Source organism: Neltuma alba, unplaced genomic scaffold (assembly GCF_004799145.2).
Source record: "Neltuma alba isolate B1F8T4 unplaced genomic scaffold, ASM479914v2 tig00011218_pilon, whole genome shotgun sequence".
Classification (NCBI taxonomy): domain Eukaryota; kingdom Viridiplantae; phylum Streptophyta; class Magnoliopsida; order Fabales; family Fabaceae; genus Neltuma; species Neltuma alba.
In genome coordinates, this window is record NW_021635941.1 from 126,668 (window position 1) to 260,124 (window position 133,457).

Genomic DNA, 133,457 nt, shown 5'->3' on the forward strand with positions numbered 1-133,457 from the left:
CGATAAATAAATAAGTACAGGTTACAGTATTAGTAGTACTCTAGTGCTTAGTTAGCGTTCAATTTTACCACCGTAACCAGTCAGCACAAGGTACACGCGCGAGAATGTGCGTGGGGTGGGGCCCGAGTGGGGACGCTGAGACGAAACGTACGACAACTTCCCACAACGAACACAAACCGTCGAAAGGATGGAGCGGGTTTAGATCAAAGGATGGCTACGGAAAAACCCAAACAAGACCCAAATTTCAAACCCGCACACGGAAATCCCTTTCCCAAGAAAACCCGAGAAATCAGAAACCCATCAAAATGAAAAAGTCACAGAGAGAGAGAGAGAGAGAGTTTTAGGATTAGAGAGAGAAATCGAAACTCACCAGGCAGTCACCACACACAGCCCACGATAATCCTTATTCGTGAATCAATCACTTGGTTACGTTCACTCTCATTTCAACGAAAAAGCCAGCTGACTGACAACAGATGCCCACCCTTCTCTCTTTAAAGCATCTGAATTTATTATTCATTTTCTTCTCTTTATGAAGTTTTTATATTTTTCATCTCTCTGAAGCATTTTATCCAACCTATTATATGATTTTAGACATAAAAATTGCAAAAGGCGAATAAAATTATGGCAGCGATTGGGGAAGGCATGACTGTTCTTTCGTTTGTTCGTAGTTTCTCTTTTCATCGAAGATCAAAATACCTTTCCTATTTATATTATTGCTGCATTCTTCTTTTTCTCCGTAATCTATACTGTTGGAGTATTAATTATTGTTGTTTGTTATTCCCAAAATCTAACCGCACATCACAATCACACCCTCAGAAAACTTCTTCGATTCCCATAGAGAGAGACTCCCAGTATGCTAGAGAGAGAAAGTCTGAATTTATGCCCCCAACTTGCCCGTCAGACCCAGATGGACGATTTCGTGTTTCGGGCGGGGTAAAAGGATTGTCAGTTCTTCTCCATTTTTGCTTTCTTATGGGTTTTTTGTTTTCTTGGTCGCTCAGCAAGCTTTAGGGGTCTCAATTCCTTGGACGATTGTGTTCCATGAGGTGTTTGGCGTGGTTTTGGGGAACTGTCGTTTTTCCTTTGTCCCTAGCAGCGATTTGTTGTTAATTGTTCCGTAGGGTTTAATTAGCTGGGATTTCTGTGCGAGCTTGAATTTGATCCTTAGCAATGGAGGCTTGTTCAGAAGGAGAGCAGAAAAAGCCACCTGAGGGGGAGAATAAGAGCAAGCGCAAAATGAAGACTGCTTCCCAGTTGGAGATTCTGGAGAAAACTTATGCTAGTTAGTGATTTTTCAGTTTCTTTATCCATGTGGTTTTTTTCTCTGAGGTATAATGTGAAATTATGCTGAAATGCGCCTTTTCTTTTCTGGGTCGTGCAACTCGATTCAGCCGAACCGTATCCATCCGAGGCACTGCGAGCAGAGCTATCGGCGAAATTGTGTCTTTCAGATCGTCAACTGCAGATGTGGTTTTGTCACCGCAGGTTGAAAGACAGAAAGGCACCAGCAGCGAAGAAGCCTGGAAATGAATCGCCACCTGGAGCGGTGACTCCGGCGCCAGTGGCTGATGGTTTTGAGCAGAAGGCAACGGGTGATGGTGGACATGGGCGTGATTCCATTTCTGGGAAGAGGCGGTACAGTCATATGGATCCACGGCGAGCTATCCCACGACCTTGTATGGCCTTTCCTAGCATTGGAGGGGGATTGCCGGCAATGGAGAGTTACTATGGATCACATCAGTTCAAAGCTGAGCTGAAAGCTATTGCATTTGTGGAAGAACAGTTAGGGGAGCCATTAAGAGAGGACGGGCCAATTTTGGGGATGGAATTTGATCCGTTGCCACCCGGTGCCTTTGGTACACCAATAGGTAAAGTTGGTTTTCTGATGCTCTCCATCTAAGAATTGCATTTAACATTCCTTAGACCTACCTGGAATGCTTGAATGACTGGAAAAGGGAAACGACTTTCATTTGATTGGGGATTGTAAAAGTCTGTTTGACCTGTTTCAATTGGTAGGGCTTCATGCTCTAAGGTCCAATGCATTTGAACACTTTTCAAATTTCATTTTAATCCAGGGCCAACTGCAGTGGGGCAGCATAGGCAATCTGGAAGGCCTTTTGAGGCAAAAATTTATGAACGAGTGGACAAGGTTGGTAGTTTGTGTCTTCCTTCTCCCTCTGCAAAGTACCACAATCTTTGAAGTAGGGATTTTATGAAGACAATTCTACTTCAAAAGTTGTTTTTGCATTGTACTCATAAGAACTTGGTGTAATTTTATTACTATTTTTGTGTGCTATTTTCTCGCTTCTTTTTACCCACTTTTAACAAGACAACTATGTGTTTGTATTTATTGTCTGACGAGTTTGATTTCCAGGGTGCTTCAAGGACTCTTCATGAATATAAATTTATTCCAGAGCAGCCAACCGTTAGAAATGAGACATATGACTACGAGAGAGTCACCCCTTCTAACCACTATGGTTCTCTTGATGGAATTCCCCATGCAAGGACTTTATTATCTAGTGGACGACAATTCCTTGATGGGAATGACATTGCTTCCTATGGATATGGATATCAGAATATGTTGCCAGGGTTAAATCTTTTGTCTCAGCAAGGCAGGCAGAATCATCTTTTACCTTCTGCTTCTGGACAGAATGATAACATTCCATGGAAAAACACGTTTGCTGATGTGCCTGCTAACTCTCATATTGGAGCTTACCCTGCAACTAAAATTGACAGCATGTTAACTCCATCTGACCAGAGGGTTATCCATGAGGAGCAAATTTCTCGGTTTCAGAGGAAGCGGAAGGTATTTGAAGATGCTATTGCTGCATGATTTATCACTAGAGAGTTGTAGCTTAAGCATTTTTAATTTCTTCTTGCAGAATGAAGAGGCTAGAATGCAGCGGGAACTTGAGGCACAAGAGAAACGAATGAAGAAAGAGCTTGAAAAGCAGGATATTTTAAGGCGAAAGGTTTGGATTAGTCCCTTCATTTTTTACCCTTAAACATTTTGCCCTATGACTAATATTGTGTTGTCTTGTCATGCTTTTAGAGAGAAGAGCAGGTAAGGAAAGAGATGGAGAGACATGAACGTGAAAGGCGGAAGGAAGAGGAAAGAATATTGCGTGAAAGACAAAGGGAAGTGGAGAGAAACCAAAGAGAACAGAAGCGTGAACTAGTGCGAAGGGAGAAGATCTTGCAGAAAGAGTCAATCAGAGTATGTAAGGAATTTAGCCGGTTTGTGGTGATATGGCTTATCAAAATAAGTGATGCTTATGTTTATTGGTTCTTGCAGGCTGAGAAAAGGAAACAGAAGGAAGAGGTACGCAAAGAGAAAGAGGCGGCAAGGATCAAAGCAGCCAATGAGAGAGCTATTGCTCGCAGGATGGTCAAAGAATCAATGGAATCTATTGAAGATGAACGGCTAGAATTGATGGAGTTAGCTGCATCTGAAAAGGGACTTTCTTCAATTTTGTCTCTTGACTATGAAACCCTACAGAATCTTGAATTATTTAAAGGTGAATGAAATGATTGCTTGAGAAGCCAACAATTTAAGATATCCTACAATTTTTTTACAATATTGTAAAAATTTTGGAAGTATTGCTCGGAATTTATTAAATTCTCAGTAACAAATAATTATACTCTTTTGCATGGCCTCACCTTGTGGTGGACGTATGAGTTGTTTGGAATTTTCCATAGCTAGCCTATTATTCTTTGCTTAAATTTTTTTTATTTTCTACTTGTTAATTAGGTTTGATTAATGTGGTTGAAATAATGAATGTTCATTGAAGCAATAGTTGATATATGTTTTTCAGATGGGAGGACTTCATTTCCGCCTCAGAGTGTACTGCTGAAAAGACCTTTCTCAATTCAACCTTGGTTGGATTCTGAGGAGAACGTAGGAAACCTTTTGATGGTAAGACCATTCTATCTGTTTTTGGGTTTTAGGTTAAGTTTATGGAGAAAGAGAATGTCAGATATGCTTTATGTCTGTTTTTACAGTTTTGCTATGCACTTTAGTTCTGTAGCTGATTCTATCTTGTTGCATTTGTGCAGCCAAATGATTGCATATAATACATTTCTACTCGTCTTTTCAGTTATAGCTAAATATATTGATAATCAAGTGGGACTTGTATCATGCTTGGGATTGAACTTGTAACCATATGGAGTTGTTTCACGCATAGAACATTGCTTCTGTTGCATTCTGAAGTACAGAAGGCTTATGACATTGCTTTGTACTTGTTTCAACAGTCCATGCCTGCGTGGAATTTTTCTCAATAATATTGGAAATTCTTTATTTTTCAGGTTTGGAGGTTTTTGATCTCATTCGCTGATGTTCTTGGGATTTGGCCATTCACCTTGGATGAATTTTTACAAGCTCTCCATGACCATGTTTGTATTTCTTGGGTCTCTATCAATGTCCTGTGTATGCTAAATCAATTTTACCTTGTGCTGACTGACGCACATGTTTTTTAATGGTCTAGGATCCCAGGCTGTTAGGCGAGATTCATATTGCTCTTTTGAGATCTATTATAAAAGATATTGAGGATGTTGCAAGAACTACTGGGGCAGGGGCTAGTCATAATAATGCTGTCAACCCTTGTGGGGGTCATCCGCAAGTTGTTGAAGGGGTGTGTTCTCTCTCTCTCTCTCTCTGTCTGCAACTGTAGTCTTTTTCCTTCTGGATTAAAAAAAAAAAAAGTAATTTATATCACTTTTGTTTTGTACTGTTAGGCATATGTGTGGGGGTTTGATATAAGAAATTGGCAACGACTCTTAAATCCCTTAACATGGCCAGAAATTATGCGGCAATTTGCTTTATCGGCTGGATTTGGGCCACAGTTGAAGAAAAGAATCCTTGAACCAGTGTATCCTTGTGATAACAATCAGGTGAATTGTTTTTTCTCTTTCATCACTGATGCTTTCAATCTAAATACTTTTATCAAAAGTTGGAGTTACCAACTGCCATGTCAAATGCACCTTGGTCTTTTATCATTGCTCTGAATTTGCAGCATTTGACTTTTACAAGAAAACATTTTTCCTTCAATTATCAAATTTTATATTTAGTTATTCATTTTTTAAGCTAATATGTATTCTTATTTAAATTGAATGTCCTGTCAAACATACAAGAACATGGATGCTTCTACTGGGTGAGTGTGGAAAATTGTCCATTATTGTCTGTGTTATCGTTTCTTGTGTATTTCTTTTCATTTTTTGCGGATAACGTTAATCACAAATTTTTCTTCTGTAGCAAAGAACAAAAGAGAAAAAGCTTGCGCTGGGAGGGTTTACACATTGAGTTTTTATTGCGTTCTTTGATTTCTAATTTACTGATACTTTTCCTGGAAAATATAATTTATTTTTCAGTTGTGGAAGCCAATTTTTTGTATTTAATAATCATTAATTCTTGAGATGCTTTTCTTAACAACATTTTTGAAATAAAGTCTTTAATGCATAATATTTATCTAGTATAATATAATAAGATATATCTAGTATAATATAATAATATATATTCAAATTAGGGATTCGGAAGAGAGGGGAGGGGTTACCATTGGTTAATAGAATTTCAAACCATTGATGAAATGCATAGCATATCAATGCTATTTATGTTTGTGATCTTAGCCATCCACATGTTGGATATAATTTTGTAAGCATTTTATGACAACTTGGATTTAGCCTTAATCTTGTTTCTTTTTTTCTTTCCTTTTCCTTTTGTTGCCTTTTCTTTCTTCACCTTCTTCTTTGGTTTTCTTCCTTGTTTATCATTTCTCTCTGGGTTGGAAGTGCAGGTTATTGATGGTGAAGATGTTATTTCCAATCTACGTAGTGGGGCGGCAGTTGAAAATGCTGTTGCTATCATGCAAGAAAAGGGTTTATCGAACCAACGAAGATCTAGGCATCGCTTGACGCCTGGTACTGTTAAGTTTGCGGCCTTTCATGTGTTATCTCTTGAAGGAAGTAAGGGCCTTACTATATTGGAAACAGCTGACAAAATTCAGGTATGACTGTCCCTACTGGATATCGCATTCATTGTTTTGTGTGTAATTGAACTGACCAAGTTCACTTCTCTTTGTTATTCGTAGAAATCTGGACTTCGTGATCTTACGACAAGCAAAACTCCAGAGGCTTCTATAGCTGCTGCTTTGTCCAGGGACACAAAGCTTTTTGAAAGGACAGCTCCCTCGACATATTGTGTACGTCCTGCATATAGAAAGGACCCGGCTGATGGCGAGGCACTCCTCTCAGCTGCCAGGGAAAGAATCAGGATATTCAAAAATGGACTTGTCAACGCAGAAGAACCAGATGATGGTGAAAGGGATGATGATTCGGAAATTGGTATGGCAGAAGAACCTGAGGCTGATGATTTGGGTACTGAAACAAATAATAAGGAGGCTTCTGATTTTGTAGAATCTAGTTTGAACACTGTCGTTAAGAATAGAGAAAGCAGTGGTGAAATTTTGCAGACTCCTGATCGTGGCAATGGACAGATGAATGAGGGTTCAGCATCAATTGTTGCTGAAGAATTTAATCGGGAAATTGCTGCTAGTAGCAATGTTGTAACCAAACCTGATCTGGAAGACACCAGTATCGATGAAAGTAATCCAGGTGAACCATGGGTTGAAGGGCTTATTGATGGAGAATACTCAAATCTTAGTGTGGAAGAGCGACTTAATGCCCTTGTTGCTCTGATTGGTGTAGCAATTCAAGGAAATTCAATCCGTTTCACTCTTGAGGTACTATTTATTACTATCATTTCCCAGCAGTTTGTTTGTAAAGTTTGCAACTTTTTTTTGTCACCTTAGCGAGCAATGTTTCAGGAGCGTCTAGAAGCAGCAAATGCTTTAAAGAAGCAGATGTGGACAGAGGTGCAGCTTGATAGACACCGAATCAAAGAGGAATCCTTTTTTAAGGTGCAGTCTGCCCCTTGTGTGGGAAATAAGAATGAACCAACTCCTTCAGTGTCAGCCATAGAGGGTAAACAGAGCCCTTTGCTTGATGTTGATGACAGGAATGACAAAACACTACCAGCTCCCCCCACCCAGCAACTACAGTTAAATGATGTGCTGGAAAATCAGACCTATCTTCAGAGTGTTCCATCGGAAGTGAACATAAAATTGCAAGACTCTGCTGTGACTGACAATTATTCTTGCCAGCAATTTGGATCTGGTGCTGAAAAGTCAAAATCAAATTTCAAGGCATACATTGGTCAATTGGCGGAAGAAACTTATATTTATAGGTCATTGCCTCTTGGTTTGGATCGGAGACGTAATCGATACTGGCAGTTCATTACATGTGCTTCTCAAAATGATCCAGGCTGTGGAAGGGTTTTTGTGGAGATGCACGATGGTTGTTGGATGCTGATTGATTCTGAAGAGGTTTTTCTTTTGTGGCTGAGCTTTTTCGTAATGATCATTATATGATTTGTGTGTTGTTACTACATGCATGCATTTCTGCATTTTCTCTGTTTCTGAGTAACATGGTGGTTAATCTATATTTTCTATAGTCTGTCTTGCTGAGCTTTATAAAGGTGAGGCCAGAGATGCCTAATACTGTTTAATTTGCATGGGGAAGTCACCACATTAAATGCCTAGTTGCTATGAGTAAACTTTTTTTTTTTTTTTTTAACTTGTACCTTTTATTTCTTGAAACCATCAGTCTGTTTTGTGTTGAAGTTTTATACCGAATTCATTTTACCCTCAGGGTTTTGATGCTCTCTTGGCATCATTGGATGTACGTGGGATTAGGGAATCCCATTTGCACATGATGTTGCAACGAATTGAAATGTCCTTCAAGGAATCCGTTAGAAGGAATAAGTTGACAAGGCAAGACAGCGACACTGTTAATACGGAAGCTTTTCAAATGGCTACCAAGCATGGTGGCTGTGCTTCCATGTGCAGTACTAATTCAGATGTGCCAGAGACATCAACATCTTTTGTGGTTCAGCTGGGAAGGAATGATTCTGATAACCAAGAAGCTTTTAGGAGATACCAGGACTTTGAAAAATGGATGCTGAAGGAAGGCCTAGATTCCTCAGTATTATGTGCGTTGAGGGCTGGGAAGAGAAGGTGCCGTCAATTGCTGGGCATGTGTAATCACTGCCATGAGATCTATTTATCTGAAGAAACTCCATCTCCTTCCTGCTGTAGAACCCTCCGTAGTTGTAAGAGCAACTTAAGCTCTTCTGAACATATGGCTCAATGTGAAGGAAAAGTGAAGATTACCAGTGATTATGTATTTAGTGTCTCCCCCCTTCTCCATTAAGAATAAGATTGCTTAAAGTGCTGTTGTCAATACTTGAGGTGATCACCTACATATCATTTTGACTTTACTATATTTTGTAGATTACTTTTGATGTAACCATATTTTGAATATTTGTTATGAATACGGTGTCTGTTTATTTTCGTTTTTTCTGGTGAAATGGAATTTATAATTTGTAACCTTGATTTGGCAGGCTTCCATTCCTGAAGAAGCTCTTGAACCTATTTGGACGGACAGCTATCGGAAGTCTTGGATTATGAAACTGCATGCTGCTTCTTCCTCTGAAGAACTTCTTGAGGTTGTTTTTGTCTTTATTTGATAAAGCTTGATTTGAAATTTCAAGGCGTTAATACTTTTTGTTGGTTGTTATCATCTTGACATTGCACATGTGTGATCTTCTTTGTCTTTCCTTATTTATTTATATGTTTTCTTTTGTTTGAATCATTATATCCTTCTCAGATATTGACTTTACTGGAGGGTGCTATCAAGAGGGATTATTTGGCTTCGAACTTCAACACTACCAGTGAGCTGTTGGGTTCTATTTTTTCTTCTGGATTTCTTAGTGATTCCACGGGAGCTGACAGAATTCCTGTACTACCGTGGGTGCCTCATACAACAGCTGCTGTGGCGCTAAGGTTCATGGAACTTGACAGCTCAATCTTTTATACGTTGGAGCAGAAGCTGGAGTCCGAAAAGGACAAGAGAAATGAGAATGTTATGGTCAGTTTCCTTCTTTGGCTTGAGTGGAAAACGGAGATAAGTTTAAATATTTTAAGGGAAACATGGTAGAATGAAGTCAATAATTCCCAACTTAGAAAACAGAGAAGTAAGAGATGACATATGCTACTTTGAAATGCTGTGTTCGCTGCTGAAACGGTTAACCTTTGGTCCTTTGCTGAATTTCTCATGTGATATGGTGTGTGTGTGTGTTTGGCCAAAAGAAAATCGTGTTTTTCACGAAAACTGTTTGGATTTTAAGGGATTGGGGATTAGTTATGGAAAGTCAGATATCACATAAGAACCGCTCACTGAAAGCTTAAATTTTTTATCCACATGATTGGTTATTATTTTATTAATACCTATGGCAGTAATAATGTACATAGACACAAACCATTGAATGGCCATGATTTTGATATGATTTTACTGAAATGGAAACTTGCTTCTGGCCGAGTAAAGTCGCTTGCTATGCTTTAAGCTGAATTTTGAGATACAAAACAATAATCTGGCTACTTCTTGTGGCGTTGTGCCCTTGTAAAAGGAAGATTCTTGTTTGAAAATTATTCTGACAAGTTCTTGCCTTTCAGAAGTTTCCTTCAAAACATTCTTCTGCCAAAATTGCCCTAGTTGCTGGTATAGCCGACACTTCACATTTGGCTGGGCATAACATGGTTAATCTGGGTGCTGGATTTGCTAGCTACAGTCGAGGACAAAGGTCCCATGGACAGAGCCGTGGTCGCTCTTATGGTGGGGGATCACAGGGAAGGGTCATCAGTTCAAGATCTGAATCTAGAAAGAAAGTTACCGCCACTAGCAGCAGGAGGAGACTTGGACAGGGACTAAGATGGAAAGGGAAATCACGGGGTCATGGAGGACAGCGTCGTGCTCGACGAAGCGTGAGAAGTGGTAGGAAGAAACCAGCAGCTAAAGGACGTGAGATTACTGTTGAGAGAGATGCTCCCAAAGAGGAATCAGCTGGTATTTTTGTCAGGGAGGCAAGCAATGGAGCTGAGACCATTGGTCGTCAAATGGGGAATCCCGAAATTGCTGCAAGCAGTTCTGGGAGATCAGATTATGAGGAAGATAAATATCAAGTAACAGGTGACGAGGATGATTATCTAGTGGATAATAATGATAATGGCTATGATAGGTGTGGATTTAGTGGGAAGTCTGAGAATATGGTAGAAGGTATTAGTTTTAATTTAGATGATGAGGAAGACGGGGGTGGATTTAGTGGGAAGTCTGACAATTTAGTAGAAGCGATTGATTTTAATATAGATGATGAGGAAGAAGAGGATGTTGACGAGGACGAGGATGATGAACAAGTCGGTGTTGACGTTGAAGGCTTCATAAATGGGGATTCAGATATAGAAGAAAACGGGGAAGATGCAGAGCAAAACTTGGATCCAGATGGATTGAATTCTTCATCCTCAGAGTACAGCGGCTAGAAGCAGCATTGATTACGGAGACTAACTCCACAAGAGTATGTAGGTTAATTTTGGTACATTAACATGCTTAGTAAGTAACGTAGGATACTGGAAACTAGGAATAGTCCTAATGATTAAGGTACCTTTAGAGTAGTCATCAATTGTGCATGTTATATTGTACAACAAAAGATATATTTTGAGGTTACAAAATGGTGAAATGAAATTTGTTTCTCCTGTCATTACAATGGGAGAAATTACATATCAAATCCCCTCTTGCACTTGCTTTGTTCTTTTGACCCATCTTTCTAAAACCTGAGAGTATGCTGCAAACTGAATTGTGGGTCTGTCCTTTGGGCAAAATCTAAAATGTGAAATGAATTATTAATAAAATTTTATATTCTTGACACATTCATGCATACATATTCTAAAGAGCTGGATGTTGATAGAATACTATTAACATATGCCATTTATATAGCTGATTCTAATTAATAGGATAAGGAATTAATAGGGTAAGGCTTTTGTGTGTGTGTGTGTGTGTGTGTAGAGATTAGTTTTACTTCTAAGAGGAAAAATACTATTTAGATCATATTATTTCCTCTTTAAAATGTCAGCGTATAAACCAAACATTACTACTCCAATGATATAATTCGAGATGTTTGAGTTCATGATCATTTCCGTTAATATAAATTTATACTAATCTACTGTTTTGTTCAAATATAAAAATAAATAAATTAAAATAGTTAGATTTTAGGTGACTGATTTAAGGGTCAGTCTAATTTTTAATAACTTTGCAAAAGATAACTAGTGGTAAATATAGCAGTTGAGAAAATTTCACTCATATGATAGGCCTACCGCCAGGATTTCTAAATTCATAAAATGTTTAAACGCATTGTATCAAGAAAAAAATATTGTAAATAAAAATAAAATGACCTAAAATAAATTTCTAGGCTGTGGGTATGGCAGACGATTCAGAAAGCCTTCTAAAAGGCACACCTGATAGATCAAAGTTCAAAACATGAGATGCATTTAAACTGCAATATCCAGCAATAAACAAATGCGTGTTCTGATCACTGTGGAACAAAAGCTTCTTATTTTCATTCACTGACAAATCTTACAAACCAAAAATAATAATCTATCAAAATTTGCATCGCTATACTAGATATCCCATTCTCATGCTGCTATGTTGTGTTCAGTCTGCTACGTTTCTCCAGGACCCCTAAACTCCAGCCAAGCATTAGCATCTTCAGCAAACTGCTTTTTTCTTTTTTTTCCCCCGCTCTCACTTTGGATCTACTTAGAGATTCTCGTCAACTTTCTGCTTTCTTAATACAAGAAATCTTCAAAAGTAAATCTAATGGTGAAAAAAAACTCAATCTTTCAGGAGGCTAAGCTTCCCGTTTGAAAACCCCATGATCAGTATTGGATCTCAAGGTGAGGCACCCAAGAGTTTCCTGATTCCTGCCTTCTGTTCTGAGGTCAGCCGAGTTGGGAACTTAATGTTGAACTTTATCCTTAAGTTTCCCTTCTTCGTGGGATCCTTTTGGAGTGGCATTCCTTCTCTTGGAACAACCTCCTCATAGCTTGGATGAATCACACTGTTGATTGGTATGGTCAGGTTTCTTCCATCCAAGGTAGTCAGCTGCACCGTATAACCGGTCAAGGCCTCCGCGAGAGAAATCTTTTGCGTCACAATTAGATCATTTCCATCGCGAGTGAAAACACTGTGAGGCTTCTCATCGATGATAAAAACAAGGTCCGCCGGGGTCACATGTGGCTGCTCATTTCCTTTCTCTGGGAAGGTTATCTTCGTACCCTTCTTCCAACCAGGCTTGATATTTATAGTTAGGATCTCCTCTACAGGCATGGTTTTGCTGTACCACCAAGCAAAGCCAACCCATCATTAACCAGTTAAAAGATGAAGCAAAACAATGCAATGAAGAGGTAAAAGTGCAGCTTGGATGCGGAATGAAGGTCTAAATTGTACAAATTGATGAACAAGAAAGAGTATCTCAGTTCCATATGATGATTCCCGAGGGTAAAATTCTGAATGATCCATTTTCTGGAATCATTCATTCATACCAACAGATTATTAGATATGAGAATATAGAAGTAGTGATGCAAGATCCACTTGATATGAGATTTTCACAACCCATAGGATGATATCTCATCTATAAGAAGTTCTAGCAACGAACAAGAAAGTATGATATTTAGATTCTTCAAACAAAGATCAAATAGACGAGCGACAAAACAAAGGGTAAAAGACCACAATGAAGAAGGTTTCATTCCGCAGAAATACTCAACACAAAAAACACGAGAAAAAGAGCCGACAGCAAATGGTTATAGAATCTCCTAACAAAAAGGAAAACAAAAACAGAGAAAAGAAGTAACATCCAGACGAAGACAATTACTTACCCACTAGCATCAGCAATTTCTCTAGAGATCTTCATCTTCTTTGTAGTTCCTTGATACAAGTCTTCGAGACTACAAGGCAATCTGTTCTCAATAGGAGGAGCTTTTCGAGGAGCACCCGGATTCATATGGACTCCCCTTCCTTCTCCGAATGATCCAAACACATCATCACCAAAGATCCCACTAGAGAACCTTGACCTCATCCCTCCATGGCCACCGCCGCCTCCAAATGGGCTCGAAAACCCAAAAAATTCAGTAAAAATGTCGTCGGCGTTTCTAGGATTGAACCGAAACGACGTCGGTCCTTCTCCCGTTGAAAAGAAAGAAGCTCCTCCAGCTCCGCCAGCATCAGGAGGAGGAACCCCACCCTTCAGACCTTCTTCGCCATATTGATCATAGATGGCTCTCTTTTGAGGATCACTGAGAACCTGCAATAATTACAATAAGCAGTAAGCATCGCCTCCTAAAGTTCAATAATTTCAGAGAAAACAAACAGAATTTGCGATATTCATAAAGTTGGATTGAAAACAAGTAAGCAAATAAATTTTAGAGAAAACATACTAAGTTTGTGAAAACCATATATGCCGAAAGGAAGTAGGTAGAAGATCAACTTACGTCATAGGCCTCGGATATTTGCTTGAATTTAGCTTCCGCTTCTTTCTTGTTATTGGGATTCTTATCAGGATGCCATTTCATGGCAAGCTTCCGGTAAGCCTTCTTCAAGTCGTCGTCTTTGGCATTCTTGTCAACTTGCAAGATCTTATAATAATCCACACCCATGTTGGAATCTTGTTCCTCTGCTCTCTTTCTCTTCTTCAGCTTCTCAATCTTTGCAAGCAGCGAGTCGAACAGAACCTGAGAATCGACGAATGAATGGCCGCGAAGATGATGTGAGAAGGAGGGTGTTTAATGGGGAATGGGATCCAAGTCTCTATGGGATTCGGCAATAATTTTGATGGTTTGAGAATTCTGTGGAAGGTTCCAGAAATCGTCGATACTGTTGAATTTTGAGTCGGATTAGTATTTGGGGCTCCCAAGTCCTATCTACCAACAAACGGTGCGCAGATCGAATTTCGCTATCCTAGATAGATAGATTGGCGACGTAGGAAGTGCAGGCACAACTTGAAAAGTTGAAATCATGGCCAATTGCCCCTCTAGGCCTAAGTTTCAAATTCAACTTTGACCCTGTTTTAATATACTTTCGAGTTTTAAAATTGCTCAGCCCTTTTCATTTTCTAATTAGAATATCCAACTAATTTGACTTTTAAAATTGAAGTAAACAACGAAAATAAATGAAATTTAATTATTTGAAATGTGGAAGAATTATTTATTCGTGAATAAATGCTTAAGCAATAACGTATTCGAGATTCTAAGGCGAACCAAAAAAAAAAAAAGTCAAGATTTCAGATTGCAATAAACTAATAATCCAACTTTGGTGGCCTTTGAGAAATTTTTTGTTTCTTATCTGGGCAGTAAAATATAATTGGGTTCTGTCTGAAGATTTGCTCCCCTTCTGTAGTTCTGTATGTAAATCAAAATGACGATTCCTGACGATAAATATACTATAGCAGGGAGCATTACTAGTTGCCATCATCGCATGAATGGATAAACGAAGCTGTTTTCATTTATATATCGCATTCTTTTTTCACAGCATATTGTAAATCGCATTTAACTGGAGTTGAGAATTAAGATGCACGTAGGATTTCAAAAGAAAGAATATGAGTAGGGAAATGATCCTGAAATTCAACCACACTGTAGTATTAATTTGTTGTATGGGAACGAAACACAAGAAAATTCAGATCATGTCGGAATTACAGAGGGAGAAGAATATGATTCTTCTGATCAGTGATTGATTTGATTTTCCTAACACATTGTTTGCATAATTGCGTGAACATCATCATGAAGAAAGGATTAGCAGGGAATGTTATGAAAGAACCAGCTCAGAACAGCCATCGGAAGGCTCACCAGACCGCAAGCCTTGTCTGCAACTTGATCGCAGCCCTTGAAGCATGGACACAGCTTATGCAGCAATCTCCTGCACCATTTAATTTGTTATCTACTATTGACACACCACAGCCCTAATAATAAATTAACTCAGGCCACGCCAATTGTGTCAGATCACAGAAACACATTAAAAAACGTAGGTAATTTGAGTGAGTAAACATGGAAAATAACCTGATCTGTAAGCATGGATCTATATCTATATTCAAGAAAAGAAAGAATAGAAAGAAGGTAAGGTGGATGAACATAAGAAATAAAATCCAGAGTAGCGAAACATATAGAGATTGAAGAAGAAGAAGAAGAAGAAGAAGAGTTCAGATCAAAACTGTAGTCCAAAACCAAAAGAAGAAGAATGAATGATCGAGAAGGTAGGTACCCAACAAGCCAGATACCAGCAGCGATAATGGATAAAAGCGCAGCGAGTAAAGCGAAAGGCGAACCCAGCAACAGAGCCACTGGCTTGCAACTTCCCATGATTGAACAAGAAGAAGAAGCAGAAGCAGAAGCGGATAGTTTCCAGAGTCTTGAATCCAAACAGAATCACCAATGAAGCGCGAGTTCGTTTCATCTAACAACCTTTATATGCACGCACGTACATATCAACCACTCTCACACAGGATTATAATAACTACCTTCGTTTCTTTGTCTAACTTATCAAGAGCATTTCATTTCAAGAAAACTAAAAGATGCTACTACTACTATCTTTCTTCCTGCCTCTGCTATTTGCCTTGGAAATCCTGGAAATAATATTTGCTGTAATATGTACATGAGATACGGTATTATTTTTCAAGTCATGTCAGGTTCTTTTAAATGAGCTAATCATAATCATGTGTTTCTCGTTTAAAAAATTATAATGAATTTTTTTTTCTAATTTGTATCCTTTTACATCAAGCACTGAAAATATTTTTAAAAAAGAAATTAAAAATTTATAATTCAAAAAGATCAATCCAAGACTATTTTATTGAAAAAAATTGTATACTCTATAAAATTTAATTTCATGGAATGGACGGGAACCTGGGATGTTTCTGCCCAGGAATTGTTGATGCCCAATTAATTGGGTTCCACTTTCTAAAGGGCCTGAATTGGCCCAAAAAGTTCTCATGGGTCTCCAGAATGTTAGGTTCGGTCTTTGTATGTGGAGAACTCTTAATTTTTTTCCAAAAAAAAAATAGAAGGAGAAATTTTGCTGTTTCCTCTTCATGTTTGCGACAACATGTCCTAATTTTTTTCTTCTGTGGCAACCTTTTTGTCTAATCGATAAATTTTTTCAGAGAGAATTATAATAAAGTTTCAAAGAAGAACAAATAATTACGAAACAAGTCTTACAAGTTATCATTCTTTATTCTGAAACTTGTTATTACAGGCTGCTTAGGTTGTTATTGGGACTTTTTGGTAATCATTTTTTTTCTTGGGACCTCATTATAATTCTCTTTTTTTTAAATATATTTTTGGAGTAAAGAAAAGAAGGAGATTATATATTCTACATGTTGAAATATATTGTTGCATGGCCACAAATTAATTGCCTGTGTTGTGTCATTTTGTGTGGGTAAGAAATCAAAATCAATATCAAAGTCTCCTATAGTTACCTAAGATTCCAATATATATGTCACTGCTAATGGCTGCGAGGTCTCCACGACCATGTGAAAACAAACTTGGATATTTCAAAACCTTAGGACACTTTTATGACCCTGCATTTTTTTCTACATACTTATCAGTATCGCCATGCTCATGATGAATCAAGCACAGTGAAATTTTGTTAATTTTGATGTTTAAAAGAAATATGCTAATTCACCTCCTCTTTTTTTTTGGTGTTTTATGCTTGATTTTTAATGAGTATATACACATTAGTTACATCTTTTTAAACGAATGTATAAATAGATTATTATGTTATAATTTTATTTTTTTCTCATCAACCAACGTTTGAGAGATTGATTTTTGGCAAAATGACAATAAAATACCTTCTGAATTTCAAAATGATAAATAAGGCATCCAAATAAACAAAATGACAAAGAAGGCATCAGGTATCAATCTGAAATTTTGATTTTTGGCTTCAAAATATATTGCAAAACCCATTGACAAAGTAGTAACTCTCACTATGAAAGGTGTAAATCCCACTATATGTTTTGTAAAATTTAGCGTGGAATTGTATTGTTTTTTACAGAAAAGTTGTCCAACCCCTCAAAACAGGTTGTAAAACCCATTAACTAAGTAGTAAATCTCACTATGAAAGTTGTAAATCACACTATGTATTTGTAAAATTCGGCGTGGAATTATATTTTTTTACAGAAAACTTGCCCAACCCTTCAAAACAGGTTGCAAAACCCATTGAGGAAGTAGCAACTCTCATTATGAAAGCCATAAATCCCACTATATGTTTTATAAAATTCAAAATCAAAATTTCAGATTGGTACCTGATACCTTCTTTGTCATTTTGTTTATTCGAATACCTTATTTGTTATTTTAAAATTCAGAAGGTATTTTATTGTCATTTTTCCTTGATTTTTCCCGAAAAAAATAATTTATTCATGTTTGTTTATTCACTATTTTTTCAAGCACCAATTGATCTACTCTCCATAAATAACTCGAGATTTTTTTCTCCAATATATGTATAGGTATGATATGAGATTACAAGCTAGCTTTTCATGTAGATGTCAGTACGTACTTCGAGTTTTTTTTTTTCTTTACATGTATATATACGCATATATTCATCATAAGCATGTAAAAATTGCTAATTTTTTACACGATTCTTTATAAATTGTCCGTATAATTAACTTCATTGAGGCTGATTCTAACAAATTAACTCAACCTTAATTATCTTTATTTCTTAATTTCTACAAAGTTAACATGCCCATCAAATGTATATATATTTGCAAAATTCACAACCATATATATATTGGAATGATAAACTAATTAAATATCTTGAATAATTGTACATCAATTAAGCAGCATGCACATGATCATGACTCAATTATACTATATATGGACGTGATAGCGGAAAAAGTGGGCAAATCACGCAAGGACAATTAACTAAATTGCACAGTACTATTAATAGTATGCAAATGACGTAATTGAGTTCATAAACACACGAATTCCTATGGTGAGAGAGGGATTAACGTTGGTAGAAAACATAATTGTGATTCATGGCCCTACCACACCAGAGTGATTCCAACATTATTAACCCTTTTAAACAGACAAGGCATGTTATCCAAGTACAACTCAACACGAGATTTCATTTATACGGAACCAATTGCAGGATTCGTGTGGGTTTCGTCAAAAATTATTATTGACTTATCATCAACATCGTTTAAAATGTGGTAAATAAGACAACTTAATTTAAAGAATTTTAGTACCATTGGAATACTGTCTTTGATGTTCATTGCGATGAAGTGAACCATAATAAATGGTGTAGATCTTATATGAAATCTCTCTGATCGATGCTTTAATAATTATTCTGTCACTTCTGCTCGCTGATCAATTTTTATTGGTAAGATTTTAGCTATAGCCAGTGACATGTATCTTCCACTGACTTATGCTCCCTTCTGTCTTTATTATTACTTCTGTTCCGCTACTTGATATAAAAGCTAATTGACTAATTAAGTATATTATTTTTTTAAAAATATTTTTATTAATCACTATATTGGTTGGAATTACTATTATTACAAAGACCATTTTGAAAAGAAAAAAAAGAATAATGTGAGAGATAAAGTGGGTTGGAATTTTATGTTTAGGACCAAAATAAAAGTCAAATGAGTTCTTATATTAAGAACAGAAGTTAGTATAAGATAGCATTTTAAAATCTGGTTTATATATAGAGCAAATATGTGATAGTTAATTATTTTTTCCTAATCTTATCTCTCCTCATCTGGCAATTTGCAACAGTTTGTTAGCATGTTCTTGATTTCTAAACAACACTTTGTTATATGGGGTCATTATATTCAATAAGAATTACTACTATATCTCATTCTTAATATAAAACATATTGAAAGTAATTAACTCGTAAATAAGATTAAAGAAGATCGAACCATGTGATGGGAAAATTGAAAGTAATCAGACGTGGCTAATTGTTTTGCAGAAACCCAGAAGTGGGTGTGGGCCAATTCCTCCAAGCATATATCAGAATATGACTCTGCGTGTCCCTTGCTTTATCCTACAAGACAAGGACGTGTCCTACACAATGATGAAACTCCCACTCCAAGTCATATTCTATCTTCTTTTATAACTACACACACACACACACACACACACACAGATAAATACACATAATAATCAAATGGATCTCTGCTGTGTGTATATATACGTATATGTGTGTGTATATATATATAGATGAGTCCAGACAAATCCGTAATGACCACAAATATTGAAGGAGCCTCAAATACTTCCATGCAGGAAAGACAAAATGCTCTTCTCCACAAACACCACACACACAGTACTCCCCTGTGTGTTGAAAATATCATCAGATTATAATTATTAATGAGTTCATATCCCTATTACATACACATCCCATTTGTGTTGTTCCCTTCAATATCTATCCTTCTCCCTTTTGTTTTCTCAATTATTGTTTATCTGTTCTCCTCCTGACACGACACACTCCTTCGCTTATACGACTTTGTTTCAAGGGATCTCTTACGCCCGGGAATAGCTTGTTCCCAAACATGCATGCCATATAATATATTTATATATATGCAAATTACTTAATATTGTGTGTGTGTGTGTGTGTGTTGATTGATTCCATAAACTGTGCTCATCGATCTATGGAATCTTTCCATGGTGATGCCAACAGGATTGTGCACCCCAAAAGGCGGGGGAAAAAGATCACAAGGACGCAACTCGCGGGGACATGAAAATTACTAGATAGAAAATACAACTGGGATGAAAATTCAAATTTTCAATAAACATCTTAGATTTTTTTCCTCCTTTCAGATTTCAGAAGAAGTTTAGTTGGGGCAAGCTATGCTAAGATGACCAAAATCTCGATTCAAAGAATAATGTTTTTGTATATTTGTTTATATACTTTCTTTGATTCTAAATATAAGAGATAGTATATAAAAGTTTATTTTAATTTTAAATGTAAGATAAAACCTTAATCCAGTTTGCCCCTCAAATGTATAAATTTTTTAAACCCTTATATGGATTTTACATATATATTAAAGGAATTTTTATTAGAGGAAGTATTATTACTTATTAACAACCTCGCCCCCTGCATTAGTAACAAAATTCCAATTCATGCTCTGGTAAATATATAGACCATATCTGCGCGTGCGAATACAAATTTGAAGGGAATATTAAGAGTGAGTCTATATGGCAGATGAGAAATATATCTTCTCAATGGGAGATGGCCTGGCATATAAAATTGAAACTTTGACATTATCTGTATGGCTGTTTGACAGATAATATAGCTTGTACATATTTCATATATGTTCTCCGCCTCCACTATCCACAAAGTTCAAGTTTTTTTTTTGTTGACCTTGCACAAAGTTTAAGTTGACAAGATGCGGGAAAGGTCAAAGTGAAAATTGCAGATGGAGGACAAATTACACACACACACACGCTTAAAGGTGATTTAATTTCAACTTGGATATCATATGAATCAATCAACTATAATAAAAGAATCAGTTAAATAATTCGTATAATAAGTTAAGTAATAGTACTCTTGTGGAGAAGAAAATTAAACCTGAGTTAGGATAGTATGTATTAAACCAGTTAATGTGTATTTTTGTGGCAATTTAGTTAACTTAATTGAATAACTTGTGATGGAACAGTAGTTGTCGGGGGTTTGAATTATTGAGGAGAGAAGGGGTGGGGCTTTCATATGTGAATGCTCTTCTCTTTGGGAATGTAGTAGTGTGGGGACGAAATCTGGGACCTCCCTCGATTAATTTCCCTGTCACTATATTTGACCCTTTCATTAATCCTCACAAAGGATTTAGCATATGTAATCTTATATTTAAACAAGATTTAAAGAGGTATTAAGTATCAGTTGGGCCAAACAATTCTGCAAAATTTAATTTATTCAATGTCTTGATATCTAAAAATAGCATAATCTATATATACTTATTTCCCATTTGGCGCGAAGTATTAAGATTGAGAAAGAGTGTTTAATATGAGTGATTACATGCCACTTGGAATTGGGTAAATCCATGTAAGTAGGATTAGAGAATACCACTTTTTTCCGTGGTATTCTCAATGTTACCTGTATAGGTTTGTCTAATCCCAATAGTATCATGTATTCACTTACATTCAATACCTTTTTCATCTATTTTCTCAATCACAATCTTAATGCATACTTTTTATTCTCAATACTTCATACCAAATCGGACCTTAAATGTAATATATTATATTTATTTTGTTCTGTTTCTTTCAGTTCATATGATCCGAATCCTTTGAATCAGCATTAATGAATATATGTAGGTGGTAAACTCCAAAGCAGGACCATGAATATAAATAGGCTTATGTCGTCTTTTTCCATTGCAGTTGTAATTAACGGAATCTTCAGGCCTCAAGAGAAAATAGCAAAGAGTTGCTATCCATCATCTATATATATATGGTCCCTTCATCCACATGGGTTTTGAGTTTGAAATAACTAGGAACAAGAAGTCTGTTTTCATCTTTTTTGTGATTTTAAATCATCATCACATTATATATTATACAAATTTCAGCGGTATGGACTTTCAAGTTTCAAGTGGATATCATCAATTTTGGGGCAAAAAATAAGACACTATTCGGTACTTCTCATACATCTTCCCATGAATTATTAATCTCTTAACCAAATGAGCCATTCGTATAAACCCATAACCCGTTACAAATATATATGAAATGTGAGAAGCTGTCTCCAACCATGTGATCTTATTTAGTATTATTTCTGATTCTTAATAGAAAACTCAATTGACTAATTTGAAAAAATTTTAAAAAAATTACTAGATTACTTTAAAGTATTTATATTTATCATTTCTTTTTCAAACTAAACTGCCTCAGTTGTAAATTGATACATATATAATCTAATGATATACATATATTTTTTAAAAAAATCATATAACATATACTATAATTAAATAATTTAATAATTTTTTTAATCTTTTCAAATTAGTCAATTAAGTCTTATATTAAAAATCACAGATAGTATAATTGGCTCTCCAAGTTTTCATTGATCTTATTGAAATATTTGTCCGCTGCCTAACAAGTTAGGTACGTTCTCTAATTGATTCGACGTTAACAAGAAGAAATTGCATTTGCTTAGTCTTGAAGCTATATATAAACATTATATTTGCAATACAATATCTCTCAAATAATTTATTAAATTGTCTAGTGATAACGGGCGGGAGATGGGGAGATATGTTTTGAGAGAGATGGAGATCGGAATCAATAAGAAAACTTTTTCTTTCATCTTTCCCGTGATAAGAGTGAGCAAAAGATGATACAGCATGCAGGTGTTGGTGGCAGAAACCCAATTGATGGCAAATCATTCTCTCCTTTTAATAAGTGTCCCAATCACACAATCATTTCAATTTTGTTTATTATCATCATTATTATTTTCTCAAATCCAAAAATGCATTACTCTAATTTTCTGACGATAAAAAATTTATCCCATTTATGTAATAACATTATATGCGTGTACATTGATATTGATTATTAATTTCATAAACCTAGAAAGAAATAATTGCACTTTTGAGCTTTTGATGGCAACTGAGTGGGGAGAAGTTGTTGGATTCGGAGCTGGCACAATCTTATCCGGACCCATTAAACCTGGACCCATCACACGGGTTTGTGTCCGATGTCCTGGGTCCATCCATGTAGACAAACAATAACTTGACTTTATGTTCTGTTTAAAAACAAATTATATATATAAGATTTTATTTTTAAATAAGAATTTTCTTACAAGATAAAATTTTATCACCACTTTAGTTCCATTTTTCGAATAATATTTGCTTCAATTTTAGCCATAACATATATTTAAGTCGATAGTTTATATTTTAATTAAACCAATAAAGGAGATAAAGTAAGAATATAGATATTGGCAAAATAATTTTGTTTATAGATAAAAATTGCAGAAAGTAAGAATATAATTTATGTGATGTTGGCAAAATATTCAAGCATGCATACATATATATATTTTTGCCGACGATATATATATGGAATTAATTAATCAAGCTTTGTTGTAATTAATTATGTGCATCACTCATGTATTGTGCGAAGCTTGCTAAATAAGTCGTATTCTTCATGACTAGTAAAATGAGTAGGCTGAAAAAAGTGGGAAAGTAGTTACCTTCTCTATATGTCTTCATTTTTGGATCGATGTCATTCAATTACTATCTTCAATCTCTTTTTCTTTTTTCCCGAAATTACTATCTTCAGTCTCAAAATATAGAAGTCACAATTAATATCTTACAATTACAAATAATAAGAAAGACCATTAAAGATAGTTTAACTTTTAAATCTCTTCCAAATGGTAGGACATCCTATGCTCATCATAATGATGAGTATGAAGTGTTCATCTTAATTTAGATAATCCAGATTAATTTTGGATAGTACAGATTAAATTTAATTTTTTTAATTATTATTTTATTTTAATAAATACAAAATTCAAAATAAAGATAATTTTATGACAAACACTTCTCAAAAAAAAAATTTATCATTAAAATTGCATATTAAAATTTTCTAATCTCAATCATATTCATATCAAAATTTAAATGGTCTATATTGCATTATAGTGCTCATCATTGTGATAAGTACGGAATGCGGAGTCCTCCCAAATCGTTATTAGTCTTTAGAAATGACCCTAATTAAATGCTTCATTGTTCATGTATCGTCTGACATAAATTTAATCATCAAAAATCTCTTTCATGATGAGTTTATCCATATACTCCTTATTAATACATTTAAAGTTTTTATCATAGATACGTATTACTTCTTCCGGTCATAATTATAAGAGCCAGTTGACTAATTTGAGGAGATTAAAGAAGTAAGTTGAGTTAGTTATTTGTCCTAAATAGGTGGTCTTTCCTAAAATATCTTTGCTAATCAAGTGTATTGACTAGAACTATAATTATTAGAAGGACTATCTTAGAAAAATTGAGTAAATATGAGAGACAAAGTAGATTAGAGTCTTATATTTAGGATCAACATAAAAATCAAACGTGGTCTTATATTAAGGACCAGGAGGTAGTATATCCTCTTTTTTTTTTTGGGCCAAAGTAGTATATCCTCATGAGTTTAGTGGTTTAGTATCAATATATTGGGCGCTGGTAAAAAAAAAAATCAATATATTGGGCCAAAAATATGCAGTCACTATTACCAAACATTAACTTTCACACATAAAAAAAGGCGTTGCTTATAAAAACGCGTGCAAAGAGCATAAGAAATATGGGTTAAAAAAAGAAAAGACTAGTTTTTCTGAATACGGAAAACATTGAAGGAAAAAAATGCCACCCACAAGATTAAATTATGTCTAATAATAAAGCTGCAAGTAGCCGTTCCAGACAAAAAGATAAAAACAAAATCTCATTTAAAAACTCTCATAATAATAATCAAGGTGTGGTGGAGAATGGAGATGCAAGCCCTCTCGCTTCACATACAGACACATGCAGCCCTCTCTGGGCACTTCCAAAAAAGGCAGTATAAAATCGTTCAAAATCAAAACCCCTCATCATCAATGCTTGTTCCAGTTCCAATAATTCGCTCGTCTTCTTTTTCCACATGCCCAGCAGCATCCTTGTTCAGCTTTCTGCAATTTCATCATCATTTCATGTTGCACTAAACCACCAGTTACGTTCGCACGCGACACTGAACTTTGCTAAAGTTTGAGCAGAAGTAACACCCCCCCCCCCCCGGGGCGCGCGCGCTGGCACAAAGAGTGTTTAATTATTAAGTTGGTGGGAAGTCTGGGAATCGATATTGATGCTCGCGGTGTCACCATTGAGGGGAACCAAAGATGAAATTAAAAGCCAAGGAGAGATGGGTGTTTTCTCATCAATCGTCGGTGAAGATGACGGGTTTGGAGAATTTTGTGATGGGAATCTATTGGAAAACATCAATTTTGACGATCTTTTTGTCGGCATCAACGTCGCCGGAGATGTGTTGCCGGATTTGGAGATGGGCCCGGAAATCCTCTCCGAGTTTTCCATGGAGTCGTCGGAGAACATGAACTCATCCTCGCTTTCTATGGAAAATAATGATAATAGAGGTGATCAACACCAGAACAGTATTATAACTGGGGAGGAGGAGGATTGTGATAATAAAGCTCTTCAGCTTCGGCCTCAAATTCTGGGTCAAGCCGAGCAGCAGAAGAGATAGTGAACAAAAGAGACGATGAATGTACGGCGGCGGCGACGCTGAAGCCATCGACGAAGAACAGTGAGCAAAAGGGAAGAAAATCATCAGCCCAATCCAAAAATTCACAAGGGAAGAGAAAGGTGAAGGTAAACTAACTGCCTCACAAACTAGTACCTTCTTCATTACTGGTCGTAATTTTTATTTCCACACGTTCAAATCTGAAATAAGTTCTCCACAAAAGGAATCATAATTAGCGAGGTAGCACAAATTTCGGTCTTAGAATTAAGGTGGTCGTGAATATTAATTAGATTTGAATGAGGAAGTCGTCCATGTGCAGTAAAGCTACTCCTTAAGGATCAGTCCCTATCTCAATTATGGGTCTTCTCTCTTCAGTCACGAATGGTGTCAGCTCGATCACGGGCATACCATAAGACATTAAGTTGATGAAAGGGCAAGCTAGAGATGGTTTTGGGGGGGGGGGGTGAGGGACAATGTCTGAGAGAGAGTGCAGCAATATTAACGAAACAAATACTTGATTTTTTTTTTCCTGGGATAGATCTGATGATGATGTTTATTAGAGCTCGTCGGGTGTTGTTTCAGGTGGACTGGACCCCAGAATTACACAGGCGATTCGTGCAAGCAGTGGAGCAGCTTGGAGTGGACAAGGCAGTTCCTTCCAAAATCTTAGAGATTATGGGAATTGCTTGTTTAACTCGCCACAACATCGCCAGCCACCTCCAAGTACTTAATTATATCCATCCGTAATTGTTTGAAATTAAGACAAATATATTGTGTGCAATATAATATTATCCGAAATGATATATATATATATATATATATAAATATCATATGCATGCAACTAGTGGAGATAAACTTCTGCTATATATTTCTGTGGACTGCTGGATTTATTTGTCCTGTAATACAGTGGGGATATTGAAGAGTTAATTTTGGAATCAATGTACAGAAATATCGATCGCATAGGAAGCATTTGCTGGCGCGTGAAGCAGAAGCAGCGAGGTGGAATAAGAGGAGAGAGGTAAGGCCATGGGCAGCGCCACCCACCATGGGATTCCCTCAGATGGCTCCTCCGTCAACATGGACGATGCCCCAATATTTTAGGCCCTTACACGTATGGGGCCATCCCACGATGGACCCCTACTCCTTCATGCCCCACTGGCCTAAACAACATCATCATCTTCCACATTCAATGTCGCAGCCGCCGCCGCCGCCGCCCCCAGCCTGGCTATACCCAGTCGCTCCGCCACCTTCAGACCCTTCATTATGGCAGCCTCACCACCAGCAGGTCAAACTCTCTATTACAACTAGATTTTTGTGTGTCTAGTTTAGTCTGAAACCTTGTATATAAATCTTAATTTAGTAGAGGTCCAACTATTTGAGTATATCAGACATACTTTTTTAAAAGAGGGACTTGATATTTGTTGGCGGCAGCACCTGCAAATATTACAACAATATTTGAATAAAGTCTCAATTGTCACCAATGAGATATATATATATATATATATAAATCTGACATGGGAGATTGAGAAAGGTGAGCACTATTTGAGGATATATTTTAATTTTTAATGTAAAATTTGTATAACAGATTTGATACCATTAATTAAAATCCTTTATTTTTGGAGGTATAATAGAGTTTATTATTCCTTTTTAATGCAGGCTGATTCAAAAGCACTAACCCCAGGAACAGGAACATACTGCTTTCCACCTCCAACACCTCTGACTGCGACGGTAAATTAATCTTTCCAGCGATTCCATACTGTTTTGGAGCCACTCAAGTTGTCTTGTTCTTGAGAAATTGGAAATTCTTGTAGACAACGTTACGACGTAAAATACTGCCAGAGAAAGAAATAGTACATTCTTGGGTTTGCTTCACAATAGGGGAAGTGAATGAACTGAATATAGTCAATATTAATTATTTGTGGTTCATGCACGCAGGGATTTGGATCTCCTCCTGTCCCTGGCATTCCACCCCACGGCATGTTCACGGCAGATCCCGACATCGGATCTCCCGCCGGCGGGCAACCCCCCGGCCCATGGTCCGTCTGTGACTTCCACCCGGTAACTTCTCTCCTCTCTCGTTCTTCGGTACCCGCAAACGGCTACAGAAATAAAAACTCCTCATTCATATTTTCTTTTCTACCTGTAAAATTTTTGTTTGCCCGTAAAGCTGGGAATGAGATTCAGAAAAGAGTAGGAAGTGAATTAATATAAAATTCAATGCAGGGCAAAACGTTCCAAATTAATGTTAGGCAAACTATTTTGACATATATAGTGCACAAATTTTAAAGCAATTTTGACAATTTTAGTCACAAACTGGATGCAATCAATATAATGCACTGAGAGAGAACTATGAAAAAAGAGGGAAATTAGTGAACAGAAAATAAATTAATTTCACACGTAATTATGGTCTTCTATGATTTTCTCGGAATATATAGCTATATAAATGGCGGTAAGGAACTTAATATAGATGCATGCATGCACCACACTGTGAAAAGTTTTAAGAGTATTAATTAATTGATTGATTGATTGTTTGATTAGGTTAATTATATTATTGATGATTTGAGTAATGAAATGTTTGTGGCAGTCCGAGGAAAGCGTAGATGCAGCTCTTGGAGATGTTTTATCAAAACCATCGCTGCCACTTCCCCTGGGCCTGAAGGCCCCGGCGCTTGATAGTGTGTTGAGTGAATTAAAGAGACAAGGAATTCCCAAGATTCCTCCCTCTCCTGCTTGACCATCCAAACCCTAATTCGACGACTTCTCATCATTTCTTTAATTACATGCTCATGTAACATCTCAATATATATATATTATAATTACGAACCATGCTTCATTCTTCATCGATATTTCCCCCTCTGCATAAGTGGGGCAAAAAGTGTATGAATGGTATTAAAAGGTAAATAAGCTATATTATAATGTTATATACTATCTCTGCTCTTTAAAATAAGATCTAGTTGACTAATTTATGTAAGAAAGTTATTAAATTGTTCAATTACATATGTTACATTATCTTTGATCTAAAATACTTATGTGCATCATTAGGTTATACATCAATTTATAAATGAATTAAATTATAATTAGTTTGGAGAAAAATAATAAATATAAATATTTTAAAATAATTTATAACTTATTTAATTTTTTCAAATTATTTAGTTGATCTTATATCAAGAATCAGAGGTATGTAGTATAAGATGACCTACAATTCTCAATAAATGAAATTCTTGTAGTAAATCTGCTTACCTAATATGCTTTCATGACTTCAAGAGTACTACGATGTACTTATAAATGCCGATGTTATTTTTTTCCTAATTATCATTAAACCACACCGACATTTAAAAACCACTTCATTGTTTGATTAATCCAAGTCAAGTATAACTGGGGCCATAAGAAACACTAATTGGTTAAGTATGTCTGGGACGTGAACCTAAGACCGTTGGTTAAATAAAGTACAGCAACAAAGCTCCTGATTTATTTGCAACTGCTACTTATTTATTTTGATCATTGTTTCTTTACATACAAAATGGGTCGTGTTTAGATAATAACGAATATGTTCATAATTCATATATTCACTATAGAAAACTTGATGTTACGAAGACAAGAAAAGAGAAATATATATGGGCAGAATGTTAACTCATCATTGCTATAAGATTTTAATTAGTTGGTTTTATTTTATTTTTGGGGCGTGTGTTTTGATTTGGGTGTCAAAGTCGCAGCATTATACTAATATCCGTATGAGTCAGATAGATTGAACATTAATTTCAGTGATACTATAGCTAGGGTTTCCGAGTCTTGAAGGCACATTTAATTTGGCGAGCGAGTTATACAGCTTATTATTATGCACACATGAAAATGAAATGACGTCGGGACTAAAATATTACCGACCACTTTAATTGCCTACACATCAATGAACAAGGCAACTAACATTGTAACTAGAAATTAACCGGCGCGGAATCTCTCCATTTAGCCTCCATTTCAATAAAACGGTGTTGTTTTATAATTTTTTTGAAAAATTACAGCTTTTTCCAACTCAACTGAGCGTTTATCGTTTCGATCTCGTGAGTTTTTTATTCTTCCATGACCGACTTCTCTTCTTTCACACATCTCACTGTCGTTAGTGATAATTCCTGATTGCCCACCGTCTCTTCATCCATTGTGCTCTTCTGTGATTCTCTTAATCCATAATGCTCTTCTAAGTCTTCACCACCCATGGTCCTATTTACCTTCAACCACCATCGCCCAGGGAGAAGAGAGAAAGTTAACATTCCATTCTTCCTCACCCACTTATTTTATTTCTTACCCTTTAAAATGCTTTAATGCCCCCTTTTTCCTTCACAAATTACGCCCCTCTATCTCCGTTGCTTTATCTACAGTATTCTAAATAAGAGTTTTATTTTCAAAGTGGTTGGGTGTTTAACAAATTGAACTGTCTTCGATGTTTCTTACCTTTGGTTGATGATCAAAGAGGGAATCTTATTGCCACAGGAGGCTGCATCTTTTAGTGCTCACTATATTGCTGATACAAAAACTGCTAAATAGTGGGCAGCAGAACTACTCCTGACCATCTAAGGGAATGATTAAGCGCTAAAATTTTTGTCGAGTCTTTGAATTTATTACACAGAACATGAAGACAATTTTTGCCTTGCTATTTATTATGTTCTGTATAAATATTATTTGTGCTTTGCCCCTGCCCAGAACATGTGCTAAAATCATTGGTGTTTCATTGCCGCTTGAGTGCCTAGTTGTTGAACGTAGCGTTTTATTTAAATGGAGAAACGACACCGTTTTATCTAAATGGAGGCTAAATGGAGAGATTACGCAATGGAGAGTTCCGTGCCGGAAATTAACGTACGCTCCCATTTAAGTAATTAATTAGTTATGATGCCTTGTAATGAACCAAAGGTAAAACTGTACAAAAGAATAATCGAGGGTAGTGGAAAAAATTAGCGAATGTGAATGGATTGGACACGCAAGCACACCTAGTATGTGACCGACACGTACAGGATCCTATTTTGCGGCATCTTTTAGAACATCGAGACAAAAAACCATCACGTTCAGCCGGTTGCATCGTCAACAACAAACACAAGTGGAGAGATAAACATGAAATGTAAAATTATATTTAAGTTAACGTCTTGTATTTTCCAGGGAAGCACAAAGCCAATTTGAAAGGTACGACACTTGTTTGGTATTTTCCTAGTGAATAACTGTTGACAAGTACGTCTAAGTGTCCACACACACACACATAAATGGGTAGCGTAAGTTTTAGTTTTCAGGATTTGAAGGATTAGCTGTTTCTACTGCCTCTTTATTTCATACATTTTATACAAAAAAAAAAAGGGTGATTGAAATTTGATATGCCATAGACAAAAAACATATACAATTTTAAATTTATTTTCATGATTTTTTAAAGAAAATACTTTGAAATGTGTTAATTTATTTGTTAATCTATGGACATAATATTTAGAATCATAAAAAAAATTTAAAACTGTATTATTTTTTGCTCATAAAGTATCAAAATATCATTTATTTTATATAAAATATATTGATTAAAACACCAGGAAAAAATATTTAGGAAGTATGAGAAAATTAAGGGAGAGCTGATGGACACCCCAAATGCAGTTTTGAGATGCACATTACTGAAGTGTTTTTGTTTTGTAATACGATTGTCTATTAGACCCACCCTGTGTACTTTTCTTCTCTTTGTTATTGTAATTATTAAAGAAGATCTAAATAATACTATGTGTGTTTCTAATATAAGAATTAATTGACTGATTTAAATAGATTAAGAGAACTAATTAAATTAGTTATTTGTAATAAATATATGTGGAACTATTATTATTACAAAGACTACTTTAAAAAAATAAATAAATATGAGAAACAAAATGAATTAAGATATTATATTTAGAATTAAAATAAAAATCAAATAAATTTTTATACCAGCCACAAACTCCGATATATAATTCGTGACGTAGATGAAATTGGTATAATACATGAATGTATAAATGGAGTGTAAAGTTGGTGTAGATTTGGGCATGTGCAGCTTGAGAGGGAAAAACGGGAGAGTGGAGACACGCACGGGGTGGGGCCCAGGGGAGACGGAGACTTGAAAGTTTGAAAGAGGACAAATGGACAATCAGCGAGTGATGAATTGAAATGTCGAAGAGACGCAGAAAGATGATTGGAATGTTTGCTGGCGGCATAATTACCGTGAAGAAAATAGATGCGCTGACAGACTAGCAAGAATGAGCTTGAGTCAGAAGGAACAGAGAAGAGTCTGGAATAATCCACCGCCTAAACTGATTGGCTACTGTGTGAAGATTTAGAAGATGGTATTCGGAGAATAGCTAATTCTAGGCTAATTCTTGTTTTTGTTTGGGCTTAGCCCCTGTTTATCACCCAAAAAAAAAGGGACATATGGACAATCAACGAGTGATGAATTGATATCTTGAAATGAGACCTGCCACATGTACACCACAAGATGTCAACACGCGTCATGGATTAGCCGAGTCAGACATTCGTTCGCGGTTTGGGCCCACAAGCGCGCTGAATGCCCCCTAAAGTCCAATGTCAAGGACATAGCGATGACGTGGCACTCGGGAAAAAAGGACACAAAGGCAGCCCTCGGCAAGTGGGACGGGCCAGATGGCGCACTGTGCCTCTTAGCAACACACAAATAACTAACAAATGGCTTCGGAATAAGGCGGGAGTTTGTCAAATTCTTTCTTTGTTTTTTTTTTTAATAGGATCAACTTTTGAAATTTTGATGTGACTGTAAAGAATTTTGGGAAAATTTCAAAAAGGTCCTTTGAATATATGAAATCCCAGATTGGATCTTAGAATTTTCAAATGACAGAAAGGGTCAGTGACCCAATCTGTCATTTTGTGAAATTAAGACCAATTGACAATTTTGCCTGTGACTAAGTGAATAGTTATTCTCTACACAAATCTAGGTAACGCTTACACTGTTCTAGTGATTACAAGATTAGTTGTAGTTAATAATTACAAGATTAGTTTGTAGTAATAATTACAAGATTAGTTGTAGTTAATAATAGGTGTCTGACTATGAAAAAGTGAGTAGTTATTCTCTACACGAAAATGGCTTCGGAATAAGGCGGGAGTTTGTCAAATTCTTTCTTTGTTTTTTTTTAATGGGATCAACTTTTGAAATTTTGATGTGACTGTAAAGAATTTTTATGGGTTTAAAATAATCACGCAATTGCCATTAACGAGAAGAAAAATGAAGTTTTTCTTTTAAATTAATCAACATTTATGAAAATGAAGATTTTTTTGTATTTCGTGTGTATTCTTTTGTTCTTCATATTGAGTATGAAAAGTATTCAAGCTTCAATGAAGACAAAAATTCATTTTATAAAGTTATCGTAGTTTCTAATTCTAATCCTGATTCTTATTAACTCTTCAAATCTTATTCTGAGGGATATAGAGTTTGGAGGCCTTTCTTGCGAGCGATCATTGGGCCAATCTGTCTTTTGTTCTAAAAGGCTCGTTTTTTATTTAGAAAAAATTTGACACCTCAATACTGATTTCAATCTTGGGCCTGGCCACAAGTTGTAATTGGGACAATCCCTCCTCTAATGAATATCCAAATCCATAAAAAGAGGAAGCCGATCCATCCGGCAAATCCGAAAACAACGTGGGAGAATTATGACTGGGGACCATACTCGAAATACATATTTTTAAGGACTATTCATGTTGATAGTAAATACTCATTACTTGATTTGTAAATTTGGGTTGTTTAATGGAAGATAATGTTAAATATTTTTTAGTTGTAAATTTACATTATGTGAATGGTAATATTTATATTTCAATTGATAAATTTACATCATGCAAATACTTAAATTTGAACTGGCCTTCAACTTTTGCCCCCCAATATGTAAAGATAAATATGTAAAATGAATTTTGTCTTGTAACATATAAGATATCTTTTTTAAATTGGTTCAAACAATTATATAAGTCCATGAAATTTCTTTCATTTTTTTCCTAATAAAGGAAAAAAGAAACAGAGAACATGAATGTAAAGTCAAAACATCATGCAAATACTTAAATTTGAACTGGCCTTCAACTTTTGCCCCCCAATATGTAAAGATAAATATGTAAAATGAATTTTGTCTTGTAACATATAAGATATCTTTTTTAAATTGGTTCAAACAATTATATAAGTCCATGAAATTTCTTTCATTTTTTTCCTAATAAAGGAAAAAAAACAGAACATGAATGTAAAGTCAAAAAATGCTTAACCAAAACAGAGAAGAACAGGTTTGAACGTCTTTTTCAGTTTGGAGGTCCGAAAGAGCACTATATACGGTCTCTGTTTTCAAATGTTGTCCGCTCATCACGCCCATTCCCCAAACTAACATGACTCCTGTCTCCTTTGTATTATCATTATATTTATTTATTTTTACCTTTATTGTTTCTCCCCATCTTTTTCTTTTTCGTCCCCAAAGACGACACCAAGACACTTTCAAGATTTCATGTGTTGGCGGCAAAGACCAAAAGAGTTGAATGCTTGATAATATTCAAGTTCAACTTCTTTTCCCTTTAATTTGAGATTGATATCACATGGGCTGTTTGATTTTGATTTAAGTTTACTTGATTATAATTAATTATTGTTGACCATCATTTTGTTTCGACTGTGTTTTCTTTTAGGGTTATTCACAATATCAAGCCTGTTCTTTTTAAATTGAAGAGATTAATTTAAAAAGAGGCAGATAGCTAATTTAAATATATTAAATAAATTAATTAAGTTAGTTATGTATAACAAATATGTGTTCATTTATCTTAACTATTCTTTTTAATTAGGTTTATTAGAACTACTCTTGGTGGGAACTCCTTACAATTAATAAGAATATTTTGAGAAAAAATTATAAATTTGAGAGACAAAATAAATTGAAATCTTATATTTAGAACTAAAACGAATCCCCTAACTAGATTTTATGTTAAATACAGGAGGTAATATTATTTATGTTTCTTGTTTTGAATATTATATGCATAAACTTCCATTCTCATAATAATGGTGGCTCACCAAAGTGAGACCACAATGTACTGCGTTAGTTTCGTTAATCAACTTTGGGGAATCCAGAGAGAGCAAAGGAGGAAACTGGCACTTTTTTGCCGTTTGACAAGTTAGGGAGAAAAAATCAAGTCACACAAACATTACATATTCTTTCACATGTGAAAAGGATAAATAAATAGGAAAATTGAGGCATAGTGATTAAAATAGGTGTGGATGGAGCAAAGAGAAATGGGTGCGTCCCGCAGGCTGACATTGAGAGAAACTTGCACATGCAGCATCAACCTGCTAATTAAAGTGCTCATACCCCACACACCACCCAATCTTCCTTTCTTCTCTCCTCAATCCTCGCACCATTCCACGCCCTTCCCATTTCCCCCTTCATACCTACTTTTATTCTCTTCTAATCCAACCTTTTACTTTTCACTCCTCCCTCCACTTTCACTATACAATTTTACCTGGTACGTGTTATTATTAGTAATTTTATTGCAGGTTTTTAGTTCTCTCAATGTTGAGCTTTAGCTTGCACATAGATATGAACAGATCAGTCAAAAGGCTTCCATAACATTATTACTATTACTGTCTGGGACCACAGCATTATCATTTGCTTCTTTATTTATTATTACTAATTCCTGTTGAATGCCACCAATAAAGTTCTATATAACGAGCCTTCCCCTTCCATCCTTTGACAGTGGACTGTCCAGCTTTTCAGCTTGCCACTTCTCTCACTGAGTTCCCACCATGGCTTCCCACCGTCTCTCTTCCTTCTTCCTCCTCCTTCTTGCTTTTGTTCTTCTTCACTCTCCTCAAACTCAGGCAAGAGAAGGCAAGTTCTTCAGCTTCTTCTCCCACTTCACAACCTCTCACAGCAATCATCCCAAAGTCGTAGTTATCCCTCCCAAACTCAAATCTCACCCACCCTCGCCCTCACCTTCACATTCACCTTCTCCTTCTCCTTCTCCTTCAGAATCATCAATCGCAGCAACACCCGAATCAATACTCGCAGCCCCAGCACCTGCACCAGAATCAACAGAATCATCACCAGTACCTTCACCTGCAGAATCTGAGTTCGTGGACAGAGGAGATGGCTACGGCCTCTATGGCACCACAAGCTTCCAGAACAATGACAACCATGAGAACTTTAACAGAGTTTTGGCACCAAGCTTTACAGCACTACAACTACAACAACAACAACGAAGAGTTGTACAGAAACAACTACAACAACCAAGAGTATTACAATAATAATAATGATAGGTACTCCTACAACAACTACAACAACAACAACAATTTTTTTGAGAACAAAAATGGTTATTATAATGGGTATGAGAGGAAAAGAGAAGGAATGAGCGATACTAGGTTTGTGGAAAATGGCAGGTACTTCTATGACGTCAAGGGTGAGAATCAGAATTATCATTATAATTATAACGTTGATAGGTATGAGCCTACAGGAAGAGGGAGCACCACTACTGCTGAGAAGAATAATAACTATGGAGGGAGTTACTATGAGAACAACAACAACTACTACAGGAAATATCCTAATGAGTTTGACACCATGGAAGAGTATGAGAAGCAGCAGGAAAGCCAGGGATATGAACCTTGATCAGTGTTTTTTTGTTCTCTGTCTTTTTTTCTTTTTCCTCCTAATGATGGTTCAGAGAGAGTGATGGAGAGGCATAGAATTAATGTGATGAAGGAGTATGCATATAAGATCGAAAGAAAAAGAATTACTGAATTATATGATGAAATATGTGTCATCTGTTATCTTCAAGCTAGTTTCCTTTCGTGATCGACATGTAGGGCACAGTAGTTTCATGTTTCTGCAGTTAGAAACAGTTATGAAGAATATAATTATATACAATGATTCTGTGGTTGTGACTTCAGTTTTGAAGAGTGGGTACATCTGGCATCTGAATTTGTTCATCAATCATGGAAACTAGATTTGTTTAAGTAAATTCTAGACAAAGGAATGGCATTGTTCAAATTAAATTTTGGCTGTTCATGTAACTAAACTTTGAAGAAGGGGAATTTAAATCACACTTGATAGGTTACAAAGAATTTGTGAAGAACAAATCACTGTCTCAGAGTTAGATAAAGAGAATTTGGACACTACTTTTACATCTTGTGTTGCTGAATGTCATATAAAGAGCCAGTGACAGGGATGAACTTTAATTATCAACAGAAAAACTATTATTAATTTTCTTCTCTTGGATACTCTTCATTTTCTCAAAACTTGTTGGAACAAAATCACGTATGAGATTTCTTTTCAGCCACATCACATACAAGATCAAGTCATGACTTTTGCCTAGGAGTAGGACCACATTAGTAATCATAAATGCTTGCAATTCAATTTTAAATAAAGAGAGGTCATTGAACAGACACAATAATTATTCATTAAAATAGATGTGTCCATTTTAGTCTATTATGGTTTCCAATTTACTTTGCAGTGCAGCATATGGGGTGCAGAAAAGTAAACCAATGAATTCACTTTAGTCCTTGGGGCCCAACTGAAATTTCTATAGAAGAAAAAGTATAACTTAGGAAGGAGAAATAATTATTAAACTTACCACAGAACCAGACAATTTGTGCTGAAAGGAAGAAGTGTGAGTTTATTTGAGATGTAATTTGATTTACAGTTTGGACATAAATAATAATTATGTCCACAATTATTGCTCCCTGGGTTGATGACTTTTTATTTCAATCAATCTTCGGATGCTGCAGGCAGGCATGCATGCAATGATTTATCTCCCTTTGCTCCTTTTCTTTTACTTCCTTTTTTTTTTTTTTTTTTTTTGCCTTTTTGTTCAGTACAAGGGGAAACTCTACAGGGATCTAGTTCTTTTACTATGCCCCCTTCACAATTTCAATTTGGATTGAAATTCAATGTGGTGCTTAACTGAACATTCACTCGTCGTATACTGAATACTGATCCCTTTAATATTAAATATAGCAGTAGGTAACTAATAATATTAAACAATTACTTAAATTAGTTATTTATATTTGATCATTATCACATTGATAGAAACCCCAATTCACATATACAACCAGTATAGATGAATAACTTGAAAAAATAATAAATTTGAGAGATAAAAATTGGATTGATATCTTAATCAAAGTAAATATCCCAACTTCTTACCAAAAAAAAAATCCTAAACTCCTGTATTTAGATAAGAAGGAATATATAATCTAGCAAAAATGCAGAAGTATTATATAAAATTCCTCCATTTTTCGGGCCTAGAATGCTCTCCCTCTCCCACGTTGTGCCATCAAGAGTTAAATATTGTTGGGTACTAAATGTGAGCAACTTTTATAATATGATTTCTCCATCATCTATGCAGTCCAGTCCATTATCTCGACAAAAATCCCACCAGGAGAAGCCCAAATTTACAAGCAGGACAAAAAAGAGCAGCCCAAATTTGGATCCACACCACAAAATTGGGTACGGAGCTCTACCTTGGATGATCCATATAGGATTTTGGGCTAACCAAGCTTGGCCCAAACCTTGATCCCCTCCACAAAATGGGTAGCGATGCTATTTCTTGGATGACCCATATAGGCTTTTGGGCCAAGCAAATAAAAAGCACGACGTGAAATCCTGGGCAACACGAAAGCTCGGTGATACAAGACAAGGTTGCTTGCTTTGAAGATTTTCGTTGTTCAGTTTCAGTGTCTTCCCAAGAATTTCAGCTCCGGTATTTTCTTCTCCTTGTGCTCTGTTATCGAGCGAGAACATCAATTGCTCTATTGTATTCACCGTTGAATGCTTGCTCTTCTTTTCGCAGTATTTTCCAATTTAGGGTTTAAGTTTATTGGGGACTTGCAATGGCGCCCGATCCAAACCGTACTGCCGGCGGTGCCAGTGGGAGTGGTACCACCAAAGAAGGCAAAGATGAGGCCTTGGCGAAGAAGAAGGTCGAAAACGAAGATCTGGTGAGTCTAGAAGAGTAGAGTGTAGTTTTCTGGGGTATTGTCACTGATTCTGGATTCGAATTTTGTCAAGATTGAACTGAAGTACCTAACGCATAAAAAAGAAATTTCTAAAATCTTTTTTTTCTTTAAGTGGAAAAAGATTTTTATTAACCGCTGAAGCTAGTGCAGCTACTGGTAGTTTAGGTTTGACGCCTTGAATGAATACGTGCTCTTTCTCAGAGAGGAGCTAACGATTACTTCTCTTTTGGATTTTTCTCGTTTCTTTTGATCTATTTAAAGTTGGAGTGTCATGGGTTTTTTTGAATTGTGCGTGCAGTCGGACGAGGATTTAGCGTTAAAGCAACAGCTGGAATTGTATGTGGAGAGGGTTCAGGATCCAGACCCCGGCTTGCAAAAGGTCGCTCTGGAGAGTATGAGGTAAGCGTACATGTACTTGGTCATTTAATTGAATGATAATTAGGTCATTCAAGGTAGTTGAAAGGGAGGTAAGTCGTTTTGGGCGGGAATTTCCATTGTGGGTTAACATTGGATGTATACTTGTGTTGCAGACAGGAAATTCGCACGTCAACAAGCTCCATGACGTCTGTTCCGAAGCCACTAAAGTTTCTGCGCCCCCATTATGGAACTCTGAAAGCATATTATGAGACTATGGCAGAATCCGATTTGAAGGTATCATATGCGTTATTTGTATTTCTGTCTTAAATAGGTTGATGTGATGATCTTGTTCTTAGTCAGTTGCTCTTTACTTAATGCAGAAGTACTTGGCTGACATATTATCAGTTTTGGCTTTGACAATGTCCGCTGAGGGAGAGCGGGTAAGACTTGCCGTTTAAGTACTTCATAGTTATATGGTCTCTCTAACTACTATTGTTGGTTGTGTATGGAGTGTTAGGGGTGCAATTTTTTCCAATGTATGTGTCATTGTGCTATTTGATTTGCATTTCTCACTTAATCTCTAATGATGTTGGTTAACATCTCTTTTTAAATCCCTTAAAGTTTTCCGCTTTTTTATTAATGCAAGACCTGTTTCTAACATTATACATTCTGCTGTGTCATGCTATATCGACTGTCAGGAAAGCCTGAAGTACAGATTGTTGGGTTCAGATGGTGATATTGGCTCATGGGGCCATGAGTATGTAAGGTGAGCATCATGTTTTTTCGTGAAATTATTTGCTTTAGAATGATTGGGGTGGATCGGTTGGATGTAACAGTGTACGATGAGGAAATTTTAAATCAGGCTTGTGCCTAAATCTTATTCTCACCAGTTCTGTGTTTCCTTTTTTTCAGAAATTTGGCGGGCGAAATTGCTCAGGAGTATGCTAAACGACAGGTTAGGCACTTGTCTAACCCAAAAGATATTATGTTCGTTAAAATTGTTGCTGATGCTTCTATAGTATGTTGTGCATTTTTGGTCCAATGAATGATTGATCATGCTAGCATTACCTGAAGTGTAATTATAGTTTCAGGTATTGACTATTTTTGTGTTTTCAAAAGTTGGAACCTAAAGCCTCTAGAAGTGGTTTGGTTTTGGGGGATTTGGGTAATATACACCAAAATGAAAAGGTTTGAAGGCACATTAGCATTATTCTCTATGATATTATGTGGTAACCAGAATGAAGTTGCAATACTGTTAATAGTTGTCAAAGAAGATTTTTTTTTTGTTTTTTGGGGGAATAACTGTTCATTAGATACTTAGAATGGCAACCTGGACTTTTATCCTGTAGTTTTACCTGTGTATCCAATTCAACTCTATGATTCTCTTTTGCAGAGTGAAGAGGCCCCTATTGATGATCTTATGGAGCTTGTGCAACAAATAGTTGCTTTCCACATGAAGGTATGATATATCTCAATCTTTATTCAGTGAAGAAAGGTAATCTAGGTCTTTAAGATAGATGAAATATGTAATAGACACGTGTTCGATGAAGATATTTATGTTTTGAAAAATTTGAATCCTGTTACAGCACAATGCAGAACCTGAGGCCGTTGATCTCTTGATGGAGGTAACCTGTCGAATCCTCTCCCCCCCCCCCCCCCCCAAAAAAAAAAAAGAACTGCTTAAGATGGTAAGCTGAAGTTGATTTTATGTGATCAAATGTTAACTTATAGGTTGAAGACCTTGATATGTTGATTGAACATGTTGACAAGACAAATTTCAAGCGGACTTGCTTGTATCTGACTAGTTCAGCAAGGTAAGTGCAATAAATCCAGGTTTTTGAGCTTAGCATCTAGTGCTTCATTCAGATCACTTAAATTCATGACTTACGAAGGAACGGGATAACTTGTATCGTATTTTCGTGTGAAGTTGTCATCTAGTTCTGCACTTTTCGCTTTTATTAATTATTAATATTATTTTCCTTCTCATGGGCAGCTCAACTTTTAGGTTGTAATTTTGTTATTGGTTGGTTTTGAAGTGACAGCCGCTTTAGGATTTAGAAATTGCTATTGACATTATCATCTGCATTTGGACCTCCTACCTCAATTGTGGTCAATGGAATTCTGGATTGGGAGTTACTGGCTCAAGTGGCATAATACAGTCATTCATGATGTGTTTATGCAGTTACAATTTCTGAGGTTCCATATCATTCTTAATTTGGGCTTCACAACTGGAGTTACATGTTTTGTATTGTAGAGAGGATAAGTTTACTAGCTAAAGTTTAATAGTGTACCTGGGTCAAAATGAGAGGGGGAGATTAGTGTTTCATCTGGGGAAGTTGTCTTGTGCTTATGTTTATTGTTCAGGGTTAGGTTAATAAACTGACTTTGTGTTCCTTTTTTCTCATGCACTCAAGTAAATAAGTTATAATTGTTACATTTTCAGATACCTTCCTGGGCCAGATGATATGTTAGTGTTGGACATCGCATATATGATCTATCTAAAATTTGAAGAATATCCAAATGCACTTCAGATTGCATTGTATCTGGATAACCTGCAGGTGTGACTTTGTTGTTAAATGATTTATTTTTCCTCTTTTTGAAGCTTTCTGACTCAGAAGTTAGTAATTATAATTCTTTTAATTGCAAATTATTCATCTGTAATGCACTAGTTCAAATGAATTAAATCTTGCAGTATAGGACAAATAATTTTTATATCCCTCTATTTTAAGATATTTTATAGTTTAAATTTAAACTAACAATTTGCTGCGTCATTTACAGTATGTGAGGCAGGTTTTTACTTCTTGTGACGATCTTCTGCGGAAGAAGCAGTTTTGTTACATACTTGCTCGACATGTAAGTCCTGAATAATCTATTAGTACTTGATGACCATCTTGTTGAAGTTTCCTTTGCACGTTTCTTGTGGACTACCCTTTTTGAACCTCTTCTGTTCTGATGATATTTGCTTCATGCATTGATTGCTTTAGTTTTATAACTCGTGGTAATTAAAACCTGAAGTTGACCTGGAATTATTCCCTGTCATGGATAGTATGAATTGTAGGATACTGTTGCATTTATCCATTTATAGATAAAGACGTATGCTCTATATGGTTGCTCCCTTATTGCTTTATTAAAGTTGGAAATTCAATTACTTTAGTGCAGAAGACGCCACAGGAAATATGTTCTTGCAGATTTAATATTTTTGAGTTTTTTTTTTTCCGGAAAAAAATTTTGATTTGTTGATTACTATTTCCATGCAGGGAATTACTTTTGAGCTAGATGAAGAGATAGTTGCTGATGACGATGACAGGGAGTTGTTGCAGGATATCATCAACAACTCTAAGTTAAGTGAAGGATATTTGTCCCTTGCTCGTGATATTGAAGTGATGGAGCCTAAATCCCCTGAAGATATATACAAGGTATCTATTATAGTGACATTTCCCTTTTTCTTGAATAAGACTGGACTTGGTAAGACTTTTTGTGCTGGATTTTTTTTAAATTACTTTTTTTGAAAAATTCTTCCTGAGATAGCCTTAATTATTTTTATTTATAGTAATTGATAATTTATAATGGATAATAATTTTGTAATTTTACAGAGATTTTTGTATTGTACTACTCTATAATGAGCAACAATAGTTAAGAATGGGGCACTTTATGCAATTGGCATGAAATCTTAGATGAATGGCATTTCGATTAATGATTGTGCTCAAGATTCACGTGTATAGTGAAAAATGTTTATTACTATGCCATCTATTGTCGTTTCTTCCATTTCCTTGGATTGTTTTCAACCTCAATTTTCTGTTTTTGCTCCCATAGGCACACTTGCTTGATGGTCGGGCTAGTGCTGGTGCTAGTGTTGATTCAGCTAGACAGAACCTGGCTGCTACTTTTGTGAATGCTTTTGTAAATGCTGGCTTTGGTCAGGTATGTGGTCATAGTTGTAGGGTAGCATGTGTGTGTGTGAGGAAAGTTTGTGGGTCACTAATTTCTTCTGATGACCTTTGTCCTCTTCTTTTTGTGCAGGATAAGTTGATGACTGTTGCATCTGACTCCTCAAGTGGTGGCTCTTCTGGGAATTGGCTTTTCAAAAATAAGGAACATGGGAAGACTAGTGCCGCAGCAAGTCTGGTATGCATTCTATTGCTGAATTATATTTTTGGCCTTATGGACTAAAACCCTTTATTTACAAATCTTTGCATCATAACAGGGTATGATTTTACTCTGGGACGTTGACTCTGGACTTGCTCAAATTGACAAGTACTTCCATAGTAATGATACACATGTCATTGCTGGTGCTTTATTGGGAGTTGGTATTGTAAATTGTAGCATCAAGAATGATTGTGATCCTGTGAGTGCTTTTATTTATTATTTTGCTCAGACTCGTATATTATTTCAATTTCTATGTTGTATCTTATTTGAGTCCTTTTCAGGCGATGGCACTTTTAGGTGATTACACAGACAAAGAAGATTCATCAATTAGGATTGGTGCAATTATGGGGTTGGGAATTGCCTATGCAGGTTCTCAGAATGAGCAGGTGAATTGTTTCTCATCATTTTTGTCCGCTGAGTGCTGATCTTATACCTGGGATTCTGTGTGTATCCAAGTGGGCTCGTTTTCTCTTTAGGGAAAAAAATCTTACCTTGTCCATGGTTTTGTCAGTTACGCTACAAATTGGCACCTATACTGAATGATGCTAAAGCTTCACTTGATGTGGTTGCTTTTACTGCAATTTCATTGGGCTTGATCTATGTGGGTTCTTGCAACGAAGAAGTTGCGCAAGCAATTATATTTGCATTAATGGACCGCAGTGAGGCAGAGCTGGGAGAGCCCCTCACACGGCTTTTGCCTCTTGGCCTTGGCCTTCTTTACCTTGGGAAGCAGGTACTGAGATGTTTGGCAGTATCTTGTACAGGTTTCCTGTAGCACCACTTCTATTCTCTCAAAGCAGGTAACAGTTTATTTGGTTATAACAGGAAACAGTGTGGAGGCAACAGCAGAAGTTTCAAAGACCTTTCATGAAAAAATCAGAAAATATTGTGACATGACACTATTATCATGTGCCTACGCTGGAACTGGGAATGTCCTCAAGGTGCATTTTATGGGAGTTTAATTGCAATTCCCCCTTTCCCCTCTAGCAAATATTTATAATTGTTCATGCTTCTTTGAATCAGGTGCAAAACCTTTTGGGTCATTGTTCGCAACATCTTGATAAAGGTGAAATGCACCAAGGTCCTGCTGTGATTGGAATTGCTATGGTTGCAATGGCTGAAGAGTTGGGTCTTGAGATGGCAATTCGATCATTAGAACATCTTCTACAATATGGAGAGCAGAATATCCGCCGCGCAGTACCTTTGGCACTTGGTCTACTGTGTATATCAAACCCAAAGGTAAGTATGAGCTTGCTTTCCTGTGATTTTTCCTTCTGGTAACTATGACTGTGTAATACATACTCTCCGTTCTGCTGGGAAAATGGCCTAGTTAAATTACCTGATAGAATGTTATTTTGCTTACAAGAGCTGCATGATTGAGTTTATGTTTTGGGGTGTGAGTCCATAGATGAGAGAGCCATTGAAGAATGACGCCCGGCATTTGGGAGGAGAGGAGTGAGAGAGATGGGTATTTGAGGCGATTTGTGAGAAAAGAGTGAGAGATACGGTGAATTGGGAAATATGGAAGCTGTTGAGATGATATTTAAAACTAGTATTATGGTTCAAATTAGATGTCGCTCTTTTATTTTATTGAAAGATAGGTAATTATATATATATTTTAACTCTTTTCAGATTTTAAAAGTAGATATGATCTTTTAATTTTTAAGATTAGTTTCTAAAAACATAACGAAAGAAAGATTGGCTTGAAAAAATGATTATTTTTTTTATTTATTAATTAAAAAAGATCTTTTTTTGGGGGATTCTTAAGATTTAATTATCCTTATTTAATTATATGTACAAATATCTATTTTTATTTAAATATTTATAGAAATGTTTATATATTTTTATCCATATTCAACTTTAAAGATTTAATATTATATATATAATGAAAATAGTACCCTTTTTAGTGGCTCTGCATTCAAGAGTACTTCGAATTCGTCTCGTTCAAATAACTTAGCTTATCAAACTGAAGTGAACTATTGGCAAACTGAAAACCAAACATGTTATAAACATTTTCTAATTCTGTGATCGGATGTTCATGACAGGTCACTGTGATGGATACCTTAAGCCGGCTGAGCCATGACACTGATTCAGAAGTAGCAATGGTAAGATATTGGAGCCAGCTTTACTTCAATGTTTTTTGTCTGTCTCCTGCTGCTGGTCATGGCTGAAATAACAATTTTCATGCTACAGGCAGCAGTTATCTCCCTGGGTCTAATAGGTGCAGGGACCAACAATGCACGAATTGCTGGCATGCTTCGCAATCTTTCAAGCTATTACTACAAGGACACAAGCCTTCTATTTTGTGTATGCTTCATCTAAGTTGCTTAAGAATTTCGCATCTTTTGGTTTTTGTAGAGTAGCTAAATTGCTGTTGCCCCTTCTACAGGTCCGAATTGCCCAAGGTCTTGTGCATTTGGGGAAGGGCTTATTAACACTTAATCCATATCATTCTGATCGCTTCTTACTATCACCGTATGTTGTTCCTCGCTCACCCAGGCTGATAGAAAACCAAAAGTGATATGTATTGCTTTGTTGTAAATGTTTCTGAATGACATTGTTCTGCTCCTCTCCTCACAGGACTGCTCTTGCTGGACTAGTTACCATGTTGCATGCATGCCTTGACATGAAAGCCATTGTCTTGGGAAAATATCACTATGTTCTGTACTTCCTCGTTTTGGCCATGCAGGTTAGTTTTCATGCTGAGTCATATATCCTCTGTATGGTCTTATGTTAAGACACGGATCTAAGCCTTTATTTTTGTGGCAACAGCCAAGGATGTTGTTGACTGTGGATGAAAGCTTGAAACCTCTGTCTGTGCCTGTTCGCGTGGGTCAAGCTGTAGATGTTGTAGGGCAAGCAGGTCGTCCTAAGACAATCACGGGTTTTCAGACACACTCCACCCCTGTACTCCTTGCTGCTGGTGATAGGGCAGAGTTGGCCACGGAAAAGTAAATACCGAACTATCTCAAAATTTCAGAGTACCATATTTTCATATTTTGTTAGTCTGATCATGCCCAATAATCCTGTTATTGTTTTCACTGCAGATATATTCCACTATCGCCCATTCTTGAAGGTTTTGTTATTTTGAAGGAGAATCCAGAGTACAGGGAAGACTAAAAGAACCACGAAATGCGGCCTCTTCCCTCTCCCCCCGTCTCTCTCTTAATGTTAAGCATTTGATTAGTATTTTTTTGAAAGAAAAATTGGCATAAACATGTTATAAGAAAGTATTTAAATTAATAGCTTGCCCCCCATTTTGAATGAAGCAATTTAGTGTGCTTTGAGGTCAATAACGTTCCATGACAATTGAATTCCTGAGAATTCAATATCAGCATTAGTTGTTTGACATCGCATACCCGATCATTACGAGTGAGAAACAGGAAAGCCTGCTTGAGAAGGTTACTCCTTTAGTTGTGGAAAACAAATCGTTTATTTTTTTTTTCATATAAATTTATTATAACACGCCAGTTTGTTATTAGGGCCTAAATCATTTGAGATGGGATTGCTTGGCCATTTAGTGGCTGCGTTTTTGGGGCTAGTCGCCAAATTTTGTATTGAATAGGACTCTGGACGGCCGAAAAAGGGGACTTTGTTATTTGAGAGAATAATTAATAATTAACATCAATATGAAATATTAAATTTTATGACTCATGAGCCATGAATACTGAATGGATTCACACGAATATTTGACACGTCATTTCGTCATCCTCGTTTTCTCACCCGTAGTACCGAGCTTGCTATGCATTTCTACTTCTTGGATCGACTTAAGTCTTTATTGACTTTAACATCCTAAAATATGACCTCTGGTACTAAGAGTAGTTGCATAATTTGAATAAAATAGGAAAGTTTATTAAGTTGGTTATTTATAATGAATATTATCTTTAGTTTTTAATATAAAACTTGTTTGATTTTTATTCTGATCTTAAATATAAAATTTTAATCTACTTTGTTTTTCTTTTTTTTCTCCAAAATAATCGTTGTAATAATGGTAGTTATAATTAATATATTTGATTAGCAAGAATATTTTAGAAAAAACAATATATATTTGTTGTAAATAATTAATTAATGTTCTCAATCTACCCACATTAGTCAACTAATTCTTATATTAAAGACCGAAAGTAGTATATGTCTTTTTTACAATATCCTTATTGATCATGTATATTAGTTAAAACTACTATTTAATGCAACTTTTAACATATGCAAATAGTATAAGGTTTACTTTGAAAAATAGATAAATATAAAAGACAAAGTGCATTTGAGACTTATATTTAGGACCAAATTGAAAGTAAAATTATCTTTTATATTAAGGACCGTAGGTGGTATTTAATTTCTGCTTAACCTAAGTAATACTCCTCATATTTAACTAATATTTTATTAATTTGATTAGATTAAGAAAGTTAGGTAAACTAGTAATTATAATAAATATGTTTTTCAAAGAAACACCTAATCATTTTTCTTAATACATTTCATTTATTTCTTATTTGATTATTGTTGAGGAGTATTTCTAAAAGTAACTTGAAAAGTAATTTTATAAATATAAAAAATAGGTCTTATATTTAAAATTAAGATTAATAACTTCATAATTAGGTTTTACATTAATAAGTCTTATATTTAGTATTAAAATTAATAACTCCATAATTAGATTTTAAAGTTAATTCTTGGTCAACAGAAGTAATGGGTAATCTCCATGTAACGCAATGCCCAGGCCCCACAAAAACATAATCATATGCCTAATGATTTTAAAAAGAAAAAGACTTAAAAAGGCGAAAACACAATGCCCTGTATTAAACAGAATTATATACTCCTCCGGTCCTAATTATAAGACCCAATTGACTTATTTGAGGAGATTAAAGAAGTAAGTTAAGTTGGTTATTTATAATAAATAAGTGTTGTTATTCCTAAAATATCCTTGCTAATTAAGTATATTGGCTAAAACTATCATTATTAGAAGGATTATCTTGGAAAAAATGCATAAATATAAGAGAGAAAATGGATTGGGTCTTATAATTAGGACCAAATAAAAAGTCAAATTGGGTCTTATAATAAGGACCGGAGGAGTATATTTTTAATGATGTATGAAATTTGTATGCTTTTATATAGGGCGGTGGGCACAGAATTTAGAAATTAGTAGTAGAAAATAACATATATGTGCTTATTTTTGAATCCTTTCTTCCCCGGCTTGTTCGTTTTGGCGCTAGGGTTGTCATATGCAGTCAGGCATTGTTGCTTTGCACTCACTGTTCAAACCAGCTGCTTAACAAAGGAATCCGGGCTAGTCTGCCTTCGGGATTTGGACCGTTATCTCACTCTACCCGACGATGCACTAGAGTTTTGGTCTTTTGGGTAACTTGTGTGATTACAAGATATTGACTGTGTCGTGAGATTCGGCGTGAATATTTTGTTCCTTACCCGCAATGAAGGTTAAGGTTATATCACGCTCTGCTGATGAGTTCACTCGAGAACGAAGTAATGATCTTCAGGTAATGCAGGCTCTGCTTCTAGTGTTTTTTAATTTATTCTGTATCGCCAAGTTACTTTTTTTCCCCTTCCTCTGTCTGAATTTGTGTTTTGTTCATTGGAATTGGAAAAGAGGGTGTTCCACAATTATGACCCGAGCATTCGTAGTCAAGAGAAGGCGGTAGAGTATGTGCGCGCTCTTAATGCGGCTAAGTTGGAGAAGGTAAACAAAATTTCTTAGCTCAAGAAATTTGTTTTTTTTTTTTTTTGGGTAAGTTTCTAATTTTGAAAGGTTAGATTTTTGCAAGACCGTTTATTGGAGCAATGGATGGGCATATAGACGCTGTTTCTTCTACGGCGAAGAACCCTAATCATTTGAAAGGGATTTTCTCAGGTTCAATGGATGGAGGTATTTTTCTCTTGTTTTGATCCTCTATCTGTTATGTAGTTATATTCGCACGAATTAATGGATGTGCCCATATATTTTAGGAATATTTCACGCTGCACAAATTCTGCATGGTTCAGGGTGATAGTTAGCTTCAGGATATAATGGAAAGGATGGATAAGTTGTGTACATAACGAATCAAATAATACTGTTAGCTCCTGTTTGAGGAATGAGATACGTTGCGAGAGAAGAGGACGCTGTTTTTCCAAATTGACTCATGTCTCTCCAATTTACTAAATGTGTACATGAAAATACTTGGCACACCCTGGTTTGTTGTTTGAAACTTGAGTTGTTTCAAGCTTAATAAAATTATCAATTCGAGCCTTCTTAAAGCAAATACAACCGTGCTTGTTGCATGCCAAGTACTAAAGCTCAGAGAAGCCAATTTCAATATCAGAATGGTTCTCTGTGCACCATTTTTTTGGGTGCAACGTATTAGATTTTTCATGTAAGAATAATGAAATATATCCAATTCAAAGTCACCCATGCCTTGCATGACTTTTCCCCGAACTTTGAGCAAGTTTATTCTTTTTTAAAATTTATGGTGATTATTTTTGTAGGAAGTGTCTCCTATGTCAGTTTGCCCGTTCTGTCCAGCCTTGAGTTTTGAATTGTAACTTCACATTTTCATCATTTTCATTATATGCCAAGTTTGTGATTTTGCTATGTATTCGTTATCAGTGTGTCTCCTATTGTGTGACTCTGTTTTACAGTTTTATCCATTTAGGCTGAATATGGATTGCCTCAGTGTAAGTGGAATTGTAACGTTGATCATTGTGTATGCAGATATTCGGCTCTGGGATATATCTTCAAGGTAAAAAAAAAAAATTGTTTAATTTTACTTATCTATGATGCTTGTGCTGTCAAATACTATGTAATATTTTTTGGCAATGTAGAACTTTTTGTGAGATTTACTTGGTAACCTTTAATGATCAACAAAAAGCCTAATGCGCATGAATATTTATGTGGGGGAATTTTTTTCTACATGCATATGTTCATGCTTCAAACAAAGATTGAAGTATTAACCTGTAAATTAAATTGTTTTGAATTGTCATGCCAAGCGCGAATGTTTGACATGCGTTGGATGATGGACATGTTGTACCCATTGCGTTAGATATTTTCTCTTGGAGAGTTCTATGCACAAGATCCATGCGTTTTATCCATGCGTTTTTGGTGTCCCTATGTAAGTAGTATTCATTGCTTGTTTTTGGAAATAAAAAGGCGTACAGTTTGTCAATTTCCTGGTCATCAAGGTGCTGTACGAGGCCTGACAGTATCTACAGATGGACGGATTCTTGTATCATGTGGAACTGATTGCTCGTAAGGATCACTTTCCCCCCCAATTCAGTAATCACTTTCCCTGTTGTCAAGCTTTTTTATCCTTGGGTTTTATCAGTAGCTAATTTTTATGATCAAAACTGGACTTTATTGGTTCAGTGTCAGGCTTTGGAATGTTCCTGTTGCTGCACCTTTTGAGTTAGATGGTTCAACTGAGAATTCTGCGAAGGTGGTGCATTCTCATGCGTTATTGATAATTAGTTTTCTGCTAGATATGATTTTTTAAAGGATATTCTTGCTGACAATTTTATAAACTACTGTTGCAGCCCATTAGTGTTTATGTTTGGAAGAATGCATTTTGGTAAGTGTTGGGATGAACTTAAACATATATCATAAAGATATTAGAGAAAATACTTTTTCTAAGCCTTTATTTTTAAACTGTAGGGGTGTTGATCATCAGTGGGATGGTGAGCTGTTTGCTACTGTTGGTGCCCAAGTAGATATATGGAACCACAACAGGTTTTGATTTCAGTTTCTGCTTAGCGTACTTCCTTAAGCACTGTCTGAATTATTCATCTATTTATTTCCTGATGATGTTCTTCCCTTGTGCAGGTCTCAGCCAGTAAACAGTTTTGAATGGGGATCAGATTCAGTCATATCTGTCCGGTTTAATCCAGGAGAACCAAATCTCTTGGCAACATCAGCTAGGTATGCTGGGATTTATGTGCACTAACTCATTTGCAGAAGATTGAAATGACTATATTGACCAAAAGTTATGCAGAAAAATATGCCTACCATTTCATTTCAAAAGTGGAATGTGATTAAGGATTTGGTTTCCTTCATTTAGCATTTCACATAAGTCGCTAATTCAAATTTCAAGTAATTTTTGCTTTAAACTCCAGCTGGAAAAATGATGATCAGATTATTTTACTTGTGTTCGTGGGTTAATTTTTTTCAATCTGCTTTCTTTTTGTAGTGACCGGAGCATAACACTATATGATTTGCGTATGGCTTCTGCTGTCAGGAAAATTATAATGATGGTAATGATGACAAATTTTTACTTTGCATGTATGGCAAGAGTTTTTGTATTGTGAATTTTTTTTTTTTTTAAAGCATGGATTTCACATTTATTTCATCATATATTAGATTCTCACCTAGATGATACTTTTCGTTCTTTTATCTTGGGTGCCTTCCGTGCTTTTCAAATGTATTTCTGCATGGCAACACTGACTTGTACTTCATTGTTGCAGACCAAAACTAATGCATTATCTTGGAACCCGAGGGAGCCATTAAATTTTACTGCTGTAAGTTCATCAGCTGTTTAACGGGTGTTTCCAAAGTTAATATTGCTTAGATCTGCTCCTATTTGGTATGCATCTGATACGATGCATGTACTATACTTTTACAATGCACGTAACTTATTTTAATATTTTTATTATTAGTTTTTTCTTTGATATATTCCAAAACAACGTAAAAACTTGGCCAATGGTCAATTTTTAGTTATTAATATTTCTACATTACTTGTAAAATGTTTGTTGAAAACTCATCTTTTGTATTGTTAACTTTTTATGTGTTAATTCATTGAAGATATACATAATTATGCATGTAAGCCTCCTTTACTTGTATCTTAAAATTTTAAAGTTTGTTGTATCAGACTCATCATATTGCACCTGATACACGGACTTATATTTGGTTTTTGGGATACGTGTGTGTAAGTTCATCTTTTTAGTTTCAAAATGTGGTGAGTTTATGTTTTCTGATCTACAAATTCCTCTGATATCCAGGCAAATGAAGATGGTAATTGCTACAGCTATGATGCTAGGAAACTTGATGAAGCCAAATGTGTTCACAGAGATCATGTTTCTGCTGTGTGAGATGAACGCTCTTCAAATATTTATATCATTTTTTTGGAGCGATTCATTTAATTATCTTGTTAATGTTTTTTAACATTTGTTTCACTTTACAGCATGGATATTGACTACTCACCAACCGGCCGGGAATTTGTCACTGGATCATATGATAGAACAGTTAGTTCCTTTGGATCTGCTTTAACCTATTAATCTTCTCTTTCCAAATTTCCGTTTTGCTCACTTGCTTTTTCTCGTTATAGGTAAGAATTTTCCAGTATAATGGTGGCCACAGCAGGGAGATTTATCATACTAAGAGAATGCAAAGGTTCACTTGGTTTTTATATCTTGGACCAAGGGTTCCCTTTCGTTTGTTTACTTACATGGCAATTAAACACTTGATCTGATAGATCTCTATTCCATGAGATGACTTGATTTGTTTCTTTGTTGTGCAGGGTATTCTGTGTTAAATTCAGTTGTGACGCAAGTTATGTCATTTCCGGAAGCGATGACACTAATCTCAGGCTTTGGAAGGCTAGGGCATCAGAACAACTTGGAGTTGTAAGATGTCTTCCTTACCTCAAATCTTCCATTACGAATATTTAGGTCAATTTGTTAGTTGTTAATGCATTTTCTTGGAGCTTATGTGCTAATCTCGTGCTCATTTATAATATTTTAGATGATGAGTTGTTGATAAATTGATTTCGTTATGAGACCCTTTCCTGCCCTGATCATTTCTTGTGACTACTGTGCTGCAGCTTCTGCCAAGGGAACGGAAGAAGCATGATTATCATGAAGCCCTAAAGAATCGCTACAAGTACCTCCCTGAAGTGAAACGTATTGTGAGGTAAGATATGATCTAACAACCATTTTAGTGAATTGTTGGAGTAACAATCATGTCATGCATTTTTTTTTTTTTTTGGGCACAATGAAACCTTGCTTATTTCTTTTGGTTTTGTTCAACAGGCACAGGCACCTGCCAAAACCTATATTCAAAGCCACTAGTCTCATGCGTGTTATGGCCGATGCTCGGAAAAGAAAAGAGGAGAGAAGGAAAGCTCACAGTGCCCCAGGTAGCATCAAAACAGAGCCATTGCGGAAAAGAAGAATCATCAAAGAAGTTGAGTAAGATATACATGAGCTTGTATCTTCCCGGAAATAGAGCCAAGACATATGTACTCACAAGAATTGGAGAAAATATTCGATTAGCATGCCATTGGTGGGGACGCCCTCTGTTGGTATGTATTTCGTGCTCGGCAGATGTCTGGGGTAAATGGAATGATGACTACAGTTTGATACCTCCTGATTTCCAAGTGAATCCTGAGTTCTATGCACATTAGTGAATCTGGTAGGTGATATTGTGTGTTGTAACGTTACTTTATTGAGCCTGCAAGAAAAATTTTGGTCTATTCTTTATATTCGTAAAATCTGATATTCTGATTATATGCTGAGTTTGAACTCAAGAATTACTCGAGTCACAAGAATGGAATAATCTATGCTTAGTCATACTAGACTCTGTCATGCACCTAATTCCATGAACAAGTTTGGTTCATAGTCTGCAAATGTATAAATGAGTATCGCTCAAGAGATGTTACTAAAGCATGTTTAAAATTTCAATATGATTTTTATTAGTCACGATTATTCTATTCTATACTCAGCTCACCCTAAAGCACATGAAACAATTCATTTTTATTTTTTAATAAAATTTTATCTTCAGTTGATCTGTACGTGTATATATCTACATATGTATTGTGATAGTTAAAAGAGAATTATACGATATTTTAAGAACAAGTGTATTTAGTCACATTAAAAATTAATGCTTTTGCAATTAAGAACATGACACAAATCAGGTGGCCTTTGCACTAGTATACCCAGGAAGTTTTGTATCTTGCCAAGTCAACTGTTTCGCTAAAACTTAGGTGGCTTGCTGAATCTCAAAACTCAAATCACTCTGGTACTACTCATTCATGAAGAGAAGTCACAGTAAAAAGCTGTCCTCTGGTCATTTAAAAGACATATGATTCTATCATGTATTTTTTCAATTTGACCACAACATATATGATTATCAGGATCACTAAAGACATCTCCCTTCATAATATATATATATATATATATTATTATATATATTTTTTATGGGGGGAGAAAGAGAGAGAGTATGCTGTATCAACTTTCACAACAAAATTGCAAATTCATTAATTATACTATTTCTATGCATATACGAAGCACGGAAGCTGATGATGAAGTTGTTGATGAGAAGCTCCTTCCACTTATTATGCTCACGCTACCAGAGCCTATGTATACCAATAAATTATGGTATGACAGAATGGATAGGATTCACCTGTTTAAGCGAAGATTATTGAAACATAAGAAATATATTAATGCACCAAAAATATAACGTTAGCAAAATTGAAACAGAGGAATGTGGCTACCTAGTAACTAATAATTAATCCAAAATGTTTAATTATCCAAACCATTAATATTTTTCTGATGACTTGAAAAAAAAAATGAAACTAGAAAAACTCACTGGTGGTTGAAAGCTGAAACTGTAAGGTGACGAATTCGAGGTACTGTAAGCCTCACTTGTCTCCACACGACTTGTTTTTGCGGAACCTTTCGCAAGGGATCGAAAAAACTGTGGAATTGGAGGCACGTCTACCTGAAGCACTCCTTCCAAAATTTGAATCACTTGAGCCATTGTTGGTCTATCTTGTTCATGATCTTGAATGCACCAACAAGCAACCTTGCATGCTCTTGTCAACTCTTCTTTATTCACTTCACCCTCCAATTTAGGATCTGCCAATGTCATTAGTTCTACTCCGTTGTTTAGTGCATTCAATACCAGCATTGGAAAATAGTCACTTAACTCATCATTTGGCATGTCCATGTTCCTTCTACCAGAAATGATCTCAAAAAGCACTTGACCGTAGCTATATACATCAACTTTTGGAGTGATTGCTTCACCGGAAAACCATTCGGGTGCAAGGTATCCTCTGGTACCCCTCATGGTGGTCAGAACACGGCTGAAGTTTCGACCTAAGAGCTTCGCAAGCCCAAAATCAGCAACTTTCGGTTCAAAGTCGGCATCTAACAAAATGTTCTCTGGTTTGACGTCACAATGGATGATGCACTCTATGCACGAGTCATGCAAGTAAGCCAATCCTCTAGCAGTTCCAAGTGCAATTGTGAGTCTCTTTGCCCAATTCAAAATCTCGTTACTCTTTTTAAATAGACGAAATTCTAGAGACCCATTTGGCATGTAATCATAAACCAGGTATCTTTTGGATTTTTCTAAACAGAAGCCTCTTAAGCGAATCAGATTTCTGTGCTGAATTATTCCGATAGTGCTCACTTCTGCACGAAGCTGTTTCTCTTCATGCATTTGACCTTTAAGTTGCTTCACCGCAACCAAAGTCGAATTTGGGAATTCGCCTCTGTAAACAGTACTGAAACCGCCTTCTCCGAGTTCCTGTGTGAAGTTCCTTGTCGCCTTTTTCAAATCTCGGTAATTGAAATGCATCAGAGAACCGCCCATCGTCTCCAAGGAACCTCCACAACCATGCAGTTTGGTCCACATAATTATCAACATCACAACAACGCCAATGCCAGCAAGAGACATAAGAATAGGCCACCAATTCCAGGCATGACTCTTATTCCCACTACCCTCTATTTCAGATGCCGCAACTCTAACATAAAAATCTCCCCCTAGTTTTAATTCTGATGAGAGTTCCGGAATATATGAGAACAATTCTTGCCAAGTGAAGCATAGGTCATATTCGTATGCATATGCAACACAACGACAATCTTCTAAGCATGCCAATCGACACTGATCAGAATTATTGGCTCCCGAAAGTTGTGGTTCCGATGGATAGCTTGCATTGGGAATAATAAAAAACTTGTCTTTTGTGCGGTTGAAGCAATATCGAGATATCTTCAAAACGCATTCATAATTCCCTGAATCCCAGTCGTGCTGATTAATTGGAACAAATCCTCTGATGCAATGGCAAGGGATCGTGTCATTGGGATTGCAAATAGTAAACTCACCACAGGAGGAACAGGGACTAGGGAAGTGCTGTGATAAAAGAAGGATCAATTTCCAATGTTGCAAACCATTCCACCAACCAAATAGCTTGAGCTGCCCATCTGCATCCAACACATATCTGAACAGACCATCTTGGTAGCGCGGCCTAACAGATAATATCACATGATCGGGGTCGAAGGACGTAGCTATAGTGTAACGGTTGCTCAGCGTATAAGTCCCATCTTGAGATATCCCAATCATAGCAAAACCATAGCTGATATGGACATAAGCATAGGAGGTTCCAGAAGAAGGGTCATTTGGATTTTTCCAGGATGCCAATACTATTGAGTCGAATCTATATGCACCGGGCAGGAGAGTATCCGTGGGATAGTCGAAACTTCGCCATAATATGGTGGACGAATTGAAACTCTCTCTAATAATGAAATTTCCATCATCACCAAGAACACCTACCGTAACATTTGGAAGAGGCCTGCCAAAATCCAAATGAACGCTCCAGAATATTTTGCCAGACGTGGCGTGAAGAACCAAGGTGCCACCATCACGAAATTCCAAGGACGCAGAAGTTAGATCGGAGACAGGTTGCTCCCTGTTGGCAACCCAAACCACTGTTTTCTGTGGCATGGGAAGGCCTTTGTACCATATGCCCAAGTAGTACTTGGAGTTAGAAGCAGGGGAAAAGAAACCCATTTCAAATACTCCTCCTTTTGATATTATGGTGCCATTCCCTGAAAGAGATTTCCCTGCATATAAGGTGTCTGATCCACCGGATATACATGCTTGGATTGTGATAAGAAGAAGAAAAATATGAAACTGGAACAGCCCCGAGTGCTTCCCTTTCATCTTCATTTTTTGTTGGATTCACTTCGTTTCTTTGCACTGTAATTAAGTATTCTAAGCCAGCCTCCTTTGCGTCCTTTAACCATATAAACTCGAAGCAACCGTTAATGCGTTTACCGCTTTCCAAATGAAGTCAAATATGGCAATTTCCAACATTTTCTCCACACGGCAGGCCATGTTTTTCCTGCCCCTACCTCTTTGTTTCTCCGCAGAACTACAGAATCCGTGTTGAAAATTTTCCAACTAAATGATTTGGACTTAGAATCCCTGTCATGAAGGCCTTGCGAATCGGTCAATGAATGCTGACATTCATTTTAGTTTCCAACTTTTCACAGTCAAGGAGCCATATCGCTCATAATTGATGGTATGTAACTTTTTAGGCTCGTTACTTCCTTCCAGGAGCAGGATTAACTCACAATATCACGGGAAGTGGAAATCAGTACTCCGGCCTTCTCTCCGATCTTCTTTCTTCTAAATTGTTTTATTAAAATATGTTATATTTATTATATTTACATGTTAAAAGGGGAACGTCCTCAGTGCAAAAGAATAATATTAGCGTCTACCGTACCATCTTAATTTTTTTGCGGCCACAAGAATATCCTTGCAAAACACCTCTACAGAGACGAAAAAGGGGGGGAAAAAAGAAGAAGAAGAAAAGGGGGGGTGGGGGAGATAATATCAATATGCATAAACATATGAACATATGAAAAAGAAGATTAATCCTAGACAATGATGGGTACCAGGAGAATTGGGTTCCTGAGTAAAAAAACCATCCTTTTCAAATAACCACTGCGAATTTGCAATGAACATAAGCTCTGATAGAGGATATACACAAATACTGTGTGGTCTACGGCATGATTCGAAGCTGTGACATCTGTTCCTGCACTCGTATGAAAGAAAAGCTGCAACTGTGAATGCACATTTGACGCATCATGCTAGACTCGATGCCAATTTCCTTGTTAATGTCCTTTCCAGATGATATCAATATCAGCTAAATTGCTCATAATCCACAAGTTAATTTTTTTTCCATGGCCTGAAATGATAATTTGCATTTTCCCTGATAATTAACGGCAATCGTGTGCTATTTATGGTCTCAACTCTCAAACGTATTTGTGGTGGACCAGGTTAAAATCATGACAACGCACGCTCTCAGCATGGAAATCAGTGTTCATGCACGTGTACATAATGGGATCGTTTGAATGCGTTAAATCTTCAGAAGTTAAAAAGAAAATCCCAAAAAATTAAAGTCAAATTTTGAAGCTCCAAATCAATAATTACTAGAAGGACCAAACTTTGGTCACGTGCTTTCGGTCCATTAGATCCAGTCAACCAATCAAATATTGCCACCTGGATTATATTGACACTGAAGCACTTAACCCAAAGTTTCCGCTTGGCATCTAAAGTCTAAACAAATTTCGTCTTCTCCACTGCTGGACTTTGAACCATGAGTCCACGATGGCCTGTTTGGGGAACATGGGTCCCAGATTTGCCAAACCCCCGGGATTTAACAAATCATGTTTTGGATTCAAAACTATAGTTTCAGAAAAAAATAAATTTATTATGCTTCTAGTTTAAATTGGAAGTATGATTGTACCTGTCAAAAAGATCTCAATGATAATATGACTTTAACACCATTCAATTATTTTTTATAAACATATTTAATATTATATTTTATAAATATATATATGCACATATTAATTATTTATTAATTTTATTTCTTCAAATTAAAATATATTATAAAATTCATCTTTTATGTAATTATCATATTAACTTGTATTTTTTTTTAGTAATTTATATATATAAAGTATTTATGATAATAACTATTCAAACATTCTCACTTTATCAGAATCATTTTTTCACAAAATCTATTCTTCATAAAATCTATTCTCCAGAAACTATTTCTAACTATAATTTGGTTTTATTTAAACGTCCCTTATTCTCTTTCTTCCCCAGCTGCATTTACAACGCCTACTTTTTTTTGCAAATCGCACTAGTCTAGAAGCAAAACGTTCATCTGTTGATGGTTCTCTCCCACTTCCACAGTGATGCTCTCTCTCTTCTCACCTCTCTAAGATGATCTCCACTATCCTCAAGCCTTTTGAATTGCGACCACTCCGTTGCCTTTGCCCAGCTTGGAACCTAAAGTAATAGTGGAAGCCATTTAAATGGTGGATGTAGAGAATACTCTGTTCTTGCTCTGTCTGCGCTAGATTTCTCAGTGATGACATTACGGAAGGACAATCGAAAACCTGTGAGTACGAACCAATCACTGGCAACCAAGAGTTTCTCGAGAGCGTCCAGTCTGAAAAGTAGCAAGTCAGGTAAATGCTGGGAAGAAGACAGACGGTGGTGTTCCGATGGTGAAGAAGAGCTCTACCGCCATGGATGAACTCGGGAATTTCTCTTCCGGGTTGAAACCATGTGGGGTAGAAGAGGGGTTTAATTAGACTAACAGTGGTTTAACAGAACTTTTAGGGTTAAGTGCTGATGTGTAAAAATGATTTAGGTGGCAATGTTTGATTAGTTGACTGGACCTAATAGACTTAAGGTACTTGACCTAAGTTTTCTCCTTACTACAATAATATGTTATCATTTGGCTTTCAAGTGTAATTAATTGCCATTAAAATATAATAAATAAGACTAATTTAAAATTTTGAAATTTAAGCATTTTTTTTTTTTGAGATTTTTCAAAAGTTCAATTATGCCAGACCATCGTGTATAACATAATGCAAGTTAAAACTTAAACCCGAGTTCCCTGAAGACACCCAAAAAGAAAAAAAAGAATTACGCACAACCACGAGTAGCAGATCCAGCCTAGAATTTCAGACCAAGTTTGAAATAATAAATGCTATTCTTTCCAGTTTGAAATGATACTACACGGCCATAATCTGTTGGCATTTCAGATTATTCATGTTTTCTAATTCTTTTTGGCTATCCAGAATTCATGTTGATAGAGTATTTTCAATACAAACCAAATACTAATGCTAAGATCTTCTTTTTCGATCATCTTCCTCATCATCATCAGAATCACCGCTCTCACGAAATCGTGGATTTTTTTCCTGCATCAGAAGTTATTGTTGTGAGACAAATCAAAAGGCAGTAACAAGAGACACAATATATCCAAAATTGACAAATGAACGAAGCATCACATCACGCCTTGAATTGAGAGATTAAGCCCGTCGGCTTATGGCAAAATTGGTTTAGCTATTAAGTCTGATCGAAAGTAGTAATAATAATCATCTGCCTGAAGCATCATAAGATTTGTAGTGTTTGTTTACCGGTCTAGAGTCATGATCAGAGTTCCTCCGAGATTCATGATCCGATGACCTTTTTGAGGGCTCGTAGGCGTGGCGATCATCATCTCTGTGCCTCTTCTTATGGTAATCTAGCATTTTAAAGAGACGTTAATATTATATAGATGTTAGTTTCTGAAACCCCAAAATGTCAAACAGTGAAAAACAGTCTTCAGGAAATACCTCTGCCATACCGATGAGAACCACCATGTCTGCCATCTGCAGAAGCAAAATTGTAAAACAGTTTAATTTGAATGGCGAACAAGGTCACACCAAATGATACAGAATTACCACGATGGCTCCCCAGTAAACCAACAAGTGTTCCTTACTTATATATGCTCAGTGATTTACTAACAAGCATGCAATGACACGACACAGACACAGACACAGCAACACGCTGACAGCAAAATTTTAAGTGCCAAATCATGTCATATTGATGTCTCATATGAACCGGATACTGCTCTATTTGAAGTGCCCATGCTTCATAGATGTCTTGTAATAATAAATTTGACATGTCATAAGCAATTCACTTTATAGGAGAACTGGCTAAGAGGAGAAAATCAAATCTATAGTACGGATGACCAAGCAAGTCTTATCAGCTTCTATTTTAGTTAGCCACGAACTTCAATCTATATGCAGTAAAGTACAATGAAGGAGTGACTGCCTACTGTAAGCATCATTTTGTACCATATGCCTGTGCTGCATAACAAATATAAGGCAGCAGCAATCAGGCTAATATAACTGGCAGACTGATGCCTCCTGCTTCATATTGACTCAGAAAGTCATTACGTTTAGACCCCACAAAAATTGTGATCATGCCTTTGTATCGGAGACTTTCACAATTTTTACAATTACCATAGCCAAAAATTCAAGCACTAGGACAAGACATTTAATAAATATGAATACTCCAACAAATAAATAAATATGAATACTAACATAAATGCAAGGACTAGCATCTTATGTAACTTTATAACAAGTGCAAAACATAAACACCAGCGGTCCAATCAGCTCAAGATCTGTGCTCTGAGTAACTTACAGGATGGTGGCAAAACTGGTGGAAAAGAGCCCAAAGAACCAGCACCATAATCAACGAGCTGTCTTTGTGCCTCCAACTCTTTCTGAACCAACTTTCCATAACCACCTCTACGTTTAAATAATTAAGGAAGCCAAGAAAAGACTAGGATAATAAGTAATGCCATCAATCAAGTTGAAAATACCCATAAAAACTGATTTAAAGACAAAACTACTTAGACATTCAAGAAAGTATTGTGAGGTCTATATCACCTTCCTATTTGTACTTATTCTTTTTTATATGTGACACATCAGAGGTTTGAACCTAAGACCTAACATACTATATTTTTAATTCATTACACATTTTAGAATTAGCAGTCGACTAATTTAAAAGTGAAATCCCCTTCAAAATAAAACGAAAAAGGTTCAGCAAACATGTTTGAAACAAATTATTTAAAAAAAAAAAAGGCTATTTGTTCAGTAATGACAAATTCATATCTATTTTACCCTGTTAATTGTACAGAATAATTATCAAAGCTCCACACTAGTTTATATTAATCTTGAATCTGAGCTTTCAGGTATGACCACATTCATGTGGCTGAGTCTAGTACCAAGATCAATTTCATGATAGGGAAGAAAATTGCAATTCAATGAAAATTTAACATCTAAAAGGATATCAGGATCATAATCAGTCCGATATTCATCACGCACCTGCACAAAATGAGGAAAAAGCAAGTTTACATCAGTCGGGACCAGAGGCACCCTTAAACAGCATAGGTACAACACCTTACCTGACCACCACTACGACCACGACCCCATTGTCTTCCATCCTGGAATCCCCAGTCAAAGTCTACACGAATAGGACGATCATCAAGTATTGTCCCACTTATGTATTTGACAGCGTCTTCAGTATCTTCTCGAGAGTAGTATCTGATAGATGATAGCACACACTATCACTAATTACTAGTCTATAAGACTGACTATAATAAATCACTACAACTAGCAACGAATATTCATCACAAGAATATTCGATTCAGGACACCAGGAGAATTTCAATGAGGTCCCACTAAATAATCTCTTAGAACCTTATGCAATAGTTTATTTAGCCACCACCAATGTCCTAAATATAGAAGTTGCGATAAATTAACATATCCTAGGAAACAAGAGTACATTATATTTCTAGAATCCGATATCAGAAGAAATATCTAAACACAAAATAAGCAACAGATAATAAAAAGGAGACATTTTGTCAGTTTATGACAAGTAAGAAAATGATGGATGCAAACAAATTATCATGACAAAGTTTGCAGAGAGAGATATCTGTATGTTCAGAGTCATGGGTGAGATTCAAACTCCTTTTGCACTAAAAAAAAAATTACAGATGTTTTAATATTCTTCCAAGAGATATGAGTTCTTATACTATGTTACGGACTGCTTCACATAGTAATGAAAGAATGGTACACCAGCACCTTAGTCTCAGTGAAACATACAAGCATGACTATAGCACGATCAACAACTACAGTAATATTAACTGCCACAGCTTATTTTATATCACCTTAAAGATGATTATTTGTGGAAAACTTCTCCAACATGTTATAAATTAATAAAGCATATATACATGTACAAGATGTGTAGAAAATATAATAGAACCTCTTCCAAGAGAATTCACTAAATACAGAAAACCTTGATCCTAGCCTATATATCATGGATAAGCGGGAAATGAGTCTTACAAAACAAAACAAAAGCCACAAGGAGTTTTCGTGTTTTTATCCAATCCCATGATAATTTTCTTAATTTCTCCAGCTCGAGAAAAAAGTTCATAAACTTGCTCTTCTGTTGTGTAAAACGACATATTCCCCACATAAACAGTTGTTGAAGACAGGAGCGCTTGCTCAAATTCCTCTTGCGTTCCCGGAAATTTTCTGTCTCGATAGGCTGAAAGCTTAGATAGATCCTAGAAGCAAAACAGAAAAGAAAGAAGGTAAATACTGTAAGCTAAACCACTTTATTTAGCATTTAAGATTGAATATAAACACGTAGACCCGTAAATTAGACAAGGGAAGAATAAGGAGACGGAAATAAAAGGAACCCATTTCACTTTCTCATATATATGCAACAGAGCATCCTTTCTTAACCCAAAGAAAAAGAAGAGAAAAGATACAGAGAAAGAAGAGAAGAGAACTTTTTTTTTCCTCTACAAGGTGGTTCTTAGTTCCAATTCAAATGATTAAATGAGTTCTGTAACTTGCTGCAGTAGCATTTTTCCTCTTATCTATGTACGATTGGCTTTGCCCAGCATGCAGCAAAGAAAAATGAAATGTACGAGGTTTTACAGCCAATTGCATCTTAAATATAGGTACTTTGTTTTTTTTTTTTCCTGCCAAAATCGAAGTCCTCAACCTTCGCACATTAGTTTTCCTAAACTTCTGAAATCGAAGTTAAAAGATTCAAGCATGTATCAGTAACTTAAGCACCTAAATAGAGCCTAAAGCATACCTTGAACAACGAAGCCATATTTTCGTCTGCAACTCAGCTGGGTAACCTCAGTTTATGTCGAAGAATAAAAGAAAGAGGAAGAATCAGAGGGACATGAGAAGCTTAGGTCTTGGGGCTGATGCAGGAAACCGAAGAAGACGAGGGGAACCTTCTTACGTGCGAGCGTGCGATCGTAGGCCAAGGGAGATCCAATCCGGCTCTTGGTGAATAATCTGTATCCACGTGCCCGGCCCGATATGACCCGAATGGTCAATGATACCCGGGCAGGAATTACCATCCTCGTGAGCAAACATTTCTCAGGATTTAAGGGAGATTTAAGCCCTAAGGGAGTGTTTACTGTTTAGTTGGGGAAACTATTGTTAATATACCCTGTTATTTGAAGTTTTAGTCTAAGTAAAACCACTCATTCTCAATTCATTAACAGGTCATGTTATGTATATATGGGTACGGCTGAGAAGGTTATGACGCATGTGTAATTGGCTAAGACGAACCAAATATACCATAAAAGTTCTTTTGATATGAGTCCATTGATAATGGGAACGGTGAGATATAGAGTATCAACATCAAAATGCTGATGATAAGGGTGAATGCCAGTGTTCATGAGAAGAAGGTGGAGCTAATAGAACATAGTGTCTCTGGCAAAGAATTACACAGCATCCACCTCCTTTAAAGATTCCTAACAAAGGATTGCGAATCCTCTAGACTGATACTAGTGACGACTTTTAGGAAGCTGTCTTAGTTGAAGAAATAAATAGAAAGAAGTTCTACTGTGGACATACAAGCGGACAATTTAAGAAGTCAGAAAAGCATTATCATGCTACGCATGAGAAGGTCCTTGCAGTCAAAAGAGGGATCAAGGAGTTCAGTTCTACCTCAATCCTTATCAATTTAGATAATACGTTTTTTCCCATAATACCTAATCTCAAGAGAAAGATTTTGCCAAATAGTCAATTATTTCAATAGAAAGATTGGTTTTCCCGTTATAAATTCACTGTCTATCATCTCAAGAGTCACATAACACCATCACATATCTCCTCTCAAGACCTTAAAAACTTCTCAACCTCCAAAGCAATTGTTACTCTCCACACACTAATTCTTTTTCATCCTAACCATCTCTAATCCAAAAATGTCTCACAGAATAATATAGGTACTATTTTTTCTTCATAATCCTGTCCTGAAACTCCAATAGCTGTTTAGGACACGAAAAAATCTTCTTACAAGTACACCAACCCTTAATAATCTAAAAGTTCAACTTTTATATTATTTCAGTTTTTTTTTTCTAATTATTCCGGCACAAGGCATCGCTGTCGCTGATCTTGGAGTTTGTGGGTGATAACAAAACATTTCCGATCTCGAAATGGCCTCCTCCTCCGCCATCAGAGCAGTCCTCCGGTCGTGCTCGTCCCGTCGCTATGCGTTTCGTCTTGCATTGGAAGTTAAAGCATCTCGTTCTCCATTCCGCTTCGCCTCCAATAAACCTCTCTCATATTCCACAATCAGGTGACTTGCGCAAGATTCAGATACATTAACGCTTATAATAATTCTCTTTTGTGGTCTCTGAGAAAATGTAAGTCAAGTGCAAATTAGAAATGAAGCTTTTTGCTGTTTGAATCACTTTCATTTTCCAAGAAAGAAGAAAAGAAAATGTTCTTTGTTCCCATTTTAAGGTTTGGTGAATGTTTATTGACCCTAATACGAATCTTCACAGCTACAATACAGGGTGCAGTGGTGCAGAATTTAGTATTACTTATTTACCCTGATGTTTGCATCCGTGTTAGAGATGGAGTAATTATTGCGCTCTGCTGTGACACTAATTTTATTGGATGGAATTGATTGTATGATAAGGTTCCCCGCGGAGTTGAGCTGTTGTGTGGAAACAATGCTCCCATACCATACCGCAACTGCTTCCGCACTGATGACTTCGATGCTCTCCATCTCTAGTTGCCGTTATGGATGGCTGCCTGAAGGTAACTCCCTATCTGTTCTAGATTCATGTCGACCTAGCACAAATGCCCATTCGGTCATGCTGGTTGAGATATTACAGATGTGTTGGAAGTGAACTCGTCGGATTAAAATTTACAATGAATAGACATGTACATTTTTACATTGAGAGAAGATTTAAGACTACAAAATTTCGCAGTGATGCTTTCTCGCACTTTTTTACTCTCTGGGTCAGCTGATCTCTCATACTTTCTGCTCTTTATGAGTTGCCAGATTTTGGGCTACAAACATGTTTGATATTGCTTTTGATTTTTGTTTTTTTTTTTTTGGGGTAATGCATTAGAATGGTGACTCTAATGGTAGGTTGCCTGACCATTGTATTCTACTTTTGGTTTAGGCAGCTAAGCTTCTGTAGCATTGCTTGATATACTTTCTTCAAAATTGTTCAGAGTAAGTTACTGCTTCTATTGATTCTTGGGTTGAACTTATAAAAGTCTTTTGAGAAACAATGTAATAGTCAGTCGTGCTGTATTTGGAATATAACATCACTGTCGGCAAAGATGGGTCTTCATCTGTTAAATGATTCACTGCTACACCTATTTGGTGCGTTAATCTATTCCCTACATGGTTGACTTTCCCCCTCATGAATTTAAATCGATCAGTGAAACCGCATGCACTGCTTTTTATCTGTAGGCCAAAAAAAGACTAGATGACGATCAAGAAGCAAAGATGGCATGACTTGGACTTCTTATGATATTGAGCCTTAAACAAAATTTTGTTATATCAGTATTAGGAAGCTAAATATCTCTAAGTATTGAATGATAGCACATTTGTGTTCTTGTGTTTTGAGATTACAAGTTAAAATACATTATGTAGCATGCTTCCCCTATACGTTGCGCATTCTATTATAAATCCTCTATATGCATGTTCTAATTTTAGTGTTCAAATCAATTAACCCTGTTGAAAATGAGCAGTATCATTTCTGTGCTCCTAATTTTCATTTAAAAAAAAATAAGTTTGCTTGAATGCTTGATACACATTACCAGAGATTTTGCTGACAAAACCAATATGATAAAATGTGACACTATTTTCTTGTTAGAAGTTCCCTAAAATTTCAGAAAATCAGCCCGTTCACTCTATGCGTCATTAATTAAAGATATAAACTTCTATTCTATGTGGTTGTCGGTGGTGCTGGATTACTTCATAATGCCCATGAATTTTGCAAGTACCGTTTCTTTTCCATTCTTTATCTACTTGCTTAAAAGTTATAGGTTCAATAATTAAGGGATCTTCTGCTCTTTTTTTTGTTCAATCAGATTGCAATGATGACGTATAATAAGTGTGAAGATTGAAGCAATCTTTATACAGAAATCTGCATAGTGAGACAGTGACTGCAGAATCAGCAGGGGCTCTGATTGAGCCAGTGGACAGAGAAGTTAAAAACTATAATAACTCTGGTCAATTGTAGCTTTTTGGTTCTCCATTTGTGATTTATGAAAGACTGTATTTGGTTTTTTTCTTTTTTTGGTCGAAGAAGGTTGTATCTTTCATACGGGTTCTTCAGTGCCAGATGCCTTAATCATTCATATACATTGAAAATGTATTTCAAAGGTTGCATCTTGTTCCATGAAGTTATTCAGCAGATCATGCACATTCAGCTAGCCATGGTGAGAGATGTTGTAGGTCGCTGAAGTTGTGCTTCCGATAAAATGACCTTCATGACCAATCAACAGGGAGAAAATTCCTCTTGAGCAGCCTTCCATTTTGGAGGATATTAAATTGACTCGAATATCCTCTCGCCTTGCGAATCATTTCCGTGGACCTTGCTTGGCCCGGTCGCTGTTGGTACTTACACCCGCTCAATTTTGCCTGTGATTTGTTGGAATATTGGGAAAAATTTTAAGTGACCATAAGTTGTTTAACCTTGGTCTGTCATGGAATTTTCTTCTTTCTTTAGTAATAAAATTATCCCACTTGGTGGATAAATCTTGTGGTTGTTTAGTAATAAAATGAATGATTTCGTGTACCCAAAATAAAAATGATCTTGATGAAATTACCGCTTGGCGAGTTTGTATCGTGGTGTTGAACTGACAGAATTGATTGGCAAATAGTTTGAAATTGGAAAGAGAAAGGTTTACGGTTGGTGGTTTTTAACTGGTCCTGCAAAATGAGTTAGGCCTTTAGTTACAGTCGTGCTCGAATCCTTGTGTCTCCAAACTAAAATCTCAAGTGAAACCGAGACGGGTGAGGGCACCGCATGGCCTTCGCTAGATTCTTTTTTTTTTTTTTTGGACCAGACGCTAGATTCTTTTCTTAACTAGCTTATACAAAGTATATTTACAATACTTGATATTCAATTATTATTAATTTACAATGTCCCTGTGCATCGCCCGAAGGAGTAAAATCTAGTTCTTTTAAAGTCATGAAAAATTCATGAAAATTAGATATCTCAACTTGTTCAAGTTATCAAGTGAATTTAAATTAAATCTTAACTGTTTAGCAAAGTTGATGGCACAGGAACATGGTTGGGCTTTTCACAAGATAAACCAATTACATAGTACATAAACAGCACACATAGAGAAAACCTTAAGAGAAATTCTCTTGTTCCCAACAAATGGTATGAAAGTTCACTGCATTCCAACATGAAGTTGTCTGCGTAGCCATCCTCTGATTCATAATGACATTACTGGTCGCTTCACACAGACGAATTAGGGGCATTTTGGCATATGACGGAGACTAAAGGCTTTTATTCTGCTGAGGGCATCTTCAAGGGCCAAAGGCTCAACTGCAAAACTTATCCGAAGCCAATTCTTCAGTCCAACAGTAACACCTGTAAGTATTATTCAGCAATACGGAGTCATTCTCACCATCACCTTTCAACGAATCCAAGATTCTTATAACAGGAGGTCCTTACCGGGGAGAATAATTACAGATTCCTCTTTGGTCAGTTTGACACAGAAGTCCACATCATCAATAATGCCCTCAATTTGCGAGAAGTTAATCTGCACCTGCTTTAGTCAAATTGCCACTGGCTGATCATGTCTAAAGGCACTCTCATGTCATTATTATAGAATGATACAATCTTAAAAAAAATTTCTACTTACCATCACAGTCATAGTACTTTCTGGTTTGTGAGGACATATTAGACAAGGGATCTCCTTGCATCTAACAAAGAATAGGTCTGCAGATTCTCTCATTATGTCAAGATTATGTGCAAAGAATTCGTCTTTGGTATTCCTAAGGATTTGGGGTATAGCAGCCTGAAACACAAAACCAGATGAATTTATTCTAGAGAAAGAACGAGAAAAATGTAGCACGATCATGCACACATGCATTATGCTCTGAATGTATCCATGTCGATCTGGTGGCCATACAGAACAAGACAATCGAAGAACTAGTTTGACAGAAGAATTCATCATCAGCTACCTGCATGAAGGTTGGAAGGTCGGTAGTGATGTCCAGATAGTTCTTGATATTCGTCACTATCTGAAAGAGAAAGAATAAAATCACATAATTTTCAGCACAATCTACCATCGTATGCCTAATGTAAGAAACTCTGCCACTCAAGCCTTGTTTGGATTCACTGTTAAAAGAATAAAAAAGATGCATGCACGGACACCGCAAGCACAGTAGACTAAAAGATCAAAAAAATGAACCCCAGTTTTCTGGAAGATGCCATTTGGATCACATGTCACGATCCATCCTATTCTCCAACCAGGAACAATCCATCGTTTCCCCAAAGACCCAAGTGTAATAACAGGCACTAATGATGCAAACGCTCCCATAGGCACAAATGGATTGCTTCCAAAGGTTATGTGAGCATAAACTTCATCAGCTACCACAAAGATCCCAAGTTTCCTAGCAGTCTCTGCAACCTGCAATAGTCCTGAAAATCAATCTCATTTTCCATATATTAATTACAACTCTGAGACAATGTAATTTAAAGAATTTTTACAATACCCTTTTCAAATGCTGATACGTGAAAACATTCCCGCAAGGATTGCTAGGATTAATAATAACCATGGCCACAGTGTTCTCATCTGCAAGAGCTTCTAAAGCATCGATATCAATCTCCCAACCTCTCTCAGGCAAAAGATCAAAATGGCGAACTTCAAGACCACTGCAAGCTGCACGGGCTTCATACTGTGGGTAGCCTGGTCTTGGAAGAAGGATGTTGGCGCCAGGACGTGCAAGGACAGATATGATTATATTTATAGCTTGAGTGCACCCAACGGTGACATAAACATCGTCTGGTGATAACTGGAACGGAAGATCAGAGGATAGATGTTCTGCAACAGCCCTGTTAGGGTAATTGTACCGTCACCTATCAATTTGGAATGTAAAACAGATATTTGGTGCAGGAAGTTGCGCATGCAATTACCCTCATCTTTGGTGGGACCAAAATTTCAATCTCAGAGTAAGAAATTAAATGTTTCCGGTTTTAAAGGAAGAATTGAATTCGCTCACTGCTAAAACCTTTTCTTTAACTATGAACATACAACTCGTTAATCATAAACATAAATATTTAGAACTTTGGTCGAACACCACAAATGCGTCGTCGTCTAATAAAGTCTTAGGCTCGAAGATTGAACGAACCTCCTCGCCTCAAGCAAGCTAACGGTGGGAGGGTAACAATTGAAGCGAAAGGACTGAACAGCGCTAGTGATGGCATCAGAAGCCACGTGGGTGGTTCGAAAACAAGAGGAATCGGTGGGGTCAGCACGGCAGAGACGAAGCAATGGTCTCTGATCTTCTGCGTTGAGGTTAGCTATCAACATGTTGAAGACACCTCTCACTGATACTGCTGAAGCATTCAGCTCTTCGTTCCCCTGGAAGTTCCATTTCTTGGCCTCCTTCTCCTTCTCCTGCTCCATTCCCTTCCGTGACTACTAGCTTGACTTTGAGAGAACAACTACGGCAGGCTTAACAGCAGTGATTAGGGAAGCGGGATTACGTCATACCAGGCGCCAGCCTGAAATTAAATTTTCTGATTTACTAATTACTAAAATGATTTTATATAATTAAAAAAAGAAAAAGAGTCTCTAGTCTCCAGAGTTTCGACGGCGTTCCGGTCAGGCCGCCGTGGATGAAGTCAACTACGGTCAACTGTACTAAGGAAGTTTTAACCTATGATATTCGGCTCTTGACCAAAAAAAAAAAACCCATGATATTGGGTTCACAAAACAATTTTGACTATTAAAACAACGTAGGAATTTAGCTACAATATGCAAAATAATATTACCTCCGTTAGCCAAAAAAAAGAAAGTAATATTATGTCCAATCCCTAGTATAAAAGCTACATGAGAGATTCTCTGGGTACAAAAGTTACATAAGAGATTCATTTTAATTTTAATATAAGATCTTATTTTACTTTGCCTTCCCAATTTATAATTGTATTCTCAAAATATCTCTATTGATTACTCATACTAAGAAGTTATAATTTCAATATACATAATTAACAAGGATATTATAAAAAAATCAAAAAATATTTATTATAAATAATTATAACTAACTTAACTAAATTTTTTAATATCCTTAAATTAGTTACCTAACTTAACTAGGTAGTATATATTAATATCTCCAATCCTAATTATAAAAGCTAATTGACTAATTTGAGGAGATTAAGAAAATAAATTAAGTTAGTTATTTGTAATAAATAGGTATTGTTTTTCCTAAAATATCCTTGCTAATCAAGTGTATTAGATAAAACTACCATTATTGGAAGGACTGTCTTAGAAAAAAATACATAAATACTAGAGATAAAGTGGATTGGAGTTTTATATTTAGAACCAAAATAAAAGTTAAACGAGATTTATATTAAGAACCGGATGCAGTATAAATTTAGCTTCCAAGCCCTTTTATGAATCGAACATGTTACCATTTCTCGTATTGATTTTGTAAAAATTTAAAGAATAACCTGTCAATATTCTTAAAAAACAATGTATATTTAAAAAAATATCAAATGATGACTTAACAAAATTTGAATTCTAACTTGTTAATATTAACAAAGAAGTTATCAATGTTGAAGGCCACTTAAAAATCTTGCCAAAATTCGACAACAATTTTTTAATAGTTAAAGAACGATTTGTCAAAATCTAAACTGTAACTTGTCAATACTCTCAAAATAAGTTATCAGTATTTAGAGATCTTTAAATATTGTTATGGATTATCAGCCCAATAGGTAATGGGCTTATGTTAAATATTTTAATCAATTTGTGAAAAGATTAAGGCCCAATCAAAATGTACTCTGTACTCACGCAAATTACTATGACTTGTATATGATTTCCCACATTGTCATGGTTTATAAAAAAAACACTCCACATGGTTTATGGTTCATTAATACATCTTTTATATCTTGAGTTAAGCAACATTACGGCACCAACTCCACCCATTTTATGGTAGAAATGAACTACTAGTATAATATCATGTATTGAGGCCAGAAAAAATATAATACTCCTTCCATCCTAAATATAAGACCTTTTTGTAGTATAAATGATTTACACTACAACAAGGATCTTATATTTAGAACTTATCTACACTACAATAAGGGTCTTATATTTAGAATTTATCTACACTACAAAAAGGGTTTTATATTTAGGACAGGAGGAATATCATGAGAAAGTTTGTTAATTAACATAACAAGTTCACCATTTATGATATCCCATACAAAGCACTGGTTCATCGCTAGTTTTTATTGAGTTGTTTCATACATTGATAATGCAAAAGAATGGGATCCAAATCACTTCTTGGAATTCCTCTGGCAGAAGACTCTAATCCTCTCAAGGCCTTGTTCAAGTGCTGAAGGTTCAATCGCAAAAGTTATGCGTAACCAGTTCTTTAATCCCATTGCCACACCTGCAAATTCGTGAGCTTTGTCATATGTGATCACAGAAACATGTACTTCCAGGACTTCGAGGAGAAACATACTGAAACTCACGGAGTTGAATGATGTTATGATATCCTAGAATAGAAAATTAAGATGTAAAATTCATGCCTGGTAAAACGAGGACAGATTCCTCTTTGGCCAGCTTCACACAGAACTCCATATCATCATCGATTCCTTCCAAAAGTGCTGGGTTTAGTTTTACCTGGGGATGTAACTATCATTTTTCTAGTGACTTTAGAAGGAAATAAAATAGATTAGGAGAGAATAACGATATAGGCACTTACAGTCATAAACATTGATCCCTCTGGTTTGTATGGGCAGTACAAGCAAGGTATCTCCTTGATTTTGTCATAACATGTGTCAGCAGTGTCTCTTAGGAGCTTAATAATCTTAGAATAGAATTCCTCCTTTGTCTTTTCAATCATCTCAGGAAATGCTCCCTGTTTTATTTAACACAGCAAACATGGAAGAAGAAACTGTTATTCCCATAACATCTGGAAACAAGGCAAAACGAAACAAGGGACAATGAGATTATCAACAAAACTCCTCTTTGATATCCCCATTGTAAACTATCCCCATTATTGAAAAACCTCTCATAAGACTACGTGAACCAAGATATTATATTTATGAATGGGAGGAAGTATATGAAACTAGATATCACCTCAAAACAAGGAAGTTGCATATATACCTGAAGAAAAGTGGCAGCATCGCATGTCATGACTTGGCAACATTTTAAACTTTCGACAACCTTAAATATGCAAATGAATTCAATTCGAAGAGGAAAACAAGATCAGTATAGCTCAATATCACCCGGAAGCTTTGCTAAGCCACATAAATAGAGTTAAGGCCCACACAGAGAGAGACAGTACCCCAGTTTTTGCTAGGATGCCATTAGGATCACTGGCAACAAGCCAACCGAGTCTCCAGCCAGGAACAAGCCATCTCTTAGATATAGATCCAAGTGTGATGACAGGAGCAATCGATGCAAAAGCTCCCATGGGAACAAATGGATTTGCCCCAAAGTTGAGATAAGCATAAGCTTCATCAGAAATCACCATGATCCCAATCTTTCTAGCAGTCTCTGCCACCTAATGAATAACACAAATTAAGAAACTGACACGTGCAATCTGCATACTAATTGTTATGTCAAACTTAAATAGTTTTTTTTTTTTTTTTTAACTACCAAATCCATTTTAAGAATCAAAGGGCCAAGAATCCTAGTACCTTCATTAAATGCTGGCGAGTGTAAACATTTCCGCAAGGATTGCCAGGGTTAATGATGACCATAGCCACAGTATTGTCATCTGCGAGAGCTTGGACAGCTTCAAGATCAACCTCCCAGCCCTTTTCTGGTATAAGATCAAACAGGCGATACTCCAAATGGTTGAACATAGCGTGAGCTTCGTAATCAGGGAAGCCAGGTCTTGGAAGCAAAATGTTGGCATTAGGGCGAGCTAGCACTGCTGTAATTATTTCAATGGCTTGCTTGCATCCAGACGTAAGGAACACGTCGTCTGGTGACAGCTTGTATGGCAAATCTCGCGATAGGTGTTCTGCTAGTGCCCTGCATCGTTCTTGTTAATTTGTTATTGGAGTCTCAAACACAACGTTTTCTTTTACTTTTGCATCCAAAAGTTAGCCGGAGAATGACACGGTTAGCTCTCAAAATTTTAACTTTATTACAGTTAGGTTCAAAAAAATTTTATTAAAAAAATTAATTCAGGTATTTGCAAATATAAATAATTTTGATTGCAAATCACAAATTAATACTCCTCCAGTCCTAAATGTAAGACCCTTATACATATTAGTATAAGATTTTTATATTTAAGACCGGAGGAGTAATAATTACATCTAGTTCATAATGAAAGGTTTCATATTTACAATTTACTTTTTAGTAAACATTTTTACAAACCTAATTGTTAAAAAATTTGTTCTTGAGTACTATAAATTCTAGCTAAAAATTTTCGCCAAATAAATAGCACTTAACTTAATGACTCATTATTAATATTTTGTCATAAAAAATTAATGACAAGAGGCTATAAAAATATAATTAAAAAATAATTGTGTGTGCTTTTTTAACATAATGCAGTAATTCACATATTCTTTAGTTCACACTTAACTTTGCACATAAAAAATTTAAATTAATAATTGATGTCATTTGGAGTAAAGGGTTGTGTGCGCATGTATTTGGTAATAATTAAAAAAGCCAAAAAAGCCCCCCGGCCCCCGGGGGGGGGGGCGCGGAATAATTCCTGCGCTTGTGCCCTTGTCTGTCTTGGATACCGGCGTCTTTCTAATTCTCTTATATCTCAACCTTTTAAAAACAAGTGGTCACCGTTCTTTAAACTCAGTGCTCTTAATTCACGTCATTTTCACCAAGAAAGTAGGTTACCAGAGATTTCGAGAAGGGAAAATAAGATAGAGAGAAAGGTCGTGGGAAATTGCTTTTATTTGTTACCTTCTTGCCGGAAGAAGACCATGGAGGCTTTTGCAGTAGTTATTGTAATCGCCAGACCTAATGGCGTTGACGACGGCGTCTTCCGCTGCGACCGTGGTTCGGAAGCTGGGGAATACGGAAGGGTCGCCGTGGGCGAGAGGGATGAGCGGCCTTTTTTCTTCTCTGCGTGAAATATCCATCAAAGAGACGACGACGTTTCGTATGGATCGGGAAGATGCTGCAATCAGCTCCTGGTTCGCCTGGAAACGCCACTTGCTTGATTCATTAGCCTCCATAATCTTCTTTTGCAGATCTCTCCAGCTTCAACTCTCTTTCCCTCTTTTTCTCTCCCACGAAGCAGCTGTGAATGTGTGTGCATGAGCAGATGCACATAGCGACAGATATATTTTTCTAGGAAAAATTGTAACAAGCCCCACTCAAAGGAATCGAACACAGAAAGTTTCTGAAAATTTTCAAATTATTTTAAAGTCTTAAGAAATCCTATAAAAAAATTTTATTTATTTAATTATCAAATTACTCTTATTTTTTTAAAGTTATTGATACTTATCTTAATAATCGTTAATCCTTACATTTTAAATTGTCAATAAAAACTTTAAAAAATAACAATTTAGTAATTAAATAAATGAATTTTCTAGCGATCCTTTAAGATTTCAGAATAATTTGATGGTTTTAAAAGACTTTTTTATATTTAATTTTCTCATGTAGGTTTTGTTGCAATTTCCCTATTTTTTATTTTGTATTTTTTTTGAGTGATTTGACCTACGGACTACTTCGGGTATATATTCTTATATGGATCCGTGACTGTTTTGGATCTCATTTAGAAATTAATTATCTATTTAATACGTTGATTCTGGCAATTTTCACGTAAATATTCTTATTATGATTAAATCGTTTATGGGGTCCTCCACAAAATATCCATGTATTGACTAAAATAAATTATTAGATCATCAATCATGTTTGCATAATTGATTAAAATACTTTTTGAGATCAAGTTCAAAATAAATTATCAGCTCAAAAAAAATATTAAAACAAATTTTTGGGCATTGAGTAAAATAAAAATTATAAACATAATTGATTTAATGAAAATAGAGTGTTTGAAGAAAATTCTAAAAATATACATATTGAAATGAAAATAATAATAGTTTATAAGATAAGTACTGCATCCTATCCCTGATATAAGTTTTGTTTTTTGTTTTTTTTTTTTATTGCCAGAAGATCTGTTCGATTTTGGCATTTACAGCGGTGGCTTAGCTTGTAAAATACTGGCATATATAAGAGGGTTTGGTAGCTTATGAGATAATCATAATTTCAGATTTATGATTAATTTTAACATGTATGAAGAATGTTTGGATACAAACCATAATTTTAGCTTTTCAATTTTATTTTTTAGTCATGCACAAAATCAATCATATAAATTAGTTATAATTAAATAATTCTTAAAGTCATAATTATAAATAAATTTTATTTACAATATACTCTCACAGTACTAATTGAAACATAGCCATAATGATTGCGGGGTAGTGATAGGTTATTTTCTAGCAGTAATTTGCGATATTTGAGAAAAAAATCTTCTCACATACTTATTCTAAACATGACAAAATCATTTCAGAAAAACTAATCCAGATACTCTTAAGTTGACTCGTCTTCGTGTCTAAATCAAGCTACTAGTGCACTACTATGTTCCTAAATGTATAACAGTTATACGAAGAAGTTTTGGTTTTAAATGGAAGTTACTTATAACATAATTAATGATTACTTTACAATGTTATCCTTTTATTTGGAAAGAGAGAAAGAAAGAAGAGATATGAAAATAATTTTAAAATATAGAGACAGAAAACTTTAATAAGAAAAAAATTATTAAAAAATTGTTAATTTAATGTATTTCTTAATCTATGAGAATATATTACAAATGACTTATATTAAATATCAAAATGATGTATATATGAGGTGGGGTGTTTGACAGGCTTTTACTTTTCTAAAAAAGAAAAAAGGAATGCGCATAGGATTAAGAAGCAAACAAAATTTAGAGTTGAGAGAATTATCCTGAAATCTCAAGAAAGGAATTTAATTATCGAGAAACTCTAATAAAAAAAAACTTGTCATTACATGGTTTGTGGTTATCAGTAAACTTTGAAATAATTAAATATTTTTCTTAAGATATCATTATAATTCTCCCTTTAAAGTTTTAACGATCCACTTGGAGTGTGGAGTTTACTGATCAAACTTCATGGGAGTCAACAAATGTTATAAAAGTTACAAACAAATGTTATAAAAGTTACAAACTACTACTTCTCGTGGTTAATAAAAAAAGCTTGATAATTAATTTAAAGATATTAAGAACATTAGTTAAATTAGTTATTTATTACAAATATATATATATCAATCTTTTTCAATTATGTGTATTGAAATTACCTCTTGTAAGAACCCTTTACAGCAATAAGAATATTTTGAAAAAAAATAAAAAATAAAATGAATCAAAGTCTTATATTTAAAATCAAATTTAATTTTTAAATAATTTTTATATTAAAAACAGAAAGTAATAATGTACGTAAGTATATTTAATTATTTTTTATCTAAGTGGAAAAGGATTTCTGCCTGAGCAATAATTGCTCATATCCTCTTCCTCTTGGTCCTCTTTTTTTCTCCCTTTTTTAAAGCCGGGGAACCTAAAGGTGAACATGTGGAGGACAGCCAGAGGGATATGCCGGTAGGAAAGGGATGGCTAGAAAAGTAGGAAAAAAGTTGGCAGTTAAGGAGTGAGGAGGGCTCCCATGACCCGTTTGGTGGAGCCTCAAATTTGTTTTTAGCCGCGGGCTCCAGATACTAATTCAGTTAAAAATTGATGTCATTGTTGCCAATCTTATTCTCTTTTGACAGAATCATGATCAAGGTTAATGAGATAATAACTCAGCAGGTGTTTGGAAATTAAAAAAAATACTTTTTAAAAATACTTTTTCACGTATTTATTTTGTATATAATAAAATCATTTCTGAAACAATAATTTGATCTACATCCAAACACTTTTTACTGGCATTGTTCAAACTTGCCTGACCTTATTTACTCGTTTGACATGTCTTTCAATATCTGTGTATGTATGGTTATTCTTAATGCACACGCGTACTTACATTATACTTCTGTTATTAATGTATGATCTAATTAGAAAGTTGATATTAATTCTATATGTAAGACTTATTTCACATATTTATTATTTTTTTTTTCAATCTAACCCTTTTGATACAAGGAGGGAGGGAGGAAATTAAGGAAGATACTTAGGTACTTTAGAAAGAACATATTATATTAATTAATTTAACTATATTCAAATTAATTAATTAGATCCTATATTACGAACTAGAGGAGTATTAGTTAATATTTTAATTTATATCCATTCAACTCACGTTTGTAACTCCTAATAGTATAATTTTTTCTTATCTTTTGTTCGTATGTTAACAATATTCCCAGATAAATTGTAGTTATAATAATAATAATAATAATATTTATATTAAAAATATAAATTATATATGAAATACAAAGTGCTTGAACTTTGTTAAAAATAAATTATTACCTCCTATAAATTCTTTAAAAAATTATATTATTAAACTGACACTTCTTCAATACAAAAACCGACGCTTATTTTGATAATGAACAAGACTCAGGTTTTATTAAAAATTTCAACACTCCGGCAAATCTTTCACTTCTTAAATTTTATATCAGTCTTTAATATAAAAGCTAGTTAACTAATTTGAGTAGATTAAGAAAACTAGTTAAGTTAGTTATTTATAATAAATATATATTCTTTTTTCTAAAATATTATTGCTAATCAAGTGTATTGGTTAGAACTATAATTACTATAAGAACTATATCGGGAAAAAATGGACAAATATGAGGAATAAATAATTAGAGTCTTATATTTAAGATCAAAATAAAAGTCAAATGAGCTCTTATATTAAGGATAGGAGATAGTATGACACAAAGAGAAAGGTATTTAATTTTAAATATTTGTTACAGATTTTATTAAAAATTAAATTGGTTCTTTTACTTCAGTTATAAATAGATTTTTATGGTTTAATAGAAAATAACTTCTCACCTTTTGCTCCCCCTTTTTTTTCTTCTCCCCATTTTTTCTGTCATATTTTCCCTTCATCCAAACACAACATTAGTCTTTGCCACATCATAGGATTTCACCCACTGGGGAGGAGGAATCATGTATTTATTTCGTAATATAATATGTTTTATTTAAAATATTTTTATCCACTGTCTCTAATTAATTAATTTAACACTATTAGCCAATGATCTGTATTGAGAATAAATTTGATATTTTATAATAAATAACTAATTTGGAGTAATTTTATTAATTTATAAATTTATTATTAGGGGCTTATAATAACAATTATATAAACTAATAAGGAAAACAACCTACGATTAAAAAAAATTTATGTTTAGGGGGATTTTTTTGGTTCAAAGTGGAGAGGGATGTTTGAAGAACCCAGCAATTACGCTTTTCTTGTTTCTTTTTTATTTTTTATTTTTTTTGGTAGTCGAGGAACTCATTTCATCTCTTGTGATGCTCTCTCACTTCCATTTTCTTTTCGGCGATTTCATTTGGAGGACTTCGTAAATTACACAAATTAACTGGGGAGAGCTAAAATAAAAGGGCTTATTCCAATTCTATATAAAATTGGATTAGCCTTATGAATGCCCACGTGTTGGTCCACTTACCAAGCCCATTCTATTGAAGCCCTTCTCTGCATTCTTGTTTCATTGCTTGTATTGCAGTAACAAAATACAATTAAATGACCAACAGGTTGGTCCAAGTGATAAGCGGCTTGATACCGTTTAAGCGAAGTATCGAGTTCAAGGGTGCGCGACGCGAGTCGAATCCAGATGTAGTCGGAGCAAAGCTCCGGTAAACTAGGTGGACAAAAAAAAAAATGATCAACAAACTTTTGATCCAATGACATAGATGTTTTTCTATATACATAAATAAGAGATAGTTCAAGAACGTACTTTTTTTCCCCTAGCGCAAGTACGTACCTTATGAGACCTAGATGTTGGTTAAATTATTAAAGACCAGGCTAAATGACTTTCTGATGTCTGAATCTATTTGTTTTAATAAGCTCGAAAGTAATGATTATTTTCAGTCGGTTTTCTTCTGTTATAGAGCATATGATTTGATCTTCTTTGTATTAATTGCAAGGCATAAAGATAATTATTTTAAGTCAAAGCAAACAAGCAGGCTAAAGTGTACACTCCTTGTTTTCCACTGAGAGTAATGAGAAATAGGGCGGCATGCTGAAATTTTCTGCAGGGAAAGAAGACGACGAAGCGTCTGCACCAAATAAATTACTCCCTCCGTTCCTTATTATAAGAGACATTTGATGCTTATGGTATGTTCCTATATATAAGAGACACTTACAAGTTGTCTCTACTTTTTTGTGTTGATTTACTATTTTACTATATTTATTATCTCCAACTCACACTCTCTCTCCCTCCCACTTCTCTTTCTTTTAATAATTTAATTGTTCTCTCTCATGCTCTCTCTCCTTATTAATGAGGGTATTTTTGGAAAAAAATTATACTTTTTACACATTAATTGTTCTTAACTAATTTTAACTGTTTTTTGATCAACGTACTTCGGTTATTTGTCTCTTATAATAAGGAACGGAGGGAGTATATAGATACTTTTTTAATTTTTTATTCAGTATCTCAAAAAATATAATGAGATTTTTATTTTTTTCCATAAATATTTCATTGAAAGCACCAAATAAATTATATAGGTACTTTTTAATTTTTTAGATAGAATATAATATATAATAACATAATTATAATAATTTTAAAAATAAAGAAATAAATGCAGGTCAGCCTGTAAGTTGGCGGATTAACTCGCAGCGGGTTGTAAGTCAGACGGTGTGAGTTAAAAAAATTTGTTTGCTGATGGATTGGCTTTTAGTCAACCATAACTTGTCATTTTTGACAGGTTGAATCTACGAATTCAACCTGTATTATCACCTCTAATCTCTAGAGTTTTGACAGCGTTTTGATCAGACCATCATGGATGAAGTCAACTACGGTACTAAGGAAGTTAGAATTTTAAAGTTTAAACCTGTGATATTTGGTTCACAAAACAGTTTTGATTGGAATTTAGCTACAATATGCAAAATAATATTACCTCCGTTCGCCAAAAAAAAAAAGTAATATTATTTCCAATCTTTAGTATAAGAGTTAAATAATAAATTCACTTTGATTTTAATATAAAATCTCATTTTACTTTGTCTCTCCAATTTATTATTTTATTCTTAAAATATCTCTATTAATTATCCATGCTAAGAAGTTATAATTTCAATATACATAATTAACAAAGGTATTATAAGAAAGTGAAAACTCATTTATTATAAATAAGTATAACTAACTCAACTAATTTTTTTAATATTCTTAAATTAGTTATATAACTCCACTAGGTAGTATATATTATAAATTTAGCTTCCAAGCTTTTTTATGGAACGAACATGTTACCAATCTCTCATATTGATGTTGTAAAAATTTAAAGAATAACTTGTCAATATTCCTAAAATACAATGTATATTTAAAAAAATATCAAATGATAACTTATCAAAATTTGAATTCCAACTTGCTAATATTCAAGAAAGAAGTTATCAATGTTAAAGGCCACTCAAAAGATCTTGTCAAAATTCGACAACAATTTTTTAATACTTAAAAGAACAACTCGTCAAAATCTGAGCTACAGCTTGTTAATATTCTTACTGGGTGTTTGGTAACCCTCAAAAGCACTTCTCAGAAGTACTTTTTCACAAAACGAAACAAACTTCTCTACATATTTACTTCGTAAACCGTAAAAACACTTTTGAAATCATAATTCGGTTTCCATCCAAACACCTCATTAGTTAAAGGTCTTTAAATGTTGTTATGGATTATTATAAATGGGCTTTATGTAAAATATTTTGATCAATGTGTCAAAGATTAAGGCCCTAAAAAGAAACACTACATTCTTGCCTTGCATGATTTGGGGGCCTATGGTTCATTAATGCATCTTCGTTCTTGAGTCAAGCAACATTACAGTGAGAACTCTATTCATTTTATTGTAGAAATTGACTATAATATCATATATTGAGGACAGAAAAAATATAATATCATGAGAAAGTTTGTTAATTAACATAACAACTTCACTATTTATGACATCCCGTACAAAGCACGGGTTCATCGCTGGTTTTTATTAAGTTGTTTCATACATTGATAATGCAAAAGAATGGGCTCCAAATCACTTCTTGGAATTCCTCTGGCAGAAGACTCTAATCCTCTCAAGGCCTTGTTCAAGTGCTGAAGGTTCAATCGCAAAAGTTATGCGTAACCAGTTCTTTAATCCCATTGCCACACCTGCAAATTCGTGAGCTTTGTCATATGTGATCACAGAAACATGTACTTCCAGGATTTCGAGGAGAAACATACTGGAACTCACGGAATTGAATGATGTTATGATATCATAGAAAAGAAGATTAAGATGCAAAATTCATGCCTGGTAAAACGATGACAGATTCCTCTTTGGCCAGCTTCACACAGAACTCCATATCATCATCGATTCCTTCCAAAAGTGCTGGGTTTAGTTTTACCTGGGGATGTAATTATCATTTTTCTAGTGACTTTAGAAGGAAATAAAATAGATCAAGAGAGAATAACGATATAGGCACTTAATTACAGTCAAAAACATTGATCCCTCTGGTTTGTAGGGGCAGTACAAGCAAGGTATCTCTTTGATTTTGTCATAGCATGTGTCAGCAGTGTCTCTTAGGAGCTTAATAATCTTAGAATAGAATTCCTCCTTTGTCTTTTCAATCATTTCAGGAAATGCTCCCTGTTTTATTTAACACAGCAAACATGGAAGAAGAAACTGTTATTCCCATAACATCTGGAAACAAGGCAAAACCAAACAAGGGAGAATGAGATTATCAACAAAACTCCTCTTTGATATCCCCATTGTAAACTATCCCCATTATTGAAAAACCTCTCATAAGACTACGTGAACCAAGATATTATATTTATGAATGGGAGGAAGTATATGAAACTAGATATCACCTCAAAACAAGGAAGTTGCATATATACCTGGAGAAAAGTGGCAGCATCGCATGTCATGACTTGGCAACATTTTAAACTTTCGACAACCTTAAATATGCAAATGAATTCAATTCGAAGCAGAAGAAAAGATCAGTATAGCTCAATATCACCCGGAAGCTTTGCTAAGCCACATAAATAGAGTTAAGGCCCACACAGAAAGAGACAGTACCCCAGTTTTTGCTAGGATGCCATTAGGATCATTGGCAACAAGCCAACCGAGTCTCCAGCCAGGAACAAGCCACCTCTTAGATATAGATCCAAGTGTGATGACAGGAGCAATCGATGCAAAAGCTCCCATTGGAACAAATGGATTTGCCCCAAAGTTGAGATAAGCATAAGCTTCATCAGAAATCACCATGATCCCAAGCTTTCTAGCAGTCTCTGCCACCTAATGAATAACAGATCAGGTTTTTTTATTGACTGCATACTAATTGTTACGTCGCACTTAAGTAGTTTTTTTTTTTTTTTTAAATCCAATCCATTTTAAGAATTAAAAGGCCAAGAATCTGAGTACCTTCATCAAATGCTGGCGAGTGTAAACATTTCCGCAAGGATTGCCAGGGTTAATGATGACCATAGCCACGGTATTGTCATCTGCGAGAGCTTGGACAGCTTCAAGATCAACCTCCCAGCCCTTTTCTGGTATAAGATCAAACAGGCGATACTCCAAATGGTTGAACATAGCGTAAGCTTCGTAATCAGGGTAGCCAGGTCTTGGAAGCAAAATGTTGGCATTAGGGCGAGCTAGCACTGCTGTAACTATTTCAATGGCTTGCTTGCATCCAGATGTAAGGAACACGTCGTCTGGTGATAGCTTGTATGGCAAATCTCGCGATAGGTGTTCTGCTAGTGCCCTGTATCGTTCTTGTTAATTTGTTATTGGGAGTCTCAAACACAACTTTTTTCTTTTATTTTTGTATCCAAGACTTTGTGGGAGAATGACACGGTTAGCTCTCAAAATTTTATTGTAGTTAGGTTCAAAAAATTTTGATCGCAAATCATAAATTGATAATAATTAAATCTCCTGGTTCGTAATGAAAGGTTTCATATTTACAATTTATTTTTTTAGTAAAAATTTTTACAAACCTAATTGTTAAAAAATTTGTTTTTAGTACTATAAATTCTAGCTAAACATTTTCGCCAAATAAATAGCACTTAGCTTAATGACTCATTATTCATATTTTGTCATAAAAAATTAATGATGAGGCTGTAAAAACATAATTAAAAAATAATCACGTGTGCTTTTTTTTTAGTATTTGACGTTGGTTCTTTGGATAAGAGATACAAAAAGGATAGCCCTTAAGTTAAACCCAAAAAATAGTTTGTGAATGGGAGGTAACAAAAATGGGCTTTTGGATCCATCAACTGTACCTGTACTTAAAAGATATTTAAACCATATCGCCAAGTGATATAAGACTTACCATTCATTCCAACGCTCTTCATCTAAAACTCTGGTACTATGGTCTAACTTCCATAGTCTAATCTAAAAACTAGCTTGTGAGCATGAAGTAGCAAAAAGAAATTTAAACTCTACGAGAGTCAAGACTTCAGGGCGACGTGGGACTAGGGGTGCCAAGGAATAATTCCGGCGCTTGCGTTTTCGTCTGTCTTATATATTGGCGTCTTTCTAATTCTCTTTAAACTTTCAGTGCTCTTACGTCACGTCATTTTCACTAAGAACGTAGGTTACCAGAGATTTCGAGAATGGAAAATAAGAAGATAGGGAGAAAGGTGGGGGGAAATTGCTTTTGTTTGTTACCTTCTTGCCGGAAGAAGACCATGGAGGCTTTTGCAATAGTTATTGTAATCCCCAGACCTAATGGCGTTGACGACGGCGTCTTCCGCTGCGACGGTGGTTCGGAAGCTGGGGAATACGGAAGGGTCGCCGTGGGCGAGAGGGATGAGCGGCCTTTTTTCTTCTCTGCGTGAAATATCCATCAAAGAGATGACGACGTTTCGTAAGGATCGGGAAGATGCTGCAATCAGCTCCTGGTTCGCCTGGAAACGCCACTTGCTTGATGCATTAGCCTCCATAATCTTCTTTTGCAGATCTCTGCGGCTTCAGCTCTCTCTCTGTGTCCCCCCCGCTAAGCCTTTGTGCATGTGTGCGCACGAGCAGATATATATAGAGAAAGAGAGAGATATTTTTTATTTTCCTTTTTGAGTGATTTTTCGTTACCAGCCTTTTTTGAGTGATTTGACTTATGGACTTCGGGCATATCTAATGATATGGATCCGTGACTGTTTGGCAGCTCATTTAGAAATTAATTATCTATTTAATACTTTGATTCTGGCAATTTTCACGTAAATATTCATATCATGATTAAATCGTTTATGGGGTCCTTCACAAAATACGCGTATATTGATTAAAATAATTTATGAGACCATGTTTAAATGAATTATGAGGTCATCAATCATATTTGCATAATTGATTGGAATACTTGTGGGATCACGTTTAAAATAAATTATCAGCTAAAAAAAAAGATTAAAACAAATTATGGGATCATCAGTCGTGTTTACTGCTAATTTTTGGGCATTGAGTAAAATAAAAATTATAAAAACATAATTGATTTAATGAAAATAGAGTGTTTGAAGAAAATTCTAAAAATATATATATTAAAATGCAAATAATAATAGTTTATAAGATAATTACCGCATCCTATTCTTAATATAAGACCTGTTCAATTTTTTTTCCCCTTTTTTGCCGGAAGATCTGTTCAATTTTGGCATTTACAGTGGCGGCTTAGCTTGGAAAATAGCATGCATAAGAGGGTTTGGTAGCGTACGAGATAATCATAATTTAAGATTTAAGATTAATTTTAACATGTGTAAAGAATGTTTGGATATTTTGTAAGAAAACCATAATTTTATCTTTTCAATTTTATTTTTTAGTCACACACAAAATCAATCATATAAATTGATTATAATTAAATAATTCTTAAAATCATAATTATAAATAAATTCTATTTAAAATCTACTCTCACGGTACTAATTGAAACATAGCCATAATGATTGGTGGGGGACTGATAGATTATTTTTCAGCTATTTGTCATGACTCACTCATGCACAAAAATCTTATCATCATATACACCTCTGCTCTTATTTATAGGGCAGAGAGAAAATATTTTTTTGTCCTATTTATAAGTCATTTCATTAAATTTTTACCTTGAATATACTATATTATGAAATACAAATAGTTATTTTTTTTGAAAAGTGTATATATTAAATAGAGATAAAGTTGAAAAGTTACTGTATTTTAATGAAAAGTTAATACAGTTTAAGTTTTTCCTTGATCTATGTAAAACATATTGAAAGTGTCTTATAAATAGAACTAAAGGAGTACTTACATACTTATCTCGGGCATCGTAAAATTATCTTAACTGAGCAATAATTACTTATCTTTGGGGAATCCAAAGATGAAAGGTTTGTTTAGATTGACTTATAAGTAGCTTTTTAAATGTGATTTACGAAATATGAGATAATTATATTAGGAGAGTTTTGTCTCGACTTACATGAACTTACTTAAAAGTCTATTTTGAACGGAGTTTCAAATAAGTCCAAACAAGTGGACAGCGAGAGAGATAGGTAGGTACGGAAGGGATGGCCAGACAAGTAGGCAGGTAAGGTAAGGACTGGGGAGGGTTCTTCTGGCCCGTTTGGCGGGGCTTCAAACACTAGTTCAGTTAATAATTGATGCCATTTTTCAGGCCCAAAAAAATAATTGATGTCATTTTTGCCTGTGTGCTTGAGTTATTCGCCCACTAGACATTCGTATTCCTGTGTTTCGGAACGAGAGCTCTGTTACGCTAGCTCTCGTTCTTAATATAACATTTGGTTATGGTTCAATCTGGATTATAAACTGTCTCTCATATTAGTATCATTTCTCGCTGCTTTCTCAGGCCATTCATATGTTGCTGTCATGGCTTTAATTTTGAAACTGTCAAATACAAGCTTCAAACTACTGGAGTAATGATTTCACCATATACTGAAAATTATTGCTAATCATATTTTCTTTTGACAGAATCATGATCAAGGTTAATGAGATAGTGACTTATTGGCATTGTTCAAACTTTTCTGACATTATTTACTCGTTTGACATGTCTTTCAATATAAAACTTGTCTCTTTCGTAGTAGACTCGAATTATATGTGCTTGTTGTCCGTAACTATGTACGTATGGTTATTCTCAATGCAGATGTGTGCTTCTATTATACATCCGTTCTTAATATGACCTAATTGAAGAATTGATATAAGATCTATTTTATATATATTTTTTTTAAATTAACCCTGTTGATATAAGTAGAGGGGAGAGATGAAATTAAAAAAGATACTTAAAGTATTTTATAAAGGACATATCTAAAATTAGTTAATTAGATCCTACATTAAGTATTCGAGGAGTATTAGCTAATATTTTAATTTATATCCATTCAACTCACGTTTGCAAATCCTAATAGTATAATTTTTTTCTTATCGTTTTTTCTTATGTTAATAAAATTCCCATATAAATTGCAATTATAATAATAATAGTACTTATATTAAAACTATAAATTATAAATGAAATAGAAATTTCTTGAATTTTGTTAAAAATAAATTAGTACCTCCTATAGGTTCTTTAAAAAAATTATATTATTAAACTGACGCTTTTTTATACAAAATGAATAAGACTCAGGTTTTATTAAAAATTTCAACACCCCTGCAAATTTTTCACTTCTTAAATTTTGTATAACACAAAGAGAAAGGTATTTAATTTTAAATATATGTCACAGATTTTATTAAAAAATTAAATGGTTCTTTAGTTATGAATAGATTTTTATGGTTTAATGAAGGTATTGTTGTCATTATGAAATACGTTACTTTTCTCTCCCTTATATTTTTCCCTGCCCATCCAAATATTAGAGTAGAAAATAACTTCTTACCTTTTGCCTCGTCCATATTTTCTCCTCCATATTTTTTTTCTCATATTTTCCCTTCATCCAAACACAGCATCAGTCTTTGCCACATCGTAGGATTTCACCCACCGGGGAGGAGGAATCATATATTTAGTTCGTAATATAATATGTTTTGTTTGAAATATTTTTCATCTACTATCTTTAATTAATTAACTTAACACTATTAGCTAATGATCTTTATTGAGAATAAATTTGATATTTTATAAATAACTAATTTGGACTTATTTTACTAATTTATATAAAGTTATTATTAAGTGCTTATAATAACAATTATATAAACTAACAAGAAAATCAACGTGCGATTAAAAAAAATTATGTTTTGAGGGGATTTTTTTCCAAAATGGAGAGGGATGTTTGAAGAACTCAGCAATTACGCTTTTTTTTTTTTTTGGTAGTCGGGGAACCTATTTCGTCTCTAGCGATGGTCTCTCACTTCTATTTTCTTTTCGGCAATTTCATTTGGAAACTTTATAAATTACACAAATTAACGGGACAGAGCTTAAACAAAAGGGCTTATTTTACCCAATTCTATATTTGGAGAGCTAAACTGGATTAGCCTTATGAATGCCCACGAGTTGGTCCACTTACCAAGCCCATTATATTGAAGCCATTCATAGCAAAAGGGACAAAAAAAAAAAAAAAGACAATTAAATGACGGGAAAACTAATTTAAAAGTCCTTATAATTTACATTAGTTTTCAATCAAGTCCTCAAGCTCTTTTTTTTTTTTTCATTAGATCCTTTACCTTTCTACTGTTAAAATCGTTAGTCTTACTGTTAAGCGATTTTTTTTATAACCAGAAACTGTTTAGCAAAAATAAACACTGTTATCTCATCTCCATACGCAACTTTCTCCCTTTCTCATCATCCTTCACATCCCGTCCTCTCCTTGAAATTTCTCCAATGCCGCAAGATTTCCTAAGAAATAGATTGTCAATCAATTGACCCATAAGATTCAACATACATGCGACGAAATCCTCGGCGGAGCAAATAAATCGAATGTTCTACTAAAAAAAATCGAATGCATCTACCAATTAAAACTGCATCGAAGGAAAAAAGTTCACAGGATTTTCAAGAGCGAGAGGAGCATTCGATTTAACTCTTGAATCAAGAAAAACTCTTAGAAAAAAGAGAATCAGTCTTTAATTAGTAATAAGGTGGAGGACAGTGATAATAATACCTGAGAAAAAAATGGGAACAGAATCAAAGGGAGTGATTGAAGGAGCAAGAAACAAAGGGAGTGGAGAAGATAATAGAGAGATGGTTGTTAAGAAGCCTGAGGAAAAGAGTAGGAGTTGTGCTATGACCCTTCTAAAAGTCATTTAGCGGTAGCGTGGAGGAGCAAAATAACACGGCAAAGTGATGATCTGGAGAAGCAAGACTACACGACCAGAGCAATGGAGGAATGATAAAGGCCCTGGGTTCCTACAAGACAAATATATCAAATGAATAAGTGGGGATGCATCTGGAATAGGAGGTTTTCAGAAGTCTGATGAATGAGTTTGTGCTTGGACTCGCATCGTCAGAGCCATGAGCCTTCTTCCTTTCTAGGAGATAGGACTTGGTCGAAAAGATGAGGAGGGACGGTGAGGTCAGGACTCAGGAGAACGCGGTTTGTTCACATTTAACGGCGTTTGTTCACATTTAACGGTACGGAGTACCGGTATTAATATTAGAAAGTTAAAGGATCTAATAAAAAGAAAAAAGAGTTTAAGGACCTGATTCAAAATTGATGCAAACTACAAGCACCTCCAAATTAATTTTTCCTTAAATGACCAACGAACATCTGATCTAATGACATAAATGTTTTTCTATATATATATAAATAAGAGATAGTGCAAGAACGTACCTTTTTTCCCTCCAACGCAAGAGCGTGCCTTATGAGACTAAAATGTCGGTTAAAGACCAAGCTGAAGGACTTTCTGATTTCTGAATCTATTTGTTTTAATAAGCTCAAAATAATGATTGCATTCGATCAGTTTTCTTCTGTTATAGAGCATATGATTTGATCCTCTTTGTATCAATTGTAAAGCACAAAGATAATTATTTTAAGTCAAAACAAACAAGCAGGCTAAAGTGTATAATCCTTGTCTTCCACCAAGAGTAATGAGAAATAGAGCAGCATGCCGAAATTTTTTGCAGAGAAAGAAGAAGACGAAGAGTGTGCATTGGGTGCCATTTTCTCCAGCGAACCTAATTTAATGGTACGACTGCGATTGCTTGATGATCCATGGCTTGAGAGCATTTCATCCATAAGAAACTTTATTAACCATCCTAACTCCTAAGCACAACCAGTGACAGCAAACAAAGAAACAAAACAACTCAAACAAAACCTCTTAAGCTAATGCATGATCTGTGATCCAACGTGTGGCGCTGATTAGTGATCACACCCCCTTCTCTATTAAGCAATCTCACGTATTAATATTATTGCAATATGACAGAATGAGATGAGATCCAATGCATTGTTGATGATCACATAGTACTGCAATAAAATAAGATCCAAATGCCTTTGGCAGAAGACTCTAATTCTCTCGAGTCCCTCTTCAAGTGCTGGACATTCAATTGCGAAAGTTATGCGTAACCAGTTCTTTAGTCCCACAGCCGCGCCTGCAATAGACATGAGCTTGTTATATATTTCTTACACACACACACACACACACACACACACACTTAACTTCCAGCAATCCAGGTGGAGTTTTCAGCCAATTGAATAATGTTGTGAGATTACAGAAAAGAATGTTGCAAAATTCGGTGACAATAACAAGTTCTTCGAAGAAGCACACACCAAAAGCTGTCTGTCGGAGTTAGAGAGCCCAAAGCCTTATAAAGCCTTTCTTTAAAGGTAACTCTCTTAAAAATGGTGGGATTCATGATAAATTCATACCTGGTAAAAATGATAACAGATTCCTCTTTGGCCAGCTTCGCACAGAACTCAGTATCATCACGAGTTCCTTCTAGAAGTGCTAGGTTTAGTTTTACCTGAGCATGTAATTTGTAAATATCATTTTTCAGCTGCAGACTTTAGAAGGGAATACAATAATATAATATAACAAAAATAATGATGCAGGCACGTACAGTCATAAACATTGCTCCCTGTGGCTTGTATGGGCAGATCAAGCAAGGTATCGTTTTAACTCCCTCATAGCATATGTCAGAACGTGTCTCTTAAGATCTTAAGAATCCTAGAAAAGAATTCCTCCTTTGTCTTCGAAGTGCTCCCTGTTAAGGAAAGATGTCAGGCGAGGTAATTTTATTATTACAGTAAAAGCGATCCTGTACTCACAAGGACATGACGAATAAAAGCTAGCAAATACATATACGAAACTAGCTACTGTCACCTCAAAACATGGAAGTCACAAACCTGAATGAAATTGGCAAGTTCAGCAGTATTGATTTTACATGATCTTAAACTTTCGACCACCTAAAATTAAAAGTGCAAACCAGATATGATCATCCGTAAGTTATGATTTTCTTAGCCGCATATGAATAGAATTAAGGCCGTCACAGAAAGAGACAGTACCCCCACTTTCTCCTAGGGTGTCATTAGGATCATTCGTTACAAGTCAACCGATTCTCCAACGAGGAACAAGCCGTCTCTTGGATTAGATCCAAGTTCAACGACAGGAGCAATCGATGCAAAAGCTCCCACTGGGACAAAACAAAAGGAATTTCCCCAAAGTTAAGATGAGCATAAACTTCATCAGCAATTACCATAGTCCCAGGTTTTCTAGCAGTCTCTGCCACCTAAAGAATGAATGAACATATCCCGAGTCAAATCAACATTGATTATCATAACATTATAGATGTCAACAGTTAGCTAGACCTTTTCTTTCCCATGAATATCCAAGTACCTTCATCAAATGCTGGCGATTGTAAACATTTCCGCAAGGATTTCCAGGGTTTACGATAACCATCGCCACAGTGTTGTCACCTGTAAGAGCTTCGATCGACAGTCTCAAGATCAACCTCCCAACCCTTTTCTGGTATGAGATCGAATATGCGAATCTCGATATGGCAAAGCGCAGCGTGAACATCGTAGTCAGGGAAGCCAGGTCTTGGAAGCAAAATGTTAGAACTAGGGCGAGGTAGGACCGCTATAATGGATTCAATGGCTTGCTTGCATCCTGCTGTAAGAAACACATTGTCTGCTGATAGCTTGTATGGAAGATCTCGCTACAGGTATTCTGCTACCGCCCCGTGTTGTTCTTGTTAATTTAATGGAGTTTCACAAGAAATTAAATAAACTGAACCATAAGTTATTGTCTGCAACTATACTGTTGGGCTTTAGGAATATTAATGTATATAACCAACTAAAATTGCATGTAGCGAAAGAAATTAATTCCAATGAATTAAAGGATCGAATTTTTACTTAAAAAATGCTCACACAGTACCTAAAACAAACATGAATGTGTGTATGTTTATGTGTAGTATTTCCCATTTGAATGAAGTCTTCATAGGTACATACTCCTGCCGGTCCCTAATATAAAAAGTTAATTGGGAATTAGATTTTGTTCTGAATATAAAATCTTGATCCATTTTATTTATTATTTTTCTCAAAACCAATTTATTTAACTTATAAATTGATTTATAATATAATGTTATATATGGTTACTGATTTATAATCTAATATTATAGATGGTAATTTTAAAAATATCATGTCACATTTACTATAATTAATTAATTTACTTAATTTCTTGGCCTATCTAGCTAAATAAAACTCTTGTGCCAAGTACAAAATGTACCAGCCCATAATTTAATATCAGCTTATGAATAAACTGTTTTTAACACTTTAAAGTTTTTTTGGTAATTTTTTTGCATATTTATCCGCACACCAAGATTCGGATATAAAAGTTTAAGGAAGCGGCTATTAAAATATAATAAAAAATCATCTGTGTACGTGTGTTTACACATAGTGGCTTGTTATTGTTTCTTTTTGTTTATGTTTTGGGCTATAGGGGGCTGTTCAATTATTTAGTAAGCGAAGTCAAACTTCGGTAAATAATCACTAGTTCACTACTACCTGTTTGGGTAGTTTCTATATCTCAACTTGAAAAGCAAGCGAGATCGTCGTTTTTTGAAGCGTTCAACGCTGTTACCGTCGTTTTACCAAAGAGAGAATCGAAATTCGAACAAGGAAACAGTGCAAAGGGGGTGCATGGGGGAGAGAGAGGCTCCTATATACGTTCACGCACCTTCTTGTGGGAAGAACACCTTGGAGGCTTTTGCAATAGCTCTTGTATTTGGACGACCTAAGGGCATCGACGACGGCGTCTTCTGCATCAGCGGGGGGTCGGAAAGAGGGGAAGGCGGTGGGGTCGCCGTGGCCGAGAGGGATGGTCGGCCTCTCATCTTCTTTGCCTAAACCGTCCAAAGTGATGACAGCGTTTCGTACGGATTGGGACGTCACTAGGACCAGCTCTTGCTTAGCCTGCAAATGCCACTTGCCTGACACATCCACCGGCGCCATCTTTTGCAGATATAGCAGCTTCAGCTCTCCTTCTAAACTCTTTCTCTTCCTGTGCATGGGACAGAGGGTGATTGGATTAATTAGGAATCAGCTTCGGACTTAATGAGCACTAAAAGCTTACTAACCTCCCATTAGGAATCAACTTCATTTTATTTCAGAATCGAAAGGCTAACCTCCCATTATTAATACAAAAATTACATAACTAGTTTGTAAATACGAAGAAAATTAACTTTTTTCTTTGGATTTAAATTGTAGGTATAGACCCCGACTAATAGCTGGGGATCGAACTCTGGACCTGATGCCCCCAAAAACACGTCATGACACTAGATCAAATGGTCTTCGACATTAAATAAATTATTTAAGTTAATTTTTTCTAATAAATGTATCTTAATTTTTTTAAACTATCATATTTAATCATGTGTATTAAAATTATCTTTGATTATAAGCTTTTTAATATATGCAATTAATAAGAATACTTTCACAAAAAAAAATTATAAATTTGGGAGGTAAATTAATTAATGTCTTGTATTGAGGAACAAAATGAATTTTTAATTTAATTGGCATATTTAGAACCATAAATATTATCTTTGTTGGGCACCGTCTTAATCTAACTTAAATGTTTCAGATTAGATTTTTTATTTTTTTTATTTAAAAATTTTAAATACACCTTAAACATCTCCCTACAAATATGAATACTATCATGCTCATAATTGGGGTGAGCAGTGCGCGCCATAAATGGTTCGTCTTCCTGTGAGGAGGCAAAGCCGAAAGAAGCAATCTTCAGTTTCTGTGGAGGCATGTGCTCATTAACAAGGCCAAACAATGAACTAAGACCTGCTCAGTTTGGTAAGAGTTGGAAATAGGCCAAGCAGCCTGTTAGGGGTTTATGATCTGGCTTGACCTAATCTATTTAGATATCAGAACAGATTTAAGCCTGTAAAAAGGCCCGTTTACTTTATCAGGCCAGGCTCAAGCCTGATTATAGGCCTATTAGGCCTGTCAAGCAGTCTGAGTCTGTTATCTTTTTTTTTAGGTTAAAATTATAAATAGATAGAAGAAAATCTGCTATTCTGATTGGTTAATTAAGAAAACTCTACCCACATAAACGTGTTATTTAGAACTTATTGCATGCTTCATTTCATTTCCATTATCTATAATAAAAATAATTGATGTATGTATAATGACACATATTTAAATAGAGAAAGAAAACATAAGTGCATTAAAAAAAATAAAAGCATCATTCATTTATTTGATCCGTGCTTTTCATATTAATCTTATATAAAATATATATATATAGAGAATTAACCTATTATGTTTTAGACTGTATATATATGTGCTCAATCTAATTCTTATTATAATAGTTGCCTAATTAATTTAAATAAATAAATAAATTATAATAAATGTAAGATATTTTTTTAAAAACAACCATGTGCAACAATAGGATCAAATATCATTTTGTTAGTAAATTAGTTTGAACAAATGATAAATTTAAAATATAAAAGGAACTAAGGATGTTTCATATTTTAAACTAGATCTAGTCATCAACTAATTTTTATACTAGAAATGGGATGAAATGATATTTTTATACCAGAGTGAAATTATTTTTTCTGATAATTTTTCATATTTGATTTTTTTGGCCTAAGGGGCACGTTTTACAAATTGTGTTAATTTGATAATTTCATATTTGTTGTTTGTATTTTAGATAAATTGGGTTGAATTATTGTAATTTTGAATTGATTTATATGTGTTTGAAATTTGTTAAAAAAAAAATAAGCCTCTTAATAGGTCACAGGCCAGGCCAGGCTTGATTACAGGCTAGGTTCAAGCCGAACAAAAAGCTTTTCACAGGCCGCAGGCCAAGCTTAGCTCAACAGACCTCACCACAGGGCCTATTAAGGGTGAAGCATGGTTTAGCCTGGCCTGTTTTCATCCTTAAGCCTGGTCCTCCCCGTCCTTGTCGCATCTGATCTTGCATTTTCCTCCACGTTTTCAACTCCTGCCTCTTCATCATTCTCTCCATAACAAATAAATAAATAAAACAAGAGCACTCGTGTCTCGCCAGCCTTCCTTCGGCCAGCAAGATCCAGTTCATTTGTCTGCAATACAAGCAGTGGAAAACATACAAGGAAATTACCATAAATGTCTACTAGACCGTACGTACTTAGAGTTCAGCACTTATAACTGGTGGGTTTGAAATCATAGTAAAACAGATATAAAAGATACAATAAAGATTATACTCATACTACTTAATATAAGACCTAATTTATTAATTTAAATAGATTAAGAATGTTAGTTAAATTAATTAATATGACATATTTTTTTCTAAAACACTCTAAGTATGTTTTTTAATTCTCTCCCTCTCCTACTTGATTATTATTGGGGGAACATCAATAGGGTTAATTTAAGAAAAAATTGATAAACACATGAAATAGGTTTTATATATAAGACCAATATCAACTCTCTAATTAGCTTATATATTAAGGATTGGAGGCGTATATACTTACTATAAATATCTCTAATTCTTAATATAAGAGCTAGTTGGAGTGTTGCATTTTGTTCTAAATATAAAATCTTAATCCACTTTATCTTCCAAATTTATAATCTTTCTCAAAATATCCTTAATATTGATGGTAGGGGATTCTTACTAAGGGATGGGTCTTAATGACTACAAAAGATAGTTTAGAAAAGTTTTGTTACAAATAATCAACTTAGCTAATTTTTTTAATATCTCCAAATTATGTATTTAGCTGTTATATTAAGAATTGGGTATAGCATATGTATGGCTATTGTTACTTGTTACCTAATGTAACATCATTTTTATTTTTATTTTTTTGTAAATTTTATTCTTCCACTAATCTAATACAATAACAATAAGTATTATCTCACAATGTGAGATTGGCTATATGGATTGCACAATGTCATTGTGTTCTATCAACAATCAAGTCTTTGAATATATTCTTGACCTTAAAATCTTATTCAATGACCTCATTAAGTATTTTTCTTGGTCTTCCTTTGTCCCCTTTTACATGATTTCAAACTGTCTGATCTACCCTTCTCACCAACGTATTTGATAGCCTTCTTTGCACATGCCTAAATCACCTCAAACGATGCTCAACTATTTTCTTTTTAATAAGCATCACACCTACTCTTGCTCTGATATTTTTGCTTTGAATCTTATCTTTTCTGGTATTATCACATATTTATCTCAGCATCCTCATTTTTGCTACCTCAACTTTAAACACTTATTTTCTCTTCAGAGTTGAACATTTACTACCATACAACATAGTTGATCTTATAACAGTTAAAATTAATATTTAAATACAAAATTTTAATAATTAAAAATGACTATAACTTTCCCCTACAACCCCCCTAAAATTTTTTCTTGGCTCCGTCCTTGCCCATGGGTGCTTGAAGAGGTCCGTTAGAAGAAACTCGACATATTTGCCTGGCCTGACCCAGTGAAGTGGATTCTCTTCAAACTCCATTAGGCCTTCTTTGTTCTCTGAGCCCAAATGTGGAAGGATATTTTGTTGGCCCAATTATAATGTCGCTTCCAGTTGAACCCGAGGATTACGGGTTGAGAAAATCAATTAAAGCCCAGGATGTCGGACTCCCTAAATTCTCATCCATTTTATGGGATTTAAGAAGTGGATTGCCCTGCAATTTTAAGCGGTGAGTGGTCCGCCAGAGTCCCAGCAGGAGGGGTGTTTTAAGAAGGAAAAGAACGAAGAAGTAAGGAGCACGGGCATCATTTCACAACATTTCAAGATACGAAGCTGGCTCAACTGCATTGAGTTAATATTTTGAAATTCAATCTTCCTGATTTAATATTAGTGCATCCAGCATTCCCAAATATTATTTCAGATGCATCCATTATTCTAAAATATTTTGTGCTGCATCCAATACCTTGACGTTTTTTTTTAGATGTGTTCAGTATTATGAAATATTTTTTGATGCATCTAGTACTTTAAAGTATTTTTCTTAAACGCGTTTAACACTCAAAATTTTTTTTTTTGCATCTAGCACAAGGCCAAAAAAAAAATATTTCGAAGTGCTGGACATATCTACAAAATATTTTGGGGTGCTTAATGCACAACAAAATACTTTAAAGTGATAGATGTACTTGAGAAAATATGGCTAGATGCACTTTAACCCTTTAATATTTAACATTTTAAGGGTTTTCTTTGATTTTTTTTTTCCTTTTTAAAAAAATCTTTGTGATGTGTCCCACATATTGGTAGTAAGTGTTTTGCCTTTTTTCTTGTTTTAAAGAAGTATTTTAAGTATTCAGCTCCAAAAAAAAAAAAACAGAAGAAAGTATTTTAAGTGTGTGTGAATTGGTGAAAAATTTCAACAAGAGCACAAGGTTTGGAAGAACGGAAGGTGAGAGGCGCATATGGATTTCAACTACCTCCCCTTTTGGCCGCCGATCAAGTCCACTCATTCATTCACCTCCATTACGCTCCTACATCCATTGAACTTTACTCACTTCTCCTTCGTTATTATTATTATTAAAACGCGCCAATGGATTTTTTTGGGCCAAAATTATTATGTGGATTTCACCACACCTCCACACAGTAGCTCCTATGCATATTTGGACAAAACATACTATCCTGCCTGACAACGAGAGTGAAAAACGCGCCTATTCTATTTTACTCTTTGGTGCTCTTCTCATTTTCAGATCTTCTCTTTAAAACACACGTTTTCGCATACAAAACATCATGTTATAGTTTATTTTAAAGGAAACTTCATTCATTTGTTCTACGGATATAGAAGCATTTTTTCCCGTTTTAATTGAAAAATAAGGTCCTATTTTTTTGTGATGAAAGTGAGCGACGTTTTAAAAATGCATCAGCCAGTTTCTTTCTTCCATCCCTTTATGTGTGTTCTTCCTATACTTGCTTTAATTCTTATTATAAAATCCCAAATTACTGCTCAGTGATAAAGAAATTAGAGATGTAGAGACAATTAGGAGGTTTATCTAGAAGTAACTACATTGAGTGAAGACGGGTTGTATGATTCACTTATTAAAATAAAAAAGCGGTCAAGTCATTAATTTTATCCCAAAATTAAAAAAGTTCACATTTTATTATATTTAATATTATGAATCATATTCAGAAAATTATTGAAATTGCAATCAATGAAATTGTAATAGGAATAATTTTGAAAAGTTTAATTTAATTCCCCACTTGATAAATTATAACAAAAGCAAGTTATTTTTTAGAAGTTGTCTTATAATAAGGACAATAAAAGAGCATATCAAAAAATAAATGTAACCACCTTTCTAAACCAAAATACTACCTCCGGTCCTAATTATAAGAGCCAGTTGATTAATTTGAGAAGATTAAGGAAGTAAGTTGATTAGTTATTTGTCCTAAATAGGTGTTGTCTTTCCTAAAATATCCTTACTAATCAAGTGTATTGACTAGAACTATCATTGTTAGAAGGGCCACTTTGGAAAAAAATGTATAAATATAAGAGACAAAGTGGATTGGGTTCTTATGTTTAGGAGCAAACTAAAAGTCAAACAGGATCTTATATTAAGGACAGGAACTAGTAAAACATAAGAAAGAATTAGCGTAAGGTTTCAATAAAAAAAAAAAACATACTCGTACTTTTTTATCCTGGAATGATTTTTCCTAAACAGAGGAACTCAAAACCCACGATTACGAAGAGGGCCAAGTCATTGTCTGGATGCTAAGGTAGGGGATTTTGTGAGGGGGGAAAATGTCATAAAATACTGAAAAAGTTGAAAAGACGAAAATGGGGAAACTTCCGCCCTGTTTGAATTCCGTAATCCATGTTGCCACTTTAGACACAAATGACAACTTCATCACCTCCCTCTCTTATATTCTGGCGCATAATTTCTGCTCGATTACGACGTCGCACCGCCTGCCGCTCCCCATCGCTCTCACGCTCCTCCCACCTCCGTATTCCCCACCTTCCAATCCCACCCTCCCACGACCCTGCGCCAGCTCCATCGCTGTCGCGCGTGCTTACAACCGACGTGAGGCAGCGTGCTAGTCAGAAGTGGAGTGATCCGGAGGCGCACGGTGATTAGTTAAAGAAGCAAGAGGAGGGACAAAGACGTAAATTGGGTGGAGGGCACCGAAACAAATGATGATCACGGCGTGACCGGCTTCTTGGAAGACGGGTCATGAGCCAGACATGGACACGTGTTTCGGTTTAAGTGCTCAGGTTCACTCCGCGTTCGCGAACTGTCGGTTCAAAAGACCGATTCAAAAGGCTAGAATGAAATTATGAAATATGAGAGTGAAGAGAGTTGCAACGAAGGGTCCTGACAATTGTTAGAATTGGTCCTTTGTTATCCAACTAAATCCAGTCACTGACTCCACCCACTCTATGCATTTTTCGTGCCTAACACGCTCCTTCCCCCCCCCCCTTCTATTTCTTTTTTCTTCTTTTTCAAAAAGCATCTTGCCTGGCCCCAAAATTAATTTTTTTATGATGAACACTAGAGAATCAATCAGCCATAAATATTCACTATTTTTATTCTGAATTCTTTTGTGAATTATCCTGTTAGTTGATTTAGCGGGCTAGAATGGATTCAAAATGCAGAAGACGTGATTATTTGGAAAATGCATTATTTGAAGAAAAAAAGGGGGGGTACTTAAGGATTGGTGAAGTAGAAAACAAGGGGAGCGGGGGTACATGTGAAAAATTGGAAGAGTAGTGTAGTACACGCACTGGACGGAAAGTGGGGCAGAAAGCAGAAGGTGGCAAGCCGAAATAACGGCCCGTTAGGTTAGAAGCCGGCACCACATCAAGCGCCTCGCCGCTTGTCTCGAAAATCCCGCGTGCCACGTCATTACCCTAACCCATCTCTCCCCCCTCTGTCACGCCCTTGGGCGGCTGCTCCCCCCACAGTCAAACTCTCAAACCGATCGTTGACTCCAACTTCGTCCCTCCTTTTTCTTCGCTCACACGGTCACACCCATCGCACTTCCTATCCTTCTTTATTAATTAAAAAATTAATTAAAACTTTACCAAAAAAGATGAAAAAGAAAATCACGCCTGCCCGCCTTCTCGTACCGAATTTATATATATATGCCCACATCTTTCATGTCACAACCCAACCTTGTGAATACGCAAGTCGTTGTTTTGTACTCTATCTCTTTGGATCATGCCAAGCACCACAATGGCTGTGAAGGAAAAGCTCGGTATCAAGCATAACAAGCCAAACATTGCCAAGGAGGTTCACTACAGGGGCGTCCGCAAGAGACCGTGGGGCCGTTATGCCGCCGAAATACGAGATCCCGGCAAGAAGAGTCGCGTTTGGCTGGGGACGTTCGACACCGCGGAGGAAGCCGCCAGAGCCTACGACGCCGCCGCTCGGCAATTCCGTGGCCCCAAGGCTAAGACCAACTTTCCTCTGCCCAACGACGGCGGCCTCAATGGAAATAACCGGAGTCCAAGCGAGACTAGCACCGTGGAGTCATCCAGCCGAGATGGTTCGGAGCGTGAGATAACGCGCCGCTGCGACCTTGGTGTTGTCGTGGATCGGTTCCCGTTTCTTCCGATACAGCCACACCAGATGGCTTTCGGTTGCGGCGGCGGCGGCGATGGTAGTGGTGGTGTGGCGAGTTTAGTGCCAGCTATGCGTCCGGTTTTCGTTTTTGAACCGGCTTCATGTGGTAGGGCCGAGTTTGTGAGTCAGCCATATCCGTTGCCGGTCGCCGTCAAGAGCACAATGGGAAGTACGGCTCCGAGTGACTCCGATTCGTCGTCCGTCGTTGATTGTCAGCCTAAGAAAGCTATCAACCTTGATCTTAACCTGGCTCCTCCGTCTGAGGATTGAGAATTGGCTTCATCACACCTGGCGCAGCGCAATTTTTTGTTTTTTGGGTTTTTTAATCTAATCCAATGATCAATCTCCTGTTATGTTAGCGAAGAGCCAAAGAGGAGTAATTTGTCATTACATCTTTGATGTAAATAGGGCTTTTTTTTCCTTCCCTTTTTTAAGTTAACCAGCTGAACAAAACAGATCCGAATTTCTATGGATCCATCTGAACTTTCTGTAACATGGCTAGTTTAGATTATGTCAATTTAACTTCTTTTGTTTTTCCTGAATTTATGATAGCTCCGACTTGTTTTCCTAGTTGAAGATTTCGTGTTCAAGTAAAACGGACTGAGCCGGGAACCAACAGTAATGATTGGCCTGAAGCTTTGTAAGTCGCGCGTAAAGAATCCGAGGCTTAATCATAACTATCCTTTGGTTGTGGTGTTTCCAGACTTGCACAGACGTAATCATGTATCACAAGCTAGCGCTGTTGAAGACAATCTACTTCGATAATTAGTTTTCTCATTTAGCAAAGATTTTGGTGAATACTCCCTCCGTTCCTGATTATAAGAGACAAATAATCGAATTACGTTGATAAAAAAATAGTTAAAATTAGTTAATAACAATTAATGTGTAAAAAATATAATTTTTTTTCCAAAAATACCTCATTAATAAGGAGAGAGAGCATGAGAGAGAATAATTAAATTATTAAAAGAAAGAGAAGTGGAAGGAAAAGAGAGTATGAGTTGGAGATAATAAATATGGGTAAAATAAGAAATCAATACAAAAAAGTAGAGACAACTTTTAAGTGTCTCTTATATATAGAAACATGTCATAAGCATCAAATGTCTCTTATAATAAAGAAGTAGTTTAGAAAATTTCCCTTAGTTTAATTAATGTTTTTTAAATTGTCAGGATAAATGTAGGTGGAGGTCTATGATTGTCCGACGATCGGCCGAATTTTACATCAGGTCTGTTTTCTTCAGAAGCATGTCTGATGTTTCCCGGTCAGTGTGTGGGCCGCCATAGGTGTGCCAATCCAAGTGGTTGTTCTTTTACTTAAAAATTAAATATTTATATCTTTATGATGATTTAATCATTAACAATTTTAGGAAAAACCAACTAAGCAATTTTATTAAGGATTAGTTTAAAATATCTTATAAATAGTTTTTTAATCATAATTTATAAAATACTATATAAATATGTAAAAAAAATTTTGTCTTTATCTATATAAAATATATTTAATTGCGGTCAATAAGGTTTGAATGGCCTTGGAGAACACCAGCCTTGCTAAACCTTCATACACCTCCAATAATTTTTTTCTCCAGAGGTGATTAGGTATTATGGAGACACCATGTAGCAGCACTGTTACTCTTTCACATGAATGTGGTGTAATTAAAATTTCAAATTTAAAGAAAAACTTTTTTTTAATAGCCAATTTCACGTCGTACCCATTAAAGTCGCATGAAATAACCAGACAGGTTACTGAGGGGGTGATTCCTAACCTAAGGTCTCCCATGTCAACGTCAAATCACATTCCCTGTATACAAAGTTAAGTGGGCTTGAAAAACACATAGAAGGAGGGAGAATGTGACTACATGAATGTGCAAGGACAAGAATAAAATAAAGGAATACATAAAAAGGAGAAATAAATAATATATTTTGGGGGGCTGGATTTAAATAGGGGAGGATTGTCGACAGTATTGAAGCCGCCGCACTAATAGGAACTAAAAAAGTGTTTAGATGGAAAACAAATCATGATTTCAGAAATAATTTTATAGTCTATAAGATAAATATATAGAGGAGTTTATTTCGATTTGTAAAAAAGTGTTTCTCATGATATAGAAGCACCTCCTTAAGAAGGGATTGAAAAATGGGAAAAAGACAGTAAAATACCCTCAAAATTACTAAATGACAAATTAAAGTAGGTAAATTTCAAAATCTCAATTCAGACCCCAGGTATTATTTTGGAATTTTTAAATCTTATAAAATGATAACGTTGTCCTTACTGTCGGCGACTACTTTCATATAGCCATTGACTACTCTATTTTAACTATTGACAACTTTTGTTTTCAAAGTTCCAATGAATATTTTTATATAGCTATTGACTACACAAGAGTAGTAAATCGCATTACTGGAGTAGTCAATAGCTTAGTAAAAGTAGTCAATACATAAGAAACAGTAGTCACTAGAACTCCCCTGACCAGTCCTCAGAGTTCCGGTAACGTGTCATCAAAGTTCAAAAATAAATATAGTCAATAGCTAAAAAAGAGTAGGGTCGCCGGCGTCGGAGCTCTGGTGGCCGGAATTGCTGATGTGGCAGTATTTTAAAAAAAGTAAAGGGCATTTGTGTAATTTTACAATTTTTAAAATTCCAAAATAGTACCTGAGTCTAAATTGAGATTTTAAATTTACCTATCCTCTTTTGTTATTTAGTAATTTTAAGGTATTTTAATGTCTTTTTCCCTTGAAAAATTGTGGGTGCGGGAGTGTGGGGGAGTGGGGTAGCGTGATGAAATATTAGGGGCAATGAATGAGCGTCCCTGGGTTGGATGAGTGGTGACTGGGGAGGCAACGACGACGCGGACTGGGAGAAGGGAAAAGGAGAAAGCAAATCACGGAACTGTCGGGTAGAGAGACGCGGGTCCCACGCTGGGGGGATCTGCGTCTTGAAGGGTACGTGTCACCATATACTGTGGACGGCACGTGTACTTCTTTTTGCCGTCCAAATATGAACTCCGCAAATGCGAGTACTACGAGGGGAAGGGAGGATTGGAAGGAAAGAGGAGGAGGAGGAGACAGAACTCACAGAAGGAGGGGTGCCGTCAAACGCCGCTTTTGGTGGGACCCACAAGGGGCGTCGGCGGAATCTGTGGAGAGGATATCGCTCTCGCCTTTTGTTCCTCCTTCTTTCCGTCTTTTTCCCTTTCTCTCCTGCTCCCATAACTACCACGACGCATCCCCACGCCACGCCACGCCACCCCCTTTTAAAAATAATACTCCTCCAGTTCTAATTATAAAACCTAATTGACTTATTTAAAGAGATTAAAGAAGTAAATTAAATTGGTTATTTATAATAAATAAGTGTTGTCATTTTTAAAATATCCTTACTAATTAAGTATATTGGCTAAAACTATCATTATTAGAAGGATTATCTTGGAAAAAAATGTATAAATATAAGAGACAAAGTGGATTGAGATCTTATAATTATGACCAAATAAAAAGTCAAATGGGGTCTTATAATAAGGACCGGAGGAGTATTACTTTATGTACTTAATATAAAAAATAATTGATTAATTTAAATATATTAAAAATTTTAATTAAATTAGTTATTTATAATAAATAGTTTGTCTTTTTTAAAATATACTTACTAATCAAATATATTAGTTAAAAGCCTAGAACTATTATTATTACAATGATTATTTTGAAAAAAAAAAGAAATAAATATGATGAACAAGATTGATTAGCGTCTTATGTCTATAACCAAAATAAAAATCAAACAAACTTTTATATCAAGAACTGTAGGTAGTATAAGCCATAAGACACACCAGAGGTAGTATTTCAACCAAATTATCCACCTTCAAGGCTATATGCCTTAAACTACCTTCCATCCTTAGTATTCCTTCGGTCCTTAATATAAAATTCATTTAATTAATTTAACTGGATTAAAGAAGTTAGGTAAGTTAGTTAATTATAAAAAAAGTGACACATTTTTCCTAAAACACTGTAATCATTTTTCTTAATACCTCATTTCCCTCTTCTATTTGATTATAGTTGAAGGAGTATCCCTAGGGATAATTTAGAGAAAATTGATAAATATAAAAAATGGGCATTATTTTTAGAACTAAAACCAATTCAACAATTGGGTCTTATATTAAGGATCGGAGGAGTATTACATAAAAGTTAGTTTGATTTTTAAATTGACTCTAAATATAATATCTTAATTTACTTTATCTTTCATACTATCTCTAGTCCTTGATATAAGATTTCATTTGATTTTTATTTTGATTTTAAATATAAGACTGCAATCCACTTTGTCTCTCATATTTATTTATTTATTTTCTCAAGGTAGTGTTTCTAATAATGATAATTCTAATCAATACACTTAATTAACAAGAATATTTTATGAAAAACAACACATATTTATTACAAATAACTAACTTAACTTATTTTCTTAATCTATCCAAATTAGTCAATTAACTCTTATATTTAGGACCGGAGGTAGTATTTATCTGTTTTTTTTTAAAAATAGTTCTTGTAATAATTGTATATATTGAAAGTTTCATCAAATAGTAGTTTTAGTTGATATAAATAATTAGCAAGGGTATTCTTTAAAAAAAAAACAACATATATTTATTATAAATAACTAATGTAACTAATTTTTAAAATTTTTTTAAATTAGTCAATTAAGTCTTATATTAAGAATTGAAACTAGAATTATCATTCTATTGTAATATTAAATGGATAAAAGTCTTCATAGTTACTCCAAAGAAAGGATATTGAGAAGAAAAAAAACATGCTTTATATTTTTTCTTACCTAACTTTTATCCTATTTAATCAGGATAAAATTAAAAAAAGTCATTAATTACCTTATATCTAGGAATTAATTTTTTTTCTTATAAGTAAATTATATATAAGAACAGAGTTGTGTGTTAATATTCTCCGTCCAAAAAGAAAGTATGTTAATACTTAATATTCAGGCAGTCAGGCGCAATCAACACACTTCACATGCGAGGAAGTGTAATGACATTCCCATTGTCTAAAACAGCTGTCATTAAATCAGGGGAATGAACGGTAAGTCAGCATACTCATACTAAAATGATTCGGCCCGTGCGATGCCAAAAACAGGAAAAGAAAACGGAGAGTGAATGGTGCGGCGATAAATATTAAATAAATGAGTTCACGCGGGAGGATCCGCGTGGGCCATGACGCCGCTGGGAAAGTGAGGGATTAGGCGCCAGAGGCGGCCATGCCTAACAGGTTTTTATTCAGATTAGTGGGATCCAGACGTTGTGATGCCTTCACACGTGGCCTGCTCCTGGCGACGCCCTCCTTCCCCACCACATCAAATTTTGTAACGATAAACTTTAAAAAAAAAAATCATAAATGTATATTTCCGTTTCTCCCTGCTATTAAATTTGCACAATACTCTTTTGTTTCGACATCCCACTTTATTATGGGATTAGGTCTAGCAGAAATATTAGTCATTTGTGACGGAATAAATCAAGGTTGAAATTCGAACTATTTATATTTAGTATCTGGTAATACTTTAGATAGAATTGCTTCTAATAAAAAGATACTATCTATTAAAAAAAAATAGTACTTAATTCTTATTATAAGTCACCAAATGCATTATTAATTACATATTTTTTTAAAAATATTTTTGTTTAAAATTTGATGGAAGCTCTTTTAAAATTCTGAAAATATAATTTATATTTTTAAATATGGGTAAATTTGTATTTTTACTTTTAAAGAAATATAATAATTTAATCACCCATCATTAGTCATTAGTTCTGGTAAGGTGATGAAGATGTTATGTGGCAGGAAACGAGTTTAAAGCTTGATTTCTCTTTAATGAGGTTAAGAGTCTGAACCGCGTCAATAAAAAAGCATGTTGAAAAAAAATAAATTTAGAAAAAAACTATGTGATCCAGGAAATTGTAAGCAGTGGGATGTGGGCCCTCAAACTCTGCCCACTGAACACGGAAGAGAATAGGTGACATAAGGCACAACCGCCCATACAGTTCAGTTGCTTGCAAATCTAGAAAAGGTCGTTTTGTATGTGTCGGAAGGGTGGGTGGTGATGTGGCCGCTTTTAAGTACCTTTATGCTTTCTCTTTTTTGCCCCCCAAATTTTATTCTTCAATCAATTCCCCTTAATTCCACTGCCGGCCAAAAAAAAAGAAAAAGAAAAAGAAATTCCTCTCATTTGCTTTTTCTTGCTCTGACTCTTCATCTTGTTCTTTCCTATCCTTTCTTCTTCTTCTTTTTTTTTTTTTCGTGTTTGCCATGCCCTGTGTTACAAAAAAGTTATTCTCATTATATCATACACGCCTTATATTAAAGTTTATATTGCAAATCAACAACAAATCTCTTCCCGCAATCCGCATGACATTTGAAATATGCTTACCAGGCAACGCCCCAAACACGCTATCATGTTTTACACTTCTTTCCATTCATTTGTCTTTTTCCCCTACAGTGGGACCCCACAACGTTGAAAGTTTCAAATGAATTATCTGGCATTAAGGGAGAATTATACTGAAGGTAGGAAAAAAAAAAATCAAAATTATATGTGAACATATGAAGTTTGTGTGTTTGTTGGTGCTCCTTTTTTTTTTAATTTAAATTCACTCTAATTTCCCAGAAACAAATGAGGATTTTTTTTAAAAAAAAATCTAAATATTAGGACTGTTTGTTCTATTTTTATTAATTGAGTATGATTAAGTTAGTACTACCTCTGATCTTAATTATAATACTTTGTTTGTAATTTACAAACAAGGTCTTATAATTAAGACAGGAGGTAGTATCATTCTATATACAAACACACGCTGACAAAGTAATCAATATACTCCTATATGTTTTTTTTTTTAAAATCCTCAAACATATTTGTTGATATTAAATACTCCCTTGTTTCATTAGTGCGAAAGGTAGCTGGAAATTGGATTTATTTTTAAATGTAAAATATTAATCCATTTTATTTTTTAAATTTATTATTATTATTATTTTTAAATCTTCCTATTGATCGTACATATGAAGAAAGTTTTCACAAAAAAAATGTAATGTGCATAATTAAAGAGAATTTAAATTCAAAACAATGTCATGTGTTGGATTGTCTTCAGGTATACTGATGTGTTGTTTCATTAACTACTCCCTGATTTCATTAGTACGAGAGATAGCTGGAAATTGGATTATCGTTTTTGTGATTAAATAAACAAATATTACCTATGGTCCTAATTATAATATCTCATTTGTCGATTATAAACAATGTCTTATAATTATGATTGGAAGCAGTATAATGGTAACCAGAATCGAATCTAGAACCCTTCATTTATAATGGAGCATTCATACCATTAGGCTACAATACTTCGAGTCCTTAACCGATTGTTTCGTATAATTTGGAGAACAGCCTTTTAGAAAGAAAGCAGAGACAAGAATCACGAAATGAGAAAAGAGCCACACACCGTGATAGATGATTGGCTCCTACTGTTCATGTTTATAAAGAAAGAAAGGGCACAGAGTAACCAATATACGAGAAAAAAGTATTGATACAAGGACACATAATACAACTGTCATAACCTCATTCTTATGCTGCAGTGACTTCTATTACTAACTACACTGTCACAAAATGATTTTATTCTCTAACTCCTTTCCTTCCAGCCAATAAGCGAATTTTTGCTTTTTGATGCAATAAGCAAATGTTTTTGCACAAAGGCAACAAGCCACAACCTTTATCGGGCATGACCCAGACCATAACTTCAAAATACGTCTCCCTGCCCTACATTCTCTAACTAAGGGAGCCCCAATAAGAGAAAGAGCACCCAAAGAAAACTAATGAAGGTCCAAGCCCAGTTCGAGCCCAAATGACCAAGCAAGCGATCTCCTAACAAGGATCACAGTTTCAGAAAGAAACACAAAGGGCCGCGGTGCCGCACGCCCGCCTTCATTATGACACGTGGACATCCATCTCGACGATGACGACGTGGAGTCCCTTATCAACCATTTGAAATGGGGTCGTTGGATGATACAATGCCTACTTGGCTACTTGTCTATTACCTCATCAGGAGTCAGTGTGGACGATCGCACTGGATAGCGAACACACTGCCCGAAAGAAATCTATTTTATTTTTAATTTTGATTTGATTTTCTTTTTGACCAGAAACGAATCTCTGGCTACTTTAAAAAAAGCCAGAAGGAAAGAGACTCGGACCCGAGCCCAGAGAGTCGATCGAAGGTATGACGTCCGGCCATTTTATGTTTTTATTGGGTACAAATCTGAGGTTTTGATGATGGTTCGAAGATCGTGTATCATAATTGAAAGCGTAGTTGTAACCAAAAATAACTGAAAGCGTAGTTTTAACATGGCCCTCCGGAAATTGAACTTTGGTCACGTTTTCTTTTCGTAGATTCCCAGCTAATTGGTAACTGCAAACATAGGCACCACTTCCTGAAACTTTCTTTGCTTGCTTGCTTCTTCTTCTTCTTCCTGTTCTTTTTGTGTGCATTTCGGTGTAAAATTTTGCTCTTCGAAACTTTAGTCCTCATCGATGAGGCGTATTTTGTTGGACGAAGAAGCTGCACAATCAAATCAAATTTCATTTTCATTTGTCAACGGGCAGTGATTTGTTCCTGAGTTTAAGTGAACTCTTTGTTGCTTTTCATTGAGGGGATTATATTTTTGTCATTACACTTGAGTTTATGCCTTGCATAACTTTCGATCAACCGGTGATGCATTTCAAATGAGGTGTCTGCTGCCAACATGTTCGTTCATTGGCGGGAATGTCCTATGATTCAGAATAACACGAGGCAACATTTGTGATGTTATAACTTGTTTGTGATGGAACAGTGACAAACATTTTTGCTTAAAGGATAAAAATTTAAAGGCCAGTGACATTTAACTGGTTCTGTTTTGGGCGAGAATAGAAAGAAATAATATCTACTTACCTGAGACGACACTCTATACAGTTTTACAATTGGCGTTTTGTGACCTGTTTCCAGTTTTGGTAATACTCAACATAGTTGGTCCCCCGCATAGGTTTACCTTTAATATACATTTTTTATTCATTGATCACAATTTCTCTTTCATAAACTTAAATTCTTTAGCATACCAGTACTGGCAAGTAAAGAGGAATGGTTCTTTGTTCATTGAATGACTTATTTGTTTTCTTTTGTTATAGATGTGTCTTAAAACTTTTGCTGAGAAGAGTTTTTCCACTTAGTATCAAAGCCTCTTTGACCAAACTGGTTCATATAGACTAAGTAGCTATGGATTTGTTATTGTACGCCACATCTAATTTTGCATGCTGAGCACTCTGGTAGCATCTGGATATGTAAAAACTCATCGTACTTATTATGCTGAAGTGGTTCACATATCTAGTTGTCATTGTTCTCTTGGAATCTTAGGCTTGTTATTGTTCCCAGTTTTATTTAACAATCATCACCATCCTTGTCATCACACCATCATCATCATCATCATTATCACCACACTTTGAACACAAATATGACTTTTTTTCATTGATTGCTTGCAGTTGTAGAATCTGAATATATGAAATCTTTGTGGAAATAGTCCTCGTTGACGGCTGCAAGTTAGGAGAAGAGGACATCTGTGCAAATACAGATGCTCCTAATTCTACAATGAAGCGTTACGTTTACATCAATGATGACGAATCAGCACGTGGTATCTACTGTGACAATCGCATATCAAACAGAAAGTATACTTTATTGAACTTTCTACCGAAAAATTTATGGGAGCAGTTCAGGTAATTATTCGTTGATCAAATGTCAATTACTTATTGTTTTGCATTGCAACTTGGAAGTATCATAACATTATTGTGTTCTCAGCTATGAAATCTTTATCCTCTATGATATTGATAACAAAGCTTTGATTCATGGAGCAAAAGTCCATTTTATGATCTTCTGTATGTGTGTAATGTATGTTTAGATTTTAGAAATTCATCATAGAAGCTGACAAGTTATAAGACTGAAGAATAATTTACAGTCAAATAGAAAGGAGTAATGTAAAAGAATGCATGGGTGATCCCTAGCAATGCATATATAACCTTTGTGTAGCTTTCTGATTTTAATCAATCAGTCTTCTTCTTGTTATACACTTATACTATGTTGGAGCTTTCTCATTATGACTGGTGCCCACATTTTTGTTTCAGAAGTCGGTTTCGATGGCTTTTTTTATCAATGAGGGTTGATTATATTATGCTTTTTAGTTTCTTTTTTTCACTCTACCAGTTCTTATGGTATCTCTCTCTTATCCAACCCTTTGTTTCTTTCTTTTGTTCCAGCCGATTCATGAATCAGTACTTTTTACTTATAGCTTGCCTACAGCTATGGCCTCTCATTACACCAGTAAATCCTGCCAGTACATGGGGTCCACTTATCTTCATATTTGCAGTCTCTGCGTCAAAAGAGGCTTGGGATGATTACAACAGATATCTTTCAGACAAGAAGGCTAATGAGAAGGAAGTCTGGGTTGTCAGCAAGGGCATTAAGAAACATGTATGAAAACTTAACTTCTTCTGACCTTGCCCCCGTGTTGTTTTTGATTTGAGAACAAAGCAGCAAGACAATTAAAAAGAAGGACGTGTAGGAGGATAGACTTATGGGTTCAAGCTTTGTATTATGTTGTTTTTATTTTATTTTTGGTAAAAGACGCTGACTTAAATGAGGAAGGCCAATTTCCTGATTTGTCCAATATATGGCAACTGATTCATCACAGTTCATGATTTTGATTTTAATGAGTACTGTGCACATGTTTGTATCAAGCAAGGTTCATGAAATATTAGAAAAACAATTTAAGGCTGCTTTTCTTACTTTTATGCCTGTAGTTTAGTAGCCATATTTACCTCACGTATATTCCTCAAATACAAAGCGTTTCTCTTGCCTTATCTTATTCCAGATTTCTGGTTTATTTGATTGAAGATAGTGCGAGTTTGGTCTGTCCATTATTGCCTATACTTATTGTATGGTTCGCTTTGTATTATGTTCATATATACTACTAAAAGGGGTTTAACTTTCGTTCTTCTAAAATAAATGGCCTGCAAGAGGTAAATAAAAGAAATTAGTTGAATACCAATATGGCATCCTCTATTTCTCCAATCTATATAACTCCTAAAAGCAGCAGTTGGGGTTTACAGCTGACCCACAAACAATTTAAACTCTAGTTTACAGCCTAAAGTGAATGCGGTGAAATGCATTAACCATCAATATGATTGTTCACCGTCTTGCGCAGAATCATATTGTGAGTTTCTGCACATTCTCATGCCATGTTATCAGTTTGGTGACTTTCCTGTAAGAACCTTGGGAATCAATCTCATCCACAAGAGCAGGGATATTTTACTTATTAAGGGTCTTGATGCATCAATTTGTGTTATTATATTGTTCTTTTATGGGGCGATTTGGTCATTGGTTTGATCTTTGTCATTGTGTTCATTCTTATCCATGGGCTTTATTGTCATAATACAGCCTTCATATCTTGTAAAGCTAACTCTTGCATATTTGTTGTTGTCATAGATCCAAGCCCAGGATATCCATGTAGGCACTATAGTATGGTTACGTGAAAATGATGAAGTGCCTTGTGACCTTGTTCTGATTGGTACCTCCGATCCCCAAGGACTTTGCTATATAGAGGTAATTATTTTGGAAACATGCTAAAAATTGTCCTCTCTCACTTTCATGTATTGTAGAGGAGGGAAAATATTTCTAAACTTATTATTTTCCTTCCTTTTCCTTTGATGAAAGAAGTATATATTTCACTTTGTGCATTTCAAGGACCTGATGATTTGGCATGTTATTCAGACTTCTGCACTGGATGGTGAAACTGACCTGAAGACGAGGATTATACCTTCTGCTTGTATGGGAATAGATGTTGAGCTATTGCACAAAATAAAGGCAATATTTTGTTTTTAAAAGTATCTATAATTGGTAGAATTGTTTTAGTCACACGAGTAGTAAAAAAAATTAAACGGTTGATGTCTTTGTATGTGTGTACAGGGTGTAATTGAGTGCCCTAATCCAGATAAAGACATCAGAAGATTTGATGCGAATATGAGGCTGTTCCCCCCATTTATTGATAATGATATGTGTCCCTTAACAATTAAAAACACCATTCTTCAGTCATGTTACTTGCGGAATACGGAGTGGGCATGTGGAGTGGCTGTATATACAGGCAAGTTTTTTGATAGTATGAACTGTTGGGACTATATACTAGTTTCTGTAGTCAACTGACTTTGCATTGGACACATGCTTCATTTCCTTCAGGCAATGAAACCAAGCTGGGAATGAGTAGGGGTATCCCAGAACCAAAGCTCACTGCAATGGATGCCATGATTGACAAGCTGACTGGTGCTATATTTGTATTCCAAATTGTGGTTGTTATGGTTCTGGGCATAGCTGGCAATGTTTGGAAGGATACAGAGGCAAAGAAAGTATGTCACAGTTTTCGAATTAATGTTTTGTATGCACTTACAACTAACAACTGTGTCAAATCATGTGCTTGTTAGGAAATGTTCACTTGTCCTTGTAGTCTGTAAATTGCAATATTGTCTTTCCACCTCCAATTACTAGTTTGGGAAGATTTGTTGTTTGGTGGATCATTCAGGCCACATTTCAATGTTCCCTGCTCAGCTTGTTTCCTCTGAGAGTAGTTTGGTTTGTTGTACCTCAGGGCTGATGTGGACTACATACTTGAGTGAAGTTCACACTCAATAAGGAAAGCTCTTTGACGAAGTAGATAATCTTTTTAATTAAAGTGTACTTCCGTGAGATCAGTGAACGTTCTTGTTCCAGGGCCTGTGAATTTTTATTTTCCTTTCACGGTGCTAATTTAGTCTTTAGATGTTTGGTAGTCGTCAGTCCTTCATGTAACTAAGCTTTTGACTTATTATTGCCTGACGTTTCTGTTTACTTATCGTCAAGTTTCATGTTCTTTGAGGGTGCATGTTGGTGGAGCCTCATGCTTGTTTTCTTTTCTTCTCTGATTTCTTTACTCCTTTTTCCTTGAAGCAATGGTATGTCCTTTACCCAAATGAAGGCTCTTGGTTTGAACTATTGGTCATCCCTCTGCGATTTGAGCTTCTTTGTTCGATCATGATACCCATTTCCATCAAGGTAAGCTGATGGTTTAGGTTTGAGTTATAACAATTGTTGCAAATTATATGGTTCAATATGCCCATAGGTTTTTTATCCTGTTGTTATTCCAAGTAGTTTGGTTGTTTCAAGAAGTGATGATAGTCTTAGAGGAAGCAGTAAGTATCAAAGACCTTGAAAGATATCATCAAACTGATATACTTACCTGATATTGTTTGTAATAAGAGTGCTACAACCATTTTCATAGTTCTGGATTAGTTCAAGTGAGCGGAGGAATTGCAGTGATTGTTCCTGAAGTTAATACGGCCAACTATTAATCTCTGGCAGGTATCTCTAGATCTGGTGAAAAGCTTGTATGCAAAATTTATTGATTGGGACCATCAGATGGTTGACTCAGAAACTGGTATTCCATCCCATGCAACAAAGTGAGTTGGGGAAGAATCCTGATCATACTGAATGCCTTTAGAATTAGAAACAAATATTTTTGCAAAACTTTTTTAATGTAAATTATGCTGGTCATGTGTGGCAGTACAGCGATAAGCGAGGACTTGGGACAAGTTGAGTACATATTGACAGATAAAACTGGCACTCTGACTGAGAATAAGATGATTTTTAAAAGATGTTGTATCAGCGGCATTTTCTATGGAAATGAGAATGGAGATGCTTTGAAAGGTCTGTATAGTTTTTCCATTGAGGGAAACTTTCTTGTTGCCTTTGTCTTGTACTAACTGCACAAGAACTTATACTCTAATGTAATGAGTTCTAGAATTTAAGAACTCTGGGAGAGAAAGCATGGACAGCCTTCTATTGGGCTATTGAAGTTTTGGTTTCACATGTTGGGTGTGTACTAACAGTTAGATTTGTAGAGTTGAGAATCCATTGTGTATCTGGCATGGCTTAAAACATCAATCCTGTGTGACTGTTGGAACCCAATTATGACTTTAATGATCTTAGAATCCTAAAAAATATGATGTTTCTTTACATCAGCCCAAATCTTGATTTCTTACTTTTACTAATTTTGATTCATATGCATACTGGGTTAGAGTGAAAATGGGCTTGTGGATTGTGAAAAGTTATTAATGACCATGCATTGCATTTTGACAAAATTAAGTCTGGACAGTGACATTTTCTGCCCTCCCATTTTCATATTGTGTTGATGTATCTTGTTCTGTAACTATTCTATGCTGCTATTTTGACCACCTGATTGCCTCCTTTTTTAGCAGATGCTGAGCTTCTTAGTGCTATTTCTTGTGGGTCCCCTGATGTTGTGCGATTTCTTACAGTTATGGCAATATGTAATACTGTCATACCCACACGAAGGTGATTCGGCCTTTATCCTTGATGTGATTAATGGACATGGCAACTTTTAAGACTGTCATGTATCTTGACTGTGATAGTTTTAGTAAGCTTTGATAAAGAAGTTATTCATTTTGGACTTGGTTTTTCTTGTGGTCATTAGCAAAATTGGAGATATTTTTTATAAGGCACAGTCTCAGGATGAGGATGCTCTTGTCAACGCTGCTGCAAGGTTGCATATGGTTTTCTTCAATAAGAACGGCAGTATTCTTGGTACATGTCACTTGTTTCCCTTTTAGAGCATCATTGTGCTTGTTGGCTTTTTGTGACAATTTTCCTCAATATTTTGCAGAGGTCAAGTTCAATTCTTCAGTACTTAATTATGAAATTTTGGATACCCTAGAATTCACTTCTGATAGGAAACGAATGTCAGTGGTGGTAAAGGATTGCCAAAACGGAAAGATCCTTCTCCTATCAAAAGGAGCAGACGAGGCAATTCTTCCATTTGCCCGTACTGGTAAGACTATTTGTATCTCCTGCTTATGTGTTTTAGGGCAATGAAATATTGTAAATATTGGGATTTTCTTCGATTTATTTTTCTCATATCATGATTGCTCATACCACTTATTGCACTTGAGAAAGAGAGACTACATATGCACTCAGTGCTCCGAGTTCAGTGATGAGCAACAATATTATCAATAGAAAGAATTAGTATGCTAAAAACCCTACCCCTAAATAATTAACTTGTGGGCTGTGGCGTTAGTTGTGTGTGAGAGAGAATTATCAGGTTAAAATAATGGCTGTGAGGGGCCCATAACTAACGGGCCAAGTTTGTAATTAACTCATAGGCTGTGAGGTCTGTGTATGCCTCTGTGTGTGGGGGGGGGGGGGCGGTAGGAGCATATAGTGCAAGTCTAATGGATTCAGATATGAATATTAAATAAGGCGGAAGCAAAACACACTCCTAGCTATTGGAGAGGTTAGTTTCTCCCACACATCACTTGGAGAAGGACAAGCAACACGTGAATTGTATGAGAGAATTCTAGCCTCTTGAATGCTTGTATGTGAGGCTGAGTGATTCCTGCTATTTTCTTTCGGCTTTATCTTCTCACTTGTGACTGATTTACTGTGATTACCTGGATTTGACCCCTAATCCTACACTGATTGGAGGTTAAACTCATCTATTTGCGCATAAACAATGCAAATCACCATTGTTTTTCTGTTTTTTCTGTTCTGGGTTCCATCAGGCTGCCTCATGTCTCTGTAGATTTGGTGAATTTTGGGACTTTCTGCTTTAACCCTCTGTTGGCTCAGGGATTAAGAGAACATTGATGCTTAGACATCAGGCTACTTTCATGTGTTTGATCAGTCAGTTATTTTCTCACATAATTGATGCCATTGCTTTCTGCAGGGCAGCAAACCCGAAATTTCATTGAAGCTGTGGAGCAATATTCTCACTTGGGACTACGTACATTATGCTTGGCTTGGCGAGAGTTAAAGGAAGATGAATACCAACAATGGTCTTTGATGTTTAAGGAGGCCAATAGCACCTTGGTTGATAGGGAGGTAAAGGGCATATGTCACTGACAAAATCATGTACTGTAATTTTGATAAATCACTTCTTCTCAAATTACCATCTATCACAGTGGAGAGTTGCTGAAGTCTGCCAAATGATTGAACATGACTGGGAAGTTCTTGGTGTAACAGCTATAGAAGATCGTTTACAGGTGAGTATGTGCCTTATTTTCTCATTGAGACGTATCCTTTTGGAATCCTTGTTAATCCTCAATGATTTTGCCATAATTATAACTATAACTATTGCCATTTCCTGTACTTGATGCTTTTCAGGATGGAGTTCCTGAAACAATAGAAGCACTTAGAAAGGCGGGAATAAATTTTTGGATGCTAACCGGAGACAAGCAAAATACAGCTATTCAAATTGCCTTATCGTGCAATTTTATTTCCCCAGGTAGTTGGGAATTAAGATTATACTGCATGGTTGTAGCTTTCTTTGAGTTAATTGAAAAATAATTGTTCGATTTGTTAGTGCATGTTGAAGTAATCAAGCAATGCAGGAGTCTTGATATGATGCATGGGTTATTCACCCAGACCCAGTATCTCTTTATTCTCAGACAAAGAAGCTCAACTGTGTCTGTGTGTTTGTCCCGTCTTTCTGTTCTGCGTCTTATTCATTGGGGAAGCTAATTGTGTCTTTTTTAAAAAAAAAAAAATCTGGTGGTTGTTCTTGAAGCTTTAGTGCATTAATAACTAATAAGCCCCTTGAGGTATTTGCTTTTTCTTAAAGATAACTGGTCTACTCTATTTGGGGAACATTTGTTCCCTGGTCCAAGCAAATGTTAGATTTCTCTTTTTTTCCAAAAAATATTTTATATTCTATGTTGATTTTTGACAAATATAAGTTTATGATTTATGAGGCTTTGTTGTCAAACTTTTAGGCATTGAGTCTAGGTATCACGAATACCAACCTGGTATATTAATGGCACTGAAAGTTGATGATATTTCAATTTGAAAAGTATAGGTCCGGGAATGTTCAACTACATATTTTAAAATATATTTTTATCCATATAAATGAAATATATAAGTATTCATAAAACAAATTACATTCCAACCGTGCTTGAGACATGCATGGATTTATTTTCTGTACTGAAACTATCTGACTAGGCTCTTATAGTTGAAGTATTTGCTTTGTCATAAGAAAAGAAAAGAGAAGAATAACTGAAGAGGTTGGCTGTGTATGCATTGGTTCATGGATTATTATTATTATTAGTCATATTAATCCTGAAGTCCAATCTTTATTCTATCAATTCTATCTCAAATTGCTTTAAACTTGCACTGTTTTGCAAGCATTATACACATGCTGAAGTTTTTTTGGTTGGGCATAAATGCTGATTTTTTTTTTTTTTGGGTGACAAATGCTGAAGATTATTAACTAGTCTCGAATATTATTAATAGTCTTGCTAAGGCTGATTACTAACACCAAAATTTTTATGATATTATTTCTTTTCAAACTTGATAGAGCCAAAGGGACAGCTTCTATCAATTGATGGGAAAACCAGAGATGAGGTTTGTAGAAGTTTGGAGAGAGTGCTTCTTACAATGAGGATAACTCCCTCAGAGCCCAAGGTAAAGCTTATATCGTCTGTTTGTACCATGTCAAATTCCAGTGAGGTCGCTTCTATCTTAATGAAGTGTTATAGTTTCACAGCAATGTTATTTACATATACTAAGCATTTCCTTTTTTATGTTACAATAACCCAACTCCCATAACAGAATAATGGTACAACTATCTAGTTTTCTGACTAAATGTCTTTGGTGTCATCACTAGAATTATTATTCCTCTGTGAAAATGTAATTGGATGAATTAATTAAAATGACTTGAAGCTTATAATTTCAATATTATTTTGTTATATCACACAGGATGTGGCCTTTGTTGTTGATGGTTGGGCTCTTGAGATAGTGCTTAATCACTACCGGAAAGCTTTTACCGAGCTTGCCGTACTGTCAAGGACTGCTATATGTTGCCGTGTGACACCATCACAAAAAGCACAGGTGTTTCCTGAAACTCTGTGTGTATTATCAGATGCTCTGTTGTTAGAAATATTCATGTATTTCTCTCCATTCATGCTCTTTCTTTTTCCTATTGTAGAGGGCTTGTGCTCCCTCTATACCTAATATAGATAAGGATGGTGTGCCTAATTAGATGTGCGCTAATGTAGAAGAGAAGAGCCAAGCTTGAAAGGGAAAAATTAAGAATTGATGACGGCTCTGATTTCAAATTTTTTGTCTGTGTTTTGGAGCTTCTTTTACCCCAAGTTTTATATTACAGCTTCTTCTTAAAAGGCATAAGGCTGCGTTACCCATTTCAAATGGTCATTATAGACTGCACTATTATGTTGTTTGATAAAAGATAAATGATGCACATAAGAAACTCAGGACCTACGATTCAGTATTTTCTGATCTTTGTATTCTCATTTGCTGATATTAACAGCTGCCTCTTTGGTGAAACACATCATTCATGCATATGAAAGCTTTTGCTTCTTTGTTCACCTTGGACTGATAACTGCCATTCTTGTGTTTGTTCATTTAACTTCTAATGATACACGTTAACACTGTATACACTGGTTGTTGCAGCTTGTAGAGCTTTTAAAATCATGTGATTATAGAACACTGGCAGTTGGTGATGGGGGAAATGATGTAAGGATGATACAAACAGCTGACATAGGTGTTGGCATTAGTGGGAGAGAAGGGTTACAAGCAGCAAGAGCAGCAGATTACAGCATTGGAAGTAAGATTTTTTTTTTCTTGTAATAATAAATATATACAAAAAATATCCCTTTTGCATGTGCAACTTTCATGTCGAGATGTGTGTAAAAGTTCTGTAAGGCAGTTTGCCAATTACTATCTTCTAATTTTCATTTGAACCTTGTCAAAGAGTTGATTGCCGGAACAATAATTTATATAGTTGCCATAAGTTGAGCCAAGCTCTTTTGCAGACTTAGTGATTCCAGTGATCGTAGATTGATCTAACATTCTTTGATTTGCATATAAATAGAAGATGTCATCTGCTCTTAGGGGATTGATTATATGTTATTTTGCAGAATTCAGGTTCCTAAAGAGACTAATTCTTGTCCATGGCCGGTACTCTTACAACCGTACGGCATTTCTCTCTCAGTACTCATTCTACAAGTCCCTACTGATATGTTTCATCCAAATCTTGTGAGTTTCTTATGCAACATCTCTCTGTTTCTTCTTCTTCTTCTTCCTTTTTTTTTTTTTTTTTAATAATTTGCAACCCTCCACCCTGGGGGAGTACCTATGCATACTGGAGCATTGTACTATCAACTATATAAAGGGCATCCCACAGTGAGCCCAAAGAATATAGTTGAAAGGAAAAGTTAGCATGAGGACACACACTACCCATCATCATTCTCAATATTTATGGATGTAGCAGTGCAAGAGTTGATTTTAATTTCTTCTTTCCGGGCTAATAATTGCATTTTCAGTTTTTCATTCATTTCAGGAGTCTCTGGAACCAGCCTTTTCAATTCTGTTAGCTTGATGGCTTATAATGTTTTCTACACTAGTGTTCCTGTACTAGTCAGTGTGCTTGACAAAGATCTTGGTGAAGAAACTGTGATGCAGCATCCCCAAATTTTATTTTATTGCCAAGCTGGGAGGTTTGATATTTTAGTACTATTTAATCTTGATTTTCTTAAAATCCAGTTCACTGTGATCAAATGTGCAACGGATAACTGCTTCATCGCCAATCTCTGAATTGACTGAAAAACCTTGAAACAGGCTTCTAAACCCAAGTACATTTGCTGGATGGTTTGGGCGATCTCTCTTTCATGTAAGTGCTGTTTATGAGCATATCGTTGGACAGTAATCTGATATTTAATAAAAGTTTATTATTTTCACTGCTACGCTGGCCCTTGAAAATAGATTGAATTCCTTTGCGGCTGAAGTGAATGATATAGAGCCTAAACCTTTTAATGGCTATATACTTCCTATTTGGTATTTATGCCATCTTCGTTATCCCTTATTTGCAGGCAATAGTAGTATTTGTGATAACCATACATGCCTATGCTTCTGAGAAAAGTGAGATGGAGGAGGTCTCTATGGTTGCGCTCTCTAGTTGTATATGGTTGCAGGCTTTTGTGGTTGCAATGGAGACCAAGTAAGTTTGAACCAAAGAAGCTGTAGATGCAATAGCCTGTCAAAATTTGACAGGGCGTTGCATTAAGTTACTTAGACTTTCGCTATTTTTACTTTTAATATGGGCTTAAAGAATACTGAAATACGTAGTTTCAGTTGTGAAGATAAAATTCATATATGGTTATTGTCTTTATTTGCTATCATTGCACCAACCTGTTTGGAACATCTGCTGCTTCTACTTTTTAATGTCTGAATATTTGATGCCTGCAGTTCCTTTACAATATTGCAACATCTTGCTATATGGGGAAATTTGGCTGCCTTTTACGTCATCAACTTCATCTTCAGTGCCATTCCTTCGTCAGGGATGTATACAATTATGTTTCGGTTGTGCCAACAACCATCATATTGGATAACAATATTTGTAAGTTCCTCCTCATCTTGTTTTGCATTCAGTCCCATATACAATTGAGTTTAATCCCAAATAAAACTCAAATTTTTGTTGTTTTGCACTATAAGGGATAAAATAAAATAATATCAGGGCCCTAAGAATTTGGATTCCGTGATCCGTCTTTTTATGCCCCACCTTTTTATTCTTCCTTCGTATTCTTAACTGTGTACATTGGTCACATTTTGATGTAAACTGTAATGGCATATACAGCTTACAGCAGCAGCTGGGATGGGTCCAATTCTAGCCATCAAGTACTTCAGATTTACGTATAGACCAAGCAAAATAAATACCCTTCAGCAAGCTGAACGTCTGGGGGGACCAATTTTGTCTCTGGGCACAATTGAGCCTCAATCCAGATCCATAGAGAAAGATGTCTCTTCCCTGTCAATAACACAGCCCAAAAACAGAAGTTCTGTGTATGAACCCCTCTTGTCAGATTCTCCAAATGCCACCAGAAGGTCTCTTGGAGCAGGAACACCATTTGATTTTTTCCAATCTGCGTCGCGATTATCACTATCTAGTAGTTACACGAGAAATTGCAAGGACAACTGAACCGACGAATTCAGCAGTTGGAACAGTTCACAGGCAATAATGTTGCACATTGTTAGTTCCTCGTAATCTAAATCTTGAGGAAATATGTCTACTTTTTTGGTCTTAAGCTAACATATAGTCTTCCTGTAGCCCTGCTTTACGACATAGGACGTGGAGAATTTTTGCGCCCCTGATTAATAAACCCAATCATGATTGTTCTATCTCCCACTTTGGGACTTAGTGAGATGCCTGGGCTAACAGTTGGCCGTAGGGATTTCTTTTTGTCTTTTTTAATATACACATTAGAATGATTACTTTTGAAACACGAACTTGAAAAAATTCTTGTTGGATCAGAAACTCGTATTCAGGAGATAGAGCCAGCGTTTGTTTATATGTTGTTTTCACTATCTCGCTTTGATGCGGAAACGTAACAATGGGTTTATTGTTTTAATAGTGATTGGTCTTTATCATATTTTATTTATAGATTGAATAAATTCGTAAAACTCTAGCGGAGGCTAAGGTCAAATCTTCCTTTGTGGCTGAAAAAATCTCATGCATTGGGATACAATGCTCTCATTACATTTGAGCAAGAACGATGAGTGAAATGGATGGACCTTCCAAAAAAGCACGACTACTACAATTTCACATACTTTTCTAGAAGCATCTCTGAATATATTAATGCTCTGATGCCAGCATAGGAATTTGATGATGGTTTGAATTCTATTGCTGTTGTGAGGATTTTGTTTTGTTTTTGTTAGTAGGTATGGGTGAGTCCTCATAGCCTAACTCGAGCATTTAAAAGAATCAAAGGTAAACAAATGAATCTCTTGTAATATGTACATAGAGTAATGATAATTTAAAGAGACGGAGTACAGTTTTTAATGTTAGCATTTTTATTTTGGACTTTTCTCATTAAAAATTCTTCAGATCATTTTTGTTCTTTTTAGAACTGCGCATACTCAACATTGACCATCCGAATCATTAATCTGATAACGGAACAGATCACCAGTCCCCTTCAGAATTCAACTGCAAGCATTGGGGTGGCATTTCATAGGCTTAATCGACATTTTTTTTATGAGTATTACCACCTCCTTTTCTTTTTGTAAGATCCAATTAATCAAATTACACGGTTTAAAAAATCTGTTATAAGAGAAATAAATATGTAAGAAACGTGTTTTTTTTATATAACAAGTATGTTACTTATAAGAGGGTAGATGAGAGAGAGATAGTGAGAGAAAAAAGACACGAGAATGTATTGGAAAAAAGTATACAGTTAATTAGAGATAAAATAAGTTAAAATACATTTAATGTTCAGATAATGTCAAACTGAATCTTATAAAAAAGATTAGATGAACTTAAAAAAATTAGAAATTAGAAATAAGTATCAGGGAGTACGTGTCTGTGTATTCACTTACATGTGTGTATCATAATCATTACCTTTTTGTTGTACAAGGTATATACAAGTTCTAAAATTGATTACAAGTAAAGCTTTGAAGGACTTGGAAAATTAAATTCCTTGTGAATATCGGCTCAAAATGCACGCACTTGTGAGTGTCGGCAGTCCTCTCTCCATTGAAGAGTGAACTAAAATTGAAGTCGCAACTCACAAGCATAGCCCTTTTTTTTTTTGGACGTTTTCCTTAATTTAGCCAATCTTGATATATTAAACTTTCCAGTTATATAAAAGAATCCTTTAAATCTAATCACCAAGAAAACTTTAAATGGTATAGCCTCTTCCCTCTTGAATTTTTGTAATAAATACTGATGATGACTGACCCATGCCAAAATAAAATCGAGCCTCCAGCTTCTTTTAAACTAGAAATCTGATCAATTAAGTGTTTCTCATGATTAATTTGATTTGTTATGTATTTTTTATAAACAAGTCTGATCAATAGTTTACGAATAATCCGACCAAATCTTTGCTTAATATTTTCAATTAAGTGTTGATGATGCTATTGGCCAAAATACAAGTGTTGCTAATGCTATAGGATGTTAAAAAGCTCGTGAGATTTCAAAATTTTTCAAAGGAATGATAAAAAAATGATTATGCTTGTCCTTTAAAATGAAGAAATAATACTGTTTATATATAATATATCAATGAAACTATATAATAAAAGTTACAATTAATGAGATTTGTGTTGATGAAACCTAAACTAGTGTGACTAATATTTATGAGACCTAAAGTAAGAATCACCTAAATTTAGTACATCTAGTGATCTACTCAACAACCAACTTTAATTATAGGTAACAAAGTCATGCCTTTGCAGCAAATAAATAAATAAATTGGGACTTTGCATTATTTATAATTGTGCAATTCTATTTGGCCAAATTACATAAATTATTTCAGTTTTTGAGATATGTGAAAAAAAAATAGAATTAATTTTTACACAGATAACTCCATGTTATTAATTAATTACTAATTCATTATTTTACTAACAAAACGCAATACGTGAGTGATACCTTTTAAACTTTTTTATAATCTTTCAAACTTTATGTTATGCGCAAGTTTCGTGTAGATAATTTTTTTTTATAATATTACATTTTATTATTGAAATAGCTAACCAGTTAATGGTACTACAGAATTATTTTGTATAAATATGAAAATTTTAAAATATTAAGAGAATTATGCATATAATATCCAAAATTCAAAAAAAAGTCGTATGTTATTTAGCTATTTTATAACAAGGAAGTGATTCAAAGTATAAATTATTTATGAAATATCCATACGTGTGTGTTTATATGATTGTGTTTGGCATGTGTGAAGAAAGATCCAAGAAAGGGAGAAGAGGAGAAAATTTCCATCTTACTTATTTGGTACATAATAATATAAATCTAAAGAATTAATAATTTTTCTCATCATCAAATAAAGATCAAGTATGGAATCCACTTACCCTCTTCCCCTTTTTATCCATTTCCCTCAAAATGTTTCCATCGCATGCTCAACATAACCTACCTATCCTTTAAAAAAAAAAAAAAACAGAACACACACACACACACTCTTCTTTGCATCTAATTTTTATTTTGTATTATAAACACGAAAGTTGGGAGGGCGTGAACGATATAATAATATCATGACCATTCTTAATACAAAAGTTAACTGGGAGTTAAATTTAATGTTAAATATTATACGATTTCAATCCACTTTATTCTTCATTACAAGTTTTTTTTTTAAAGTATCTGTATTACTGGGAAGAGGTAATTCCAACGTAGTACATACACATGATTTTAAAGAGAATAGTTTGGGAAAGTCAATGTATATTTAATTTGTTACCAACAACTAATTTAATTATTTTTTTAATATTAAAAATTTCACTATATAAATGATCATGAGCGGAGGTAGTAATATATTACCTCTGGTCCTAATTATAAGATGTCATTTGTAGACTATAAATGAGTTGTCGAAGTAATATAAAGGAGACCTTAAAGCCTGAAATGGATGGAGGAAATAGAACACAAGTGTGGGGCTGAATATAATGCAGCTCCCGCGCAAACTCACACTTACAGTAATTGATGTAAGGTAAAGTGGAGCCCAGCAATTCAGGTGTGTTTGAAATAAGATTGCCTCCGAGGAAACCTAAAGGCATAAACAGTAAGATATGACTATAGAGTATATGCTAACATCTGAATCTCACTCTATAGTACGTAACGATGTCGTGCCTCTTAATTTGCCCTATAATTCATCAATTCATCGATGCCCTCCTTTAAATGGCCTTCCCTACCTACACGTTTCTCCATTAATGGTGGCCCCTCGTCACCTCATTTCACCAAAACCAACTGAAACAAAGAAATTGAACGAAGAAAAAGAAATAATGATGTAGTTGTTCCAATTATTGTTCTCAACCACACACGATGTTATACCAGATTCTGAACAAAGGTGTTTGATTTCGAAGGTGAATATCGTGATATCAAAATTCAATTCAGGTTGAGACCTATGAACCACTAAACTAGTCCCATTGTCGATTTGATCAAGAGACATGTCGGCCAGCTTGGATTATATATATATATATATATATATATATATAACATTGTTTCTAGTTCAAAAATTTAAAAATTAGAGTCATAATATTTGTATCAGCTCGATTTTCAGTGACTTAATGAATGCTCTAAATACATTTCTCATGACTAGGATATTTAGACTTCAGACATGCTGTCGGCTGTGATAATATTTATAAATTAAACGACCTCTTGCTCCCGCAATATTAATTAACTTTAGGGGGGAAAAAGAAAGAAAGTGAACAGGAGTCTTGAATTTAGTATGATGGAGACTCAACATTTCGTATTCAAAGTACATTAATATCATCAAAATTTCCATTGGATCTATGGTCATTTTATGTTATACATAATATATAATATAATATAGCAAGTCAGTACATTTCATTTCAATTCAAGAGTGCGGTTGAGCAGCTTGAGTGATAATTGTGCTTTGGACTTTTTCGGAGACTCGGTATCTATTTCCAAAAACGAAGGGGCCGTGTCATTAGGAGAGGAGGTTAGTGTAATGGCCAAAAAAAAGAAAAGGAGAGGGAGTTAGTGTCACGCCTATATTTATAGTACATATAATTATTAATGAGTATTAAAATAAAAAAGAAATAAAGATATATTATATCTAATCTTTAATATAAGAGCTAATTAATTAATTTAAGTAAATTTAAAAAATTAGTTAAGTTAGTTATTTGTAATAAGTATGTGTTATTTTTTAAAAAAACACGCTTACTAATTAAGTGTTATTTGATAAAATATTTACTACTTGTAATTACTACAAGGACTACCTCGAAAACATGGATAAATATAATAGATAAAGTGGATTAGAGTTTTATATTTAGTATCAAAATAAAAATTAAAATAACTCTTATATTAAGGAACAGAGGTAGTATAATTTTTTTTTCTAATTTTCTTAAATATTCCTTATCATTTGTTCCATGTTACCCAACGAAGACGTGCTCTAGTAATCTTCATACTGTCTTCTCTGCTTAATATAAGAAATCGTTTGACTTTTATTTTGGTCATAAATATAAGACCTCAATCCACTTTGTCTTGCATATTTATTTATTTTTTTAAGGTAGTCATTGTAATAATATTAATTCTAACCAATACACTTAATTATCCAAAATATTTTAAAAAGGACAATATCTATTTATTACAAATAACTAATTTAACTAATTTTCTTGATTTACTCAAATAGTTAATTAGTTTTTACTTTAAATACTGAGGAGTTTTATTTGTCTACTATCACCCAACATGAAGATAAGGACCCCTATGATTCCTCTTATTTATTTTATTTTTATTTATTTCATGACGTAGTAATGAATTATAGTTATGTGAAAAATTGCAGGTACCTCTTTGCAACGTCAAGAGGGCTATTAATGGATGAGGCTTCTCGCATTTCCTCTTTTTTAAATTTTTATTATAAATAATTATATTATCTATTTAGTTACTACTCTCCCGTTTTTTTTATAAACAACAACAACTATCTCCTTTTTATTCCTAAATATAAATAATATTTATAAGTTGTCTTAAATTTTTTGTAACAGAATTCCTATTTTACCTCATTAACTACTTATTTTAATATTTAATATATTTATTATCACATTTTTCAAACCATCATCTCTCTTCATCATATATTCTCTCTCTTTCATAACTTTTTTTATTATAATAACTTTTATATTCTTTTTGTATACTCTTTTTCCCCCATAAATAAGACTATTTTGAAAAAATAACTTTTAATTTTTACTTATTTATATCTTTAACTAATTTTTTAATTTATATAATAGAATCATATACTGCTTATAAAAAGTGAAGGAGGAGTACATGTGGCTCTTATCGAATCCTTCACGACTCGGTCTTTAAAAGTAAAAGTACACGATCATTTTATATATAAAAATTTCATCAGAATCCACTTTGCATGCATGCCGCCACGTGTATGAAGATTCCGTTTTAAGTACTACCAAAAATTAAACAGAATTAATTATTATATCTGAGACCAGAATTCTCATCCCAAAGAACTAGGTTCATTAGGTTAGGTTCAACACGTAATACCCCAAGCACATGAAGATAAGGCAACGAAAAAAACTTCAAAAGCCAACAACAAAACAGCACATACAACTGATTCATGCATATAATCTTCTTAATTAATAGCTCTAACCTAAAGCAAAAACATATATATATATCATATCCATACAATCAAGCATACATGCATATATATATAAAACTGATATGGTGTCTACAGACATTAATTGTGCATAATGAGTTACAGAAGGGCCAAAAACTTAACAAAACAACAGATTCAGGGAAAGTAATGAACTTGAAACAATAACAATAGACTGTAGACACCCACCATCTCCAAACAGTATTTACACTTCTGCTGCATCATTATCGGCCTCAACAAAATAACTTCACGAAATAATGGTCACCATCCATCTACCTATATCAGCAGGTCATTGACCCAACCCAGATCTGGAGTTGCACATGAAGAACCGTTGTTATCATTACCAACGATTCTGCTTTCGTTGAAAATTTTTCCAGCTGGAGATTTCCTTGAGGCAGATGATAGAGCTGTTGGGTTCTGGGAAATTTGAGAAGACGCTGAAAGAATCATCTGTTGCTGATCTTCACAATTGAAAGAAGTAGAAGGTGAAGGAATGAACCGATCATCACAGTTAAAGGAAGAAACGTCAAGCCAGCGCAGATCTGGGGACTTAATATTAGTGGCAGTGGCAGAGATTTCAGGTGATGAAGAAGCTTCACTGAAATTCAGAACCTCCAAGGAGCTCACCAACTCGGTGAGAGCATCCCTGTAGGTCATGACCATACCCCGATTATTATAAGCCTCAGATCCCTTAATGCTTTCACTATAACGAGATATTGGCGATAAACCATTTGCAGAGGTTCCTGTTTTGATCGGCGACATAGGGGGAGACGACGGCGATAACGGTGGTGAAAAATGGGACATTCCAAAGAGAGTGGAAGTCGGGGAAGAATTAGCGTTAGCAGAGCGATGACAAAACATACAGCAACTGTTTGATCCCAATGAGTGTTTTAAGAATTTGTTCTTCTTGTCTGAGATTTGATCAGGCGAGGAAGAGCAATTAACCGGCAAAATTCTCAGTTGGCGAGGTGTGTGAGCAAAGAAGCATACCTTTCGCTTACAATTCTTACCATCCTTACAAGCCTCCGTCCTGTACCTCGCTGGGTGAAGCCAACATTCAAACACCCCGTGTGCATACTCGCAACTATCGCCGCGTCTGCATGCGCCGCTGCGGCGGTACTCGGAGCAGATAGTACCGGAGTAGTGGTACTTTCTGGGATCCCGCCGGCGAGCTTTTTCCCCGGGATGAGCGAAGGGGCAGTCAGTCCAGTCGTGGCTTCGGCTGCGATTGCACCGGCGGACCTTGAACTCGTACATTCGGAAGTGCTCCGAGGAGTACGGGTTGGGATCGTCGTCGTCAGATTCGGTGGCGAGGTTGTTGTGGGGAAGGAACTTCCGCAGAAGCGTCTCATCGGAAGAAGAAAACCGCGGGGAGTCAGTGAACATATCGGCGACGTCGTGGATAGCAGTTTTGGCGCCGCCAAGGCGAGTGAGGAGCTTCCTGGGTGGCATGTAGTTGTCAATGTCCCTGATCATTGATTTCTTCGGGAAGAGGAGCTGGTGGGTATCTTCAAGGAACTTATGCTCGGCGCATTCAGAACTGCTCATTGTTGCAGTTCAGTGTGAGAGATTTTCAGAGAGAAAAAGTGAGAATATTGAAGAAGAAGGTAGAAGAAGAGAGAGATTGCAGGAGAATTGGCTGTGTGTGTATTGGTGGAGGGAAACATGCGGTGGGATATATAGGCGGTTGAGGAAGGAAAAGACGAGGCAGGGGAAAGAGTAAAAAAAAAAATATAGTCAAATCACTTTTTCTTTTTTAATTTCTGAATTATTTATTATTAAGAAATTATTTATTATTTTATACTTTAAATATATATTATTTAGAATTAATACCAAATATTTTCTTTCATTCTAAGTTATTGAGTTTTAGTTTTCAATGAAAGAATTTATTTGGCCAAAAAAAAAGAAAGAATTTAATTTACTATGTTTTTTAATTGAGAGAAAGTGTCCATGAATTGTGAAATTCAAAATGATAAATAGGTGATGCTAACTTATTTTTGTAAAGGTTTTGATATGTTAAAATCACATATTTATTATTTTAAAATTTAACAAGTTTTTTCTGTCATTTTTTTTCTTTTAAACTTATAATTTTTTTAAAAAAATTATTATCTCTATCACTATTATTGCATATATTAAAAGAAGATTTTTATTAATGGATTTTTTTATATAAATTATTAAAAATATATTTAAAATTTTAATAGGTTTTTTTTATAAATAACTACCTTTATTTATTTTATTAATTTTTTTATAAATTAATGATCCAACTTTAATATTTAGGGATAGGAGGGAGTAAATGTATATAATTCTCTCACCATTATTATATTTTTGAATCGACAGTTTTAATAATTTATTTCGTATTTTATATCGATACATATATATATATATGGTAATCTTTAATTATATATTTTCAAAAATGTAATGTGATCCCTACGATTTTTTGGGTCTACAAGTAGACTCATATAAACATGTGGATACTCTCAATATATAGGCGATAATTAAACATTTCCAGTAGAGTAATTTTAGCTTACATTATACTGTTCAGGTCCTCAATATAGCAGTCAGAGGAGTATTTACCTAAAGATCGATTTGGATGTCTTTACTCTTGTGACAGAATTGATGTGTATATGTGTGGAGTAGAAGACTTGCAAGTTGATGGCCAGGCACAATCTCTCATTGATTACCGTACTTGACAAATTAAATCTATCAACAACTTGATCGATACATAAGCGTTGGGAACCCATTAGGAAGTAAACCACTGCTTTTATATATACACACACTCCTCTGGTCCTATAAACTCTTTATAAGACAGAGAAAGAAAATATTTTTTTGGATCCTATTTATAGGGTACTGTAAGAAATTTTTATATGAATGTATAATTTGATTTTTTATTTATTATTGTATTTATTTTATTTACACGAGGTATAATATATGTTAAATAGGGATAAAGTTGAAAAGTTTTTAAATTTTAAATGAGAGTTAATAAAGTTTAAGATTCTACTTGATCTGTGTGAAACATATTGGAAGTGACTTATAAATAGGATCAGGGGTCTTGGCAATATATAATTTTAATCTCTATCAATTGATGAGACCAACTTGAATTGATCAAATCAACAGGCTACTTAATTAATTATAGTCAGATTAATTCAAACTTTCCTCTAACAAATTAAATCCAGTACTATGTGAATCCCTCCTTGTATAATAAGTAGCCCAAGGGATTCAACCATACCCCGAAAAACAATGAAAATGACATGGTGGCGGCAACATAGTTCATCAACTCACTTGATTACATATAACAAAAATTAGTTAAATTAAAAATAATGTGATTCATACATTATAAAAAAGAAAGAATTCAAATCTTACGAATATGTTGTTAATAAGCATTACTTTTGGTTTTTAATATAAGAACCAGTTACATTAAGTAATTTAAATAAATTAAAAAAGTTTATTAAGTTAGTTATTTATAATAAATGTGTTATCCTTTTTAAAATACTTTTACTAATTATATGTATTAACTAAAACTACCATTTGATAAAATATTTAATATGTGCAACTACTGCAGAGACTAAAAATCAATAAATATAAAAGATATTGATGGGATTTTATATTTAAGACTAAATTAAATGTTAAACTAATTTTTATATTAATTATAGAAGGTAGTAACATGTAAATGACTATTATATTGTTACATCATTTTTCAAGTTTTGAGTTCTGTTTGGTCTTAACCTTGACAAATGTTGGGACCTAACACAATATATATATATATATATATATATATATAAAAGAGTAAATCCAATGGTAATTTACAAAGTTGGTGCCTTCCATGAATAGTAAGATCGGTCCATGCCTTCAAAGGAGGGCACTTGGCACCCATTATCACGCTAATAAACATTATGGCGACTGATCATTGTACAAGGCCAATAATAATAATAAATAAATTGCTGCGTGTATTTATTACATAACTCACACATTTGATTTTGCTCTCATAAATAATTTGAAAACGTGGCAGTCTGATTTTTATTTAGCCGTAATTAGATCAATTATTTTGATGTGAGTAATTGTAATGGGATGCGATATGCGGGGAAGGGGGGGGGGGGAGCATTATTATTGGACATGCAAGAGGGGGTACGTGGCGGAGTTGGAATTGATTGCAGGAAGCAGGTGAGGGCATGTGTAAGGTTTTGACCACTGAGACCAACAAAGTGTGGAATAATAATAATAATGAATGTATAATTGCAGCGCATCGAAAACTTCATCTCCTTCATGTGAACTCTGCTACGTGTCCATTTGCTATAAGGGGGTGTGTTGACATATCTATGTGTGGCCAACATTTGGATTACTTTACTCCTCTCCCTTGCCTCATTTTGAAAATTCCAGATCACATCACTAAGCTCTTACTTCTAATTCAAGATAAATCTACTGTTTCAGGATACTGTAGGTGATATTTTACACTATATTATCTCCTAATTATAAGAGCCAGTTAACTAATTTCAAGAGATTAAGGAAGTAAGTTTAGTTAGTTATTTGTCCTAAATAGATGTTGTCTTTCCTAAAATATCCTTGCTAATCAAGTGTATTGACTAGAACTATCATTGTTAGAAGGGTTACTTTGAAAAAAATGTATAAATATGAGAGACAAAGTGAATTGGGATCTTATATTTAAGACCAAAATAAAAGTCAAACAGGGTTTTATATTAAGGACCGGAGGTAGTATTATTGAAAATTATTAACGGCCCAATTACCATAAAACTTTTGGAAAAACCTAGAGGTCTTTGTTTAGGTCCCACCATAGGCATTCCAATAATTCGTCCAACATTGCGATTGAGCTTGAACTATTGGCCATGGAGGAGCCAAGAGGGAGGAAGATGTTAATGTAACTTTAATTTGTAATTCCATTAAAGTTTCTGAAGACTTGTGCAATAGTATCTTTTTTTTATTTATTAGAATCAGATACTAAATGTAGACATTTTTTTTTAACAAGAATTTGAATCTTGGTTCGTTATACTGTAAGAGACTAACCTTTCAGTTGGGCTCAAGCCTAATTATAAAAAAAGAAAAAGAAGAGTTATTACTTCAAGATACGAGACCTAGAATAAGTCGGAGCCCAATGATATACTGAAAAGGAAAAAGCAGGCCCATTTCACAATCTGGTTGCACATCTCAGGCTTGAAATTGCTCAAACCCACTTTTACAAAAGTTCAAAAAAAAAAAGGTCGCAACTGTATAAACCCACGTGACCTGCAGAGTGGACCAGACTATGAGGACCACTTGTTTAAAAGCTTTTAAGACTAGGCTCTGTCCAGCCAAATCTCTACCTTTTCCTTGTCCGATTCCAACTTTCATTTTAATGCTACTTAATATAAAAATTAGTTAATTAATTTAAATAAATTAAAAAAATTAATTAGTTATCTATAATAAACGGGTGTTGTTTTTTCTAAAATATTCTTACTAATTAAGTGTATTGGTTAGAACTACCATTATTATAATGATTTCCTTAGAAAAAATAGATAAAAAATGAATAAATATGAAAGACAAAGCAGATTTGAGTATTATATTTAAGATCAAAATAAAAGTCAAACGAACTTTCATATTAAATATGAAGATAGTATTAACTATGAAAATGCACCGAAAGAATTTGACAACTAAGATA

The 133,457-nt window shown here is 35.1% G+C and overlaps 14 protein-coding genes and 2 pseudogenes across 18 annotated transcripts; 8 read left to right on the plus strand and 8 right to left on the minus strand.

Annotated features, from left to right (window-relative positions):
• Nucleotides 1–329: 329 nt before the first annotated feature.
• On the plus strand, nt 330–10,669 carry LOC114762503 (homeobox-DDT domain protein RLT2). The gene is given in 19 exon segments (XM_028951997.1): nt 330–1,282; nt 1,392–1,868; nt 2,076–2,149; nt 2,375–2,806; nt 2,883–2,972; nt 3,053–3,217; nt 3,296–3,518; nt 3,816–3,916; nt 4,306–4,392; nt 4,485–4,631; nt 4,735–4,890; nt 5,790–5,999; nt 6,084–6,734; nt 6,819–7,376; nt 7,702–8,247; nt 8,250–8,300; nt 8,453–8,557; nt 8,719–8,979; nt 9,564–10,669. Coding segments are annotated over 19 exon segments (5,307 nt in total). The 5' UTR covers nt 330–1,170; the 3' UTR covers nt 10,425–10,669.
• A 731-nt stretch (nt 10,670–11,400) lies between these two features.
• On the minus strand, nt 11,401–13,832 carry LOC114762506 (dnaJ homolog subfamily B member 13). Its single transcript, XM_028952000.1, has 3 exons — nt 13,428–13,832; nt 12,816–13,240; nt 11,401–12,274 (listed from the first exon to the last, which is right to left on the minus strand). The coding sequence occupies exons 1-3, from the start codon at nt 13,590–13,592 to the stop codon at nt 11,830–11,832; spliced, it is 1,035 nt and encodes a 344-aa protein (XP_028807833.1). The 5' UTR covers nt 13,593–13,832; the 3' UTR covers nt 11,401–11,829.
• A 10,557-nt stretch (nt 13,833–24,389) lies between these two features.
• LOC114762505 (transcription activator GLK1) lies at nt 24,390–28,025 on the plus strand. The gene is given in 7 exon segments (XM_028951999.1): nt 24,390–25,041; nt 25,044–25,225; nt 25,680–25,820; nt 26,044–26,382; nt 26,754–26,825; nt 27,033–27,155; nt 27,682–28,025. Coding segments are annotated over 7 exon segments (1,344 nt in total). The 5' UTR covers nt 24,390–24,704; the 3' UTR covers nt 27,832–28,025.
• A 6,790-nt stretch (nt 28,026–34,815) lies between these two features.
• LOC114762543 (protein E6-like) lies at nt 34,816–36,002 on the plus strand (annotated as a pseudogene).
• Nucleotides 36,003–37,731: 1,729 nt separating this feature from the next.
• On the plus strand, nt 37,732–45,930 carry LOC114762529 (26S proteasome non-ATPase regulatory subunit 2 homolog A-like). Its single transcript, XM_028952021.1, is given in 26 exon segments — nt 37,732–37,811; nt 37,902–38,049; nt 38,366–38,466; nt 38,598–38,718; nt 38,805–38,864; nt 39,123–39,190; nt 39,337–39,379; nt 39,818–39,883; nt 40,011–40,049; nt 40,156–40,238; nt 40,868–40,982; nt 41,203–41,277; nt 41,682–41,840; nt 42,238–42,345; nt 42,445–42,549; nt 42,629–42,769; nt 42,852–42,956; nt 43,082–43,313; nt 43,396–43,511; nt 43,594–43,809; nt 44,616–44,675; nt 44,764–44,877; nt 44,960–45,045; nt 45,151–45,259; nt 45,343–45,521; nt 45,618–45,930. Coding segments are annotated over 25 exon segments (2,682 nt in total). The 5' UTR covers nt 37,732–37,811; nt 37,902–37,941; the 3' UTR covers nt 45,691–45,930.
• A 1,843-nt stretch (nt 45,931–47,773) lies between these two features.
• Nucleotides 47,774–53,199, plus strand: LOC114762494 (DDB1- and CUL4-associated factor 13). The gene is made up of 17 exons (XM_028951987.1): nt 47,774–48,053; nt 48,164–48,253; nt 48,328–48,439; nt 49,262–49,289; nt 49,697–49,795; nt 49,913–49,982; nt 50,080–50,114; nt 50,198–50,272; nt 50,366–50,461; nt 50,730–50,793; nt 51,004–51,057; nt 51,538–51,623; nt 51,720–51,780; nt 51,864–51,928; nt 52,056–52,161; nt 52,359–52,447; nt 52,567–53,199. Exons 1-17 carry the CDS (start codon nt 47,988–47,990, stop codon nt 52,727–52,729), a joined length of 1,359 nt encoding a protein of 452 aa, XP_028807820.1. The 5' UTR covers nt 47,774–47,987; the 3' UTR covers nt 52,730–53,199.
• Nucleotides 53,200–53,908: 709 nt separating this feature from the next.
• Nucleotides 53,909–56,479, minus strand: LOC114762517 (G-type lectin S-receptor-like serine/threonine-protein kinase At2g19130). The gene is made up of 2 exons (XM_028952011.1): nt 54,125–56,479; nt 53,909–53,938 (listed from the first exon to the last, which is right to left on the minus strand). The coding sequence occupies exons 1-2, from the start codon at nt 56,477–56,479 to the stop codon at nt 53,909–53,911; spliced, it is 2,385 nt and encodes a 794-aa protein (XP_028807844.1).
• A 2,798-nt stretch (nt 56,480–59,277) lies between these two features.
• Nucleotides 59,278–63,482, minus strand: LOC114762510 (nuclear cap-binding protein subunit 2). The gene is made up of 8 exons (XM_028952004.1): nt 63,277–63,482; nt 62,511–62,734; nt 61,572–61,710; nt 61,458–61,491; nt 60,806–60,916; nt 59,953–59,988; nt 59,755–59,861; nt 59,278–59,535 (listed from the first exon to the last, which is right to left on the minus strand). Exons 1-8 carry the CDS (start codon nt 63,292–63,294, stop codon nt 59,461–59,463), a joined length of 744 nt encoding a protein of 247 aa, XP_028807837.1. The 5' UTR covers nt 63,295–63,482; the 3' UTR covers nt 59,278–59,460.
• Nucleotides 63,483–64,454: 972 nt separating this feature from the next.
• On the plus strand, nt 64,455–67,203 carry LOC114762511 (protein NUCLEAR FUSION DEFECTIVE 6, chloroplastic/mitochondrial-like). 2 transcript variants are annotated; one of them, XM_028952007.1, is made up of 4 exons: nt 64,455–64,776; nt 65,122–65,243; nt 65,615–65,667; nt 65,911–66,122. In XM_028952007.1, exons 1-3 carry the CDS (start codon nt 64,634–64,636, stop codon nt 65,620–65,622), a joined length of 273 nt encoding a protein of 90 aa, XP_028807840.1. In that variant the 5' UTR covers nt 64,455–64,633; the 3' UTR covers nt 65,623–65,667; nt 65,911–66,122. The 2 variants fall into 2 exon arrangements, with proteins under 2 accessions (XP_028807840.1, XP_028807839.1); XM_028952006.1 differs by lacking the exons at nt 65,615–65,667; nt 65,911–66,122 and adding an exon at nt 66,534–67,203.
• Nucleotides 67,204–67,671: 468 nt separating this feature from the next.
• LOC114762507 (probable aminotransferase TAT2) lies at nt 67,672–70,156 on the minus strand. 2 transcript variants are annotated; one of them, XM_028952002.1, is made up of 7 exons: nt 69,814–70,156; nt 69,178–69,517; nt 68,874–69,092; nt 68,644–68,703; nt 68,322–68,477; nt 68,132–68,219; nt 67,672–68,047 (listed from the first exon to the last, which is right to left on the minus strand). In XM_028952002.1, the coding sequence occupies exons 1-7, from the start codon at nt 70,089–70,091 to the stop codon at nt 67,926–67,928; spliced, it is 1,263 nt and encodes a 420-aa protein (XP_028807835.1). In that variant the 5' UTR covers nt 70,092–70,156; the 3' UTR covers nt 67,672–67,925. The 2 variants fall into 2 exon arrangements, with proteins under 2 accessions (XP_028807835.1, XP_028807834.1); XM_028952001.1 differs by having other exon boundaries at nt 68,132–68,225; nt 69,814–70,154.
• Nucleotides 70,157–71,810: 1,654 nt separating this feature from the next.
• On the minus strand, nt 71,811–74,897 carry LOC114762509 (S-alkyl-thiohydroximate lyase SUR1-like). The gene is made up of 7 exons (XM_028952003.1): nt 74,562–74,897; nt 73,328–73,667; nt 72,973–73,191; nt 72,792–72,851; nt 72,388–72,543; nt 72,212–72,305; nt 71,811–72,072 (listed from the first exon to the last, which is right to left on the minus strand). The coding sequence occupies exons 1-7, from the start codon at nt 74,834–74,836 to the stop codon at nt 71,957–71,959; spliced, it is 1,260 nt and encodes a 419-aa protein (XP_028807836.1). The 5' UTR covers nt 74,837–74,897; the 3' UTR covers nt 71,811–71,956.
• A 6,753-nt stretch (nt 74,898–81,650) lies between these two features.
• On the minus strand, nt 81,651–84,759 carry LOC114762540 (S-alkyl-thiohydroximate lyase SUR1-like). Of its 2 annotated transcripts, none has more exons than XM_028952032.1 (7): nt 84,445–84,759; nt 83,200–83,539; nt 82,855–83,073; nt 82,674–82,733; nt 82,270–82,425; nt 82,090–82,183; nt 81,651–81,950 (listed from the first exon to the last, which is right to left on the minus strand). In XM_028952032.1, the coding sequence occupies exons 1-7, from the start codon at nt 84,717–84,719 to the stop codon at nt 81,835–81,837; spliced, it is 1,260 nt and encodes a 419-aa protein (XP_028807865.1). In that variant the 5' UTR covers nt 84,720–84,759; the 3' UTR covers nt 81,651–81,834. The 2 variants fall into 2 exon arrangements, with proteins under 2 accessions (XP_028807865.1, XP_028807867.1); XM_028952034.1 differs by having other exon boundaries at nt 81,873–81,950; nt 82,090–82,167.
• Nucleotides 84,760–88,953: 4,194 nt separating this feature from the next.
• On the minus strand, nt 88,954–93,098 carry LOC114762519 (tyrosine aminotransferase-like; annotated as a pseudogene).
• A 7,080-nt stretch (nt 93,099–100,178) lies between these two features.
• On the plus strand, nt 100,179–101,190 carry LOC114762498 (ethylene-responsive transcription factor 4). Its single transcript, XM_028951990.1, has one exon. It carries the CDS (start codon nt 100,243–100,245, stop codon nt 100,915–100,917), a length of 675 nt encoding a protein of 224 aa, XP_028807823.1. The 5' UTR covers nt 100,179–100,242; the 3' UTR covers nt 100,918–101,190.
• A 7,553-nt stretch (nt 101,191–108,743) lies between these two features.
• On the plus strand, nt 108,744–122,039 carry LOC114762528 (phospholipid-transporting ATPase 2). 2 transcript variants are annotated; one of them, XM_028952019.1, is made up of 25 exons: nt 108,744–108,849; nt 110,144–110,374; nt 110,912–111,125; nt 112,140–112,256; nt 112,425–112,517; nt 112,620–112,794; nt 112,887–113,053; nt 113,631–113,735; nt 114,042–114,139; nt 114,244–114,386; nt 114,938–115,034; nt 115,174–115,283; nt 115,363–115,527; nt 116,422–116,576; nt 116,657–116,737; nt 116,859–116,979; nt 118,048–118,154; nt 118,449–118,580; nt 119,163–119,316; nt 119,630–119,747; nt 120,035–120,208; nt 120,330–120,381; nt 120,581–120,708; nt 120,957–121,107; nt 121,345–122,039. In XM_028952019.1, exons 2-25 carry the CDS (start codon nt 110,250–110,252, stop codon nt 121,684–121,686), a joined length of 3,324 nt encoding a protein of 1,107 aa, XP_028807852.1. In that variant the 5' UTR covers nt 108,744–108,849; nt 110,144–110,249; the 3' UTR covers nt 121,687–122,039. The 2 variants fall into 2 exon arrangements, with proteins under 2 accessions (XP_028807852.1, XP_028807853.1); XM_028952020.1 differs by lacking the exon at nt 108,744–108,849 and adding an exon at nt 109,019–109,036.
• A 5,851-nt stretch (nt 122,040–127,890) lies between these two features.
• On the minus strand, nt 127,891–129,405 carry LOC114762547 (zinc finger CCCH domain-containing protein 2). Its single transcript, XM_028952039.1, has one exon. The coding sequence runs from the start codon at nt 129,356–129,358 to the stop codon at nt 128,087–128,089; it is 1,272 nt and encodes a 423-aa protein (XP_028807872.1). The 5' UTR covers nt 129,359–129,405; the 3' UTR covers nt 127,891–128,086.
• Between the last annotated feature and the right edge of the window lie 4,052 nt (nt 129,406–133,457).

Bases quoted from the DNA above. Each gene is read 5' to 3' on its own strand.
- LOC114762540 (XM_028952032.1), bottom strand. From the start codon at position 84,719: ATGGAGGCTAATGCATCAAGCAAGTGGCGTTTCCAGGCGAACCAGGAG. The intron at 82,734-82,854 runs GTACTGTCTCTT...TGCATATTTAAG, and splicing joins GCATCCTAGCAAAAACTGGG to GTTGTCGAAAGTTTAAAATG. The intron at 82,184-82,269 runs GTAATTAAGTGC...TTACATCCCCAG, and splicing joins AGGGATCAATGTTTTTGACT to GTAAAACTAAACCCAGCACT.
- LOC114762511 (XM_028952006.1), top strand. From the start codon at position 64,634: ATGGCCTCCTCCTCCGCCATCAGAGCAGTCCTCCGGTCGTGCTCGTCC. The intron at 64,777-65,121 runs GTGACTTGCGCA...TTGTATGATAAG, and splicing joins CTCTCATATTCCACAATCAG to GTTCCCCGCGGAGTTGAGCT. The intron at 65,244-66,533 runs GTAACTCCCTAT...TTGTTCAATCAG, and splicing joins TTATGGATGGCTGCCTGAAG to ATTGCAATGATGACGTATAA.
- LOC114762494 (XM_028951987.1), top strand. From the start codon at position 47,988: ATGAAGGTTAAGGTTATATCACGCTCTGCTGATGAGTTCACTCGAGAA. The intron at 49,796-49,912 runs GTAAGGATCACT...TTATTGGTTCAG, and splicing joins TCATGTGGAACTGATTGCTC to TGTCAGGCTTTGGAATGTTC. The intron at 50,273-50,365 runs GTTTTGATTTCA...TCCCTTGTGCAG, and splicing joins GATATATGGAACCACAACAG to GTCTCAGCCAGTAAACAGTT.
- LOC114762506 (XM_028952000.1), bottom strand. From the start codon at position 13,592: ATGGGTGTGGATTATTATAAGATCTTGCAAGTTGACAAGAATGCCAAA. The intron at 13,241-13,427 runs GTAAGTTGATCT...TAATTATTGCAG, and splicing joins AAATATCCGAGGCCTATGAC to GTTCTCAGTGATCCTCAAAA. The intron at 12,275-12,815 runs GTAAGTAATTGT...TTGGTGGTACAG, and splicing joins GAAATTGCTGATGCTAGTGG to CAAAACCATGCCTGTAGAGG.
- LOC114762517 (XM_028952011.1), bottom strand. From the start codon at position 56,479: ATGAAAGGGAAGCACTCGGGGCTGTTCCAGTTTCATATTTTTCTTCTT. The intron at 53,939-54,124 runs GTGAGTTTTTCT...TCGCTTAAACAG, and splicing joins GTTTCAGCTTTCAACCACCA to GTGAATCCTATCCATTCTGT.
- LOC114762510 (XM_028952004.1), bottom strand. The intron at 61,711-62,510 runs GTAAGACTCATT...ATCATCTATCAG, and splicing joins TGTGGCTTTTGTTTTGTTTT to ATACTACTCTCGAGAAGATA. The intron at 59,862-59,952 runs GTATTTCCTGAA...TTAAAATGCTAG, and splicing joins TTCTCATCGGTATGGCAGAG to ATTACCATAAGAAGAGGCAC.
- LOC114762498 (XM_028951990.1), top strand. From the start codon at position 100,243: ATGCCAAGCACCACAATGGCTGTGAAGGAAAAGCTCGGTATCAAGCAT.
- LOC114762509 (XM_028952003.1), bottom strand. From the start codon at position 74,836: ATGGAGGCTAATGAATCAAGCAAGTGGCGTTTCCAGGCGAACCAGGAG. The intron at 72,852-72,972 runs GTACTGTCTCTC...TGCATATTTAAG, and splicing joins GCATCCTAGCAAAAACTGGG to GTTGTCGAAAGTTTAAAATG. The intron at 72,544-72,791 runs GTATATATGCAA...TAAATAAAACAG, and splicing joins ATGCTGCCACTTTTCTTCAG to GGAGCATTTCCTGAGATGAT.
- LOC114762547 (XM_028952039.1), bottom strand. From the start codon at position 129,358: ATGAGCAGTTCTGAATGCGCCGAGCATAAGTTCCTTGAAGATACCCAC.
- LOC114762528 (XM_028952019.1), top strand. From the start codon at position 110,250: ATGAAGCGTTACGTTTACATCAATGATGACGAATCAGCACGTGGTATC. The intron at 113,736-114,041 runs GTAAGCTGATGG...AATCTCTGGCAG, and splicing joins TGATACCCATTTCCATCAAG to GTATCTCTAGATCTGGTGAA. The intron at 116,577-116,656 runs GTAAAGGGCATA...CATCTATCACAG, and splicing joins GCACCTTGGTTGATAGGGAG to TGGAGAGTTGCTGAAGTCTG.
- LOC114762507 (XM_028952001.1), bottom strand. From the start codon at position 70,091: ATGGAGCAGGAGAAGGAGAAGGAGGCCAAGAAATGGAACTTCCAGGGG. The intron at 69,518-69,813 runs GTTCGTTCAATC...TTACCCTAACAG, and splicing joins AGCTTGCTTGAGGCGAGGAG to GGCTGTTGCAGAACATCTAT. The intron at 68,226-68,321 runs GTAAGTAGAAAT...TGACTAAAGCAG, and splicing joins AAAGTACTATGACTGTGATG to GTGCAGATTAACTTCTCGCA.